Source organism: Etheostoma cragini, chromosome 5 (assembly GCF_013103735.1).
Source record: "Etheostoma cragini isolate CJK2018 chromosome 5, CSU_Ecrag_1.0, whole genome shotgun sequence".
NCBI classification, from domain to species: Eukaryota; Metazoa; Chordata; class Actinopteri; order Perciformes; family Percidae; genus Etheostoma; species Etheostoma cragini.
In genome coordinates this window covers 17,056,697-17,178,868 of record NC_048411.1, presented here as the reverse complement: position 1 = coordinate 17,178,868, position 122,172 = coordinate 17,056,697, and the positions used below count along the sequence as shown (strand labels likewise).

Genomic DNA, 122,172 nt, shown 5'->3' with positions numbered 1-122,172 from the left:
TGTAAAAATCTTGACAGCGTAAAAAAAAAACTGTCTTTGAAAAAACACAGACATCAATAAAAAATTTAAATTGACATTTAAAAATCCGTCATGATGCAAACAAACGTCAAAGTGAAATAATATCATAGGATTATGACATTATTACTTTTTGATGTTTGTGTTTTATACTTCAGTTCAACAGTTTTCAATGCCAATATTTGTTGTTTCAATGCCAAATTTTATTTTTTTATACCACAGGTTACTGTCACTGTTCTAGCTCCATACTTTTTTAGCTGCTTCCTGACTTCACATTTTTAGACGTATTTATATTAAATGTGTTAGCCATGAGCATGTCAAGCGTAACTCCTACCTGTTTGACATGAGCTGCTCCAAAACCAAAATGATATTCTCAATTTCTTGATCTGAATGTCATGGTGGGTCAAGACAGTTTTATTTTTCCTAGAATCCTATCATACACATACAACAATCTTATCCTTAGAGCCTCAACTTGGAACATTATAAAACTTGTATATATGTATATATATATAATATATATAACTCGTTTAGGATGGAGACATGCTAAATGGGGAGACAAAATTAAGAGTAATTAAGATTCAGTGTTACTGCTATATATTCATTCAATAACAAAGAATACTGCCATTGTTGGTCATAGACTTTATTAGACATGTGCATGTTTTAATAACATACTAATTTTCACAGAATAGAGCTACATTGCATATAACATCAAATATTTTTCTCTTACATTTAATTAAATAACCCACCATGATTTAGATTGTGCAGTATTTTTTTGATTAACAAAAACTTCAGCTTTTTGCGATTACATTTATGATGAATGTTTTAAAAACTGGCGGCGATCAACTGACAATCAGTACTACTCAAGTTTGTAAGGACTGCATCTTTTCACAACAGTTACACAGTGCATTTAGGAAACATTAAAACCAGCTGCAACAAATCAAACAATGTACATTCACAGTCAGATACTGTACATCCACCATAAGTAATGTAAACTTTTTAAAAGAAATCTGTGAATATCAAAAACAAAAATACATCTAACTGCTTCTTTGCATTGCTGCCACAGCTTGCCCTGTCAGTCTCATGCGTTGCTGTGGCTTTAATATGACCAACGGGCCTCTGTGCGACAGTATGACATTTTTAACCATCCATGCTAATCGTGGTAGCTCATTTTTAATAAATTACACACTCAGTGTAACAATTACATAAAGCTGATTCACTTGGCGTTAGGGTGTGCCACGATAAAATCGACTGATTCACTGTAAAATTGAAAAATGATGCCCTCAATCACTAATGCATAACATGACGAGATAGTCCTGCCACATGGAAAAGAATGAAGCATGTGCATAGTAACTGAAAATAAAAAGGCACAAATTAAAGAACTAAAAATAGGCGGGTTTAGACACACACATCTACAAGCACAATAGCAGCGAGGGGATAAAGGTGGCAATCTGCATCAATCAGAGCTCTGTACAACACATCTATTTGGTTTGACCAGTTACTGAACGACATTCACACATTGATGCACTATTGAGCACAAGGGGTCACTGTGGCTACACAACACACAGGCAGCATGGAGAGAATCTGCAGGGGCACGGGGCTCCTTTATACTTTTGGCTATTGGGTCTTCTCTAAAAAAAAGCACAATATTGCCATACTACGTCGACATTTTTGTCAACAAAGCACTCCGCGTGGAAGACATTTGTAGTGCCTGGAAACAGAATAGTTTTTCAGTTGTGATCAAAGAAAGGGTTGTCGGTGCAACTACATCTACTGCAGGGGTGCATCCCACAGTCGACATGCCTATACTTTTTTGTTGTGTTTTATTGTACAGCCTCTTATTACAGACAGTAATCCCGGGAGGCATACATGGAAGCAGAAAGCTGCATTGTATGATGCAGACTCAGGTTTGGAGTGATTTAAGTGCACAAAATCACAACGGATTGATTGACTTACGGCTAAATCAACCTGACATAATCTACTTCCTTATTGTACATCCACTAAAATCCTATCTGTTGTACAGTCTAAGTTCTTTTCATTAATTACATTGCTTGGAAAATCAATAGAAACTGTCCTAAATCATCTTACTTGTCACTAACTGGTTTCCTGAACAGTTGCAAACCCTGCTTATGCTGCATCCTACCGTACCGCACCTGTCACAGACACAGCAGCACCCCAGGTTGGGAACACCAAGTTGTTGCTTTGTCAAGTGGCAGATGAATAGACCTGAAAAAATATAGACTTCATACATCAGTCAGTGCCACTGGATTCAAGTATCATTTTGCAGTAGTATTCTCTATGTGCAAATGCATCTGAAATAATAGAGACATTCAACCTCATTAAAATGCATGCTTTTCCTTCATTACTAGTGAAAACCCACAATTAAACTGAAATGGAAGACCCTCACCTACAAACAAGTGTCACAATCAATTGGACATCCCTGAGACAACTCCATTTGATCTGACCTTCTTGTCTGTATTAGGCATGCTTTCAAAGGTAGAGAGCTTCCGGGCATTTGTTCTTAAAAAAAAAAAAAAAGAAACGGGAAGAAAAGTGGCAGCTACAACATACTCACGACACCTACTAGGTTACTTTACTAACTAATTCAACTACATGTGACGACACAGTTACAAGCGCCAATGTCAGGGGTTGGAAAATGCGACCATTGCCTCCTGTTGACATGCAGCTAAGGTATCACCATGAGCGGTCAACAGCTCGAACAGATCTAGCATTAGCTAACACTGGACATCCTATGTGTGCAGCTGTGCTGAGTTAGGGACTGTACAAAAATGTTTCCAAAAAATGGTCAGAAAAGTCTAAGTCTAAGTTATTTGGGAGAGCGGCCTTTCATTTTATTTTCATCTTGTTCCATCTTTGCCTTTTATGTCATATTTTATGTTAGTGGAATTGATTTTTATAAAAATAGAATAGTTGGAAAATCAAAAAGATGGTTTTCATGTGTGCCATGGAGTTGCATTGTGTTATATATAGAGGATATAGTAATTGCATATTTTGCAAGCTCTATATTCAATAGAGAGTGGCTGTATTTTCACTATATTGTTTTGTTTAACATAGGTACATTATGTTGAGGTATTGAAAATAAACACTGGGGAGGGCCATATTTCTTTAACAAAATAAAATATTAGACTCAGCACCGCTCCCCACCCCGATCATTTTTGTACAGTCCCTCAATTCACTGGGTTGGTCGGCTAACCAACCAAAATTTAAACATAAATATCACAATGACGTTACGGCACCAAGAAAAAAGTGTGAGCAGTACTTTGTTTCATATTCTTGTGTCTGTGTGTTCATGCGTATACAGGCTTTGTTTTGCATGTGTTTTGTTTGTGTGACACAATGATTAGATGCTTGAGGCGAGGCGAGGAATGTTTCAGATATCAGTGCCTAAATTTACTATGTGTTTTACATTTTGTTCATTTTAAAAGGTGTTAACTACTTAGGCAGTGGGTGTCAAGTGTTTACATTTTCAAATCAGGGCCAATACGCATGAATTGGAGACGGCATCCTGTTGGTCCTTGTTCGATGGGAGACTCTGCCCTTCAGTTTGCCTGTCCATCTTTCTGTCAGTAGGAGGAGAGGAAGGGGGGGGGGGGGCTTCTGCCATCTCAGTCTGAGAAGAGACTGGCAAAAGATTTGCGTAGATTGCGAATGGTTTCAGCCTTCACCTCATCCTGGCTAAGGCTGGCTCGTTGTGTTGGGGTTTCTGGAATGTTGAAGGTATTGGTAAGAGACTGGGACTTGCTATAAAGAGAGGGAAATGGCAATAGAGGAGAGGAAGAGGCTGTTAAAGTCATGCAGCAAACCCCATGGAATGAAAAGACTGGAGCATGGCAAGACAGAGAGAGAGAGACAGAGACAGAGACAGAGACAGAGAGACAGAGAGAGAGAGAGAGAGAGAGAGAGAGAGAGAGAGAGAGAGCGGGAGAGAGAGAGCGGGAGAAAAAAAGCTCAGTAAAAAATGAGAGAAGCGCATTCCATTTCTTCTCTTTGGTCATTCAGTATTACCTTATCATTTTAGGTGAGCTTTGATATGATATGAATAGTGAATGACTCTTCTGGATGCAAAGAGAGGCATGTTTTTTTTAACAGGAATTGACAACAACTGTTTCATGCTCTCTAATCTAAGAGAGCATAATGCAATCTGATTCATGTAACCCAAAATTAAGATTTTTATGTGAGTCGTTTGTCCATGAAAGCAATCATCTGGAGAAGGTATTGACACAAACACAAATCTGTTTGGTTTTGCATTATTTATCGGGCGATACTTTTGACAGTATGCAAAAATTCATTCAAATTCCTGTTTAATGAATTGGTTCAAATTCCTTACAGTTAACAAATATGTTGTCCCATTTTAAATATTGTGACTAAATGTGAATCAGAACAAAACATCTGTTGAAATTGGTTAAGTTAGAATTATAAAAAAAAAATCCAGATAGTTATATTTCTTTGTCAAAAAGTAGGCTTTAAATTACAGCACCACGACTGAAGAAGTTTGATATTCAATAACCAATTAATAACCAACAACTTAGTTTATAAAAGTTGAAAACATAAAGAATAATTAGCTATATATCAAAGTTATTTACATGATTCTGTCCGTGCCTGCTTTAAGTAGAATTTGGACAAGGTGGTCACCTGTGTCTAGAATATTGATTGTAACAGATGTGATAAGTTCATAATGGTTATGAACAACTACAAGCCAGGTTCTGCTTGCTGTTGTTTTCATGTATCAATCTCCCCGGGACAATTTGAAATGTTTTGTGAAATGGCTGCTGAAGTACTAAAAATGTAAGAATCGATAAAGCATGCACATCCAAGTGTTGCATGCATGCAGTCTTGATGCAGGCAAACAGTAAGAAAGGATCAGCTGTAAGGTTTGCTTTATAAAAAAGGACAGGAAGCTCATTCCAGATCATTCATCGTATGCACTTACTTACTTTAGTTGTGGGGAGCCACCCATGGCCTGGTTGTCCTGACTGGGCTTTTGTGGGGGCGGAGGTTTTTGCTGTAGCGGAGGTCGTCCTCCTGGGCCCCCCTGGCCCTGAGCAGCAGGCCTGGGCTGCTGGGTGGTGGGTCCTCCAGGGCGACCCTGCTGCCCGGGAGCCCTCTGTTGCTGTGACCCCCCTAGTGACTGCTGCCTGGGGGGCTGGGCCGGCCTCTGCTGAGGTTGGCCTGCTGCAGGTTTCTGCCCAGGGCCTCCTGCAGCTTTCTGCTGCTGGGAGACAGACTGTTGCCTCTGAGCCTGAGGTGAACCTCCCTGGCTCCGCTGAGGAGAGCCCTGGCCAGAAGGAGGTCTCTGGCCTTGAGGGGATCCCTGACCCGGCGGCCGTGGCTGGGCTGCAGGTCCTTGGTTAGACTTAGCCTGGGTGCCGGGCTCCCCGGTAGCAGGGTTTGCAGCTGATTGCTGCGCCTGTGCAGGCGGTTGGCCCTGAGGCTGTGGGCGCTGCTGAGATGGGGGACTTTGCTGAGGACCACCTACAAGACAAATAGGATGCCATAAACCAAATTCAAATGCTTTTCCAATCATGGCAGGGCTGAGCCAAAACCTAGGGGGGGTCTGCGGGCCACTCTTACGGGAAGATTTTTTTTCCCATTGTGATGACCCTCCCACTTTGTGGCTGGCTCTGGCCATTTTCCCAATTTTGTGGCAAGAAGATGAGTCACACCTGAGTCCAAGCTTCCTGATTGCCCTTCTTTCCTACTTAAGGGCTGGAGTTGCAGTTTACACTCTCTCTGTCTACACAGCCAACACTTTGTATTAGTTTAGTTTGTCATCTAGGTTCTGTTTTGTTTTCCACACACTCACCTTCACGAATGAACTCACTACACTACTGACACCACTGAAAAACATGTTTTATCATATTTTATAGTAAAATTTAAAATGGGTGAAATAAATTGGCTTTATAAACCATTTATTAATAACCATTTTATATAGGGAAAAGCGAGGTGCTGCTGCAAAACTAGCCTGGGAAGGAACTTGTTTTGGTGGAATGTGTACGTTCATATGTGTGTTTATTGGACACTTAGTCTAGCTAGTTGAAAAGGTTAACGATAGTCTTCATTTATCGGCCAGAGTTTAAAATGCCAACACAAAGAGGAAGCCCAAGGCAACGGATATCCAGCCTAATGAGTGAAAATCCAGCAGAATTTCCGTCAACAACGGAGCAATCCCGGAAGAGTAACGTCAAGAATATAGACTAGGAAAACTGACAGTTGCCAAGGAAAAAAAAGTCATCCTGTAGAGATCACATACTATTTTTAATGTAATTGTTCTCCAACTGTCCTAAAACTATAACAAAACAAATGTTAAGGATAGTTATTTTTTACTCCTGCCACCTAAAAACAGCCAAACATTGTCTGATGTAAAAACATTAAGTTACACCATAACACAGGTAGGGGTAGTAATGGGGAATGAACAGCAGTACTAATCTTGGGACCTATTATTGTTAAGCTATGCTGGAGAAGAATCTGTGACTGCTCTTATTACATATTCAGAATGCCAAACAATGGCAAGTAAATGTGGTTTGCAATCCTCTGAGTTGCCAATAGAAGACTATTTACTAAACTAGATTATTAAGTTTTCTTCCAAAATCCTAAAACATTCAGGGATTTCAAAAAATATATATATAATGTCATCGTGTCACTTAAGTTTTTTGTTATTTTGAAAAAGTAAAGTTCTTACCTTGAGGTGAGGGGCGCTGTTGAGCCTGGGGTACTTTGGTCTGAGAGACAGGCTGAGGAGACACTGCTTTCTGTAACACACAGGAATTAAAAGGGCAGATGTATGTATTTTTTAATATTGTCTTTTGGGTACCCATAAAATGACACAAATCTCCACTGCTACGCTGATGATACTTAATTATATGTACCCAATACATTTGTCTGATAATTGAAAAGTATGTCTCAACTTACTCAATGCACCTGAAAATACTGTAAGACTGAATGCTAAGTACTCCTTGATGGCTACAATTTCACATAGTCAGATAACCTAAAAATGTAAGCTTCTATCCTTTGAAAGAATAATATTTTAATAACTTTATTTTTTAATTTTTGTTCCATGTCCAGGATCTTTACCATGCTGTCTTTTGCAATGGTTACACCAATAGATGGTTTCACCAATTGGCTTGAGTTTGGTCAAAGGGGTGATGTTATAAATCTCACGATATCAAAACCTTCAACCTTATACACTCACCACTTAATTGCACGCCTTAAGCTCCTTGCTTTGATATTGAAAGCCTTGCATCATCAGGCAATGCATACAAATTGACACGTTTGTGTTTTAACATAATAGTATTACAGTATAGTATTATAGTTTGTATATACTGTATATCTGTAACATCTGAACTGCTAGTATGCGGAAGTGCCTTAACTCTGCATGTCAACTTCTTTTATACAGTCTATGGTTGACGTGGTTGCCCTTTATTCAATTTTTATGCCAACTATTCAAATTGTATTTTCTGTGCTTCGGTTACATCGCCTCGTTAAAGTAAGATGTTCTGAGTAACCTTAAATGTGCACTCTAAACAAAACTGACCTGACTGAACATGTATTACAAACAAAAGTGTGGGAAATAAAGACAGGTGAGAGATTACTTGAGCAAAAAAACATATCGGTGGTTTGAGCACCTGTGTGGGCGGCCCTGCTGTGGAAGAGCTTAAAGTGCGTGGAACAGCCTGGTTCATCTTAGAAATCACCAGATCTGCAATCTGAACGCGATCCTCGTCCTGCTGGTCCCCAATCAGTGGCATTGAACAGTCATCAACCTAAAATTCCACACATGATGGATTAAATGGATTTCCCATATGATCAGAGACAAACATTCTCTTGATACCATTACACAGCATTTTAGTACCTCTATAATATAGTCCTTGCCATCTTTACCATGTAGAGCCTCCACAGCACAGATATCCAACCCTCCAAAGATGTCTGCACAAGAGTCCACCCACATTCTGTACCTGTTACGATGTGTAAAACCAGTGCTATATTAGTACAGTGAGACATTGTAGGATTGACAGTCTCATCTCCTGTTCATTTATGAGCTCTTACTTGTCTGACATGGCCACCTGCTCGAGCATAGATGAGCCAGTGTTGGTTTTCCAGTTGCCAGAAATTGATGTTCTCCTATTTGTTAGAATTAAAAAAGAAAAAGAATATCATGTCTAACCATTTTAAGTTGTTATGATAATGTGTTGGTTCATTTGCAAACCATTCATTGGTTGGTATTTAAGCATGTAGGTTTTCAACTGTGTTTCCTCTATTCTAAGGATCTTCCACAGAAGGTTTAGTTCGAAGTAACCCGATCCCACAGCTGAGAATAGATCGGAATGTGTCAATCTATTAGAAGTATCTTACAAATAAACAGTGGTTTGAAGGTAACACTGATCACAGAAATAGATAAAATGACATGTGTGAGGACAACTAGCAAAGTATAAAAGAGGAGTTATTCGGATAACCACAGAGACACTTTGGGTACACACTTTTGTGTGTGTACACACTTTTGTGAGTACCCAAAGTGCATGTGCAAAGTGCATGTGCATGTGTGAAATCTCCTTCATTATTTCCGGTTGTGATTCCCAGACATCAAATGGTATTAGTCTGACACTCACATGTAAGCTTTGTAATTGTTGCCAATCTTCTGGATGCGGACATCATACTTTGCATCAATGAAGGGCTCAGATGTGGCATAAGTCTTGGTCAGCGCCACAACACTGGCAATATCTTGAAAATCATATTGATTGTCCACTTTCACCTGGAGTAGCAAAGGTCAAAATATAAATATACAGGCATATATTGATCACAGATATATTGAGCATACATACAAATTGAGTTAAACTCCTTAGCACTCCAGTACTACCTTTCCCATTCCTGAGTGAGCATGGCCCATCTTTACCACTACAGGGAAGCGAGGGGACGTAATCTGCAACAAAAGCATTATCACATACTCAGATTTCTTGGAAAGTAACTTAAATGTAACCATAGCACTCTATTTATCAAAACACCCATTTGTAATGCATTTCAGTCAAGCAGAAGTGACACGCAGCATCCCTCCTCTTTTTCTGCAGGAGATTCTGATTCATAATGATGGCTTAAAAGCCAGCCCAGTACTGTCAGCCTGTGACTGAATGGGGTGGAGATAACTGTTCTGCTTTAACAGACTCAGTGTAACAGTACTGTCACTGACTTGGCAGAGGGATATTCAAAAACTCTGCATCTACCCAGAACGTAAAAACAAGACAATCCCCAGAAAATTAGATCGGTCTCAGCTGCCACACAAGACAGAATATTGACATGGAAATTAATTACCCTGCTAAAATGTGACCGGTGCAGAGAAGGATGACCCAACCAGTGTGTGTGTGTGTGTGTGTGTATGTGTGTGTGTGTGTGTGTGTGTGTGTGTGTGTGTGTGTGTGTGTGTGTGTGCGTGTGCGTGTGCGTGTGTGCATGTGTGTGTGTGTGTGTGTGTGTGTCTCTTTAAGGGGTTCAGCATTAAGACCTACCCATCATCACAAGTGGTAAGAGGGAGGAGAGAGAAAAGAAAAGGAGAGCAGATGGCAGAGAACTCACCATTTCCTTGTGGTTTGGATAGTAAACCTGCTCTATCAGTGGGAACTCCGCTGGGCCCAGTTGCTTGCCGAGTCGAGACATCTGAGCAAACTAAAACAGACACAAATGTTTAGGATGGAGCATTTGTAATCCAAAATAACTTAAAATGAGCATATTATGCTCATTTTCAGGTTCGTAATTGAATTTAGCAAGAATATGTTCATGTGGTTTCATTTTCATTAAAAAACAGCATCTTTTTGTGGTACTGCACATTACTGCAGCTACTCTTTTTACCCTGTGTTGAGCTCTTTGTTTTAGCTACAGAGTGAGGCATCACACTTCAATTATATCTTTGATGGGAGTAGCTAGTCAGTTGCAGAGTATAAGGGTGTGCTACGCTAGCAGCTAGGAGAGCATTATAACGTGTTACAAAGTGACGCACATTTGTCACGGAAGTAAAGGCTGGACTACATTAGAGCGGTTTGGAGCAGTTTGTGAACTGTGTTTTCTGTTGGAGATGGTAAGTTGCTTTGGGCTGGACTTTGGGCTTATTCCCTTTTTAAACCTATAACATGCACAAAAAGATAAATAACACAATAAAGGAAAGGGAAAAAAGCCAAAAAGCAGAATATGAGCACTTTAAGTGTTTTAAACCAAATGTAATGTGCTATGGGGCTTCAAATGAATGACACAAATAATACTTACCACCCATGGTTTGTCACAGAAATTGTAGACAGAGTGCAAAGAGTTAACACTGGGCAGCCCAGCATACTGCAGGCCAATCACTATGTTCCTGTGGTCGCCGTTCTTGTCCATGCTGAAGGCATGCTGTCTGATCAGCACAAAGTCTGGCTTCAAGGATCTGGGACAGAGGACATTAGCAAAATATTAAACTGCAATGCAAGACAAACGGAGCAGTTATGAGGCAGATGTCAACATAACTTAAAACTTGCAAAATCACTGTGGATTATCAAACTTTTTTTATCTAGATCTAATGCAGAGTACTTACTTAGTAACCTTATGCCCATTCCTAATGGCATCAATGTCCACATTGTAGGTGCCCGTGGAATTGACCACCAGGCTGATTTCAGAGAATTCTGCCTAAAAGGAAAATGTCAACGTCAACTCAACTCCATACAGAAAACTGTCATTTTGATCACAGCAGAAGGACAGGAAAAGAACCGCAATTCTACGTGCACCAGGTTGAACTGGGTACAATTAAAAGCTGGCCAACTTCATCTGAAGTATAATCTTCCTGTTAAGAACCCCCAGGGGAAATAAATAAAAGATTTAAAAACTTCAGATTGGCCTCAAAGTGCTATTGGATAGATTACAGCATTCATAGCAAATAAACAACTGATGCATCTATACAAAAGATTTCCAATTAAAACTCAGAATGGCTTTGTGGAGGCATGTGTTGAAACAGAAAATGTTTCTCTTAATCAAAAGTCAAGAGAGCACACTATCAATACTCACTCAGTAGTGAACTGGCCCGTGGGACAATTATCATTCTTCATACAACAGAGTTTCTCTTTTCTTTTTTAAGTTGTTTAAAATCTGCAGAAAAATCTATGAAATTCTCATGCAGATTCTGTTTGGCCTGTTAAACAGTAGAGATGTTCCGATACCGATATCGGTACTGGTATTGCCTCCGATACTGCCTACAGTGCTGGTATTGGTATCAGGAAGTACTGGAGTTTATGCACCAATCCAATACCACATAATACAGCCCAAAGGAAATATGCGTTAAAATAGTTTATTTATGTTCTTTTTCCGTTATAACTGAATGTCAAACTGCATAATAAAAGAAAGTTCTGTGGCATTCATTGTTTGAGAGTGTAACCTGAGCAAGACCGACCACAAAGATAGAAATCCTATCACATACATCCAGGGATAGTAGTATACAGTTGTTAAAACAATCATAAAATATATGACACACTGGTATTGGATCAGTAATCGGCATTAGCCCATACTCAAATTCAGGTATCAGAATCGGTATCGTTCTCTCAATATCCTTATCCTCCTGGACCTGAGTTCAGCTTTCAATACCATGAGCCATCACATCCTGCTCACCAGACTCAAAGACCTCGATATCAAAGGTACTGCACTCAGCTGGCTCCACCCCTACCTTTCCAACAGATCCCACTTCATCTCTCTCCATAACCACATCTCTGCCACAGCCACAATCACTCAAGGTGTTCCCCAAGGCTCCGTACTCGGTCAACCCCTCTTCATCATCTACACCCTTCCCCTCGGTCAGATACTCCAACACTTCCACCTGGACTTCCACTGCTACTGTACCTATCTACCTCAGCACCAAATCCCCCCACAATCCTCCCCTCTTTCACATCAACTCCCATCTGTCAGCTGAAACCTGGATGCAATAAAACTTCCTCAAACTCAACAGCAACTAAACAGAATTCCTCCTCACAGGCTCCAAATCCACACTCAACAAAATCAATAAACCCCATTCTCACCATCGACAGCACCATTGTCTCCCCATCTTCCATGGCCCGCAACCTTGGCATGATCTTTGATTCTACCCTGCCCCCCCAATGAGTCCCACATCCATCATCTCATTAAAACCTCCTTCTTTCACCTCCGCAACATTGCCTGAATCATCTGGGCCTGAATCTTGTTTTGTTTTGTTTTGTTTAGTTGTCCATTGTTTTTATTATTTTCCTGCCCTGTAAAGCAACCTTGAGTTTGTGAAAAGCGCTATAGAACTTCAATTTATTATTATAAGGATTTACCCAACAAAATGCCTCACCAAGGGACTTAGAGATGACAGTGCCTCAGAAAAGAAAGATATGAAACCGAGGTAGGATCAAAGTGAATACAAATTATGCAGAATGTGGATCAAGGATAACAACAAAAACGATGGCCTTGTCCTATAAAAATGCCAGTGGCATGTACTAATAAAATAACTATTCCAGTTATGTCTTGACATAAGCTATTCATTTCTTATGAAAGAAAGATGTAACATTCCTCTAACTTAAGTTAGCAATTTGGTCCCAAGGCTCAGTAGTATAGTCCGGTCACTATGGTAACCTGACCTCCTAGTAAGGAGTAAAGATTAAGGCTAACACAGAATGAAGCAAATAGTGTGTAAAACCTACCTGTTCCACCTTGATGTCAAATTCACCGTGGACCTTTCTTCCTCTGAAGACCTTTACCCTGCATGTGAGATGAGGATTTGAATCCAATTTGGATCCAGACACACAACACAAATTTCATTTTGACCATTTCTCCTGTAATTGACAGCTGACATTTTTGCCAGAATTTTCAGAACATTTTAGAAGAACAATATTCCTCCTGGTAAAAGGAAAAGGTGATGTCAAACACAAAAAGGCTGACATTAATGGAAGAAAATGCTATTTTTTACATATATTTATAATATCTGTTATATGTATTATATCTTGTTATATCTACTATATTGATTTATTTACATCTGTTAGTGGCAGTATACTGCATACTATTGACTGTAACTGCAAAACCATGCATAATAGCCTGAAATAAAAAGGTAAATTGCCATGATTTTACCTGGTGCATAAGGAGATATGAATTGGACATACTGTAGGGACATACTGCTCCAAATGTATTTTACATGCGACCCACTAAGCATAAATATTCAAATCTCCTGCCTGTTGTAACTGAGCAGAAGAACCACAGGGTCTCTGTAATGTGAGGTGGAAAGGTTTAGTTAGGGATGATTCACAGATCTGCATAGCTTATTATCATTTAGGGTATCATTTTAGGATAACAGTGTTGTGTTTCATCACCTTTACCTTGTGTGCAAAGCTTCAATAAGCATGCATAATGTATACTGTTGGTGAGGAAGCTTGATTAACCTGATGTATGCATTTTTCTTGTGCACATTTGGCTCTTACATCCAATCTACCTAGAAATACCTGCATCATCATAGTGGCATTAGCCCTTATTCCCATACACAGTGCCATGGCCTTCTTTCTTTCTTTTTTGGCAGAATGCAACATTTCTTCGACAGTCATAGCTGCTCGTCAAATGAAAATGGCTTCTCTGCCTAGAGGTTTTGCCATAGCACTATCAGTAAACACACATAGGTGTTTCATGTCTGAGCAACAAACCGACGGTTGTTACACGTGATATATCTCACAGCACCGGATGAATCAGATGACCTTCGAGATATTAGGCCACTGCAACCCACGTTTAAGTCTAGACTGCCAATGCGCACTGCTCTTACCAGTCGGTCTGCTGGTCATCGATAACCAGGAGGAGCTTGGCGTTACTGGAGACTCCTGCCCGGTCCGCTGCCTCGGATAAGGTCGCAGCTGCAGCAGCTGTGGTCTGTTTGACAGCATTAGATAAGGATGAGAAGAAGCCTCCACCTCCACCTCCACCTCCAGGCTGCGGCTGCTGTTGAGGCTGCTGCGGCGGCTGCTGAGGCTGCGGCTGGCTGGTGGACTGGCGCCTCTCCGTCGGCCCGGGCGACACTGCGGGGCTTTGTGGGTCAGGACGTTGGAGGTCGGTCATGTAGCCATTGGGCAGGTTGGACATGAAATTGCTGTCCGAGAGTCGTCGACGCAGGTAGTTCATGATGGAGACTTACTAAAAAAATGCCGGAAAGAGGTGTCCAAATATCCTCCAAGTAAAGGGCGATTTACAACTTGGTGTTCAGTAAGAAAACGGAATGACTAGGCTACTTTTCCATGTGCAGAGGCGGGATGTTCAATGTTACCTAAAGAGAAACAAGGCTTGTTTTATCGTTTGGGAGCAGATTTTTTACAGTATAGGCTAGTAAGGAATCGTGACAATGTAGCTTGAGGACAAGCTAAAGCATTCACACAGCCTCACGTTAATAGCTGACGAAATGAGGGTCCTACACGACTGACAAACAAAATAAATCATTTCTACACGTAAATGTCAGATGGAATGTGTTAATAAACCACCAACGAAGCCACTGTAGTAATCAGTAACCGTCAAAACAAGGCATGATGAAGCCTACCTGGATGTGTGTCCAAACTGATCCGCCCCAAGGATGAGGTGATGATGCCTTCTTTGTATTATTATTATCTCTCACACTAAAACCTACATATAGGTGACTCTCATGTCCTCTGTGCACGCGGGCATGGAGCTAAAGTCCTTCCAACATCTCCGCCGTTCTTCCTGTCCTTACCCTACAGCCCTAGTTTTCTCCGTCTGCCCTGCGTCACTCCCAGTCATCCTCGGGGAAAGGAGGCTGCCAGGCTGCGCGAGAATCAAAGAACACAGTGTGCTGAACACGACTTCCGGGAGTGGCTTTCAAAATAAACGCAATTTTTTTTTTAGCCTATTTAATATTATTATAACCTACTTACTATAATCCTTTACTAATTTAATATTACAAGAATAAAATGCATCTTGACAATTTAAATGCAACTGAATACATGTGTTAAGGTAGGACCATATTTAATTCCAAATAGGGAAAACTATCTTATGTAAACCAATTGCGTGTCTTTTTTATTATTGTAACCACTTAATTCTTTAGCTTTATATTGTATTGGCCGCGTGGCGCTTCACATGTGTAAAGTCATTTAAATGGTGATTAGGCAATCAACAGGAACTCGGCATATGAAGTCCTATCTTAAGTGAAGGCTACCAAACATTTGCTGGATCCAGCATCTGGAATTTGAGGATGGTGCCTTTGTATGTTGGAATGTTCAATTCAGATTCAATATATAGGTTTTGGGCATATTATTTGTAAAAAAAGAAGCCCCTTGAAAAAATCTCACATGCTTTGGTAAACAGCGGGTGGCTTTTTTGACATGCTATAAACCAAATGATTAATCAATTTGAATAAAACAACAATCAACAGATTAATTTGAAAATAATTGTTAGTTTCAGCTCTAAATCAACATATTTAAAGGAGTGGTAGCTGAAATTCCTTGTATAGCTCGCAATTGTTTCAAGCCTTTTATGCTAAATTGAATATAGTTAAACTTCCTGTATTGCTCCGCGTGTGTTTGTTTGACTTGACGCAGCTCTGTGCTGGGATACGATGGTGGTGCTGATGAGAGCAGCCAGGGTGACAGGGGCGTCGCTCACTGTCAGACATGAGCATGCTGTTGACTCCACGGGGGGTTTATGGGTGTTGATGTGATGTTGCATCCTGTTGTGTTTAATAATGCAGCTGTGGCACACTCACTGCCGGGCTTCCAGGCTTCTGACACAGTGTTACTTTTGATTTCCAACAGTGTCAATACAGATTGTGAGAGATGCGCCATTTGTTGGCAACACCCAGAGTCAGTGATCGACACAGACCCACAGGGAGTCCCAGGCCTTTGCTATGGAAACTGCACTATGTGGTGGGGACTGAACCATGTTCACTGTGGACACAGACATGGATGAGTGCATGTCCTAATCAGTAATATAATGCCTGGTAGAGTTAGGTACAGCATTATAGCCTGTTATGCCGACAAAATAATTAAAATACATATATGTTACTGCAAGATATTTGGAGCCTGAAATTAGTTTTTTTAAATGGCATTTTCTACATATTTAGAGATACACAATTAAGTGATTGAGTTTTTGATTGATTGTTAGTTTAGTCCAATTGTCATTACAGCAATGTGTTAATTTATTTCTGAATATGTCTCAATATTGACTGCTGTGTATGGAACACCTCACTTGAAGAGCAGCAAAAACTATGTATAGCAAATTCCATTACAAATTGTTGCTTCACATTATTAAGCAAGGTGAGGCAGTTTTATTTCTATAGCATATTTCAGCAACAAGGTAATTCAAGGTACTTAACATAAAAGAATAAGAGCAATTGAAAACAATTAAAAAGAATTAGAAAAAACTACAGTAAAATAAGCATGTATAAAATAGAAAAAGGAAAGTTACAGTGCAGTGTTAGAAAGGTGCAATGGACCTTTTTCACGGCAGACATTTTGACTTGGTTGGAAAAGCACAGCTGAAAATAATTACATAAACGATGACTTAATTCCATCTAGTGTCCCAGTGAGCTATTTCAGTGAGTCAGCATGCACAATACGGGGCCTCTCCTAAATGGAATGCAGCCATAAGTAATGGTTTTGGATACACCTGTGCTTTTCCTACTATGACATGTCAACATGTCTTCCGTGAAAAAGGTATATTACTTGATTAAAATAAAAAAGATAAACATCAAACAGAAAAGTCTTCAGCTGCGATATAAAAGGACTGAGAGTTGCAGCGGACCTGTGGCTTTCTGGGAGTTTTTTCCAGATGTGGTGCGTAGAAACTGAGCGTTGCATCTCCAGGTTTAGTTGTGACTCTGGGGACAGAAAGCAGAGCTAGACAAAGACAACCTGAGAGCTCTGGATGGTTCAAAATGTAGCAGAAGATCAGACATGTATTTTGGCCCTGCTTTATAAACCAACAGTCAATGAAAGTCAATTCGTTGAGAGAGAGGACGACAATATAGTAAATATCTGAGGACTGGAGTGAGGTGATCCACTTTCTTGGACTTAATGAGGACTCAAGCAGCAGCGTTCTCAATAAGCTGCAGTTGTCTGATTGATCTTTTTGGGAGACCTGTAAACACACCGTTAGAAGTCGAGTCCACTGAAAATAAAAGCATGGGCGAGTTTTTCCAAATCCTGCTGAGACATAAATCCTTTAAGCCTTGATACATTGTTAAGGTCTTTTGTCCGTCGTTTCAGCTTGTCTTTGTTTAACTAAAAAAAGTAATGGCACATCCAGTCATTGATTTTGTTCAATGCACTTACTCAGTGTTTGTATTTGTTCATAGTCCCCTGATCATATGGTTATGTAAATTCCTGTGTCATCCGCAAAACAACAATATCAAGATTGTTAACATTTTTAACCACATGATTAACAATATCAATATATGGCCTATGGTTTTGTACAAGCTCTTGAGCGCGGGGCAGTGTTGTCAGTTAAAGTATCCTTAAAAACAAGTGAGACGGGCACCTGGATAGCTGAGTTGGTAGAGAGGGAGTCCATGTATAAAGGTTAACTCCTCAACTGGGCCCAGTGTGTCTTGTGTGTCTTGTTTATACCTGTTAGCTTCAGTAGCCTACCCATTTGATGTAACAAAACAACAAAAAATAAAAAAAGGGTTATAATTATTTATTTACTACGATGGATATTTTGAATTCTTAGCTGAGTGTGATGTTTATGTTAAGCATCTCTCTGTTTCACATGCTGGTTGCAGTGTTAACACTTGAGTCTTACGCTAATAAGAAGATCCACTGGAGCATTTACAATTTGTCAGATGGGAGTATTACATTATATTGGGGAGTGTGTGTGAACAGCTGTTTTAGATACAGTGCTATGTCCTGTTTATTGAAACGTAAAAAAAGTATACTAATAGTTCATTGAATAAAAAAGCAGGGCTTTTCAAACTACAAAGTGGGTTACTTTTCGTTGCACTGTCATATCTCTCTTATTTCAGCATGAAGAGCAGTGACTTTGTCAGTATGGATGCATATACAGTAGCTAAAACAAACACAACAAGCACATTCTTAGCTGTTTGGGGCTCAGACATGAGGACAATGAATGCTACTAAACTAGAAAACCACGGTCGCACAGATTCCATGCATTCACACTTAAAAATTTAAACACTGCGTAGAATGTTTCAGTGAGCAACCATGTTTTTCAAGACTATTACATAGCAAGCAGCAAGTTGAAATTTTTTTTTTGTGAGTATGTACGGAGTAGGCTACCCATAGAAATATAATTTTATTTCTATAAGGCTATAGGCTTTGATGGCATGTGATTGCAGTGTATGACTAAGGGGGGCACTGTTGATCTTAAATTGAGCTCCACACAACACATTTCACGCATGTATTCACAGCAAGCTCTTTATATTTGTGGCCCTTCTCATTTTTGAACCAATCTTCTTAAGCAGCTGCTATCACCCTGTTGGGACAGCAATCTCTATTTTACAGGTTTATATATCAGACAATACTAGGATCATTTGTTTATTGATTCTCATTGCACATTAGTGCGAACAAACACATCAGGTATATTCAAATAATTGATGTGTTTTGCATATATCAACATATTAATTACACTACACTCTTAATTGTATTTTTCCAGTTGTACCAGTGTCACAGTAGTAAGTAACTAGCCTCCGAAGACTTTCTTTGTGTGGCCAACTCCTCAGAGTGCTCAGGCAAGATTGTTCTCATGGCAGCAGCATTTTCAGGACTTAGGAGTCTTTGTCTAGCCATCAACAAAAGCCTTTGGATTACTGGTAAGGCAGGCTCACAGTACAGCTGCATGCGTGTATGGGCAGGTCAGTGGAATGACTGGAGCTCCGGTGGGAGAGCTCGAAAAAATGCTGTTTGGTGAGATTGCAGATTAGGGGGGAGGGGGAGAGGGGAGTGGGGACAGGTGGTGATTCCATGGAAGGAAACAAAAGGCACACTTCACTTTCTTCATAGCTCGGGGGGGGGATAAAATTGTGTGAATAAAGTTATTTTTAACCAAAGATTTGTATTATTGAACTAAAGAAAGTGTTGAATAATGCAAAATCTTTTCTAATCAGTGTGGATTATGTGATACTGTGACATTTAGCAACTCCACTTTCTACCTTTGCAACTGGCTGTCCTACCTGTGAGCTCATTCCGCCAGCAGGACAATAACAACGCCGAAGTAATGAGGGCCTTTGATTGGCCCAGAGAGCAGCCAATCTGAACGCAAAGAATGAGTCACAGGTAAGCCACTGCACCTATCTGCACTCACCTGATACTTTACCTGGCCAAGCTCAGACCCAGCATCTCATTACCTTTCCAAAGACAATCTATAACTGAGGCTCATTGTGCTCTGTACGCTCCAGCAGCCAAGGTTTTCATCTGTACAGGCTTCACTCAGACAAAGACAAGGAGCCATGGCTGTGGCTAATTTCCAGTACATTACCCGGATGAGCAGTGGCTTCAAAGTCTACATTTTAGAAGGTAAGCTTGATTTCTTTTATTTCCTTAGGTTTCTTTATGAGAGGGAATACTTGTATTACCTGTGGTTATGTTATACCATTTAGTGTGTAACATAATGGTTCTTATATCTTTAGATTTCATGTCATGTTACAACCTTACACACATGATATATTGGTTCATTACAGCAAAAGTTGCCTTTGTTATATGCATTCTATAGAGAATCGAGTATAAAGAATCCTATGTGATGACAGTCACATGGAAGATGTACACTAACAGCGTCATTCAACTTTTAAAATATACTTTGTGAAATACGCTTTGTCTTATATGAAATAAATTGTTTGTTTATGAAGAAAAGATAAGTGGGGTGCTTCATATAGGAAATCTAAAGAATGTATTAAAGAATAAACAAATCCTTATTTATACTTATTGTCTTTGAAGGTCCTCATGGCTGAACTAAGATTTTGTAAATTGTGTTAACACTTGCAACTGATATCCATGGGTATCCATAAAATCTGAGTAAACACAGCCAAACAGAAGGTCAGGACGCATATTCTCTCTGCTAACAAGGAAGAAATATCCATGCCTGAGGCATTAGAAAATCAGCATAGGTGTGGCTATACCTGCCCCCCTCCCCTCCACAATGCCACTGTGTGTGAAGGAGTAGCTCAAAGGTGTTGGAGTGCTCAGCCAGTAGGAAATGTGGATTGGAGTGAGTACTTGGGGTGTGAATACAGAGGACCACTTTCAAATTGTCTTTCAATTCAAAACACATAATCACCTCATTGTTTGATTTCAATAGATGTTGTTGCGGGTTCTTTAAACACACTGAACATTTGATTTGTATACAGTTGAAGGAGCTTGATGGTCTTCTGTCTGCCACATCCGTGCGAGTTTTCAAGTGTCAACTGAGCATAAAGTCAAGCAAAAGGCCCCAGGATAATTGTGCTGCCATCACATTTCCAAACAATACTTGGTGTTTTGACTGTATGCGTTACAGTTTTGCACATTTGAGCTTGCTGATGTGAGACACAAGTCAGGAGAGCAAATGGATTTAAAACTGTCACTCCTGCTGCTTGGATTAAGTTTAATAAGTGATGACTACCTGCATTTATTAGACAAAAAGAACGTAAAACAATTTTGTGGGTGTAAGTTGCAACTTCAATAAACAGTGCATTTGTTTTTGTCAACACACTAATGGCATTTTGATGTGTTTCAACCTGTGTATTTGCCAAAAATCTGGTGTGTCTGCACGTGTTGTCATTTTGATGGCCCTTTCACCACTGAGTGCCGTCCGAATCAGGGTCCGCAAAGACTAAAAAGCTGGTAGATGTGTGGCACCCCATCTTAACAAAGCCTGTTGATTGTGCCCGTTTGGCTGTGATAGGGCTCAATGCCAACATTATGCAGAAAACCAACATTAACCGTTAGCACTGAATCAGCTATGTCTGTTGTAACCCTTGCAGATCAGGTAGATCGAGTTCTACAACTTAACTGAGTTTACAATTAACGGTGACAAAAACAATGTTTTCCCACGAATAGTAGTCATGCAGGTCCACGTCATGGATCAAAACAAGCAGTTACTCATTGCTGAGTGCCATGCAGCATTAAGACTGTATTAAAATCATCAGTGACAGTAAATGGTCCTTAGATTTTTTCTGGCACATAAGCCAGAACACATTTTAAAGACTCATATTCTAATTCAGAATATCATTTTGGTTTTCAGGTCAGCCCCACCTTAGGAGCGAAGACCGACACAGACACATTGCAAATGAGCGGGCTCGAGTCCCAACAGTGCATCCGCTCAAACGCAAGCTTAGCCACGAGCGGGGTCTGACATTGGAGGAAAGGTTGGTCCAACTGCTTTATTTGTGTTTACAATAGTAATTTAATATCAACATTTTTGTTATCCTGAAATGCACATTGTGTTAAAGAGATGTGACATTTACTAATGAATAAATGTTTCAGGCGAGAGCGGGTACTGAGCAGAAGCAGCACCAAAGCTGCCCAGAGAGCAGCACAAGCACCAAGGATGTTCAACAGGCCACAGAGCCCAACATCTACCTGGAGTCCAACACCCAGCCCCACCAGCCCCATGCCTGCCCACGTGTACTACGCACCGGTCATGGATGAACCACTTGCCCTCATCAAAAAACCAAGAAAAGACCCTGAAAGTACAGAGGGAAAGACTAAAAGCTCCGCTCCCTCTCAAGTCCAGGTAATTCACCACAAAACAAGTGCTGCTTGTGTGCAACACCTGTTTGATGTGCTTTTTCTCAAAGATCATGTAGTACCTTATGAAAAGTGTCAGTACTGTGTTTCCCTTTGTAGTCTCAGTGTAGCTCCAGGCTACTCACAGCAGTAGAACATCTTGCATCCCATCTGTAGTCAGTGAATCCAACTGCATTGCCATTCTTCTTCTAAGAGTGTAAACAGGCCTAAACTTGTCCGAGCTATGTAATCCAGCCGGATTCAAGAAGAAAATGTGAGCAATGGAGGGAGGAATTCCATCAACAAGACCAGACAGACAGCTCTCTCTTTGACCCGCATATGCCACCTCAACGGGTAGTGATCAGACTTGCACGGGCAAACCCCTATTTAATCAGTTTCTTTTAAATTATTTAGTTTTCAAATTGAACTCCATACACTATTTTGTTGTTATTTGATGAAGATATCCAGGTTTAGGTAACAGTAATAATGCTTTTGGACAAAGAAGAAACACAGAGCAGGTGTTGCTTTGTTATAAATGCAGAAATAACGTTCATTTTCTGTGTCCTAATGACCCATCTTGTTTCCCACAGATGCGTCCCTCTGTGATCACTTGCGTCTCCTCGTCAAGAAACCCGTCCTGCAGATCCGAGTTCCAAAGGAGCCCTGCATCAGGTCAGTCTCACACTCACGCGAATGAGCTCATCTACCAGAAGGTCACTCCCTAATCATCAACACGCCCATCACAATGTAGAAATCCACTCACTTTTTCTGACTCACCGAGGTGTGTATTTGACTTTTGTTATCCATCCCTCTTCCAGTGATTTCCAAACACAGCTATGACCACGTGGTTGAGGAGCATTTCCAGAGGAGCCTCGGAGTGAACTACCAAAAAGCTCGCTCCCAGCAGCTCTCCATCAGCGTGTCTGTGGATGACCACTTCGCCAAGGCTTTGGGCGACAAGTGGCTGCAGATTCAATCCAAGTCTTCCTCCTGTTCTTCAACACCTCCCAGCAGTCCGAGCGTCACTTACTCCCCCACCTACAGCCACAGCCTTAATCTGTCTCACAAAGATTCCACTAGCAGCTCATCGCCTACTTCCAGCCGCTGGTCCGTCAATTAAAAGCAGAAATGTTTGATGTGAGAAGAAACTGTGACTTGTAACATTTCACCGTGCGCAGCTCTGATTGTCGGGGCAATGGAAATGCCAGCGCTATTGTGTTAAGAGGGCGAGCTAACCGATGCAGGAGCGCTGTCACTTTGAACCTCTGTGGGTCCGAATTTAAGGCATGCTGATGCAGATGAATGTAGCAATACTTGGGATGTCCGTGCTTTGTTACATTTCTATCCTCTGCTTGTTGATAGCGTCTGAATACCTGAGGTACCGTAGGCGGTGTTGTGAGATGATTCAAAAATCAGCCAAATAATCCTTAACATTTCTATGATGTTGTGTTGTTCCTTCGATTGCAGTCTGAATGCCACATTTTCATTGTATTATATTTATGTTCGGATAACACCTGGGTCCCTTATAGTCTAAAATGACTAGCCTGTCTGCTGTATAATAATATGCTTATCAGCTGTACACAAGAGAGATTTTTTTAAAGAGAAAAAATAAACAATCTTAAAGATTCCTTAATAGCTTTGTGTGTTTGTCATTTGTTAAAGCATACTTTTGTAAAGTGTCATCTGACAAATCTGTAAAAAAAAAACAACAAACCATGAATTACATTTAACCTTTTGTTATGATAGAATTCCTTCAGACAGAGAAGCTAAGGATGTCACAAAATGACATCGTAAAACACCTTTTGAAGTTGAAGGTTGTGAGCCACCTGGACAGGGTGGTGTACCAGACAACATCATTTCAGTAGTGAGTCAGTGTGCGTCTACAACACGTCCGGTGCATACAAGTCATTTACTCTAAGAGCTGTTGCCACACACTGAGTGGGAATTAACTGGATGTGTGAGCAACACGTTCAGGACTTTTTCCTGTAAATTTGAGGGAATGTAGGGTGCATGTTGCAGCAGGCCTTGTGTTCTGACATTCCTGTCTCCTGAGAAAATGACTCTGTAAGATCCTACAGATCCTGTTTGGCAAGGGTTAGGAGGGAGGGAAGAGGGGAAGGAAGGGTTGGGCTAATATAGGCCTGAGCATGAGAACCAGCCGAGCTCTTCAGTTACTTATTTACATGTCCTATCTTGTCTAACTTTGAATTAATGAGCCACATTAAAAAAGAAAGAATTTCCACAGCTTCTGTCTTTGAAATTACAAAGTTGGTCGATTTTTAAAGAAGTGGAAAACAACCTACATGTTCTGACAAGCTGAACACTTTGGGAAGAAAGATTTAAAGCAGGAGGGAGAATGAGGGGAATTGAACATGGTTTGTTTTCTTTACTTTACAATAGTTAAGGTAAACCATGAAACGTGTACAGCTAATGTCACTGGGTGATTTGAGTTAAGCCATCCGCACAAAACATTGTAAAATCCATCTTAAAGTAAGACAAAGTTTACACCAAATAGATCTTGCAGCAAGTCCATTCATATAGGCACACAAACTGCTGGTTATTACTTACGCTCATTAAGAGTTGAAACTGGTATTTCCACATGGAGTGCATAGATTATCCAGGGGCATTGATGCCATCTAGAGGTCAGTTTACCTAAGTGAACTCTAGATTACCTCTAGATGGCCTTAAACAGCCCAGATTGTCCATGAGAAATGGTCTCATGTTGCATTTAGAACAGCACAGACAACTACACACAACAATGCATTTCTCTGCAGCTCTTCCTGCTGCTAAGTGAGAAAAACCTTCATAAAACTAAGGAGAGAGAATACTGAATGGCTATTGGGATACTAGGCAAATCCATGACACGATATTACTTTAAAATCTTCAAAATGTCAAGTTTATGTGTTTGCTGTTTGTTATGAGATCAATGCTTGTTACTAACCTAGCTCTGGGGAGTTATTTCCCAGAATCCTTATGTTCTTTTTTGCCCAGCATGTTTCCTTGGATTAGAGAGGCTCCAAAATCAGGGTTACAGCTGTCGCCCGGGTACCGCCACACGTCCTGCGGTGCCCTGCTACGTCCTACTACGTCCTGCTTTTCCACGTAACGCCGCGCAGTGCCCTGCTATGCCATGGACTACTACAAACTAGTGTTTCTAGTCACTGTTCCATTTTTTTTATTCTGACTATTATTGCCACTATTCATCACACCCTCAACCGGCCCCGTCAGACACCACCTACCAAAAGCCTGTTTCTGTCCGAGGTTTCTTCCTAAAAAGGGGAATTGCTAAAATGATTAGGTCCTTGTAAATTATAGAGTGTGTTCTTGACCTAGTGTCTTGAGATAACTCTTGTTATGAATTAATAGTGTAGGACTTCACAAATACTATAAATGAAACTTAATGGAATATCAGCGAGGAGTGTGACTTTAATTTCAGAATGTAATTTAAATACCTTTATCTGTTTATAAGTGCACTGGTTTATATACTTGACGTTCCACTTCCGTGATTGCCACATTGCCGATGGAAAATCCGCCGGATTTCACTCATTTAGGCCTTGGGCTTCCTAAGTGTTGGCATTTTAAACTTTGATTGATTTCTGAGGACTATGGTTAACCTTTTCTTCAGATCTCTGCACGGTAATTCCAGACAGCTAGCTAGGCTATCTGTCCAATCTGAGTTTTCTGTTGCACGACTAAAACAACTTTAAACATACACGTTCCACTAAAACAAGTTCCTTCCCGAGGCTCTTTTGTAGCAGCGCCGTGCCGTTTCCCGGTGCCTAGCACTGCCCAAGATGATTGTGATTGGTTTAAAGAAATGCCAATAAACCAGAGCATGTTTTTTTCCCATCCCGGAATGCTGCATGGACTAGCCAGACCTTCCTCAAAGCGAGACTTTCGTTGCACCATACCCAAGTTATATGCAAGGTTGCTGTATAAGATCAATGAAATGTGTTCAACTTTTTGGCACTGTTGGTTTGTACAGCTCGAGTTAAAAGTGGGAGTTCAAAACAACTGGCCATGAGAATGTTAAGAGAAAAAAATCTCAAGCTGCTGCAAAACAAATGCACATTGTTGTTTGAGGCGACAATAAAAGATAATTACAATTGTGAATACCAAACATGAGAGAAAACAACATTTAACTTTATTTTGACTGTGGCAGTAGTAATTAAGGATGCGCAAAGATTGGCCAAGCTCTCTGGGAAAGCTCTTGTACTTTGTCTGTTCTGTTGAAAGTTAGATCACTGTCAACACAGCGTGAAGCATTTTGTACATAATAAAAAATGACAGTTCTAATCTCATGAGAACATAATTGCGTGGAATGACTGTGTTTCTGTTGTGGAAGAGTGCATGATTCATTTCAAAAGTTCTTGTTCAGCCTCTTCAAATTTAAACAATCATAAATGGCAATCAGGGATAATTGTTCAAATGATGATTGTGCAGTTGCAGACCGCTGGGTGTTCACATTCCCAAGCAGGCAGCTTTATTCATCCAGCAGTTGCATGGGAAAATGATATGAAAGAAGAACTTTTCAAACAGCGGTATGCTTATTTCTAGTGTATGTGTGGAACTGCTGTTAATGCCAATTGAATGTAACCTTATCTAGAATATTTGAATAGGCCCTTACATTACATTGCTCACAAATATGAACCTATTAGTGGCACAACATCACACCAAAACGCGTCTTTCAGTATAAGGGTGCTTAGTGGGGGAAAAAAACAAACGCCTAAATGTAGAAATTAATTGGAAAAGTATAAAATATTTGCATTGCATTGCTAACAATAGCAACAGTAGTCAGTTACTGATAGTATTCACCAGAACTGTTGTCACTCTGTAACTTGGTGCATTGTGAGGGCTGTTCGTGTCATTTTGATTGTTCTCTGCAGAAAACAATTACCTTTTGCACCGAATACCTTAAACCTTTAATTCAGTTTGATGCCTGTCTTTATTTTGTTTCAACAAGGTCTCATCTTCAACCAAATTCCTCCCTCGCCGTACGAGAAACTTCCACCACAGTATGAAGACACAAAGCAGGCAAAAGTAGAGGAAGTATAGTTGTATAAAAGTGTTATACTACTCAAATGTTGTATATGTGATCCAATACAACAAATAGGGCATTATAATAAATAAGGATTTGTTTTTAATATCTGCCATCTGGCTTAATTTAACGATCAAATGGAGCCCCATGTGTAATACATAAACATCATTATCACTTAATAAAAGCAACCAAAGAAACTTAAGATTAAAGCTATAGTTTTTGTCTTTCAACTGTATGGATATGTGTGTGTATAGGTCAGTCAACGCATTGCAATGTGATGTGTTGTGTCATACCGGTATGGTTACATGTACATGTGTATGCACAGCATGTTCCACACATACATAGTTTGCATGCATGTGTACATCTCCATAAAGAGTACAATGCATTTTCTGTGTGTGTGTGTCTATTTTGTTTGGTTATCTATTGTATCCGTGTATTCTTGGTATCTCAGAGCTGGCAGTGGTGGGTTTGGGGTTATGATGTGTAAATTGAAAAACAAACAATAAATTCAACATCAATTAATAATCCAAATGTCTCTAGTCCAATCTGCATCTTGAAAAAAAGGCTACAATAATTTGTAACATAATAAATAATAACAGATTTTGCCAACATCAGTCTAACATGAATTGACCTGTTTAGACAGGATGAGCTAAGCGTCTCCTTTTACATGATCTGAAGCACGTATAAATAGCTGACAGGATGGTGCAGGTTAAAAGTGCGCTGAGTGCTTCCGCCACCTTTAAATTTCCTTTCAGCAGCAGCTATGACTCACTTCAATTTGCACTGGTCACATGCTTAGGAGAGGTTAAAATATTCCACACCGGTAGCATTTGTGTGCATGGGCTGACTTGTCAGATGTCACAAAGCTACAACTACATCATCCAACAGGCCCTAAATAAATAAGTAATAAAGAGGAACTCATCAGCAGATTTGGAGGCAGTGTAGCAGTCCAGAAGAGTGTCAATTCTGCTGACGTTGAAGGCGGCCAGGCAGTCTTGTAGAGGGCCTCAATAAAGTGGCCGGAGAATGGTGAATAACAGGTTGATCAGTAACAATACTGTAGTTTGAGTGGGAAGTGTCCTTCACGTTCTGCTTAGACTCGCTTAATGAGCTCGACACACTACAGGCGATTCTCCATTGCCTAAACTTTACTTCAGTGTGAGAACATTGCAAGCTTGTATTTTTCTGTGGTGGGAATTCTTTAACATTGGTATCCTTCCATGCAAAAAGAGATAGACCAAGAAAAAAAAGACCCTTAAAACAAGTCTTTAGCCCCAATTATACCCCTGGGCTGCAATGCACATTACACACTTCAAGGCAAAGTTGTTCAATGGTTAAAATATGACCTAATAATATCAGGTTTGGCCGGTAGGTGGCACCAGAGTGGAGGCCATGTTGTCATTTAAATGATAAAATAATCACCTGTGGTCTTTTTAACAACTTAGCTCCTCATTGATAGATTTGGGTCATCAGTCTATAAACTGCACATGCACATTGTCTTTCTTATTTGTATTTACGCAGGTCAAACTTATACATAGTGCAAGCCAAACTCATACATAGTATCCAGGATTATTATTGGAATATTACACATACTATTACAATAATAAACACTGATTACCATAAACACACCGTAGCCTGAAATATGTTTCTTCAGTAACAGGGAGATATATTTAGGCAAAACAATGTGTCTCTATGGAGGTGAGGGTAAACAGAATTTGGGGGGGATTTCAGGTTCATATGCAGCAACTGTAATTACTCCTCGCTGCCAACAAACAAGCTAAACATTAGCTGTATGGTCTCATGACCGGACTGGAAGGCGTGCTCAACCAGCTCAATATATAAAGCCACCTCCAACAGGAGTCTGCAAAAAAACGTTACGAGCCCCCCCCACCTCTCCTCTAATAACATCCATTCACTCTGCACAAGGCCTAGCCAAGGCTGCGTCTCACCTGATAACAGGACACACGGAGCTGTGCGCTGGAGCTAAACACACAGCAGGAAACTTTCACTTCGCCCTCGCAGGTAAGTAGGCCTATATGTCTCTCTCTCTCTCTCTCTCTCTCTCTCTCTCTCTCTCTCTCTCTCTCTCTCTCTCTCATTCTTCTATATTGTTTTCTTTGTTGTCGCTCCATTTCCATAATGCAGCACCAGCATAGGAGATCCGTTATTCATTTGACACACTAAAGGCGACTTTGTTCAAAACAGAACTAAACCCAGACGTCCCGTTCTTCCAGCGCCCACCCACGACCTTTTCCTTAATTTGAGGGGAGAATTTTTGCGATTTCGTGACACTGTCCTAGATTTTAAGTTATGGGGCCGTGTTCATTTTTAGGGAATTCTGTGAGATCAGGTTGGTTCAAAATGACTCAATAGGCCAAATATAAGCAGCATTTTAAAGTTGTAAGTGGATTAAGTCTGTGAGTGTACGCACTTATAATTACCGTGATAGAGTTCATAACAAGCCTTCATTTCATTCAAAGTACGACCAATGAGCGAATCCTATTAAACAGCACGGGCTTAAACAAAAAAGTGAAAAGTGCAGTGACTTGTTTGTATAAAGTCACACTGCCTAGGCCCCACGTGAGTTTCTGTGGCAATGATGGCATGGTAATAATAATTTATTGCACATTTAAACAAACAACCCTTAAAATATGAGGATATTCTTCAGTATCTGTGGGAACTTAATGCTTATAAAACCTGTAGGCTACATTACATAATTTATGAAGGTATTCACTTTTCTTCCTGTTTCTGTTATGTAAATAATGTCGTTATATAATTAAACTCATATTATCATTGACTCAGATCTCCATATCCTCCTGCTCAGACAGATAACAGTTATGTTATGCTCTGGCAATTTGATGCCAAACTGCAATGTGTCTCCATCCAGTAATGACATGAAACACTTTATCATAACCACTTCCCTCTGCCACCCTACAGCATGTATAAATCATGCTGCTGTTTGGTCTCATCAGCGAGTTTGGGGCTTGTTAATTTGTAACTCAACTTTGTTTTTGAACCAGTAAGCAGTGTGTATTAACCACTAACTTGTGTATTTGTGTGTCTTTGCAGTGTGTATCATCAGCGGCTCGCAGTCACAATGGATGTCTCTTCCGTCTCTTTACCCTGTCATTTTATGATGAAACCTACAGACAAACCCTACATACCTAGCTAGCAATACCTTTTTGATTTCTTCCAATTAGCACTTTTAGAACTGAATTTCCAGGTTTCTTGAATCCATTTTGTGGTAGGAATTTATTTCTTAAAACACATATCCCCGCATAAGTCACCATCAAACTATAATAAATTGGCTCGGTTAAAAGACGTAATTGTTTTAATTAAATTCATTTGCAAGTAGTTATGGATACAAGTACGCTAGCAACCCTGGCTGCTGCCACTACCGTGGCTCTGGCCTCCCAGTCCCCCATGTCAGGCTACTTGTGGCTGTTGGTGTTAGGCTTCGTCATTGCCTTCATCCTGGCTTTCTCTGTCGGGGCCAACGATGTGGCCAATTCTTTCGGTACGGCGGTGGGCTCTGGAGTGGTCACCTTGCGCCAGGCCTGCATCCTGGCCACTATCTTTGAGACGGTGGGCTCAGTGCTGCTTGGGGCCAAAGTCAGCGAGACCATCCGGAAGGGGATCATTGACGTGCAGATGTACAACGGCTCTGAACACGTCCTGATGGCAGGCTCCATTAGTGCGATGTGTGGTAAGCGCTTACTTAACTTTGTGACATTGAAATTCCTTATTTTAACTCGCGGGAATGTCACAATGAAAATAAAGTTATAAGAGATCTATTGGACATTTCAGATTGTGAGAACAGGCCATGCTTGTTGTTTTTAATCCTTCAGGCTCTGCTGTGTGGCAGCTGGTTGCATCATTTCTGAAGCTCCCCATATCTGGAACCCACTGTATTGTTGGAGCCACAATTGGCTTCTCCATGATAGCCCGGGGTCACCAAGGGGTCAAATGGATGGAGCTACTGCGCATTGGTGAAAATTTGTTGTTGTTTCCCACATTTTAGAACAATTGTCTGCTAAATCTGTAGTAGCAGTGCAGCTAAAAGCACAATAATACATGTTCTTTCATGTATTTGCTATCCAAAGTGGGGTCCTGGTTCCTGTCGCCTGTGCTGTCCGGCGTCATGTCAGGAATTCTCTTCTATTTTGTTCGCAAATTCATTCTGAACAAGGTAAGCCTAACATTAACCAGTGTACCAGACTGATTTGTGTAATTACAAGTTGTCAGTGGTGGAGTAAGTGTTAATGTCTCTCGCATAAGTTAAGTTACGGCATAACAAGTAAAAGTCCTGCTCTCAAAATGGATTTTTGGATAACTTGACCTTTTTGGGTTTCAAACAGTTAATTAAAAAAAGCCATCGTAGAAGTTTAGAGCGGTGAAACTTGTCATTGTTGGGACTGCTAACAACTGCTGCGCTCGCACGCTGATTTCTACAGGCTGACCCCGTGCCCAACGGCCTCAGAGCTCTTCCCATCTTCTACGCCATCACTATGGGCGTCAACCTCTTCTCCATCATGTACACAGGAGCACCATGTGAGTAGCGGTGTGCACACTACACTCATCCTTCCTTGTTTTATTCACATAGCAGCTGTTGAAAATCCCTGGAGCGAGATGAGCTCTGAATAAATGTCAAAGGAGACACAGATGAGAGTTGATGACAGTCTTCTTAGGACAAAGAAGGTGACAAAGAATAAGCAAACATTGAATTAAAATAAAAATCTTTCCTGGCATTTCTGTCTGACAAACTGTTCCCTTAACGATAACGTCACTGATGAAAAAAACAGTCAGACGCTTAATTAGGTCTCAACTTGGAACAACCAAACACATCAAGAATGAAGTAAAACCAGTTAAATGGTAATTTGAGAACGATAACAACTATTAAATGGACGATTTCCACTCCTTTTTGTTTCACTTGCAGGATTGAACTTATCAAGAAGTCAACTGGCCTGCATGGGCACTTCACTGAAGGCTGCAGGCCGGTGTGTGTGGGTCAAGAGATATGACACACCATAACTCCTGCTATGCAACATTACAGTGTAACACAGCAGAGTGCACATCTCACAAAGTGATAATGCACACAGGTTCCAGCCAACTTTTAACTTCCTGACACAGAAATAGAGAAAACCATTATTTAGAAACCATCATTGTCAATCCAAAGTGTCTGTGGCTACTGTGGCGTCACATCCATATTAATAATGAAAGCCACTGCTTTTACTGGGTGGCTTTTAGTTGTTGTTAACCTGCTGTTGTCTACATGTGCAAACAGGTAAGTTGTGTCTTTGAGGGAATATTTAATGTTGTCAAATTACTGTAACTTGCCTTAAAGGGGCTGTAATTAATATCCATGTTATGCTATGCAAAGATATAGTGGAGTAATGGTGCCCTGAGCAGAGAATGAAGTCGCTCTTCCTGTGTGTGTCATAATCTGAGCTTCCCTGTTTATGGTTTTAATAGCCGGTCCGGCGGCATGTTTATGTGAGTGCCTTAAAGTGACGCGATAAAGAGTCGGTATTTGACAAGTTGGGGAACGGTCTGTGAGAGCCATGTGGAGGGAATTGCACACCACTAATTTTTCAGAATTTCCAGTTTAGCCCATTCAGACCATCTTAGTATGTCCCTTTTATGTCCCAGTACATTATCAGTTGGCTGCAAGCATGTTCTTTTGGACACTATCTGATTGGGGGAGTGTGTACTCTGGCTGATACTGTTGTCTATGAGAGCATACTGACACTTTGGAGCAGGCCATTGAGACATTTTGTCCACAACTCGTGAGACAAAAATTGGCGCGGTTACTTTGGAAAAATTATTCCCCCCCCCCCCCCCCCCCCCCCCCCCCCCCCCCCCCCCCCCCCCCCCCCCCCCCCCAGGTCAGAGCCCTGTTTGATGCCACAATGTCTCTAAAAGTAAGCTAGCAGTATACGCATGTAAAAGTACTAACAATTTCTATTCTCATTATTTTGATAGGAGCATCATGTCTTGTGTATGAGTGAAAGAAGCTGTTAAGTTTCTGTTTCTCCTTATCTGAGACAGAGTTCTCTCTCATGTCCCTGTCTCGTGTGCTCAGTGTTGGGTTTTGACAGAGTGCCATGGTGGGGTACACTGTGCATTGCGCTGGGCTGTGCCTTCATCACAGCCTTGGTCGTTTGGTTCGTTGTCTGTCCATACCTCAAGAAGAAAATCAAACGTGAGTAAATTACTTACACTCACAAATGCACTCTGAAGGAAATTAGTTGTCAACTTTTTTGATAATGAGTCATTCTTTTTCTGAAGCCAGGTTCTGAAATGTGAATATTTTCTAGTTTCTGTACTCCTCTACGATAGTAAACTGAATAATTCGACTTGTGACATTTGGGCTTTGGAAAACACTGATCATTTACTATTTCCTGTCATTTTATAGACCAAACAATTTATCGATTCATTGAGAAAATAATCAACATACAAATCGATGATGAAAATAATCGTTAGTAGCAGTTCCAAATGAAAGCAAGTTTTATGCTCCATGCATTGTGCCTGAAAAAATATATAGTTACTTTGGCTAAAATTGCAGGCAAAGTTGTTGAGTACAGATTACAGAGAAAAATAATGAAAAATGTAATGGTTTTTAAATGATTTTTATATGGTGGATGCAACTTTTTATCTTGTGCAAACAAGCTTGAAGGAGTCTTGCCTAAAATGGGACATACTCGATCTCAGTTGAACGCTGTAATGTACTTCAGGAGAAACAGCTGCTGCTCCCTGTGAAACTCCACTAATGGAGAAGATCTCCAGCAAGCCTGCTCCAGCAGAGCAGCCCTCCAGCCCTCGTAACCCTCAGCCCCAGACTCCTGTTGCAGACCGTCAGAAGGTGGCTTTCAAACTTGGAGGGTCAGATGAGGCCGATTTGGACAACAATTACATGGAAACCAAAGACTTGGATGTCAGCAATGGTGAGACACGAAGGGCTTGAAACCGTTGATATGTCTTCTTGTCCATCATGAACTTGTTGTCTTTCCTGGTCAAAATTGTTGTTTTTGGGGCAATTGGGGGCATTTCAATTTTTTTTTTAATTAATGGTCAATAAACCTTTGATATGGGACATAATACCTAATTTTGAGTAAAAAATCTGAATTTATTAATTCTTTTGGCAATTATTTTAGATCAGAGAACGTTCAGGGGATCCCAGACAGGTATCTACAAAATTTAATCAGGATACTGTTTTGAAACCATTTCTATTAAAAAAATTATTAAATGCTTTAAAATTCAATAAAACACCCCAAATTCAATGAAAGTAATGAAAGTTTAATTTTAATCCATGCATCTATGTTATTTTTGGACAAGTTGCTTTTTTTTTTTAAACAGACATTTGGACAATGCAAGTGTTAATTCATGTTTTATCAGACTTTGTAAATCTTAAAATATTTGATCTCGGTGATTATATAACCACATGGAATTCTGACTAAATTCACAAAATGAATTACAATGTTTCCTAGGCCCGGTTGGAGCCATGATGATCACCGATCCCCACAGTGGACGGTCCCACACCATCCACAAAGATTCTGGCCTTTACAAAGACCTGCTGCACAAGCTTCACAAGGCTAAGGTCGGCGACTGCATCGGGGACAGTGATACAGAGGAGCGGCCCATGAGGAGGAACAACAGCTACACCTCCTACACCATGGCTATTTACGGCATTCAAGGAGACCCTAAATACAAGGACCTGGATGGTGGGCTGCAGGGAAGGCAGAGGGTGGACAGTTACAGCAGCTACAGCTCCGCAGTGACCAACGGGAGTGCAGTCCAGGAAGAAAGCGTGATTCAGGAAGCTGGCATTGACCCTGCTTTAGAAGAGGATGAGCTGGAGGTCGACCAACCAGCGGTCTCCCTGCTTTTCCAGTTCCTGCAGATACTCACAGCATGCTTCGGCTCCTTTGCTCACGGAGGGAACGACGTCAGGTAGGCGAGGGTGGATTTTCTCTGAGGAAAATTCAGTATGTGCTGTTTATTCAGAGTAGTAAACAAAGCAAGATAGTGCTCTGTCATACGGTAGCATTTTGCAGCAGCTCCTGATCTCTATGTGTAGGTTACAGTTAATAGTTATAGAAACAGTTATAGTTAGGGTTGGGTAGGGTAAGGTTGGGTTGGGTAGAGTTAGGTAGGTTTAGTTGGGGTTAGGTAGGGTTAGTTACACCATTGTATTTTTTAGTCACTTTTCTACTACAGGCATTACAACTTTTAACACTTTACTGAGTGTTAGGGTTAGGATTAGACTCATATACATCACAATGCTGCACTAATTATTTATTCCCAACTTGTATATACGTTTGTACATTTTTTCCTTTTTTTAATTTTTTTTAATAACATTTTCTTTATTCAATATTCATTATTTCTTGTGTATTCTGTATGTGTGCTTTGTGTCTGATGTTTTGCTGCTGCGCACTGAAATGCAATAATCACAGTCAGTAAAAGATTATCAGATCTAATATATTTAATCTAGTTAAATTAGCCTTTTTTATTTATTTATCACTAGCAATGCAATCGGTCCGCTGGTGGCTCTCTGGCTTCTATATGAGAGCGGCTCTGTGGCGTCCAATGCACCGACGCCCATTTGGTTGCTTCTATACGGCGGAGTGGGAATCTGCGCTGGACTCTGGGTATGGGGACGAAGAGTGATGGAGACCATGGGCAAAGACCTTACACCAATTACACCCTCCAGGTATGCCTCACATTTATATCCTCCACCTTCCACTGGCTCTTGGTGTGTTTTAGAATCGATTGGACAATTTTAATGTTTGTTTTGAAGGCCCTAAATGGCCGGGCCAGGAGTATTTGTCTGAGATTTGAACCCTTTGAGAGCACAACAGGCCATTGTGGTCATCCAATAAACTGGCTTTAGAGGTCCCAAGGGCAAGGTACAAACTGTGGGGTGATTGCAGTTGTTGCCCCAAGACTTTGGAACAGGTTACCCCCTGATATTCACACTATTCCAAATGTTGCTATTTTTAGATCCAAACACAAAACTTATTTAATTAGGATGGCTAAGTAGCGGTGTGACTTTTTTCCCTCTTTTTTCCTCCTGTCTTTATGAACCCTTTTCTGATGTTACTGTAATTTATGTTTATTCTTTTTATTGTATGTTATTTTGCTTTATTCTTGTCCTTGATGTGAAGCACTTTGGATACCTACTGGTTGCTGTAAAGCGCTTGAACCTGTAATGACTCAAGTTCTGATATACTGTATCTCATAGTCAAAGTGTACTAATGAGCTTTCTTGTATTTTAGTGGATTCAGCATTGAGCTGGCTTCAGCATTCACAGTTGTTGTGGCATCAAATGTCGGGCTTCCTGTCAGCACAACCCACTGCAAGGTAATGGATCCCAAAACTCTGTAACTTCAACTTAAATAGGTGAACGTGATAATACAAAAGAGATTCAACTTTTAAGTCATGAACCCAGTGGTCAGAACTTTTATAATATGCACATGCAGGTGGGATCCGTGGTGGCCGTGGGATGGCTGCGCTCCAAGAAATCCGTCGACTGGCGTCTGTTCAGGAACATCTTCATTGCCTGGTTTGTCACAGTTCCTATCTCTGGGTTGATCAGTGCCGCCATCATGGCTCTATTCATTTATGTCATTCTATGAGCCTCCCAGTGCACAGCCACGCTGTTAATTCAACTGACATACATGTTTTTTTTTTGTATTATGTTTATAATACTCAATGTCATTTCAAGCCAATGATGTTATCTCAAAGGAATGTGCCCATGAATGATGTAGGATCTAATAACACTGTTCATATATCCTGTGATCTTGTATATCTCTATGTATATTTGTATAAAAGCAATATGTATTGAAAATCTAATAATTCCCTTTTGTCTGACAAAGAACAAATAACAGTTATATTCTATGTCTATGTTTGCATATTTGGATGTAATAAAACAATGAGTTGTTTGATTTGAATGGATTTCAATGTATTTTACTTACTATTAAACATGTTTCCACTGAATCCTTTGTAATGTGTGTGCTTGTGTAGTGGAAGGAATGGTAAAAACACAAACAAAAGAAAGCATTTTTTTTTAAACACACTGCGATTCCTGACAAGGATTCATGATTCTATAAATGAAACAACAAACACATAGGTTATACTTCATTTATGGTATTTGGGGAAAATGAAGGTTTCATGCTGTTTTCATTTGTGTCAGTGTTATACATTAACCCCCGTGTTGTCCTGGGGTCATTTTGACCCCAAATGAAATCTTTTGCCAACAAAATATGTTTTTTTATTCATCAAATGCTCTGAAATTAATTGTAGTTGCTTGCTACTATGCTCTTAATGATAAAAATAATTTTATATAAATTGATTTAATTATGGGTGTTTTCCTGAAGATGCGTATTAATTGAAAACAACCCCAAATGGTCCAAAACAGGACAAAAGGACAAAGGACAAAACTTCGATCTTGTCTTCCATTCCTCTCAGTGACGGACGATGCATGTTGACAGCAGAGAGAGAAACAAGCCAGCAATTGATGACATAAGTCCACTTGACCTGTCTTATTGGCCCTAAAATCCAAATAAAATTTAAAAAAAATGGTGTTAATGTGTTTGAATAAAACACATGTTATTGGTGGTTTAATACAGAATTAAGTGAAGTATTCATTAATTATTATTTAAATAACAGTAAAACCAGATGGGTTCATTTTGACCCCAGAGGACAAGAGGGGTGACTACAGTGTGATTATGGACTGTAATTTTAAAAAAATCAAACGATTCAAAAACCTCACTAAACTCTGGCATATACCACTCTGTAATAAGTCAAATAGTCAAAATAATATCAAAAATAATTCATAGTTTAATTTTATTTTTTACTCAAAAACAGGGTGTACTTTCATGTAAACAAGGTCTGTTGGCTCTAAATTCCAAAACAAAGGTAAAAATGTGTAATAATAATAATAATAATAATAATACATTTTATTTAAAGACGCCTTTCTTGGCACTCAAGGACGCCGCACAGGGAATTCATAAATTAAGAACAGCAAAACAAATACTATACAACAGCAAAACAAATACTATACAACAGCAAAACAAATACTATACAGCAAAAAAAACAAATACTATAGTGTAGTAGTAGGTTGAACTGAAGTAAGATCCTTCAGCATATTTCAGTTAAGCTGCAAGTTTATTTTCATATTAAGTGTAATTTATATTATGAATTATCATACAAAATGTAGGCTGAGTGCACCGTTAACCAGAGAGTTAATCAAATGTGCAACCATAGACAGTATAAGAAATGGAAATGGAAGACGTAGTTGTGACGTGAGCAACCTGTCTGAAAGTTCTAAGTCTTCTGGTAGTTGTGCCAAGAGAAATCTCATTCATTCTGATTATGGTAGAGACGGAGAGCATAGGTATATGTTAGGAGATAACATAGGCACAGGCTATTTATTGGTTACTAAAATGCTAGTTAACATTAGTAGTTAAACCTAAACAGCTGATGTAAGTCGAAACTGTCTGCGAGCGTGCCCTCTACTTTTCGGTAATTCCTCTGCTACAGCAAGTCGAGTGCTTATGACACAATTGTTTCTATTTTTACAAAAACGTCTGCTACGCAGCCGTAATGTGAGATCCAACCACTTAAAATGTAAAATTATTTCCTGTCAAAGTGATGTCAAAATGAAAGGCCGTCAATGGAATGCTAACAGCAGGTGTGTGCCAGGTAGCATCAAAATGGCGCCATAGGAGCTACGCTTTGTCAAGGATGGCTTACCCCCATGTGTGCAACTAGCTTTGAGGTATGTTGTCACTCGGCTGGTAGGTGTGTCAGGGGTGTTACCCAATCAGCAACAACGTTTATGTAAACTCGTGGTAATAAAAAGGCAGTGCACTTGCACACACAGTAGGGTGTTTCCTGTGCCACCCTTTCAGTTTGAATAAACGCTTTGTTGCTTTTATGTGGGGACTTGTCATGCCCCAGCTCTGCAACAAAAGCGGGTTTGGCCGGCTGATGGTTGCCAAATTTGGGCCAGATTAGGCGTTGTAGACAAAGTCCTGTCCAGGTTGACACCGCTGCCAGACGTAATGGCAGCCAGCACCAAAACAGGTTCTGGCATTCATTCTGACAAACATTTCCCACCTGACAGAATGAGCTTCCCTCCTTTTTCTGCAATACGAGCCATCACTGGACAATGTCCTGTACTATGCACATTTATTTATCACTCTTTGCTACCTCCAACTGTGCAATATGTCATCTTTATTCATTCACACCTCACTCATCTGTATGTTAAATACTGTCTGTTTGTATAAGGGTGTTTATTGTATGAATATGTTTGTATTATTACTATTATTGTTATAATTAATTCTATTTTTCCAGTACTTATAATCCATGCCTATTTTTTTCTTCTAGGTCTACTTAGGCTAACCATTGTTAACAATCGTGGTAACACCTGCGATAAATGGGAATGTTTAACCAATAGGAAAGGAGTGCTTGTGACTCTTGTGTGACCCTCGACCAATCAGATTCAGCTGCTCTGTCTCAAACACAAGTAAAAAACTGCCTTGTATAGCAATAAGCAGTTACAGTGTCTTGCACAGTAGGCTACTCCTTGAAGCGCAGCTGTGAGAGTGAAATCAATCTCTTCATCTTCATTTCAACCCCGTTTAGAGCAGCGTCAGGAAACATGGTGAGTATAGAATAATAGGAAGCTTTCTTTTTTATTCAACCAGACTCACAGTCCACATTTCCTCAAACTACTGTACATCTAAGCTAACTACTTATCATTGGCTTAAGGTATCAATTTTAGCTTTTCCTGACATTGCCTCCCTAAAAAAAGTCTGATGTAAAAGAGCAGATAGCAACTGTTTCATCTTTTAAAATCAATTCTACATTTGAATTGAATTTAATAGTAAGTGTAGTTGAAGTTGTTCTATTGAAAAGGCATAACTAGTTTTGTCCTATTTGAAAGTACTTGGCTGCAACCCCTGGTTTTCTAATAAAATTAATGATTTGGAAGTACTTAATCTGTTGTGCTGCTTTTAAAAGATGCATGTGTATGAAATAAATACTGACAAAAATAGGACCACAGTTCTATCTGGTTTTGGTAGACTATGTCCCTTCATATATATATATATATATATATATATATATATATATATATATATAGGACACAGTATGTATTATAAGCATGTTTTCAGACCCAACCAGGATGAACTTTGAATACAGTGGCAGCAGGAGCTAGCTGTTGGCGCACTCTTGCTGCACCCGCGCTTAGCTCGATGCAGCAACAGCCGCCGTAAGCCATTGAAAACAATGGGTTACAGAGCACAGCGACATCTTAGACGCCTTTGGTCATAAAAGCCCTTGAATCACATTTTATTTATGGATATTCAGCTGTTAGTCTGAGTAAACAGGTTAATTATAAGACTGTAAACAAATGTGCAGCATGTGTCAGGTGACTTGGTCATGATGTTGTGGTATCTGGTTCTTTACAACAAGTCCTTTTTGTTTCTTTCGCCCTGACCAATTTGGTGCCCAAAGCAAGATTTGAGTTGGTGATCTTGCATCACAGCCCTTCCCACCACCAGTCTTTGTGTTCTTCAAGGTCAAAACACTCTTGACAACTGTCTAGAGGGGCCGGAACATTAGTAACACCAACACATGTGATGCTGAACAAGAGTAATGTTTTCTTCTAAAGACAAAAAAACAAACACAATATACTATAAGTTTATATCACCTTTACAGAACAAAGTCATGAAGGGCTAAATAAGAGTACAGCTGTTAAAAATGAGACCAAAAACAGTAAAAAGAACAGGCAATAAAGAAATTAAAATGCTAATATGTACAAAACAAGCAAAATTACAAATATGAGACAGTGGCCAATCTAATTGGCTAGTCCCTGACTGCTTTTTTAAAGTGTGACCACAGAGACCACAGAACATGCGACAATAGGAGTCGGAGCCATCACTTTAAGGCACAGTCACCTTTTGTTTCTGGTCGAGCGCGACAGACAACCAGTGAGCCCTGGTCAGAAGACCTAATGGACCTATTGGTAATATGATATAATTTAAGGCTCTATATGTCAGATAACGCCAAAATGAATCCTGAACTTGATGGAAAGTTACTGTGAAGAGGATAAGATGGGTGTGATGGGAGTCCTCTTGCTGGACTTGGTCAGCAGCCTTGTAGCATCATTCTGGAAAAACAAAATTCAGTTAATCAATCTAAAGAAGGTACTTTTACCCATACAACATTAAAGACACCAGTTCAAACAGAAAACCAATTCTAAATATAATATGAATAAAAGTATTGCACAAAAATCTATATTGCAGAAACCTGAGTGCAATATGCACAATATAGCGGTTGCCAGGCAACACACCCTTATTTAAGTTTTACAGTATAGATGTGACATTTATTTCACTGCCGAGGGCTTCATAAGTGCAGAAGTCAATGAAAAAGCACCAGTCTTGGTGTTTACTCCACGTTTATATTTCAGTAACACTGCAATTGTACTAACCAGAATTGAGTGTGTGTGAATCTTAAATAGTCTCCACTTCAAAACAAAGACTCCTGTAATGTCTTTGCATCATGAAACTGTAGCTACATGGATTTCAACCGGTTCATTCAAACAGCACACAGGGGAATTAAGTCATACATTTTCTTTTTACAGTTTAGAACCACCGTTGTCCTGTTGTCCTTGGGTCAAATTTGACCCCTTTTCTAAAAGTTTCTATGTCAAAAATTTGGGTTTCTATCAACCAAATTATCCAAAAATACAATGTAGATGGTTCCCTATGATGCTCTTTACAAGTAAAATCAATGATCAATTTACTAATAACTTTGAATTTTGGGTGATTTCTTTAATTTTATAGCATTTGAAAACAAAGATAAAAGAATGTTGAATAAAGTGAAAAAAATGACGGTGCAGGATCTTGCAGGAAGAAAAAATGTTGAGAAGGCGCAGAATGAACAGCAAAAAACGCAGAACAAAAGTGACAAAACATCGGGAAAAGGGCAGAATTTGTTGTAAAACAAAAAGTTGCATGGTGAGCGGGTGGACGACACGAGGGTTAAACAAAATAAATAGACTTGTGTTTCACTCTCACTTTTGTCAGGCAGAAAGTCACAGAATACAGTTGACTGGCCGCAATCAAGCAAGACACACACACACAAACACACGTGCGCACGCACACACGCACACACACACACACACACACACACACAGACAGACCCAACAGAGAGATGCACTGCAAGCTGGTACATCAACGTTAAAATTATTTGCTGACGTACAACTTGGAGAGGAGGGAACACAAGCTTACATGATTGCTTTTCCCGCAATGCAAGCCACGGTGCCCTGAGCACCCGTTTAGCTGTAAAATAGGTCACATCCTGTAAATATCTACACAGACACACAAATTCACAAGGCCCTTTGGTGAACGGGCCACAGGCAATTTCCTACCTATGCCTTATGGTAAAATCACTTATGCTGAGGCAACAGTGGTGAGGTGGAGTGGACAGGAGAACTAGATGCTGCAGGTGACCCGGGATTCGCAGGGGTGGTATTAAAACAATTGAAGAGGGCATCTGAAGAGAGAAAGATAATATGTGACCAATGGGTGTATATAACATTGTGCGCTCCAACGCTTACTACTATGCAATAGATAAACTATTATTATTATTCATTCATCACACATTACCTCTGTCTTTTCTCTGTTTTTCCTCTCCCTTCTGATATTTCTCCCGTGGGCTCGAAAGTGTTTTGGTCTTTTTGACTGACAGCAGACCTAACAGAATGGGGCTAAGCAATGTAGGTTTACTTCAGAAAACTCGTCCAATCCCCACAATCAGGTAAGTCTAGAACAGAGGTGCGTGATGCAGTGCTGGATGCGCCGGGGTAATACTGCACCTGAAGGAAACCCCAAAAATGGGGCCTAGTGTGGACTATGCACTTTTGGTGTTGTGTTGGCTTTGGAGCGCCCGTGGCAGCCCTATGGCTGGATGGCGCCACTATCATTCACCTATACTGCCTATGCCCCCCCCCCCTTTCCTTTCCTTTCTTGGACCTAACCTGTTCAAAAACATATAGATGTCTGGCAATATTAAATGGTAATTTTTACAAATTGACGTTTTTCTCCAGCGTGAGTGTATCTCAGTGCACGTTGGTCAGGCTGGTGTCCAGATTGGCAATGCCTGCTGGGAGCTTTACTGCCTAGAACATGGGATTCAGCCAGACGGACAGATGCTCAGTGACAAACGTGGAGGAGATGATTCCTTCAACACCTTCTTCAGCGAGACTGGAGCAGGAAAGCACAGCCCCAGGGCCATCTTTGTGGACCTGGAGCCCACTGTCATCGGTAAACTCTCATTAAATATATACAGTAGGTGCCATAGTTACCTTATTACATCAAGTCAAACCCTCAACATAAGTGCTTTCCGATTGAATCTGATTCCTAAGGGGAGGTACGCACAGGGACCTATCGCCAGCTGTTCCACCCTGAGCAGCTGATCACCGGCAAGGAGGATGCCGCCAACAACTACGCCCGTGGGCACTACACCATTGGCAAAGAGCTCATTGACCCGGTGATGGACAGGATCCGCAAACTGGTGGGTGACTTGACATCAGAATGGATCCATTCCTAAATCTTTCATATGTGAAATTACATAACTGCATCTCATATGTATGATCACTGTCTCTGACTCTCTGTCCTCAGGCTGACCAGTGCATTGGCCTTCAGGGCTTTCTGGTTTTCCACAGCTTTGGAGGTGGCACCGGCTCTGGTTTCACCTCTTTGCTGATGGAGCGTCTTTCTGTCGACTACGGAAAGAAGTCCAAACTGGAGTTTTCTGTCTACCCAGCTCCCCAGGTGTCCACCGCTGTAGTGGAGCCCTACAACTCCATCCTGACCACCCACACCACCCTGGAGCACTCTGATTGTGCCTTCATGGTGGATAACGAGGCCATCTACGACATATGCCGTCGGAACCTTGACATCGAGCGTCCTACTTACACCAATCTGAACAGGCTTATCAGTCAGATTGTGTCCTCCGTCACCGCTTCCCTTTGTTTTGACGGTGCCCTAAACGTTGATCTGACAGAGTTCTAGACCAACTTGGTGCCATATCCCCGTATCCACTTCCCTCTGGCCACCTATGCCCCTGTCATCTCTGCTGAGAAGGCTTACCATGAGCAAATGACAGTGTCACAAATCACCAACGCCTGCTTCGAACCAACCAATCAGTTGGTGAAATGTGACCCTCGCCACGGCAAATACATGGCCTGCTGCCTCTTGTATCGTGGCGATGTGGTGCCCAAAGATGTGAATGCCGCCATCGCCACCATTAAAACCAAGCGCTCCATCCAGTTTGTGGACTGGTGCCCCACTGGTTTTAAGGTGGGCATCAACTACCAGCCGCCCACTGTAGTTCCTGGTGGAGACCTGGCCAAGGTCCAGAGGGCGGTGTGCATGCTGAGCAACACCACTGCTATCGCAGAGGCCTGGGCTCGCCTTGACCACAAGTTTGATCTGATGTATGCTAAACGTGCCTTTGTTCACTGGTATGTGGGTGAGGGTATGGAGGAGGGAGAGTTCTCTGAGGCCAGAGAGGACATGGCAGCTCTGGAGAAGGATTATGAGGAGGTTGGAGCTGACAGTGCGGGAGGTGAGGATGATGATGATGACGATGAAGGAAAGGAGTATTAAACAGACATGCATTCCCCTATAACGGACCGAACATCGCACTAACACAAAAATCACAGACAAATGTCATAGACAAATGACAGTTGATTTGAAATGCAGTGATTGGTCAAATTGGCACACTTGTTTATTTCTGTTGTCGTTTTCAGCAGTAACTGTACACTTTTAAAGATATATAGTTTAAAATGGTGGCCCATCCTGAAGTTTCCGCTTATTGTATCTACTGTGTTGTTCTGCTAGCATCTTTGATTAACCAAATCTAGTGTTAGGAACCGCAACACCTTACCGCCAGTCAGACCAACTGCTGGTTAGGTTGGTGTCACGTTCTTTAGTCTTAGAACCAACTAGTAAATTAGAAGAATGAGAGTATCTCCAGTTGTTACTCGTCCCTGTTTGCTCAGCAACATTAAAATTGTATGTACAGACAAACGAATAAACACTGTGATTGGGTTATTGACCTTTGATCTATCATCTATCAAATATCTTTTTATTGACTGCACCAGTGTTTGCTCTCTCTAATACATTCATTCCACAAGGAGGCACTCACACCATACTCTAAGCTACTGTTGAATATTTAACATTAAACTGATCTGCCTAAGATAGGTTGTATGTTTGTTAGTTGTCAATCAGAAAAATGCTATCATAAAGCAATGTGTTCCTCTTCTAGTTAAAATATGTCTCAGTACAACAAGTGATATAATAAGAACAAGGCATCTGTTGTTCTCCTGAAATGAACTGAAACTGAAGACAATCCAATAAAATAATCCAATAAAAACATATTAAAAGGTGACAAAAAATACATTAAAATAAAGTACGAAAAAGTTTTTAAAAAAACACAAGAAACCAAAAGATGTGTAAAAATAAAAAGTTCAAGAAAGCCAATTTACTTTTTTCATCATTAGAAAAGGAACAGTTACAACGATGTGTTATGCAGAAATGGCAAAGGAAAATTAAAAGAAAAAATCAACAATGTCATAAAAAACAAAATTCAAGAAAGTCAATTTACAGTTTTCACATTAAATAAAATAAAATCACATACTCCCTTTCAGCAGCATCAGGTAGGGCCAGCAATGAATCGGGTCTCTTCATCAGCTTATGTTTACTGAGAGATGAGTTTCCTGTAGAAGTTCTCCTAGCACCAAAAGGCCACACGATGGGGCTATTATCCAGATAATTGATGTCACTTATGTGGTTTAAAAGGAATGAGCCTTCCCCATAGTGGGGTCTTCCAGATTCACCATTTTGTAAGAATTGTTCCTTTTTGTCCAGAGGTAGAAAACATACACTAAGGGGGGGTTCATTTGATTTTGCACCTGTCATGTGCAGAGTGGCATGAGATGTAGATGTTTACATACACCCCTTACCGCTTGTTCAAAGAGAGTATTGGGACGATACCAGGTCTTACGTGAACGTGCAAAACCTAGGGGAAGGGGTAAGGGGTAGGGGTAAGATGGAGAAAGGAGATTCAGCTAGAGAAAGCTGGCATGTGAGCCTGTGTGATTCAGTCAGATTAAAACAAAAGCAAACAAAAAAGACCATTATTCTCTACAGTTTGGTCGCTTTCTCTCAGTTTGAGACCCAGACTGCGCTGAGATCAACATTAACGCTTGACCTGTCCCTGAAAACCCTCGGGTCAAATTTACACAGGTTTACCTTCAACTAAAGCATACTGTCATAAACTTTATATATATTCATATGTGAATAATCTTTTTTGCTATAAGCTGTTTTAGAGCAGTAATGATCAACAGAAGGGGCACAAAGTTGAATTTCCTTACAAATAGACGGGACAGAAAAATGATGTGGACTGGGTGACACTGTGTTCAGAAATTACTTCTTTAAATAAAAATACACGACAAGGGCAATTTATGCATTAAGCATGTATCTTATGCAATTTTGAAATATGAGCTTTGGACAGAAGTATGGTTGATGCACACAAACGAAGATTGAACGCTGTTTTATGATACAATGAAAAGGATGAACACAACCAGATTTGACAACAAAATAGGTTGTTATTGCTGATTTGACATTAGACATTAAAATTAATTACTATCCCATTTTACCTTGTTTGTTTAATTAAAGACCCATCTGAGTTTGGAGAGAAGCCAATCAATCGGAGGTGGTGTCAACAGACACAGCTGACACGAAAACAACCTCAGTTCCAGTGTCTTGTATACAGCAAGTCCAGGAACTTGATGTTTTTGGGAGGTCTAACCGAGTTAGAGGAAGTAACCAGTGGGGAAACATCCTTTATATAAAACACTCTGTATAGGAAGGCAAAGCTATTATCACAGGGGTTCCTTCTGTCTGCTGAGGATGGCCAAAGAATTCCTTGTTTGTCCTGACCTGTTGCAGGTACACTATGTAGGCAGGAGATGGGACTGTTGTACCATTTAGCAGGCTTTTACATAAACCTACTCCTGACCTATTAATGTAAGACTTGAACAGGCAGACCGTGAAATGCATATGGAATTACTGCAAAATGTATCACAAGCAACGGTCTCAACACAAATCCTCTGCTAAATCATCTATAACATTTGGATTCAGACATTTGACTGACTTTACTTACTTTAAAAGCATTAGTTAACAGCATTTAATTACTCTTTTTTAACTTTAAAAGTATTTGCTGGTCATTGATCGTGGGATCAATGATCAGTTTTAAGACTACAAAAGTCTAGTCGTGCATAATGTATGAAGGTTACACACAAATTCAAATAACATCCCATCTTGACTAACTCCATTACTGATTTGAGAAGTGATACATCACTGCTCCATCCAAACTGCATCATCTGATTCCAATACAGCCATGAGTGTTGAGTGGATTTTAAAATCTACTCTAACAACTGTTTCATAGATTTTATCAAAATATTTGGAGCATTCTTCATTCAGAGTCATATGAACAGGATGCTGACTATTACTGTGGTCTTGTTAAAAATACATGTGGCAATTCTAACCTCATATTAGTTACACTCACTTTGGAACACACACCAGAAAGGATAGCTTACAATCTATAGCCAGCACTATTAATTTGACATGTCTTATCTTTTCTGACAGGAAGTAACAACACCAAGCTCAGTAGCAAAAGTACCACAATACCACTAAAAGGCTAAGATGGAGAAAGTGTGTTTTAGATGTTCTGCAGTGAATCAGATCAATTATTTAGTCATATATAGGTTTCTTGTAGCTTCTTAAATAATGTCCTTAGTGAATTCATATTGTATGTTAGTAATGCTATCTCCATCGACCATTAGTCAAAGTTGATGGGAAATATTTCCGTGATGCTGGACTTTTAACGTGAAGATGGCGGCCGTATAATCTGCCCAGAAAAGTCACCAGTATGTTTGTTGTTGCTGTTGACATTCCTCCTGATGCAAATTTTAAAAAGAAAAAAGAAAGATGCACTACAAGACAAAAAGTGTTCAAAAAACCTCACTCCACAAAGACAGTTTCTTTCCCTCTGCGGTCAGTCTTATCAACAAAGGCCCTGGACCCCCACTAACATTAACTTTTGACCCCCCTGACCCCTGGACAGTACACTTTTCATTGACCTACATCCTGGAATATACACCTGCCCATTGCACACACTATTTATACCAAACTTTTTTCACATCCACAAACATTTTTGCACACTCTGCTCTAAACCATTGAGCATCTTTTTTCTTATGTTAAGCAGCTATTTTGTAATTACAGTGCATCTCATGTGTTTATTTGTCTGTTTATGTATGATCCAACCACAACAATGAATGTGTTACTTATTTGGCAACAAATCCTTTTCTGATTCTGATTCTATTTCCACTTCAAGGGGACTGTTGCTACCAGTAAGGGACTATGATTGCATTTTTTCTGCAACCCTGTGTTGTACAATGACAATAAATAAACCTTTGCTTGAACCTTGTATAGGGTTAAGCGTTATTCACAGTTCTATGAAAAATTGCAAAGGTTATTTTGCAACACTCTCTAAATCAGCACCCTCATATCAATGAAGTAGAGTCAAACAAGGCCTCAGCTATATTTTCATGCACATATTATTAATATAACCAATAAATGCTTTGGGTTTTCATACTTTTTACTTCTTGGAAGACATATCAGCACCAAAATATGTGATACTATATAATTAATATATAGAGATGTGTCTGTTTGGAGTGAGTCAGATGTGTCACTGAATGTTTGTGTAAGATGCTTATGTGAAAATAAAATATTACATCCCTCCAATGACGGTCAAAATATCTGAATACATTTTTTAGGAAAAGTGTGTTTTTCTCCTCTTAGTGTTTATGTTAGTGAACGTAACCAGTACCAATCACAATACACGGCATGGTTTTCTAAGTGAAAATATGTCAACAGGGACTTTATTTTGAAACCAGACACCGGAAGTTGTGTATTTTAGTTTTGATGAAAATTACACTTTTAGGCTGATGTTCAACGGCTATTAACACAGGTGCGCCTGGATCTTTTTGCGTAATTTGCGGACGTCATGAGATGCGTGTTTACTATGTGAATGCATGTTGTTTGGCGTAACAGGCAGAAATGCGCGTCTGCGTCTCTGCGGCTCGCACTGAAAACCGTGCAACTGGGGCATGCATTCACTTTAACAGAGGACCAACAAGCTGGTGTAGTCTGTTAGCAGATCCACGGGGAAAAAAACAAAACGACGTCTCGGTTGGTGTTTTTTGGGGATAACACTGGATTACTGGAGCTGCAGGAGGTCGGTTTGAAGGAAGATTGCAGTTTTAAGGATAAGGAAAAACGTACAAATCACAAATGTGAAAAGGCAAGTGCGTTTCGAGATTTGCACGTCGTTTTCTTTTTTCCTCTTGCAATCTGATTTTCAGCCGCGATCCTTTGAAATGCAGCCTCTACCTGACAGATGTGTGGCACCACAACTGCAGCCTACAGGTCTGTATCGCCAGAATCGATGCGTGCGTGTTGTGCATGCATGGGAAAACATTCAGTTATGAGCCTTTTAATTGAATAGTGATAAATCCTACAAGCAAGAAAAGGCAATATGTCCTTTTCTTTGCATTCACTATACCTGAACAGCTTTCTGTGTGGAAACAATCTGAGTGCTATTCTGTCTGCTAGGATTATGATAGCATCTGGCTCACACTGCTCTGTCCCCTCGACACAAAAGTGATGACAATCACAATTATTGGCTGCCGAAACAGCATTTGCAGCTTTTTTCATTGCACTTTTAGTGAACAGAATTGCCAAGATGGACAGTACAGGCCACTAATGGGACTATATAGAACAGAACTGATATGGTTCCTGAAACAGTGTCTAACTGCAAATATATAACCCACAGGATAAATTACATCATTTGTTAATCACAATGTTTCTGTTTCTGGTCTTTTTTAGAGAGCATCTCCTATCTACCTTCTGATGATCTGTTGTGGTTGGCTGTGGAGGACTGAGGCAGCTGCAAATCTCCATCAACGTCTGCCACTTCAAACACAACAAGACACAGGAGGACAGAGGCTGCTTCTGGCTGATCAAAGAGCCAGCAGACACAAAGCACCTGTAGACGATGACTCCAGCAGAGCTTCTGGTGTGAAAACAAATCAGCATGAGATAATCAAGGAGAATCCTCCCATGCTAATTGTCGATTCAAGCATTTTTCTGTTTTGGCGATGATGAAACTGTTCCAGTGTGTCAGCTGACTGACGGGGGTTGCAGTGCTGTTCTAGCCCCGGGACATAGCCAGCAGCTGAAGCGCAGACAACACAAAGGAGATGGCCCGTCCAGGATCAGGGTTGCTGGTGCCCATCAACGGGCTGGGGTACCCACCTCAGAACCTGGCCAGGGTGGTGGTCTGGGAGTGGCTGAACGAACATGGGCGCTGGAGGCCCTACAGTGCAGCGGTGTGCCACCATATTGAGAATGTACTGAAGGGGGATGCCAGGGGAACTGTAGTTCTGGGCCAGGTGGACGGCCAGCTCTCTCCTTACGTCATCGACCTGCAGTCCATGCACCAGTTCCGACAGGACACAGGTAAGAAGACGTGGCAGTTGTTGCCTGTCTATGCGCCACGGCTGGGACCACATGCTTTTGTCCCGGTTCGATTCTTTACCAATACATGGGTGACGATTCGATTTGCATTGCCATTTTCATGTATTGCACTTCGATAGTATTGAGTTTTGCGATTCTCTTTTCCTTCTTAAACAAAAACAAAAGTTGAATAATACACTTCTAGAGATAATATATCATGAGACATTTATAAAAAAATGCCCATCACATTTCAGTATGACATTTTATTTCATTTGTAAAGAAGTACATAACGTACATTTTTGACATCTAATGCTTTGTTTAGCTGGAAAAAGGATATGATGTAGTACTGTATCAGAATATATGTAGAACCCTTGACAAAAATATAAATGAAAAATATTAATTCTGGGGAAAGGTATCCATTATAAAAACCGTCCCAGAAATTACAATACTGTACATAGGTGAATTGAGTTTTTCCCACCCATACTTTGCACACAGATCCCACACAGATGGTGAGGTCACGGAAAGAGCAGATGATGTAGATACATTATGGGGATGTTTACCCAGTGGTTCACACGCCTACAATAGGTAAATAAATGACTTATGCTCGGCTGTCATCACCACATGTCATATTGTAACATTGGCCCTGGTTAAAACCGAGCCAGCCTGCTTTGATTGGTTGTTACAGTAACCTTATGTAACTTTCAGAGGAATAAATTAGTCGTGAATCTGCTTTGGGACTCATGGAGATGCATACCGGTTGAGCTTTGAGGTGTTGTAACAAATTGGACTTAAAGATGATGTGTGAAGTGTAGCAATTATTTATTCATTCAGGAGTGTTTTTATTCGGCAGCTGGAACGCCATGACCTTCCCAAAGCTCACCATGTTGGAGGGCCTGTGCAGTTATCAGGCGAATGAGTGCTGTATGCTCCTCACTCTGCTCAGCTGGTTGTATTCATCAAGTGTGTTGTCACTCAGATGTAAGAATGGCAATCGTAATAGTGGTTGGTAATAAACTGTACTGTTTAAAAGGCTGTGCTCTTTAATAGGGCAGCTCCATTAAGGAAAAAAAATGATAGATATTGCATATTTTAACAGTGAAAAAGTAACAGCGAAAACTGTGAAATTTCCCTTCATACTTATCCTGTTCAAACTTCTTTTCTCATCAGGATGACACAAGAAAAATAAGAGCAAAGCTTCATTTGCAAAATAGTTGGTTTACTCGATTGTTTTTGTGTTGGCTAGGAGCCGAAATTACAATCAAAATTCCATTAACAGCACAGTCCTACTCTGTAACCATCAAATCACCTCAATTTACTTCACTCCACATGATGGACATAATATACAGTACATGAGTTTATATTAGATATTGATGCAATATCACACTATGCCTTAGTAATGAGTGGCTAACCAACAAGTGTTTAATGTAAAATGTGGGTTCTGTAGGATGCCATGGGACCAACATTATCTAGCATGAGGGGATGAATTAAATCTGACCATAACATGCTTACAGCAGTATAGTATAATAGTAGGATTTATAATATGTGTTATGTAACATGTCACTTTAATGTAAAATCCACCCAGCACAGCCATTGTTGGGCTGAATGTAATCCTCTCTGATGACTGCTCCCTTTTTAAATAAGACCAGATGTTTTTGTTCTGTGTTCCACCAAAGCTCAACACTGTGTGTGTGTGTGTGTGTGTGTGTGTGTGTGTGTGTGTGTGTGTGTGTGTGTGTGTGTGTGTGTGTGTATTCACCTTCGTGCTGTCCCAGTGTTTGAAGCGATGGTATGGGGGAGGTTTTAGACATCTGTTGGAAGCAGCCTTGGACAAATCTCAGCTGCTTGAATTATTCTTTCCGTGTGATTCAGCTACACGTTACTGTGTTACAGTCAGGTATAAATCGAAGGCAGTCATTGGGACTGTGTTGGATGCTCTCGAGAAAGGTCGTTTCTACAATTAAAAAAAACAATGTTAGAATGAGAGTAAAACTCTCGCTTTATGTCTCAGACAAGTCTCCTATTTGAAGGCGTTATGTAACATCAGGGAAGAGGCACATGGAGATGAACATGGGATGTACAGAAGGTTGACCTCACTGTGTATGAACCTGCATTATGTCACCTTTCATTATTTTGCAGTGCTTTAATCACAATTTTAATACATCATTTTTGATTTATTTGGTACTTTTATTCTGAGTAATAATGAATTCAGCTCTCATTGGTTATAGAGTAATAACTGTTACTATAATAACTGACGGATTATGGAGAAAGAAATGTCAAAATCTAATTAAATGTTTCTTTGGGTGGATCAAAACTGTAAAAATACCCACAACTGTAAAAAGCTGTAGTCGTGTGTGCACTTTCTTGTCACGCTGCATGTGTTTTTTATTTATTTTTACAAAAACACAATTTCAGATGGGCGGTAAAAACTAGCCTAGGCTGTAAATCTTGTGGTATGTGGCATTGGGCGAAGCTTTGTCATTGCCCCTTTTTAAAAGGAAACAAGACTATAATGATACTTTTTTTTTTTTAAATCACTAATGGAGGGACAGTTTCTAGTTTTCTTTTATTGATGCTCTACAAATAGGAAGCCGGCTTTATTACGCTGTGTTGATGCATTTAGAGGGACATTTCATTATTACATCATGAGAAAAATCCCAACATGAAGTCACCAGACAAGTATTATGTATTTTGTGATGACTACAATATTAATACAAAGTTATCAACCAGGTTTGAAGGAATGGAGAAGGCCTGGAACCTTAAATGAAAAGTAAATTGTTTGAGCACTTAATGTATTACAGAATAAATTGTATATAGCACTTACGTACAGTATATTAGTGTTTTTCTGTTCCTTAATGTGTGATTTGCTGAATATGAGAGGGGCAGTGCTCTGCATGACTGTCAGGAGAAGGCTGCAAGGGGCTGCCCGGCTGGATTTCTACTGCTTGTGTTGGTGTCTTTCCCTTCTGATAAAATATAACACAGTCCAGCACGTGTTTAGGGATGTCTGGCTGTGAGATGAGCCACTGAGGCTTTTGTCAGCCATTACCACGGCGCTTGGGCTTGGCCCGAAGTTTATCGCTCCTCATTGGTATGTTACCTTCCCCCTCGGCCAGGATAAACCTGTCACAGCATTGGCTGACGAACAGCAGCCCGGACACCCGCTGCCTCCTCCCCCCCCTCTTTCCTCCTCTACACACTCAGTTCCTGTCCCCAAACATGGGTAAACCTCTGCCAGGCCACAGCCATCGATCCCTGCTGCCATGAGGCCTAGCTCCCAGGCTGTGGTGATGTTGTTGTTGCTCCGCTCAGTTACACAAACGGGCCTCAGTGAGTTTGTTTTAACGTGGATTGTGATGCATCTGTTTCACATCGGGGGTTTGCTGTATTTGTAGCTCAGCAGGTCACCCACAGCCACTTTGCTCTGTTGCAGGCTTATGGAGTGTCCCTGTAGGAAAACCCCATTTTGTAGCGGAGCCAATGCTATTGTCCTCTGAGGCTGGTTTTTGGCAAGTGCTGGGAAGAGAGTCAAGTGTGCTCGGTGTCCCCTGTGTGTGTATCCATCCATCTTTGTTTCTGTACATCTGGGAATTGGCTGATGATGGTACACTCTGCCAGCTGTGGTGGCTGTGTCCTGTCCCTGCAGGCTGCTCCTTCTGTGGGTTTGGGAGGAGTTCCTTTGGGTGGGAACCAGGCAGAGTTTCTCCGACTAATGAGACAGCAGCTTTAGTTTATCTCCATGGCTCCCTCTAATCAGAGCATCATGAAGGCAACGCACACACCACAGGCAATGCGGCAGGGCCCTGAACACAAAACACAGGGTATGGAGTTTATAATACGTCTTCTGTGGCGAAATCCTAAACCCCAGTGCTTTATACAATATGGCTGAAGGCTTCAAGGCTTATATATAGTGTGGCTGAATATCTGGCTGAAAGCAGGGAGAGGATTGGCTCCCAGCCAAGGAGGATTGATCCGTTCTCCTTCCCAGAGGGGCATTTGAACCTCTAAACACTGCTGTGGACTGATCCCCTTTCACTACACCCACTCCCATAGCAAAACACATGGGCTTATCTGTCATCTCCATCATATACCAACACTTGTGGCCTGTCTGATGGATTTGACACTGCAGCTATTTGCTCCTGCTGCTTTCAAGCATTTACCTCTTCTGCAGTTTCTCTTACTAGTGCAGTGCCCATTGAAAATGTGCCTGTTTGGAATGGGCGCTTGTAGAATTCATGAAAAACAAGTTGTACCCCAAAATGACTTACAGAAGGGCCCCAAACAACTTATGCCACAATATGCAACTCCACTACTGACGTATGTCTACATCAGAGGTTTCAACTCTGACATGTTCTCGCATTGCACAGCGCACTTAAGGAGTATTCTCAGAGATTAGACTACGTTATGTATTGCCAGCTCACAGAAATGTAAAGAGTCCCCCCGCTGTTCTAAAGCATTCTGCATGTGGTGTCTGCTGATGTGCAGGTTACCTTCTCCCCAAACACAGACACATATGTACAGATACGTATCGTTTTATAAGATAAATAGCCTGCCTATAAGTGGCATTACGCTCTGTCGGCACTTGTTGTCTGGTTGTGCTTTGCATGTTTGGGATTCTGAAACATCCTGAAATTTGTGAATTGTTTCTTTATTCAAAGTCAACGACAGTCCAAAGTAGTGCTACTTTGCACACTTTTGTGGGTTGGAGGTGAACAGTATTTCATATCTAGGCTGGCAAAGCTCCGCTGCTTTCTGTCTATGGTCCACGGGGAGTGGCCAGCGGGATGAATGGCAAAAGCCAATGTGTGCTTCTTTTACCCACTATATGTTTTGCATTTCTAAACCAAACAACGTCAAACTTGGCATCAAACTTACTCGTGCCCGTAGCAAGACACCTGTCAAGTTTGCAAACCGGTTTGAGAGATACGCGCATAAAACATACACACACACACACACTCTTTATAGAAAGACGATGGAGAGGTTGCATAGAGGGACCAGCAACTGCACTTTCATGAAAAATAGCTAAATCAGTAATGTAACATCCGCCCCATTCAAAACTTAAACATTTTTCTTAAATTAAGATATTCTGTTGGTTATTGGTGCTATAGTCATTACGGTAACAGGAATTTACTCTTGTTAGTTGTTATGAAAGCACAGTATAAAAGGTCAAAATACATGCACATCAGAAGAAAAATGACTGACTTACAAGGCAGTTAACAAAAATGTACATTACTGAATTGATTGACAGGTGCAAGAAAACCAATCAATTTCTCAAAAGCATTTTCAACTTTGGGAAATGTGTCGTACATTATTGTCAGGCTTGGGGACAGAACTCAGGCCCAGACTGAAGTTGGTGCAAAATAATCTGTTTATTAGACGTCGAGATTGAGCAGGCGGAGAAGGTGCTGGGTCTGAGGGAAGGCTGAGCTGGCAGAAGGTTCTGAAGGGGAGTATTTCTAGGACACGGAACAGACAGATTAGAAACACAACAAGAAACTAGCCTGGAAATAACCAACGTAGGCTGGTAAAATTGCATACTGGTGGTAAACAACAATCTGGAAGAGAGACAAAAGTCAGGCTGGTCTTTAACGGCGGATGATGAGCAGATGAGTTGCAGGTGTGCTGATTAGGGATTGGAGCCAGGTGTGCAAAGCGAGCAGCAGGAGGAAGTGTGTCCACGCACTGTTGAGACTGAAGCCCTGTTTACATGTACGTGGTTATTTTGACAAACGGAGACATTTCTCTTTGTTTGTACCCTCCGTTTACACGCAAAGTGGAGAATTTGACTCTGAACACGAGTCTTTCTAAAATCTCCAGCCAGAGATTTTTGAAATCTTTGTTGGCACCTTTGCACGTGAACAGAGACAAACAGAAGTTTAGGCAGTCGAGGAAGTCGGAGGAAAAGAAGATAGAGGAAGTGATTTCTTGCCATTGGTGTTTTTTAGGGATTCTGATTGGCTAACGTGTGGTTTGACGTGCTCTTGATGGAATTGACGGCCTTATATATACACAGGTACATATGCACAATGTTATTTTTTAAACCGGAGAGGTTGAAACGTGAAAATAGCCGGCCACGTGTAAACGTAGTCTGAAGGCGACAATGTTGAACTGAAACTAAGATACATTTTGCTAAGGTATCAGTGTATGTTCTAGAGTGTTCAACCCACTGCCCCTTAGTGTCCCAAAAATCCAATATTGCAGGTTTAAATAGTTTATGGTGGATAGTCGGCTCTATGTGGGCTTGTTCAAAATGGGAAAACAAGTCTTTTTTTTGCTTATCCTAGGCTATACAAATGTAGCAATACATATGACATGTAGCGCACCACAGGAGTTGAAGTTGTGTCTCTTAGCAACGCCAGCCCACAGATGTCAGTCAACCGCTGCCAAAAGAAACCGTCAGCCAGAGGCTTGACGCATTTATTTCATTTATTTACTTTCTAATTACTTGTTAGGCATTTTTCGGCCTTTAGTTTTGAAGGGACAGATGAAGATATGAAAGGGGAGAAAGCAAGGGAATGGCATGCAGGAAAAGGGCTGCAGGTCACAGTCAAACCCGGGCCCGGTCAACGAGTAAATCTCTATACAGTGGGGAGAACATATCATAGGTACACTTCAACTGTGAGAGACGGAATCTAAAACAAAAATCCAGAAAATCACAGTGTTTGATTTTTAAATAATTTAATTTGCATTTTGTAGCATGACATAAATATTAGATCAACTACCAACCAGTGAGAATTCTGGTTCTCACAGACCTGTTTGTTAGTCTTTAAGAAGCCCTCCTGTTCTCCACTCATTACCTGTATTAACTAGACCTGTTTGAACCTGTTAACTGTATAAAAGACAACTGTCCACACACTCAATCAAAAAGACTCCAACCTCTCCACTATGGCTAAGACCAGAGAGCTGTGTAAGGACATCTGGAATAAAATTGTAGACCTGCACAAGGCCAGGATGGGCTACAGGGCAATAGGCAAGGAGCTTGGTGAGAAGGCAACAACTGGCGCAATTATTAGAAAGTAGAAGAAGGCCTATTGTCCTTTAGCCCATCCCAGCCTTGTGTCGGTCTACAATTTTATCCCTGATGCCCTTCCAAAATCTGCAGTGTATGAAATACTTGTATATGGTTGCCCTTTCTACCAACTGAGCTATCTGGACGCCCAGGCTTGATGCATTTTTACACAAATATCAAAAAACAGTTTCATCCTCATTTTACAAATGGAAAAAAATAGCAGCTCATTAAATCATTAATTTGTCATTAAAGTTTACATTTCCTTCAACTTAAAATCAAAGAGACAGCATGTTGTGTGCAATTTATGTCCAAGTCTCTTCTGTCTATTTTCCTAGGGTTGCGAGGGCCATTACAGTTGCTTGGTGCTCACTGTTGTGAGATGGCCCATGTGTGACTGCAGAGATAACCCCTATCAGCGGCTGTTGGTTGCTGTGTTGCCGGAGTGAGGCTTTGTTTGTTTTGGTTCCACAGGCGTGAGAACCTCCTCTCCTCTGGCCCATTTCCTCTCAACTAACAGCCCTCCCTGACTAATTACATTGAAAAACACCAGAAAACAAAGAGATCGTCGTGTTCTCATGTCTGTTTTGTGTTAAACTGACAAACAACAGTAGCTGGGGTTGTGGTTTGGATACTGCCTGGAAACTTGCAGTGCAAGAGGGCGGTGCTTTAGGCTGTCTCTTTTTATTGTAGTTTAGTATGTAGTAACTGTGTGTGGGAACTGTTTTGGTGGTCTGTGGGAGGAAGCTGTAAAAAGGATTCCCGCTATGTACGTACGTGCTAAAGGTCAGGTGCTGTGTGCATCAGCTCTGACTGTGAAATCTCACTGAGTCAGAAGAAAGCCGAATGAGCATAGACTGGAGCCCGAAGGCTCTAAAGTGGACATTTAGAACAGAAACTAAAACCACACTATAAAAATACTCTGTTACAAGTAAAAGTCCTGCATTAAAAATGTTACTTAAAGTGATCATATAATGCTCATTGTCAGGTTCATAACTGAATTTAGAGGTTATGTCAGAATAGGTTTTAATGGTTTAATTAAAAAAAAAATTGTTTCGTTGTAGTGTGCATTGCTGCAGCTCCTCTTTTCACTCTGTGTTGAGCTCTTTGTATAAGCTACAGAGTGACTCACTTCTGTTCCATCTTTGTTGGGAGTCGCACACGTGCAGTTGAGGGTGACATGGGAATCAACTGTTGCTCCCATCCCATCCTTAGCCCACGAAAATACTCCCGGCATGTCCCAACCACGCAGAGTATGAAGGTGTGCCACACTAGCAGCTAGGCGAGCTTAATAATGTGTGTTACAAAGTGACGCTCGTTTGTCAATGAAGTAAAGGCTGGACTACAATAGAGCTGTTTGGAGCGGTTTGTGAACAGTGTTTTCAGTTGGAGATGGTAAGTCCCTTTGGGGTGGACTTTGGGCTTTTTCCCTTTTTAAACCTATAATGTGCACAAAAAGATACATAACACAATAAAAGATAGGGAAAAAGCCAAAAAACAGAAAATGAGCACTTTGAGTAAAAGTACCATCAGGAAATGTACTTAAAATTTTAAAAGTAAATTTACTCAATGCAGAATAATCCTCACTTTATGGAAACTGCAAACGATCAAAACAGTTTTGTCAATTAACTGCCTAAGTGTTGAATCAGCTATGCTGAGTTCAAGTACCTCAAATTTGTATTTAAGTACAGCACTTGAGGAAATGTACTTAGTTAACCACCCGACCATATTGTCACGTGGATGAACAGGCATGACATAAAATGACCATGTCTTATTCTCGAGCTTTTTGTAATTAGTGTACTTAGTCAGTGAAGGTCGTTAGCAGATAAAAAAAATGGTGCTTAGTCAAGGCAGTGCAAAGGTGTCACTGTACACAGGGGTCCATTATAGCCCCAACCCGCTGGCTGAACTCCACTTGGATGACGGAAGGAAAGGGAATGGCGCGGCGCTGTGGAGAGGGAGGCTGCCAGAGGTGAGGAGAGATTGGGGAACAGAGGGAGAGGTGGAGCGTTTTCCTGATGGAAAGTGACAGTGAGGGTGGAGGGAGGGATAATAACACTGAAAAGACGCTCAGTTGGGCACATTCCCCTGCTCTTTCACGCTCACACACGTACAGCTTTTGTCACGTTGCTGTGAAGTCTCCCATACAGGGTCTCAAAGTGTGCTTATTTTAATTTTTCTGGCTGTATTGTGGTCAATTATCTGACCACATATTTTTTGTTTATGGAATATAAAGAACATAGCCAGATGCCTATCACAAGCTACCAGTGTCCAAATTCACTTACAGGGTCTGCCCTGACAGCCTGTTATTTTGACAGAAAGGTAACTGTATAAAAGTGTACAGTTACTTATTTAGGGCTGTAACTAAAAGTCATTTTCATTGTTGTTCAACATGTAAATTATTTATCAGATTTTCAACTTTAAGTCTATGAGAAAATTAAGGAAAAGGCCCTCTCTATTGTCCAAAGCCTCAAACTACTTTCAAGCCCAGTCCGAAATCCAAATTTATTCCATTTATAGTATATCAAATTGACAAAAGGAGAAAATCCTCACATTTTAGAAGCCGGTAAGAGAAAATGTTTGGCTATGTTACTTAGTAAATCAACAGCTTTGGGAATGGATATTCTGTGCATTGATTAATCAAATAATTATTTCAGTTCTATACTTTGTTCCATCCTTGTAAAGCATTATTCAGGCTCCTATTCCCTCTTCAGAGAAATCTTTCTTCCCAGGGTTGTAGTGCTTTGGTCTGCTTTGTCGACATCCTTTTTGCGTTACAGTGATGAGCGGGCTGTGCAGCTTCTAGCAGCCTCCAGCATTGGTAGCAGAAGCGTCTCTCCACATCTCCTTTTAACTTCTGATCCAGCGTGTCACCACTTTTAACTTATAAGTGGATATCATACTCTTTCATCAGAGAAGTTGCTTTAAAGCTGCTCTCTGCGCTGCTCGCTTATCAGGCCAGTCCGGGAGGTCAGTCAGATTGTAGGCTGTCGTCTGCCTTGGCTCATCAGCCTGCTGCTGCTAGAATAGGAATGAAACATCATCCCTCAACTGGATTAACTATCCTCCATCTCCTGGTTACATGCATTGACGCATCTCTTTTTGAAATGTGTCTTTCTTTCAAGGATGTTAAATCAAAATACTCAAATAATCTCAATTTCTTCTCTAAGGGGATTTACCGGGGGGAGAAAAAAAGTGAATGTTGACCCTTACCTTGTGTTAAAAAAGAAATAGCTTTATATCACACAGGCTCTCCAGTATACAAAGCAGATGTTAGGTAGCTGTCATATTGGAAAGGGGACAGAGTGTTCCTGCTGTAACAAATGAGGTGTCTTTGATCTACAGGAGTGTTTGGTCTAACATTTACAGAAAGCAGCGTTTGACTAAGACCAGAGCTGCACTGATGCAACTCTGGCTGCCAGTGGTTGCAGCAAGCCAGGCTCAAAGCTCCCTTGATCTATGATCAAGATCAGTAATGGAGCAACGCAGAAACACAGTTTGTGTTGTTTTGGTCTCAGCATTTTAACTTATTTTACAAAAAGTGCACCCGTAGCTGACTTTAGCGCGGCAGCAGAATGACAAATTGCTAAAGCCGAAACTGGGATGGCTTTCTCAAAAGTATCTTAGTGGTAAGACAGTCGTCAGTGTTCCAGTGTAAGCTTCTGTAATGGCCAAAAAATCTTCCTAAAGTCTGAACACACAGGCAGGAGTCACATCTCTGCAACGAGCAACACCATTAACGAACAACCAAGTCCCTTAAATATCCTTTTACTACATATGGTTTTTCACAGACTTTACTCTCTATTAACTATTACTAACTATATAACCATTCCACATAGAGTAATTTAGAATGAACGTGTTATACACACAAAACACAAACTAAATGAGTAGTGGAAGGACATGTTTAGCTTGAAAGGCTACTTAAGCATGCTAACAGGCAAACCTTTACTTATCGTTACTTTAGCTACCTTAGCGTCAAGGCTGCAGGGGTAGTGATCCCATGACTTTGCATCTAGTTCTATTATCAGATTTTATTTTGTCCAATACTTGGTGTTTGACAAAATACTTGCAAAACTACTGTTGTTCCCCCAGCCTCATCTGTACTCTGTATTTAGTGCTAATAAGCAATTGTTAGCATGCAAACCCCGAGAGGATGAACAAGGTAAACATAATACCTGCACATCAGAACGTCATTGAGATTATGTAAGCATGCTGACTTTAGTCTATAGCACCTCTCTGTGCAGCCTCCTTGTTCAAACTGAGTGATATAGTCTTGCATTGCCAGACCTTCCTCCACAGTGCTCCGGTCCCATCCAGGATGGGAGGAAAATGTGCTCTGGTTTATTGGCATTTCTTTAAACCAATCACAATCGCCATGGTCCGCGTTTGGTGCCGGACTGGGCAACGGTGCCGCTGCAAAACAGCATTGGGAAACACAATCTGTCCAATCTGAGTTTTCTAAGATTGGACTAGCTAGCTGTCTGAATTTACTCTACAGAGATCTGAGGAGCAGTTAACCACAGTCCTCATAAATCCAATTTAAAATTGATACACATGTAAAGCGGAAGGTAACTGGACATCTCAAAACAGACATCTGAAAAGAATGACATCCAGCGGAATTTCCTGCAGAACAAGAGCAACTCCAGAAGTGGAACACCCTGGATATAGACAAGTAGTGAAATAGCAAGGCCAGGCACTGTAATAATACTTATAGTTAGTTGCGGTTGTTAGTTCTCTGGGTTTTGTATTTGTACTGCTTGCGTTCCGAGTGCACCGTCACTGGCTGTTCAGTCTAATTGAAAAGAGAGGAAGAATTACTGCGACAAAGCAATGGGACGAGCACATGCATGCACATAACCAGCCATATAAATACAATCGCTAATTTTTATTGTTTGCAGCCCAGGTGTTCAGCAGAATAACAATGTGGGTCTCAGCTTCCTCTCTGCTCCTCCTTTCTCCGCGTCACCTGTAAGTGCTTCTAAATCATGGTTCCTGGTGAGAGTCGAAGTCCTGTGACTGGTCAGCGTGAGTAGCTTGCGGGTTGAGTAATGCTTCAGGCAGAGGCCCCTCCAACCTCCCATGTTGAATAAGCTAAAATAAGCTGCTCACACACCTTCACTTTCTCATATTCATTATTATTGAGAGCTTGCAAACTCTCTAAGGATTCATACCACTGTTGCTTCAAGGTGAATTTTTATCAGACTATAATGGTAATTGATTCAACTCTGTTCTGTTCTTTTTTATGGATGCATTCAGTCAGAGAGACTTTTGTCAATATGAAAGCCACTGCATGTCTTTTAGGTTAACGTGTACATTGTTTAAGGATAATTTGTTTGTTACATCGCATTCCCGTCTGGACCAATTATTTGAAAAACAATGCTTCACACTTCACATACTTACCATATTTGCATCAGGGAACCTGAAACTTAGAGCAAAATCATTATTGCAGAGTAATGCTTGACAAAAAAACAAATAGAAGCAAAAATAAAGGTAAAACATTAGCTTGAGCTGCAAAAACGCACAAAAGTTACCTTAAAGCCATCTTAATGTGTGACACAGTCATCCTTGCTGCTCTTTGAGATACCTTGGTAAGCAGCTCCTCATCAGCAAAAACAGCAGTTTGTCTTCTGATTTAAGGAAAGTAAAAAGGCAGCAACACCAGTGACAACATTTCGGATTAAAAGTGAAGAATGCATCCAAACACTTTGCAGGTTTCCCACTGAAGGCATGTGCTACATCTCAACAAAAGCATGAAAGCTAATGAGGGTTTGTAGAAGAGCAAGCTGACGGGAAGGACAGTTTGTCTTCACCACAGTCTGTGGTCTTTGCTTTGTCTCATAGCTCACACAAACTACAGCATCTCAAAATGTTAAAATTAAGACGTTTTTTTCAAAACATTGTAAATAGGCGGTGTTGCAATGTGGATGCAAAATAATTTCTTTTTCGGAATAATGTTGCGTACACAGTAAATGATAAACAAAATAATATTAAAGATGTTCTGGAGTTTTTCACCAAAAAAAGGCATAAACTACTCTGTTTTGAATCATATCCACTCCTCCATCATTGAAATATCAATGACCTTTGACCATCTTTTAATCTAAAAGATTAACAACAAGACACAATATGTCTCCTTCTCTACTGCAAAGCCATTGTCTGTGTATGTTGCACTGGAGGTTTCAAGTAACACAAGTTGCATATTGGCCAGCAATTGGCCTCCAAACTAGTTTTGATGTCACAAAATTAGGCTCAGATTAAAAGTGAGCACACTTCTAGTGACAAACTCTGCACACACGTCATTCAGCAGTAAAGCTGAAATATCCAAATGATGTAACAAAACAATGTTTGAGTGGAATGGGACTTTTAAAGTCACACTCAACTCTGGTAACCATGTGTGTTAGGTAGGGTTGTAGTCAAGACCGTCTAAACCGAGACCAAGTCATCTCCAAGACCAGAGAGTATCGAGACATACTGTAGTCAAGACCAAGACCAGACCAGTCCCTGACAGCCAGAGCTTCTGTCTCTTACTGTCTCATTTTCTTGGGAGTGCACCGTAACAAATTTCTAATTAGAAATGACTCAAGTTGTTGTTTGCGTTTAAAACAGACGTTTGACATCCAATCACAGTAACACATAAAATAAGACAACGCAGAGACAATTTTGAGATATCCCTGCAGTTGTGGGCTTGAGTGGTCTCTTTATCCAAGGCCGGGTAAAAATGTGGTTGATTCTGAGACGAGACCGAGACCTTTTTAAAAGGGGTCTTGAGACGGGTCTTGAGACCAAGACCGATCTTGAGTACTACCACACTGGCGTTAGGTTTCCAGCGGACTCCAATAATGACCACCACAGACAAAAAGTAACAATACTTTTTAAACTCTCAAACTACTACTGCAGCACAATCCTTCTTCTATGGTCATTAAGTTTTAAGCTGTGATTGTCTCTCTACAATACGTTTTTAAGTGCGCTGGCTCTGAGGGAGCTTCAGATCTTTGAAGTAACTCTTAGCCAAGTCTTTTAGGTGGTGTATCACTTTAAGGCCAATAATCCCAGCCCTCCCACCCCCTACAAGTGCAACATCAACTGATTTTCAAAGTTGACCCTCAACTGTTTTAGAGTAATTAAAGCCTTTCCAGAAAACCATTAATGATTTACTCACCATAGTTCCTTATACATTATGTATGCTTCTTGCAGCGATTACAACCTTGAGAGCATGAAGTCATCCGCTTGAACGGATTCCACATCATAAACAACCTTTCATACGGATACAATATCAGAGTGACAAAAAAGTACCTTCAGTCCACGGGTTCCCATAACAAAATCATTCATATTGCAGCAGCACTCTTTGCCTTTCCTTAACCGCAACAGAGCTGATGGCGTCTGAAAAGTGGATTTGTGAAAATGAGCTTCTCTACAGGCCTTGGCCTTCAAAGTCAATGTAGCGCCATTACACCTCTGTAGGATTTGATAAAGCCCACCGGACTCATGTTCAGGCTTTAAGCTAGATAAAAGCTTTTAGTGATCCAACAGCAACTTTCTAATGAGGACATGATCCTGATTTTCATTCCAGCCCCTGACATTTAGCCTCGACTAGCACGAGTCGGTTCCCCATATATCCTCTGTTCCTCTTAATAGATCTGATAGTCAAATTTAGGAAAAGTGCACATGAAACAAATGCAGCAGTAAAAAAATAATTAAGCTACTAGTACTAAAAAAAGAGAATGTCTCTGCAATAATTCTGTAGTATGAACACAGAGGAGATGTGATTACACCTGTGATTCAGTAGGGAAAAGGTCTGGGCCTAATAAAAAAAAAAACTGGGAAATTAGATCATATTTAACGAGAAGTTGTGTTGGTTACGATACACGGATAAAGCGCATCTCTCCCTGATGGGGGGTCTGACGGCCTCTGACCTCTCTCACATCGTGTCCATTTTACTGCTGATCAAAGCTGACCAGTGTCGTCTGGCGCAGGGACAGTTTGCTGTAATGTAGCCAGACGTTTCCTCTGATTAGACCTGAGTGTGTCTGACAGCCATGAAGTGGGTTATAAAAGCCTGTCTCAGCAAACTCATTTACTGCATGCAGTTCATCTCAATGAGTCAGACTCCTTTTATATGTCAAATGTGATATTCTGAGCAGTTTTTTCTCTCTCGATGCCTACCATTTGTTTTTATATTTCTGGATATATTTTGGGGTATTTTAGGAGATTCTTTTAAAATCTTAGGCCCATATTCCGTGTGTAATAAGTATAGAATATCCACACAGCCACCTACAGGTCTTTTGGGAGTGAGTCAGAAATGTATGACTTCTGACCACACAACAACAAATGGAATAATTCAACCACTACACACATGATACACAAGCATGCATGCACAACGTAACATTGCGTAATTTACGTAACAAACTTACTTATTTTAACCCAAACTATGATATTTTGCTAAACCTAACCAAGTAGTGTTATTATTTGTCACTAGATTAAGTTAGTAGTAACGTTATTTTTGACCAAACAGCTTATTGTTGATATTGCGGCAATATTTCAGGGTTGACAATTGGTCAGCCCTATGAGATTTTTGATAAATAATCATCAGTAATGTAGCTATTATGACTAAGTGGGTTAATGGCAAATAAAAGGTAATCTAGCCTTGTGTCAAATTGCGATATCCAAAATTTAAGACCATATCTAGCCTAATTATGATTTAATAACAATACAATATCGATATATTGCCAAGCTCAACCCTAACACAAATGAAGTATTAAATGTTGGCCTAGCCGACTTCTCATAATGAAAGATGAGGTGGCGATCATGCAGAAAATCTCCTATTTCTAGAGTTTGACCTCATGCTGCCGTCATTTGCTAGTTCAGTAGCGTTACAGCACACCTCAGTGTGATTGATTCACGTTCCAGTCATGTAGAAGGTAGGGTTGCATGTGCATGTGTGGCCGAGGTCATCTCATGAACCTCCTCAGCTATTCCTCAAAGTCTCCTCTGACGCGGTGCGGCCATCCATCGGCTTTTTGCTGAGCAGGCAAAATGGTTCTACCGATGTATAGCGTGTAACGTGCTGGTGTGACGACTGACATGAAATATTGTGTTGTCACAGACAAATCTACTGCACTGTGTGTGTGTGTATATGTACAATCATTCGTAAACATCAAAACATGAATATTGACATCACATTAATATCACAATACAATATGTTTATATCAATGTTGTAAACGTTGTGATGTTGATGTATACGAAGATATGGAAAATATACATAGGAACCACAATTACGTGTTTTAGTTAATCCACCAGATGTTAAAAATCAACAGTTTAATCTTTAGGTTTTGTAAAAAAGTGTGAAGATATCTGGGAAATGTTTTTATGTTTAAGACCAAAAAATTGGGGTAAATAAGTCAAAACTTGATATAAAGAAATTAAATTGAAATCGATATTGAAAGTTGGCAGCTGACAAGTCAGAGTCCTGAGCCAGTAATGTAGATGGTAAATAAAAAAGTGATACAAATTCTCTCCATTAATTATGGCATAGTAAGCATGTATTTGCCCCCCCTCCTCCCCCATAGAAACACCTGAATCAACTGCATTGAACTGAAACCACACTGCTGTGGCCATAAAATCATTGTAGGTTTAGACATCATTGTTAATTAAGTTGGTTCCTCTCCACAACATAATCTTCAGTTATTTATACTTTTTACTATTTTTTTTTTTTTAATTTTTTATCTGGTACATGATGATACAGGCATCTGAATCTCATTTTCACATTCAATAACAACTTTTAAGTTGTTTTTTTAATTTTTTAGTATTACTTGGCAGCGCTCTGTTCAAATTGGACCGGCGCCAGAATAAGAAAGCTCTGTAGCACCCAGGCGTAAGAAGTCATCATTTGGCAGCTGTCTGGGATGGGAAGAAATGTTGTAAAAAAAATAAAAAGCCTCTGTAGTTCACGGGGGGATAAGCAGGCAAGAGTCCCAGAGAATTAGCAAACATCATAGCTCAAAAGAACGTGTTGTTGAAAGCTGTCAAAAGCTGTTAAACTTTTTCAGTTTTGTGAGACTGCGGGCCAGATCGTCTGTCTTTACGGGAAAAATTAACATCGCAGGATTTAGTTTTTAATGTGTGAAAGTGACTCCTCTCTGCTAACAAGAAACCTGTTTCGCTGTAACCCTGACAGTGCTCCTTGGCAGTGCTGGCCTGTAGCATGTGGAGCCAAGTGTGTGTGTGCGTGCACGTGCGCCTTGCCCCGGTGACGGCACGGCGCTGACTTGCTAACGAGGGTCCTGCTGGACGTGATGAGGCTGAAGTGGTGTGAAGTGGAATGCCATTGTGCGGTGATGAAACACACGTGGGCACACTCGCCTCTCCAGCGTGTGCCACAACAGTCACATGTGCATGAACTGATTACACACACAAAGTGAGTCAGAGAGCATCATGTGCACTGAGGACGGTCACGGCATCCACAGAGTCGGAAGGTTGTTTCAGGGTCTGTTGCTTCACTGCGGTACAGGAGCTGGCAGGTGAACAGGACTATAACTTCATTTTCTCAAGATTTCTTTTTTTTAGTTACCCTGGTAACTGCTAACTCTGCACAAGTGCACAGTAGCTGGCCAGCTCCTCGAGCCGGGCTGTGGGAGAGCTTGGAGAGTTGAAGGGACTGAGGGTGAGGAGGACGGTTGCAGTGGGAGCTAAGCCACTGTTCTTGCTGGCAGCAGAACTGTATTAGCAGGCCTTGTTTTACTGCAGTGTTCACTTTCTAAGCTCGGGCAGAAGTGAGACATCCTTTTTTTTATTGTTATTTGGCGGAAAACCTCCAATCATCACATGCCTCCTTCTGTATCTACTGCCTCCAAAGCGTTTGTTCTTTTTCTCCTTCCCTCCCCTTTGGCTGGCCCTTCTCCATCCCCTTATCTATCCCCTCCATCTTCATTCTCTTTTCCCTCCGTTCCTGTCTTTTCTCCCCTCCATCTTTCCTCCTTCCTTTTACCCTTTCTTCTACCCTCATCTACCTTTTTTCCTCCTTTCTCTCCCTCTGTCTTTCCTTTCATGCTCTTTTCTTTTTTCTCCCTCTTTTCTTTTGTCTCCCTCTGTTCCTTTCCCCTTGATCAGTGTCTCCCACTTGCCTCCCGACCAGCGGCAGCTCCCCCGCTTTTGTTCGTCCATCACGTTTCCTGACATAGAGGACAAGGACGCTTTAGGGAATCCAAGTCGCTATACAATAGTGTGGCTTACTATAACGAACTGGATCCTGGCAGTAGTATAGAAAATGCACTTTAATGAGAGCTGTGATATTGTAACATATGATGGTGTTAAACCAGCTTAACGCCAGCCTGTCATCCTCATTATTATGGCCTGTGATCTCTGGGTATTTATTAATGAGCAGATAATTCTCTTACAGATCTCTCCGACTTTGATGTCCAGGTATGACAACTCCTTTTAAGCAGCAGAGATTTTACATCTGAAGCCTCAGTGGGACACGAGTTAAAATGAAAAGTTCACTTCTTATCATATTCATATGCTGTAGTATCAGATCTTTTTGAGCCAGATGTTTCTTCTCAGTCCATGATGCATTTTTAACCACTCTGCAGAATTCTGTCTCTTCATCATCACTAATAGCCAGCTCGGGTGTATTGTTTGTGAAGGCCTTTTTGGGAGATGAAAGTCCTTCCCCCCCCCCCCCCCCCCCCCCCCCCCCCCCCCCCCCCCCAAGCTGTGCTCTGGGGTTTGTGTGGAAACATCAAAAGCGCTTCAATTATTTTGTTTCTCCCATAATGTAGAATGAATTAGCATACTCATCATGTGTTCACGATTTATATGTAGGATATAATGGATGCTGTATGATGATAATTTAGAGTCTGTGCCTGCGCTGATGCTGTGTTGCTTACAGCTTTGTTTGTCTTTTGTTCAAACAAAAGGTTATTAACTGTTTAATGAGCAACTTTCGCTGACTGAAAAATCATAAACTTGTGCACCAAATCATATTTTGACAAAGGGGTTCTTATACCAGAGTCTGTATTAGAGCAATTTGAAGCCAAGGAGGAGGTTCAGCTGAGATGGCTTTATAATACTAAGAAATTCTTCAACAAGACTTAGCGGGGATTCAAACTGAAACAGCCCTGTGGTAAAGCAGAGCAGAGGGCTGCATTGGTGGGGGTGTCTTATTTAAGGTACCAGAGAGACAATTAAATCTAATCCAGGGAGACCAATTGGAGTAACAGATTCATTTTAGAGAAGTATTAAGGCTTATTTGACATTGCACAACGGTTTGTAATGCTCACACACAGGATCTGGAAAGTTATCATGGCAACAAGTATTGTATCTTACATTGAGACAAGTGTAAGGTAAATATAGTGTTTGCATTACAAAGTTAGCTACCAGGAATGTGCACATGCTTGTATTTGATTGGCCAATGCAGCCCTGCAGGAAGACACCTTTGATAAAAGTATCGAAGTTCAGTAGCCAGTCTGAATGCTTATGTTTAGCAGGTATAACGTTCACCACGCAGGGCAGAAATGCCAAACTAGGTGTGAGCTTGTTCAGAAACAGTAGCCCAATTCCAAAATAAGCCCTGAGGACCAAGGACTAAAGACGATGTACAGTAATTGATCTCAGGTGCCAAATGAGTGTGTGTGTGAGGACACATGGGCTCAGATATGGGATTGGGACTGTGAGCCTGTGAGTCCGGACTTTGGAATTGGGCAAGTGTGTTCTTTACAGAGTTTGTCCACCAAGAGCCCAGAATTTTTATTTATTACAATGTAAGATGTTATGCTCATTGTGTATCTTTGTCGCATTTTAAAATAAAAAACTAATCTAAGGGATTTGTATAAAGATGCTTTCTTTATGGAAGGTATTCATTTAAAAATATGCCAATATATAGCCTAATTATTGAAATGTTCAACTCTCATTTATTAATATCCGCATGAGCCTCACAAATCCAGTGCTGGTCAGGCTATATAATTCACCCAGTAGCTGTTGAGATATTTTAGTCTGAACTAAGTTGTGGACCACCTGACCAAAGGCCAACGTTGGTCTCCATAGATCTTTGCTGCTAGAATGGTAAAACAATATCTTCTTAATGTACACATGGACACCTGGCTGTTGTTTTAAAGACAGAACTTACCCTTAAAATCAAAAGACTCCACTTGGATAGAGATCTGTTTGTTATTTATTTGTAGGATGTACTGCTTACATTTTTGATGTACTGTATGATGTACTGTACTGTATATTTTATTTGTGCTCTTTCTCCTTCATCTGTCTTGTCACTGAAGCCAGTTTTATGAGTTTCCCAGAACAATTGTCAACAGATCTTCAGAGAAGAACCTTTGTGCTTTATGTTGCTTGAGCAAGATCAGTTGCAATATGTCAAACATATAACAGATTTTACGGTAAAGTAAAAGTGATGCTGTGGTTGTGGTATACTCTACCATTCCTTGTGATATTGAAAAACAAAAAGCCACTGAAAAGAGAGTTGTGTTTTGCACCAGCAAGAAGCTGGGGCTGCATCTCTGTGGCTGGAACTCAAGTAGAAATTGATGTTCCTGCCTGTGCTTTCATGCAGCTCTCCCTGTGTGATTGGTGAGAAGTGTTGTAAATTGGTGAGTCTTGAAAGAAGCCCTGACATTTTCTGTTGCTTCACCTCATTCATCACTCTAAATTTACTGGGGATTTTAAATCTAAATGTTAGCGTTCTTACGTGCTGAGTGGGCATTGCAGCAGTCCTGGAAAGAAACATCAGGTCATCTCTTTAAGAAAAGGAAAAGCATGTGGTGTACTTACAAATGGCAGAAATACTTTAAAAGCAGAATGAAGTGCTTGGAGTATAGTGCTGAAGGGATTCAGCACTTCCATAAAGATGTTGCACTTATAAGAGATTCTGCAAATAATTGTAAAAAAATTGAAGCAGCAAACATTGAGATATCCTGACTTTGATTAGCCAAGCTCTTCAGACAAGGGACAGTCCTGCATTTTCCCCATAATGCAACTCAATAGCATCTTTACTTAGATGCTACCTTCCAGATAAATGGTTTTAAAATGGTTTCCCACAGTTTGTGATACAAACTTCATCAAAATATTTGTAGTCTCCAAGCACAGGCCCAGATAACTTTGATAACTTCAATAGGGTATGACATCACACAACTGTTTCCATAGACTAAATAGTACTAAATTGAACTTGTGTAAAAAGTTTAAAATTGACAGAGTGCCCCTTTAAACAGTTATTTGATGGAGAGAAAATGAATCATTTTAAGTAATTTATTAAGCAACAAAGCCAATTATTCTTCGAGCTTCTGAAATGTGAGGATTTTGCTGTTTTTCTCTGTTTTTATATAACTTTATATTGAATAGGACTATAAGTGCACAACAAACAATCGCCTTTTGTCACAATTTTTGGACAGTTGATAAATTCAATTTAAATGAGTAAAGCTGTGGTGGGCCTTATATTTGTGGCGTTGTGGCAAAGATTCCATACCAACCTTTCAGCTTAATTCAAATTTAAGACGTCTGAACAGAAAACTAGACTGCTTTACCTCTGCTTGGCTCTGTTTCCAGTCTTTGGAAAATCCAGCCTTTGACAGAAGACCTGGCCAATCACCGGTCATTTTAGAGAAAGAGAGAGTGTTCCTATTGGCTGTCTTAGCATTCAGAGAGAGAGGGCAGAGGGTGAGCAGCAGGAAGAGGTCTCTCCCTATTTGAAAGTCTTGCATATTTCGCAGCTTTAAATTGAAAAAATAAATATTTTTCTGTTCTGTAAATGCAGAAATGTCAGAGGTCTGCCAGTTCTCCTGCAGAGACCATAGATTAGCTAGCTTTAAATACCTCTCAGACAGCATTGAGCCATATGATGCTGAACCTGTTACTGGTCCTATCTCTTTCTGTTATTAAATGGGAAAATGCTGCACCATGTTTTAATAAGCTCAACACAGCCACCGGGGGAAACTGATGAGGCTTGTATATTATAAGGATATACTGTATTCTAGAGCTTGATCTAGCCGCTTCTCATCTGCCCGTTGCAACCACAAGAAGGAAGAGCATTAACTACTAAGGTGATGTGGGGCCTGAATCAACGACGCATATATTTGCTCTCTGTCAAAGTGCTGAGCGTTGTGTGAGAGCAGAAAGAGGTCCAGTAAGTGACACAGTGGAAAATGTGAAGAGTGGCTCAGTGAGACAGTGTTGGTGAGGAGCCAGAATAGACGGTGGAGAGCGAGGGGAAAGCTAACGTCAGCAGTAGATGAGAGGGCCGCTGTTCTCAGGGAAAGGAATAGTAAGAACATTCACAAACAGGCAACCCCCCTTCTCATCTTCCTCTCACTACTCCCAGCCCCAGGGACGGCTTCCATGACAACAAAACCTTTTCTTAGTGTTTCTGTGACAACAAAGCCTGATTCCCATGCATTTTGCAGCAGCTGTTGAGGTATTACGTGTGGTAACCCATCAGGTACACTCCACGTAGACACTTTCCATTAAGACTCTTTCCATCACACTGTCCTGTGTGACCACAGAGGTGTTGGTGTGAGAGGAACACGCACATCAATAACCTCAGTGACAGAATTAGATTTAGGATTTACTGCTCTTTGTGTGGAGTGAAGCGTTTCCACTCTCTAGATGAGTTATGCAGCTAGAGAGAAGTGGATTTGGTACTTCAATGTTATTGTCATAGTTTCCCTCTTATTTTCATATCATTTTTTTGATTATTTAAATGTGGCGTACAAGAGTAGATAATTATATCTATATAACACAAACGTCAAAAGACGTTATTTTTAACTTAGTAAGTCTGGAGTTCTGCTTTGAAATTAAATGACATATTCAGGCCAGACTTTATATCTTTAAAAAAAAATATGTGCATTAATTGCATTAACAGTTGTTGTATAAGCTTTCACCATAATGAACTACAAAGCATCAGTTTGCCAACCTGCTATCTTTCCCTCCACCACGCCTCTGAGGGCAGTCAAGGATGTTGCCATGTAATGGTCCATGTCCTTCCTTTTTCAAAAGTGTGCTTCAACCAAGCCTTCCTTTTATAAATAAATAAAATTATTAAGGAGGGAGACGGCCTAGCATGGCGAACAGACTGCAGGAAGTTTTACCTCCAGTTAAGATCACCCTGAATTCACCGTGGCCCTGTGTGACAGTTGGGTTAGAGTCCCACTGCAAGGCCAGACGTGACTCTACATCACACAGCTACAGCTCACCCATGGGGAAGCAGGCTGATGTTGGGCAAAGACAGCTGAAGGACATGGTGGAAGAGAGGACAAGGGAAGTGAGGAGAGGGAAGGGCAGTAAAGATGGCTGCCAAGGCACACAGGGTCAGACAGGAAGTGGCCACTTTGGCTTAGTTTCCTGCTAGGAAGAACATAAAGGGTCACAGGGAGAACATCAACAACTCAGGCCCAGCTTTTTGGCAGAGGCAGGTTTCTATACTCCAGTAAATTACTGCACAATGGGAGGCAGTGTGTTGAATTTCAGGGTGTATGTTTGGTATACAACTTCCCAAATGAGGCCCCAGGACTCCTGTGTTGCTTTGGCCTCTGCTCTTTCCCCCCCCAGGTCCCTGATCAGTAGCCTGTACAGTCCCTGCATACGAATACAAATATTTAAAGAATAATTCTCCGTTGTTTGAACTTGGGTCTTCTTTTTATAGTTGTGTCCATCATTTCAGTTGGTAACAATAGGGCTGTACTTATAACATATTGAGATATGGGAATGTAGCAATGTTTCTAAAAGGAAGACAAACATGGGGCAAGAAACAAGACAATTGTGTGGTTAGCCAAACATCTTTAGAAGAGAATACAAAGGTGCAAAGTAACATTATCACCAAAACCGCTCATTATAAACATGCAGCAAAGTTAGGTAATAAAAAAGTTGGCTTCTCAGTTCAACTTTAAAGGAGTAGTTAGTTAGTACTACGAATCAAGATCAACATGCCCTGGATTTCTTTCAGTTACCCGGCTCCACTAACCCTAACTACCGTCATGACACAGCTTATGCTGGATCACGGTTGTTACTACTAGTTCAATCAACCCAGGGTTTCCCAATCAAGAGTGCGCAAGTTCACATAAGAGGTGGTGTTTGCACAGTATGACCAATCACAAACATCTAGCAGAGCTGCATATTTTAAATAAGAAGAGCAAACTTTAATTATAATAAATAGGAAGAAGACAGACACGATTTTAAAGGCAAAACACAATACAGAGCCCGGCAACAAGTGATCCACCGTCATGATACAGAAAACCCTGAGTTGAACCTGATGTTACCTTGTTAACGCCAAATCTTGTTTGGTAGTTCAGGCCTCAGGCTCACACACGGCAACAACAACAATCTGTGCCAACCTGCACCACGAAACCTGCACAAACAGTCTTCCAGCGTTCCAGCCAATAACCGACAAAAAGAAGTTGAGGGTGGGGGTTGGGGGGTTAGTGCACGGAAGGGAGGTGAGGAGCGAGCTAGGCTCCTTTTGTTTGAAAATACTTACTGAATGTCAACAAGAAGTAACGTCACCTTGGGCTGGGCGTTATGGAGAAAATCAGATATCACGATATTCTTGAACAAATACCTCAATGTCCATATTGCGACGATAATGTATGGTTGACTATTGGTGCTTTAACAAAATTTTATTTACAAAATGAGAATTTTGATAAAGATTCTCCAGAAATGATTTCATGACTTAGTGGGTGATGGTAAATAATAGAACAGCTAGAACCGTCTGGTAAGTTCAGAAAATTACATCAATTTACCGTATTGTAGCCTGTAAAACCAGGTAAAGACAACACTTACCATATTACAATATATCTAAAATCTAACACAATATCTAGTCTCTTATCGCAATATCAATACAACATTGATATATTGCCGTCACCTAAAATGGCTTAGAGCACTTTTAACATAAAGACTGGAAAGAAGCCAAAACAGCTAGCTTGGCTAACAGACTTAGTAAACTGACTTATAAGAATTAGGGCGGCACGACTAATCGATTTGAAATTGAAATCCCGATTTATAAGAATGTGATTAGCTAATGGTGAAGGCCGCGATTATTCAAATGTGTAACATTTGGTCAAACATTATTTTTTCCTCTTTTAATTATTATACACTGTATATTATTTAAAGTTTTTTATATGATAAATGCTAGAATAATGTCACATATCACTTATTGCTGGAAATTCATGTAAAGCTGTAGAGCAGTTATGGTGTCATGTTATAATGTTCCAATGACATGTTTTATCTGTTACATAGTTTATATTGAACTTTAGCTAAACTTTTAAAAGAAATGAATACAAATCGAATCATAGTTGCAATATCTGGCAGAATATACGCAATTAGATTTTTTCCTTAAATCGTTCAGCCCTAATTAACATGTTATATCGCATTTGTTTTTTATTGGTACACAGACATAAATGTAAGAATGACATCGTGCAGATTAAACAAGAGACATTACTTTCCAGAAATGTCAAACCTTCCCTTTAACTTACTGCTTAATATGCTCAATGAAATTCCCAGTTTGTGGTCTGCATGTATAACATTCAAGTTACAGAACTAAAGATCAGATTTTCTTAAACATCAATATTTGTCAATATTAAAAAAAATTGAGAAACCTATTAAAATCTTCTTTTTTTAATGTGCAACAGATTTTAATACAGTATTTTTATCCAGATGGTTAGAGGAATGTTTGAGCAGTAAGTACTGGTAAACCCTGTGGGTTTTTCAAAATTCAACTGGTATTTATTTTTTGGAAAATCAGGTGCTTGGCTCTGTGACTCAAATGTAATGGTAATACAAGAGAGTCCCAAACTGTGGCTTGGTCTGTGAATGCTGAGAAACGAGGCTGTCCTCGCCTCACTTTAACTACAGTGGAGAAATGTGACTGCCAAACACCCATCCCTCCGAACCCACTGAACTGTTTATAGAAAATCTGTCAGCTGAGCACATTTCAAGCATCAGGCTCCATTGGAGCTCTCATGAACAATTACAAATACTAATAGGCTTTTAAAGAGAGCTACTGTTTATCCTTCTTTCTCACCAAAGTTGAGATGTTCGAAGTGATTCCTGGCCATAACACATCTCCACATGTTTAAACAATAATTAAGCTTGCGTTAAACCTACCACTGACCAAGACTGTGTAGAGCTGTGCCACGTATATTGATTGTGGCCAGAAACACGCAGTGGTAAAAGGTTCCAACGTATTGGTAGCCTTTAATCCTTAATTGGGGGACGGCAAGAAATCAAGCAAGCATGCCTTAAGCGGACACAGACGCAACTGGCAGAAAAAGTTTTGCATGGCTGAACTGAGTGGAGACGTGAGAGACACAGGCAGCTGGCTCACTGAGCAGTCATCAGTGCGTGCGTGCGTGCGATTCTCAGCAGCTCCAAATGAAATTAGCCGTCAAGCTGAGTCCTTCAGCAGCAGTCTGCAGCAACAACTCAAGGTCGGGCTTGCTCATTCTGCTGATGCATTTTATTCTCCAGAGCTAGCACCAGGCTACCGGATAAGGGGTTACTGCTGCCCACCAACCCCTCTACTCATTCCCACGTCCAGTCATCCTCTGCACACACTCCCATCCCTCCATTATCACCCTGGTACTCCCTGGCCGGGGAGGGTGCATTTACCCGTTAAATTAGGTGGGGAAAGGAGGGGGTGGCGGTCTCTGTTGGAGTGCCTGGATACCGTTGCCGACATGCAGCAGGGGAGATGGATAGGCTAAGGTGTCTGATTTCCCATGTGACTACAGTAATTTTGTTATAATGGAGGTGGAAACCAAGTGGCCATCAGCAGAGGTACAGAGGTACAATGCCACTGGCTATGCGTCCTACTCCTTCCTGTCGCCATAAGGAACTGTAGACTTACCCAGCAGGGGATTGTGGGTGTGAGGACTGTGTTCCTGAAAGGCCATGCATGCAGTTTAATACACAGTCAGAGTTTCTTGACAGGAGGGATTTTACTAGCGTTCACACCGATACTCTTCACAATTTGTTTGTATTTTTACCCACTGAATTAATGTTGCAGTTTGCAACCACGTTCCCCCAGGCAGGTAGAGAAGTGTTCCACCTCATCTTTATCAGTTGGGCGGGTTGCTGTCTCAACACTTGTTAGCTCACTTGATGTGCTTTAAACCAAAGCAGCTTCACAACTGAATCTTGTCGCCAGTTTATGTCACTATTTATGTTTTGTTTCTCTTCGTTATCATTAACACAATTAATAATTTAATTTATTTCTTGTCAAATGAATGGCATGTTCGCTTTAATGTGATGAAATGGTAAAGAGCAAGCAATGTTCTGCTTCTCATTTGCTACCAATGTACAAATCAATTAATTCAAATCAATTAAAGTTGCTGTAGATAAGATTGTGAAGATCCAGGATTTAGCCAAAGAATTTGAACATCAACAACTTCTTAGTCCCTCCCCCCCTTTCTGCGAAAGCCCAAACTGTCTCCTAAGCCCCTCCCCTCATGAGGGAGAATGAATATGTGTGCCTGAGCAGTCATTGACACACAGTTCAACCCCAACCCACCCCCACCCCCGCCCTGATTGGTAGATTTCTGGTAGGAGTGGTGGATTTTTGCAAATCGCACAGCCAGATTTTTTCTTTTTTTTTAAGTTTTTCATTACTTTGTGGTATCCTGGACTTAACATGTTTTGTTTACCTTGTTTCAAGCCATTGTAGCGTGGTATAGAAAGCTTGCAGGAATACTCTGATTTGTGTCAGTTCTCATTAATATTCAATGAGCTAAGCTCCTTGACTCTGATTGGATAACAGTTAGCCAATGAGAGCCTGGCTATCAGTATCCTTTATCCAGCCCACCTGGGTGAGCTCATGAATAGTAATTGGCCTGATTTCTCCACTTATTTCTTTTCAGTAGCTAGAGCTGACAGAGGAGGTAGAAGGTCAATTTTCACATCCACGACATAACACAAACACATTTGGACCTAATATATTTCAAAAATGGTTTTGTGCGGCTGGGCACCTTTAAATAACATGCTTCATGTGGTACTACTCAAATATGGGATCAGTTTCAGCAAACATGACAGAAAGTTAGTTTAAATTGTAAGTCTTACCTACTGCATATTTAAAGGGGAACACAAACGATTTTAGACATGAAGTTCATTTAGCTATCTCAGCTTAGCTTGAGACTTGTCTTTAGAGTTAAGCGCAAATACAGCCAGGACTTGTGGTATTTGAAAGATTTGGAAAGGGGAGGAAAGATGCTATCCATTCCTATTAAAATGTAGGAGTTCTTAGAGCTTGACCCACATTAAAGACTAAACGTCCATGCCTTGTTTGCATCTGTCTCTTGCAAGTCCACCAACTTTATGGAAGTGACATACTGCAGTACATTCTTCACTCCTTTGCGTGTCCTGCCTACATAGACATGCACTGTACATCTACATTTGTTTGTTATTGTCCTCATGCCCGCTCTCTCTCTTCTGACCTTTCATTTTAGGCACCATGAGACCAGTCCAGAGGAACTTCTACGAGCCATCGTCTGCCCCAGGGAAAGGTGTGGTGTGGGAGTGGGAGAACGATAGCGGCTCGTGGACGCCATATGACATGGAGATCTGTGTGACCATCCAGAACGCCTACGAGAAGCAGCACCCCTGGCTCGACCTGACCTCTCTAGGCTTCTGCTACCTCATCGACTTCAACAGCATGTGTCAGACCAACAGGCAGAGCCAGCGCAAGCGGCGCCTGCGAAGACGCATGGACCTGGCATACCCGCTCATCATGGGTTCCATCCCCAAGTCCCAGTCGTGGCCTGTGGGAGCCAGCTCCGGCCAGCCTTGCTCCTGCCAGCAGTGCATCCTGGTCAACAGCACGCGGGCCGCCTCCAATGCTATTCTGGCGTCCCAGCGGCGTAAGCTCTACGGTGGGACAGCAGGAAACCCGGGCGCTACAGGAACTCTCGCTGTAGTACGGCAGAGCAATACCTTTGCTGGAACCTCCCTCTGGTCTCCCACATCCGCCTCCTCCCGCCCCAACAATATTAACATAAGTATGGGAGGTGGGCAAGCCAAAGCTGAACAGGTGCAGTTGCCAATGTCCACTGCCAATTTCCCCTGTTCCCCCTTGATGCCATCTCTTTCATCTACAAATGGCCACCATGCTCTCACCATCAGCGGACAAAACAACCTGAACAGGCCAGGCACACAGCGCATTTCCATGGGCACTGCCAGAGGAGCCATCCCACCAGGGTAATGGTGTTTTATAAACACAATCATTCATTCCCCTTGTTTTCTCATTCATTCCCCTTGTTTTCTAATTTGGATTTTCTGGAGTCTGCAGTAGCCTGTAAGTTGATATTGAGTGGGCATAATGCTCGGATTCAGTTGAATTTACAGATCAGCTGAGGCAATGGGTGGATATAAAAAGCAAAGAGACAATCTCTGTTTCTGCTTGTCTGCTTCACAAAGTCTATATGTGTCATGGTGTATTGTACTCTGTCTTTTGCTATGCCTCTCTCTTGGCTGATTTGTGACTACTCTCGTTAACTTGCTGATCAATGGATCTGCGGGAAAAAAAGCCATGGGTCCAGCTGATTTTACTGAGGAAGAACCTCTTCTCTTTCATATTGTATGTGTGCCTGCCATGGTTACTGCTCCATAATGAGCTTATGTTAGCCCCAATAGGCGTATAATTTGTTGCTATCACTCTACGCTGTGGTAGTTGTGTTATGGGATGTGAACAAATATGACATTGATTGTGGAATGTGTGTGTGTGTGTGTGTGTGTGTGTGTGTGAAACCACTGCTCTGGTTTAGCTGTGGAAACCTATTAGCAATGGAGGCAGAGCTCTACTAGGGAAAAATGAATAATGGATCAACAAAAAATGGGAGCTTCAGCTGAGCGCTCTGACCTCACAGCGATTCAGCGAAAGGAGCCAAGGAAAAGAAGTGTGTCTCGCATTGTACCCGATACTTCAGTCCCCTATCCTGCTTTCTTTTACTAAAATAAACCTTCTCCTGATCTAATTTTATTCCATTTTGTTCTCACCGCTCATGGGGAGAGACACAATTACAGCATGTTTGAATAATACCGTCCTTCACCCAGGCACAAATGCTTTCACTTTCTGTGGCCTAATTCTGTGTCACCGAAAGGAAGCGTATAGTTTTTTTTTTTTGCTCATCATAGCAGGCCGTGACCTTGTTTCATACAGCGAGCAGGTGGGAAATGATATCTGTGAAAAGGCATATGTGATGGGACATGGGACAACCTGTTCAGGTACATTTCGTCTGTATTTTCAGAAATCCGTGATAGCTCAGGTGAGCGCGGAGTAATGGATTACATCGTTTTGATTTTAACAATTCTGACTCCAATTCCGATTCTTCCTTTTGATAGCGATTCTTATCAGATCTCTATTTCGATTCTTTAAGGGGTGGAGTTGAATTGAAATTTGATTCAGTGGCGTTGTACAGGGTTTTTCAACGTTCAAGGTTTTTTTCAAAAAAAATAAAACCACACTTTAGAGCGCCGCCTACTGTGCTCCACACCTGCAACATAACAAGTGCCTGGAAGTACGGCGGCCGCCCCGGAAACCAAAACTTGAATTTGGAACTAATCGGTTTTGAAACAATTCTAATGTAGAAACGATTTCATTGGTATTGAAATTGAAATTTGAAATGACTCCAAGTTGGAACCGGTTCTTGGTGCCCAATCCTAATGACGTGTGACTTTTTCACCTCACGGCACAAAAGGTTTTTGCAGAGAAGGAGAGGGCGAGAGCAAGAAAAGGGAAGAGACGGGGTGAGGTAGAGTGCGTCGGTTCCCAGGCGAGTGGCTCGACATACAGGATGAGTGTGGTTGACATACACACGGCAGGACATGAGAGCTCTCACAATCTCACACACACACAGACACACACACACACACACACAAATGTGAACACTGTTGTGCATTCCTGCAAGTGTGCATTCAGACAGATAACAAAGGAACCCACACATAATGTAAACATCAGATCTGTTTTTCACACACCCACACCCTAATGTAACTGGCACCGGGTGCGAGGAAGGTATCTGGCACGCTTGGTGAGTTTATGTTGCTGCTTAAATACGCAAACAACCCTACTATCTGGTTATAAGTCTCCTATATCCATATATACATTTACATTTCATCTGTGCACAAGCTAACACAGTATGTATTTTTATGACCCGTGTATCATTGAAGATGATGCAGTCCAAATATTGATCTATCTATTGTCTGAACTGGTTGTGAGCTATAAAAGGGTTGGGGGCTGTGTTGCTTCATGCACCCACCTTGCATGCACAAATATTAGAAGTGGCACCATCTGCTGGATTGTGTAAACAGTGATGAGTTTATCTCATTCCTGAGTTTTATACAGCCCTCTATATCACCACCTGCCTTTACATGCTACCTGCTAAACCGTCAACTAAAGCCCTGAGGTGAGTGACTCAAGGTCATGTATAGTAACGACTGATGCACGCTGATTAGATTTGTTTAAAGGGATTGAGGTCGCACAGTCTTCACACTGTTGCATGTGTCTTACTTATTCTTGACTTGTCTGCTAAATATTAAAAAAGTAGAGCTGCAACACAAGATTTTTTTCATTATAGAAAAGCAGCAAATGGTCACATTTTAGAAGCTAAAACATTTGATGATAAGTATATGGCAATACAACATGTGTTTGCATTGTATTATCTTTTTGAAAGATAAAGAAACACATTTTGAGGTGGAATGAACGCAGAAAGAATGTCACATGATCTCCGGGGATTTTTCTTATGTTTTTTTCCCAGCCAAACCACTTCCTCCTTTGCACTTTCTTCACGCACATTTAACCAGGTTTTTACAAAAGGAATGTGTGTGTGTGTGTGTGTGTGTGTGTGTCTTCATCTGTCTGCCTGTATGTCTGTATGTTTGTTTACAGGCTCCACTTTGCTTATGTTAAGACTACTCGTCTGAGTGTTTTTGGCCTGGGGGATGTGTGCCGAGTGCAGAGATCATTATCCGTCAGTGGGCTGCTGCACCGCTCTGCTCTGGCACTCATCCCATGATCAACATTAATATTGAAATGAATGAATAATTCATGAGAGCTCATCTGTACCAATGCGATGATGCAATTTGGGATTTCTTGATGCCAATATTGCTTATTAGTGCATTGTAAAGTGCATTACACATGTTGTAACCCCCCCACTCAGTGCAGCAGGGGGCAGGGCTTGCCTCTGCCTCCCGCTACTCACATCAATATGCAATTAAGCACTCTTGGATTTCTCTCACTCCAACCCCACTTTCACTGTCTTTATGGTGCATAATAAACAGATGATGAGATATTAGTCCTTAGCACTTTCTTAACTAAGCCTAATGTGGTCTTTCTATTTGGGGAATCACATTGCTCTCAGGCTGATTAAGTCCTCAAGGAAGGCTGGAGATTCCCCCCAGGAAAGGACAAACGCAACTGAGCAGAAGACAGAAGAGGGACAGCGACCCGGTGACCTCAACTGACAGGGGCCATATTTTAATCTGGTGTTAATGGGTTAGGTATGTAGGGGCAGGATTTTAATAGCATCGGTTTTAGGTCAGAAATTGCAGCTTTAGACGTGAAAAATACCTTCATTGGAAATGGTAATTCCTCAACAGCAAACTAACGAAGCGGGAGCGAAGAAGTGAAATCCGGTCATGAGGAAGAGAAAATTAGAGTTGGCTGGGCAGAAGAAATGTAAAGGTGACGAGGTTCAGTCCGATTGGCTGAATGTGCCTTGTCAAAGCTGAAGTGCTGGAACAGCTGTGTTATGGTGGAGAGGCAAAAAAATATCTGCTCTTGCTCTTATCTACACTGATGATGTGGTATAATTGCTCGTAAGATGTGAGCATGAGCCAACAAACGTAGCCTGTTGTTCAGGATCATTGGAGACTCTCTGAGTCTGCACTTACTTTTTTTTGTTTTAGCCTAGATCAGAGATTGGTGATGAGGGTGTTTTTAGACAAATGTGATGTGAGAGAGGGAGGGGAAGAAGGAGCAAAAAGTAAGAATTAAAGCCAGATTTAGCCTTTGAAATCATCCAGTATTAAGGGTTGTAAGCAGAGTGTGAGGAGATGGCATGTGTCATAAACCCCGGCGCTCCAGGCACAGCCAGGGCAGACAGGGTCAGTGCCTCCAGAGGGGCACATTTCTAAAAAATAATAATAATAATAAAAAAAGGTTGGGTTGCAGCTGCACACAGGCTACAGGTTAACTGGCTGGTAAAGTGTGCAGCCTTGGATAACAACAGTCTCTGCAGTGCACAGATAGGTAATCTCACGCTTTACAGAAATAATGAAGTACGGCGTGTGTTAACGTGTTTCTGTTATACTATCAGATAATGCTCATCTGGAGCTGCTGGTGATTGCTTTTTTGGCAGCTGTGCAATCCCACAGTGTGCAGCTGTTTGCATCAACATTGCATATTTATCATGCAATACACTCTCTGGCTGTTCTTTGAAATCTTTGCCTGATTTGGAAAGCAATAAAAATGAGAAGCATTCCTAGTTAATGTTACTAGTACAGTGCCCTTTTAAAATGTGTCTGTCTGGAATGGACCGATGGCTTGGCCTGCGGTATTGCTGCTTGAAGCTTACTCCAGAACCTTTGTACCCATTACAGAAGGACCCCAAAGCACCTAGCAACCACACTGTATAGCCTACTACTGAATTGTGTGTGTGTGTCTGTGTGTGTGTGTGTGTGTGTGTGTGTGTGTGTGTGTGTGTGTGTGTGTGGGCCAGGTTTAACTACATTTGTGGGGACCAAAAACTGTGACTACAGTATACTTATGGGGACCTGACAGCTTTGTGGGGACAAAATGCTGGTCTCCATAACGTTAAAGGGCTGTTTGAGGAATAAGACTTGGTTTTAGGAGTAGGGTTAGAGTTAGGTTATGGTTAGGGCTAGGGTTAGGGTGAGGGTTAAGGTTAGGCATTTAGGTTTGATGGTTAAGGTTAGGTTAAGGGGCTAGGGAATGCATTATGTCAATGACTGGTCCCCACAAAGATAGCCAGACACGAGTGTGCGTGTGTGTGTGTGTGTGTGTGTGTGTGTGTGTGTGTGTGTGTGTGTGTGTGTGTGTGTGTGTGTGTGTGTGTGAGGATGCACATAACTTTGCACAAGCCTGCGAGTGAAACGATACACATTGTGGCTGACTTCACATTGTTACGAGGACAGCAATGTAAAAAAGTGGTGGGATGAAGATTTACAAATAGATTCATCTGCATTCTACTCAAAATTGAATGTACTGACAACACTGTGTCCATGATAATGTTTCTTTCTTTTAATACATTTTCATCTTAAAATGATAAATTAGTTTGGTTATGCTTATATGACCAATGAAGACTTCCTATCTCGCTGAATGCTCCACTATGTTCACTAGAGAGTCGCTAACTCTGTCTGTCTGCTTCAGGTGCCCGCCAGGTAGTGAACCGAGTGTTCATCCGAGCTTCTTAGAACATTTTCATTTGAAAAGCAGAAAACCAAAGACACAGTTCTTGTTGGAAACATGGACTTCACTAATTTACAGAAAGATTCGTAAGAAGCTATAATAAATTATACGAAATTCCACAGTAGCTTCTGGATGCTCGAGGTGCAAGACATGACCAGGTGTAAATTAGGGCTGCTTGATTATGGATAAAAAATATTTTTTTGTCAATATTGAAATCCCGGTTATTTAACACATTACTCCTTGACCTTCGGACAGATGTTGCATTTATTGAACTTCAAAAATCAGCAACAACGGAATTTGCTCTCCGCTTTTGCTCACCAAATGCTTCTCTTCCTCTGCCAAATTCACTCACGCTGATTTTTTAATACAAATCCTACAAACGGAACCTCGCTGATTATTGGCTGAGTGGGTTTAGCCTTCGGGAGGGGTGAAAGTGCACGTGTCATTCAGAACACGAAACAAAATAAGAGTTTACTTGCAAATGTAATGTGGAAAACAATTGTTTTTCTCGATTACATTGTTTTTGTGATCGTTAGAAGCCGTAATCGTGATCGGAATTCAATTAATTGCAAATGAGGGCCTTCTATCTTGAAGCTGAGATTTGACATGATGTTCTTTTGCTGTGTCACATGTAACTCACATCTGGTGAGATTTTCTTGTTGCTTCTTTTTTAATGAAAACAACATTTCTATCCAGTGACTTAACTTTAACTTTGTTGTTGCTTGAGTTAGCTTGTTGTCATGACACTGAGGGAAGGAAACTTGTTCCCGAGCTGTGCTGCTCTGTGGCCCCTGCTGTGGGATGCTGGTTGAATTGAGGATCTGGCCCTCTGTAAGAGACTCACTGGCTTGCTTGCTCATATTAATGCCTCAAGTGCTTTTGTCCGCTCTGCTCCACAGATCAGGAAGAGTGCACCAGTCAACTGTCTTTGTGTCTGTGTTCGCTGTGAACTCCAGCCTTTCCAAATGTCATCCTGAATCAAGCTCTGCTGCAGTGCTTTGTACATGAGTCAAGCTGTCTCATCCCATCGCAGTTGTCTCTGTCTCTGTGGTGAAGCACATGTGGCATTTTAACTTGAGTGTTTTTTTGTGGCATGCAGACCAGAACGAGCTGCTGTTCTCACTTTTCTCAGTTGTGGCGTAGCAGTCGGTGGTGCACGATCAGGACCATTTACTGTACTATTTTAGAGATCACAGGGTCATTTATGGAATGAAAAAAAAATCTAGATAAAGAAAAAAGAATGGGCTGGCATGGCACGAGGCAATCCAAGGCACACAGAGAAGATGATCAGTGTTTTCTTTAGATAGTGATGTCTCCACATGGCCACTAGAGTTGATAGTGTGACCCTAAAGGAATGTATGATCTGAGCAAGTCACTGTCTGTGGCCTTGAGGTATAAAACAGCACTGAACGTTCTTTTTTTCTTTCTTCTGTTAGGGTTCCTGCCCTCCCAGTAAAGAACCTGACTGGATCTGGACCAGTGCACCCAGCACTAGCAGGTTAGTCTACATACATTGTATACCATCTTTAAAAAAAACTAAAAAGAGCGCTTTTTTGTGGTCAAACTTGGTCTTGAACATTTACAATCAGTGCTTTTTTTCCATTCTTCTGTGTGTGTGTATGTGTGTCTGCGGTCCAAATGCATCAGGCATGACAGGTATCCTGATGTGCGCTGCAGGTCTGCCGGTTTGCCTGACTCGGGCCCCCAAGCCCATACTGCACCCACCACCCATCAACAAGAGCGACATGAAGCCTGTGCCGGGGATCAACGGCATGCGCCGCAAAACCAAGAAGAAGCACCTGAGGAGAGGTAAGATATGGTGGGAATAAAATGAAAAGGAAGACTTGTATATGCTACCATTGTTTTTTTATAGTGTGTTAGTGAAAACATTTGAAATGCACTGAGGCGAGGAATAGACCAACCACTGATAGCCAGCAGACTTTCTCCGTCCTGCCAAGCATTGCAGGATGTTTCCGTATCAGCTGTCTGGAAGTCTGTTGTTCAGCATGCAAACACAACCAACGGTGTGTTTTATTGTGATCAAGCCTACGTAATTATTTTTTAAATGCCTCCCATTAAAAATCTCTGAGGATTAGTCAGGAAATCATTCCTGTACCTTTCAAAAAGCTCCCATAAAATGTAATTATGATTGCTGGTTCAGATTTACAAGCAAACACAGTGAAAGTGTTACTGTAACAATTGTATGTGTTAGGATACATGCAGAATGACAGAGGCAGTTGGAAAATAAAGTAATTAACAAGGGACTGTTGCACTGAGCTGGCTCGAGAAGGAATCTGGGGTTTGTTTGGACGGCTTTGTGTAAGTGCTAGAATAAGTGCTGGTCGATGGGAGCCGTGGAAACAGCCAGCCTTCCCACGGGAGTCTTCGTCCTAATTGATCATCGAGGCTTCCCCCCCTGCAACGGGGGTTTCTTTTTTAACCTTTCAGAGCAGAGGATGCAACAATGCTTTATTTTACAGGTCCCATAGCGTCCTATAATTTACTAAGATGGAACTGATATGTGGCTGCAAGGATCCTGCAAAGGATTATGTCTGCAATTTGACTGATAAATTCAGTAGTATGCTATACAGTGTGGTTGCTTTGGGCTAAATGTTGAAGTCAGCATGGTAACATGACGGGACAACAGGGCGACCTCTGGCTCACCCAGTGCCCCATGTGGGCTGGGTCCTTTGCAGCAGCCCGGGTTCGAGTCCGGCCTGCGGCCCTTTGCTGTGCATCCTCCCCTGTCTCCCTCCTGCCTTCCCTGTCAATCCACTGTCACTATCTTATGGGGGGAGTAAATGCCCCAAAGAATAATCTTTAAAAAAATTAAAAAAAAAAAACATGACAGGCTGACAGGCCATCCCAGAAACAATGCTGCTGGCATTTTGTCTCTATATTTTTTACAATTAGTTACAAATAGTTATTTCCTGGAAAATTCCTTGAAAACTATTAGGACCTTTTAGAAATGTGTTACAGCAGCCAAATGTGCAACCTCGTGCTGGGAGATTAAGGCTTATCCTTCTCTGCTTTCCGTGCAGAAAAAGGTCAGGGAGGCGTTTGATCCGGCTAATAAAGCCATCAAATGGTAATGGGGTAAAAATGCGTAATTGAGTCTCCTGTCTTTCTCCTCCTTTTTCCTGTTTTCCCTTCTCCCTCTCTTCACTCCCTCTCTTCTCTCTTCAGCTCTCTGTTTCCTCCTTTTCCTTCCTGTTACACCTTTTTACTTTCCTTTTTTTTTGCTCACTCTGTCTCTCTCCACTGCTCTCCCTCCCTCTGTTCACTGGCTGTCCCTCAAATGAACAAACAAAGGCTTTGGGGGAAAAGAGGTTGCCTGTAAGCGTCTTAGGGGTGTAATCCGTTGGTGTGCTCTCAGCCATGCTAGCCTGGTTGCACGCAGGGATTATCAGAGAGTGTGTGGATGGCTGGGTTTTTACAGTATGTGCCAGTTCGAAGGTGACCTCTTCCACATCACAGAAATGCATACTACATTCACATTCACACATGCACACTCTCGGCTCCAGACACGCTCAGGCCAAATTGACCACTGAAACTGATGAACGTTAGTTCTCTTTGTTTTTTCATATTTACTTGTGGTATGTGGGTGTAAGTAAGTGGCAACATTGGCTGTTCCCCAGTGGCCATCTAACCTCTCTAATGCTTTGTACTATGACAAGGCAAAAACCCAGAGGATGTTGTGCGACGATACACAGAGAAGATTAAAGTGGCACCAGATGAGGTAAGAAAAAGACATGCAAACACGCATACACACACACACACACACACACAGATGACTTCAAAGTTTTGTGCCCACCAAGAGATGCACTCTGTGATCGTTTGATGTCCTAACCAAGTGTGAAATGTAGAAACACAGTCATGTAGAATGGCAGCTTGAGTATTTTGGTTGGCTATTGCAGGACTGTACCATCTGCATGGAGAGGCTGGTCATGTCATCCGGCTATGAAGGCGTCCTGCAGCACAAAGGCATAAAGCCAGAGCTGGTGGGCAAACTTGGCAAGTGTGGGCACATGTACCATCTGCTGTGCCTGGTGGCCATGTACAACAATGGCAATAAGGTGGGCAAATGCTAGTGAGCCAGACGCTGTTGTGATGTCACTGTCGGCTCAAATTATAAACTCGTTTTACCCGATTGCATGGCACTGGCAGATGATCAGGCTTTAATATGGTTGCACTCAGACGTGGATCTTATACAGTCCTATCAGATCAATCATATCAGGCTTGACGGCACTTTGTAAAATCCTTTTAAATTCTGCTTACTTCAGTTCAGTTTTCTTTTGATACAAAAACTACTGCTTGCTAATGTGGAAGATGCCAATACAAGCAGATTTAACAAGCGGCCATCAGTGTAACATTAGCAATAATTGTTCTAATGATATCTAATCAATTTATCAATTAGTATTAAAAGCCAGATTACACAAATGGCAATCATAGCCATGTTTTTGGTTTTATTTGTCCAGGTTTTTAAAATATCCGTCTTGGAGATTTCTGATTCCTCTTGTTGTGGTCAAAGCAATGAAAAACTAAATTGTAAAATGTCAACAGTACCTTTCCAGGAACAATATCCCTACCACTATTTGTAACACCCTGTCAACAGTTTTCTCCGGGACTATTGTTTCTGTAGTCCAGTCCAGGAGAAAGTAACCAGAACCTTCATTCTGCTGTTGATTTTTTTAAGCAATATTAATTGATTGTTTTAGGCTTATTAACATATTATTACACCTATAGCTGTCTGTATTTGAACTCCGGACAGTGTCCCAGAAATCAGGTCCCAACATCGTCTTGAGTGTCCCTTTAAAGTGCCCACGTTATGAGAAAAATCACTTTTTCTGGAATTTGGGGTGTTATTTTATCTCCCTGTTGCTTCCACACGCACACAAACTTGGAAAAAAACATCTTTGCTGTTTTGAACAATGATGCTCTTATCTCTCCAATGGGACATTTGTTGCCATTGTGTAATGTCTATAATTTCAGGTTTGCGGTGTATGTGTGAAAGACGGCTCATGTCTAACAATTTGAAAAATGTAGGAGTGACTTTCTTAAGATAACTGCTAATACTGTTGTAGCTAACTTGCACATTAATAGTGTTATGAATACAAAACATTATGAAAATTAATATTTTCTATTTTTAAATATTAATGAATACATTTGTGCGTCCGTGGTGTACAGTAATAGACTGCCCCTACAGTTTGGCATGCATGTGAACCGCAGATTGTTCCAAATGTAACCATCATAGTGTCAAGTACAGTTTAACTGCTGCTGTTACATGAACAGGCATCAGCAGAGAGGCTGAGCGAGACGACATCTCGGCACATTCAGGGAATCAAGTCAAGGCCACTAAAGCACTCAAAACCTGTACTTTCATCAACACGACATACAAGATGTGTTTTTTTTACAGAATTGTGAAACTGACCGAAGTTGGAGCGCTGATGGACAGAGAGCTCTGTGTCCGTCAGTGGCGGTTTCACGCTAACTTCATGATGCTAATACTAAATACTAACCATTAAACTCCAGATCGATTCTAGCTATCTTCTCTGCGAGTGAAAAGATCAATGTCGGTCAATGCCCTCTTCTGTGTGTTGATTAGCGGATTGCAAACCAATTTTAAGGCCCATACCAACACCTACTGTATTGGAGTGTGTATATAATCAGTGTGAATAATCAATGGGATTAATTCATCTGCACGGAGGACTAGGGTCTGTTGTTGTTGTGTGTGTGTGTGTGTGTGTGTGTGTGTGTGTGTGTGTGTGTGTGTGTGTGTGTGTGTGTGTGTGTGTGTGAGAAAGAGAGTAAGAGAGAGAATATACAGCAGTATGTGGCGGTCAACATTGATTGAGTGGCAGGCCACCACAAATATATCAATGTATGGGAAACACTGCAGCAGTTACAGAGCAACATAAGTATTCATTTGGAGTCTTTTTTTAGCAGCCCAATAAACTTCTTCTTTTAGCTCTGGTCTCACGCCCACAAAATCAGATATTTGCTTCTTTAGCTCCTGCTAAATATTCCACTTGGTTCACTCATAAGTTGCTATAGTCTTGCTGTACTCCATACAGCATTTGGGGATGGGAGGAATACATGCTCTGGTTAATTGGCATTTCTTTACACCAATCAGAATCGTCTTGGGCGGTGCTAAACTCTGGAGAAAAGCTTCAGTGCCGCTGCAAAATAGGCTCGGAGGAAACTTGTTTGGTGGAAAATGTATACTTTTAAAAGTTGTTTTAGTCATTCAACAGAAAACTCAGATTGGACCAATAGTCTAGCTAGCTGTCAAGATTTACCTTGTAGAGATCTGATGGGCAGTTAACCATAGTCCTCAGAAATCAACCGGAGTTTAAAAAGCCAACACAAAGGAAGCCCAAGGCAACAGATATCCGGCTTGAATAAATGAAATCCGGCGGATTTTCCAGCGTGAACCGAGCAGCAAAAAGTTTATTTTTACTGGAAGTGATTTTGATGAGACCATCAAGAGTGGATATTACATTTGTAGTTTGTAAAACCAAAACAACGAGCTGAAAGGCCCCGTGGTTCTAAGGGGAACTGCAAAGTTGGCTGATAATTCTGGATTCATCCCCAGAAGCTAACCCTTTTATATTATACTGTACATAGTCATTCAATAATTGTTGATATACGAATATTGATGAGGGCAGCTTAAAGCACCATAACCTAAATTTCATTCATGTCCATTGTTTTGGAGCAGAGGCATAAATCTCAGAGACGGGTATCTCAAAACACAAAAATTAAACCAAAACTATCAGTAAAGCTTGATACCACAAGAGGTGAAGTCATAAATGTAATTTTAATTTGGTGTGAACTTACCCATTAAAATAATCATTTTATTGTGTTATTTATATCATTCCAGTATATTTCTTCTTCTTTTTTTCAAACCAGGATGGCAGTCTTCAGTGTCCTACATGCAAAACCATCTATGGGGAGAAAACAGGCACCCAGCCTCCTGGGAAGATGGAGTACCACGTCATCCCCCACTGCCTGCCCGGCTACCCAGACTCAAAAAGCATCCGCATCGTCTATGACATTCCTGCCGGTATCCAGGTCAGAATTGTGTCACTTCACTAGGTTCTAACATGCTGCTTTTGTTCCCTGATCCACTGTGTCTCCTCTCTAAATCCATGCCCTTTCTACAACTGCTGCTGATCCGCTTTAGTATGACGGTCGGTTATCAGTCCTGGGAGGTGAGCTGTTGTGGCTCTGTAAGTCTCTGAGGAAGCAGCATTCTTAGAGATCACACAGTGCTTCTGAACAGAGTTCTTCACTAGGGCTGCTCTATTTATTTATTTATTTTTTATTGTCATCGCGGTAGCAACTGGCCTATCGCAAATAAACATCGCGAAAGGCTGGGACATATCGTAAAAGAAACTTAGATTTGTTTCCCAGTACTGTTAGGCTTGTGTTTATTTGTGGACGCGCCAACAGTTTTGTTGTTCTTTTTCTTCTAATTACCGGGAGCGGCATAAAATATGCACTATTGCTTTAGAATTTCATTTTTTTTATATACAGTGGCTTGCATAAGTTTACACACCCATGCTAAAGGGAGGGACATTTTTTTTATTATTGAGGCATCAATTTCCAAAAGATTATTTTTTTATTCCTTTTTCCAACTTTAGCATGGTTGTGTAAACTTTCTTACTTTAACTGCACACTTCAATGTTCAATGTTTGTTTAATTAAAGGTGCTCTAAGCAATGTCACATATGTTTTAGGCTAGAACATTGGTAACCACGTACAGCAAACAACTCCTTACAATCCACGAGCTGCCTGTCTTCAGAACACACCGTATAAAAAACGTGGCCTCAGGGTATACAGCGTAGGGTCCAAAAAACAAAAACAAAAATAATCTGTGCCCACTGGCCCCACGAAGCATACACAGTGTTCCAGCGTTCCAGCCAATAACCAAATTATTCCCTCTCATTTGTTTTAAATTCAACCATCGATATTTGTATTTGAGCAGAATACTGAAAGCAGCAGACCGTAGTACACTTTATATCTCTTTATTTATTGCAAGTTATATCCTCCTTTTTGCAATATACAACAACATAATTACATGTTTTTTTTTTTAGTAATGAATTCATTATTTAATATATACAGCATACCTAATAAATAAATAAATAGAAAAATAAAAATGAAACGGATCCAATGAAGGTCACATTTGCAGTGGAGGGGAGAGCATGTTTTTGCGGCCTGGGTTTGCCTTCGTGAGATGAAAAGGTTGCATATTTCATCCTTACTGCTGACAGGAGCTTTAATAGAGTCAGTAAACTGACCTTTTTCCACCAGAGGAACAGGCTTAGTGTCCCAGGGGACAGAGAATACTGGGGGTGACCTCACCACTCAGGTCAGCACAGAAGCGCTAAAGCCAGGGAAAATTTCTGTAGGTCTCCTGCCTCTATTGCTCCTCTCGCTCTCTAACCATCCTCATGGACAGCAAGATATCACCAAACAAATGAGAATTATCATATGAATACACAAAGGGCAACACATGCCACTCCACATGTTTCAATGTAATATCTTTCAGCTGCTTTGCAGTCAGATTGTTGTGCTGGTGTGTCTCACGCCTTCACACACTTGCTAATTTATTCTTCTGCATTACATCGGCGCCGTGGGTACGTACGTAAGTACGTGAAGATACCGACCTGAAGTGCACCCCTCTAAAAATGTAAAAACACGTTGCGGCGACACACGTCGCTCGACCGTGGCTTGGTAGCATTGCATTTCCCCGTACTCATTTCCTGCTTCTCATTTCAAGTTCCTGCTACAGATTTCCCACCGTGGACAGAAAGCGCAGGGGAGACACTTTGTTTCTCCCACCATGCCTCTCTAGAGTCCTCACTCTGAAGCTAATCAGAGTCACTCTCTCACTCGCTCCACCACACACTGCCCACGCACACATACAATCCGGCCCTGCTATTCTCTTAACGAGATCAACACACACACCAACGCACAGGTATAAACTTCAGGCCACTTATATAGGCTACGGTCAAAGCTCTGTATGGAGCCTCCGCAGAAGCATAAGTCAGCCTTTAGTTATTATATCCACATGACTATTTTGCTTTTCTTAAATTTCATTGTGTAAATATTTGGTTAAAGCACAAATTGCCAACCCTTGTTGTAACAAAAATCCTGACATCGAATTTTTTTTCTTTTTTTTCATTTCCTTTACATGTTTAAATTCAGCATCTTCCACTGGTTTGCAATCAGATTGGTTTGTCGCTATTGTTGAGGTGTCTCATTGAACTACATGTACTTCCCATTTAAGAAGGGGAATGCAGTCAATGCAAAAAAAAGTGAAATTTTAATCTGCTCAATTATTGTGCCAATTAAAGGCCGCAAATCACAGGAAAAGGCTTGGAATAGCAATTACGTGATTGCGTCACAATTTAAATCTCAACTGACCATGCAACTGTAACTTTATTCAATTCCTTCATTAATAAGTGTGAGGAGTAGCCAAGCAGATTTTGGTGGAGACCTGTTTTACCTCTGTCCCCCTTCAGACACCGGTGTGGATGCATTAAGATTTAATCAAGCTTTTTCTCACATTGGAGCCTTGGGAGCAACTTTCTGAAATATGATACTTAAAGAGATATTTGGATGTTTACAGTAGCATGTCTCTCAATTTTTTTTTACAAAAGAGCATTGTAAGCAACGTGAACAATAAAGCTTAAAGCTCACCTTGTGGGTGCTCTTTACTACTTTATTAAGTCGTAATTGGAAGGGAAGGGCTCGTAATGTTTGCTTTTGCTCTTGACATTTTTTCACCAGACCAATGAGCACCCCAATCCCGGGAAGAAGTTCAGTGCAAGAGGGTTCCCTCGACACTGCTACCTCCCTGACAACGAGAAAGGCAGGAAGGTAAGCTCTGACACCGGTCCAAGAAAAACAACAACAGCAGCTCAACAAGCAGTTAAAGCATGCTGGATTCCAGTGCACATCGCTGCAAAGAGTTTCTTTCCTCAGTGGGGAAAGCTCCTATCCTTATTTGGTGCTTGTATTTTTGTAGGATTTTGCTAAAAACTTTAGTCAAGCAAAAAACTCGGACTGATGCGGTGTGCCGGCACCCTGTAAGGTTGTTTAGTAAGTTTTCTATGTAAGAAAAAAAACTGAAACACTTAAACAATAACTAAATATTATTTAATCTAACTATGATGGGCTATTATTGTTGGAATGTGATGTTATTCTATTTGACACTAATTTACAAAACATGTACACACTGATATTCTTTTTCCAGACATTCTTTTTCTCATTTGCACTATATGTGTTGTTTTAAAATGATGTCAAATTGTATGTTTGGTGTTAATATGCATGAGTGGTTGTTTTACGTGGACCCCAGGAAGAGTAGCTACTACATTGTAAGCAGCTAATGGGGATCCGAATAAAAGAAGGAAGAAAGAACGTTAGTTGTGTAATCCTGGTGGTCTGAGTAGAGGGTAGCTAGGTGGGCTAACAAACATATAAAACATTGTTGTTACTTTATTCTTGCTGTAGGGAAATCATAACTTCCTTCCCAACCCTCTTTTGTCTCTCCAGGTCCTGAAGCTGCTGATCATGGCCTGGGACCGACGCCTCATCTTCACCATCGGCACGTCCAGCACCACGGGCGAGTCGGACACGGTAGTATGGAACGAGATCCACCATAAGACAGAGTTCGGCTCCAACCTGACCGGCCATGGCTACCCCGACCCTAACTACCTGGACAATGTCCTGACTGAGTTGTCGGCCCAGGGGGTCCGCGAGGACAACCTGAAGGACTGATGGCCGGCTGAGCTGGCACACACCCACCATGCCTCGCCGTCTCCCAGAGTACAGGACACTGCATGACGGGCAAACAAGCAGCCGACATCTCTTTACTCCCCACGAACAAAATCCCCCTGCAGAAGTGGTGGCACAAGAGCAACGGAAGCGAAATAAATGAAGTGGTTATGGTCAATATTTTGATTTGTATAACCTAAGATCCCCCCCCCCCTGTGAGCTTGTTCTGTTCACGCCAAATTTTCTCAGAGGGTTGAAGTACGTTAAGGTAAGATTTCTGTCCTGGTAAATGGTATTTCTCCCCCTTTTTAGATTCAAGCTGAAGCTGTTCCTCTGCACTTGGTGAGGGGTCAAAACTATACAAAGGCATATTTGTGAATCCTAAACTCCAGAATGCATGGCTCAGACTAACGCTGCATAATGAAGGTTGGTGCAATTCCATGCAATCAGATAGATAGATTAGAGAAATTGAAGAGAATTTTTGCATTTTGAATGAATCCAGATGAATTTATTATCTGCGTCCCCTTTTCCTCTAATAATTAAATATTGTTCTGTAACAAGTGGTAAAACTTGGTTTTGTGATTTAAAGGATTGTTTTGGTGATGTAACTGTAAAGTTGCTCCGAAGATCTCTGAGATTTTAAACTTCTGATACCTTGGGTCACTTGTTTTCCAAAACGGAAGTGTGTTCTGCAGTGCATGAAGTAGATTCCAGGAAGATTAAAAGCTATGAGACTTTAGTATTTGGTAATAAACGTAAGTTGTATGGTTAACCTTGTGGACTGTCTATGAGAGGACATGTGACATAGATGAAACAAGCATCTTACCAGTCAGTCTGATGCTTGTTACGAGGTGTTGGAACTTGGCAGGCTGAGGTTGTGAAGCGGGATTTGCTATGCTCCAAGGTTAAACTCATTTGGTTTGTTGACACACTGGTTACGATGACCTTTGTGAAGATAAAGCCTGCATTATTTGTCTCCCTGTTGGAGGCAAACCCAGGCATCGGTACGATCCATCATGCTGACCATACATGAGGGCTGAGTGTGTGATTTAGTACTCTGAGGCAACGATATGCCGTCTTGAGGTCCTTGAGGAGAATAGCTGAATGCACTTGGACACAAATGGATATTTTTCTTTCAAACACCAACAGTTCTCCCTTGAAGATCACTCTTGGGCTCCTGCTAGCCTGCGATCCGCAAGTCTCTTGTGAGCTTGTTTGCGTCTGGGGAAAGCATAGGGCTCCACTGCTTGTAAGGCGAGCAATGAAATATCGTATTCCTTGTGTGAGCTCACTCACTCAGTTGTTAAGGCCGATTCTGATGTATGGCCACGCCCCCACTTTCCTCATCCTGCTCAGCCGCAGCATAGCCTTTCATTCTGCGAACCACGCAAATGTTGATTTAGTATGTAATTCACTAGGAACTGTTTTTTTTCCTACACTCTCCTCTTCCCCCTCAGATTTTATGCCCCTGAGGTAATAACTTTTTAAATGTCCTTGGTGGAGATATTGTGCTGTTTCTTTACTCTGAGGTAAAAGATAACCCAGATCTGCATAATTTTCCATTAATATATCTGATCAATTTTAATGAGCGGGGGCGTGGATGTAAGGTTTGTCGTGTGGGCATCCAGTTGTGAGCTTCATTTTGGAGTGAATCATAGTCTTCCATAGCACTTTGAGGCAACAGTTTTGTGTAAATCAGTTGTTTTAAGTTTTAGGAAAATGTCTTAAAAACCCGCTTGCAAAGCTTTGAAATGTATGCGTGTATATATATATATATATATATATATACATATATACATATATATATGTATATGTGATATACATTTGCAGGTGTGAAATACCTTTAAATTCAAGCTCAATTTGAGTTGATGGTGTAAGTTTAATTTATTTTTATACTCTTCTATATGAAAAAATATAAAATGATCAATATATACATACCTATACACAGGCACACGTTAACATGAATACATCAAATCTGACAAAGATGAATTTGTCAGTAAGTCAGGGACTGTTGAAATATGTCCAACATCTTATGGGCGTCTTATATTACAAGTAGTCTTAGCGTATGCTGCTGTCGTTACCTTAATCTAGAATCTGTGTAGTTGATCCCCTGTGGGACTCCAATAAATACAGTAAATGTGTCTTTATTATTGGCGGGGGAGCTTTAGCAGCATGTAGATGTCCAATCCCCCCGAATGGGCCATTTCTCTTTTTCTACTTGTCCAGAACCTGGAGATGGATGTAATCAGCACTCTTTGTTCAGTTTGAAGGTGAAAATGGCACACCTGGGTTAAATAGCATCTACAAATAGTTGTTAGTGTTTGTTTAAGCTAACTGGAACAACATATTGGTGGGACTGACCTCTGTCACTACAGTTGTCAATCAAAGTACAGTGAATTACTACATTTAAAGGCCCTGAAAACCTAATGCCATCAATGATCTCTTTACTATGTCCTAAGGCTCATTTATGCTCAACGGTAGCTACGTATACGGATGGAGCTTTCAGTCTGTACTCAGCGTTCATTCATTTTGTCCGTATTTGTGCAAATTTTCTGAAAGCTTGTGCATACCGCAGAAAAACAGAGGGATACAGAAATCATGAGGCCAGTGTAGGCAGTAGTTAAAGCGAGACACGATCGTAGGACACAACAAAGATATTTAAAAAATGGCGGGTTAGTGGGAGGTAATTTTTAACTCACATACTTACTCCGCCCGGACACAGAGACAATTTGGTTACCATAGAACAGCGGGGAGGAGATTGGACGGGAATTAAAGGTGCTCTAAGCGATGTTGGGTGACCTTACTTACGCGGATAGCGAGGAGATGTTTGCTGTATGAGACAACAAATGTTGTAGCCCAAAACACACGTGACAGTGCTCAGAGCCACTTTAAATGGGAGTTAGAGGAAAAGTGAAGGTCCAAGTACGTGGGCAGTGATGGTTACATTGTTTGAAATGAACGTATCTATTTTCATTTAAAGATTGCATAAATGAGCCTTTGTTCACCTAGTATTATTTTCAGTCGGTGTTTATTTGCCTCAACCCCAGCAATGGTACCGTACCGATGTCTGAAGCTAGCAAAGTACGTTGCTTGGGAATCAGGCATCAGCTGTAAGCTAGCTCGAGTGTTCAGCTAGGGACATTAGCTTTAAATGCTACTTATTTATTCACGAGAAGTCCTTGTTATGAAATAACACTTTTGATTATAAAGCAAGTTTTCTGCTAGGTTTAAAGTTTTATTGTCTGTGGGCACAAACTAAAGCAAACCACTAAAAGTATTTGTAAGTGTGATGTTTGACCCAGGTGTTGAAAACAGTTTTTGTTTGGCCTGTTCCATCTCAAGTTTTCTCCTTCACAACCTTTTGGAATCCCTTTATAATATGGGACAGCAAGAGAGAATGCTACCAACCTATCAGGGAAATTTTTCCATGTTGAGTAAAGATTCATCAACCAGAGAATTCCAAATGTTTGCCTTTTTGACTTTTTTCTTTCCATGTGTCGGCCTTGTAGTAGGAACGATTCCAGGCCGTTTAGACTTTTCAGGTGTGTACAGACTTATATGGGAATTATAAATAAAACATGGTTTGGTATTTGTCTGATTGAGAGAGAGAGAGAGAGAGAGAGAGAGATAGATGGTGTTTATGCAATTTTTGAGCTCTAATACATGACTTATGTGTAGCAAAAAGGCAGATTTTGTTGTTTTAAATGACAATGGATGTTTTCTTTATGGGGTGCCTACCTCCAGGATTCAAAGAGTCTCGATCCGAAGATGTTCACATGCTATGTATTGGAAAACATATTTGTTGTCTTTTTTTTTTTTTGCGATGATTGTCTCTAAAAAGAACTATTACTTAAAATTACTGTATTACTCTTATTAAGATGCATTCCATACTATTTTACATTTAATTAGGAGTGGATTAAGGGGTGAAATCACTTTTGACCCAACATATGAAATTATTACAGCTGCAACTGTACTGTGTGGTTATACAACGTGTTTGTATGTGTTTGTCTGTGCGAGTGTGTCTGAATGTGTGCCGAGTGTGCGTCTAGTAAACAAATCTTTAAAGGTAATGTTCTCCGAGAGGTGCATGTTAACCAAACTGTGAGCAAGCATTGACGATGCGTAGCTTTTTGCGTACAAAAACATCATAGCTTCTTTAGAGATATCACCCAGGTCTTCTGGTGGTTTAGCACTGTGGTGTAATATCTTACTCCAGTTAGTTAGTAAGGGGTATATTTTCTCTATTTGGTTTGATTTACACAGATGGGGACGAGGCAGCGTTTGGCTGCTCTACTCAGTCTTTCAACAACATGTAAAACAGAATATTTTGCCTATGAAGGGCCCATTTTAATGGAGATTTTCAAATCATGTTTGTGTGTTTTGATTTCTCTTAATCAGTGTCTATATACTGCTATTTAAAAAGGTTCACAGAAAGAAACTGAGATCAACTGAAAGGAAGATATAGAGAGACAGATTAAACTATAAAGGGCTTCTTAATCTATCGGTCTTTATTGAATTGTGATGACCTTGTTGCATGTTTGTGTGTTTATTGTGGAAAAATAAATGTGCCCTGGACAGGGGTAGTTTGTTTCACCTTTTGTCACATTGACTGCCTTCTTGTATCCCCCATGTAGCATTTTCTCCTTTATTTAGCTCCACCCACCGTTTCCTTCTCATCAGGCAGCTCTATGCTATCTAACTCTTTATATGGTTATAAATGAGCAGTGCCGGAGCTGTGGAGTGCAGCAAAAACACTTCTCACTGGCAGTAAATCTGCTTTATGGTCATTTTCTGTCGCAGGCTGCTGTATGTTGGTGCTGTGGTTGGCGCATGCTAAAGCAGGCCGTGACCAAGGCCTGCTGGAGATCAACTTCCCCATCATCACACCCCTCCGGAGGTTGGAGAAGTTTTTAGATCATCTTCTCAAGTAAAAGTAATACCACAGAATGGAAATTAGGGCTGGGCGAGAAAATCAAAATATCTTGACCAAATACCTCAATGTCCATATTGCGACGAAATTGTATGATTGAATATTGATGCTTTAACAAAATGTTATTTACACAATGAGATTTTTGATAAATTTTCTTCAGAAATGATTTCATGACTTAGTGAGTAAATGAAATTAATACAACACTAGAACAGTCTGTTAAGTTCAGAAAATGACATCACTTTACCGTAATGCAGCCTGTAAAACTAGGTAAATACACTGATACATTGCCCAGCCCTATAGTAGAAATACTCTGTTACAAGTCCTGCATTGAAAAGTTTACTCAAGGATAAAAGTAGTCAAAGTCCTTTATTTATTATTGGATTGTAATCTATAATTTGATAAATGGTGAATTCTAATTGCTTTATCTATAATAATAACAATAATAATAATAATAATCATATATCATATATTATTTGATAGTTTGTAATAATAATTTGAATGTGTAAACCAACTTGTAACTCGATGTATCGAATACATGTAGTGGGGTTAAGCAGTAGATTTCCCTCTGAAATGGAATGGAGTAGAAGTGTAACGTTAAATAACATGGAAATGCTCAAGTAAAGTACAAGTACCTGAAAATTGTACTTAGGTACAGTACTTGTAGTAAATGTAGTAGCGCCTGTATCGCCCAACCTCTCAGGACTAATGAGAGAACCAGAAGGGAGACTGCAGGTAGGTCAGCTCTCATTAGCATTTAAATAAGGCCGGGAGGAGGAACGGTTTCAAACACTGTTTGTGTGAATAACTTTAGATTCCGAGTCCTGTTGGATTGTGAAGTCTGTGGTTGTAGTGGTTTGATTAAATTATTCATTTGAACAAAGGGGAAGCGTTGGTAACCATGATACTGCGAGGCTGCTCTGGGATCTGTCAGACATGTAATGATATTTCCTGTAATACCAAGAAGGAATGAAAGCCATTGCCTGCACTGAGTCTGACCTGGGGAAAAGATTTACAAACAGGATGCTTGGTATTAATAATCCGTGCCCTTAAAGAAAAACCAAGTTTACTCTTAATTCCTTTGTTTTCCTGGGTACAAATTTGACACAAGACTTATTTGCTGAAATGATAGTTTACTGAATAATACAGTTGTGTTTAGTCCACAGTAACATTCAACTTGGAACAAGCCATCATAGTGTATTTGCAAAATAAAGTACAGGCGGTGGTGTTTTTCTTTTCTTTTTTCAGAATAAAAGCCCTCATTCAGGGAAAATCAAGTCCACAAGCAACATCTGATGTTTACTCTAGTTTAGTCGAGAATGTAAAATATTGATTGTCATGTCTGGCATGTGTGCAATAGTGTAACATCTAAAAGCAGAAGGAATGTTTCCTTCACACAAAAATATGCCACGATTTTTCCTCTAAAAGACAGACAGACACTACAGTAGCTGTTACTCTAATGATATATGATGTTAACAGCTCCAGAGGCAGGGTGGCCCGAGAGATCACAGATCTGATCTCCATTACGCTCACTGACCTTCTCTTTTCTCTGTTTAAAGGTAAAGACAGAAACACTACTCGCTCTACGGGAAATGGCTTGCCAACATCTCCATGTACAGTTTGTGTGTCACAGATATGTCAAAGAAATTATTTTTTTTTAATTTTGAAGCACATACGTTTTTAAAAACAAATTTGGCCTCTCAAACATATCCTGACATCTGTGAGTCAAATCCAATGGCCCCAAAATCTCAAGAAAATGTAAACTTATCAATTTTTAAAACTACATTGAACATTGATAGTTCTATTGCCTCAGTTTTATGTATGAACTTTATATCACCAGGTAAATAAAATATTACCCTTATGACTTCAGGAATGGCTACATAAAGTATAAGAACATTTTAAATATGCAAATTAAATCAGAACCAAACATTGAAGTTGACTGGCCGTAGCACCAAACAAAGCACATTGTTTTGTATAAAGGGACCAAAGCCACAATTAAAATAATAGTCAGTTTTGCTCACGGTGCAGGCAGCGTTATTCTGTGGCAGGTGCAACAACATTTCATAAACTAATGGTGGTATGACTTATAACATTAATGTCACTGCTACACGTGAAGAATTGCCTCAATAAAATACAAAACATTGATAAAAACATTCAGGTACTGTAGATTACACTACAACAAGCTTTTTGCATAAAAATGTGTAAACCCGACTGAGGCCATATACAGTATCTCAAAATATAAAAGCTTCTTTTTTTCACATTTCACAACAAGTGGGTGAATGCAGGCCATGCAAGAGATTGCTTGTTATCTACATAAAAAACATATCAAGTCAGATCGTGCTTCAAAGTCCCTCTACCCATTTATCACCGAGTATCATAATCTCTCCCCGGCGCTGTTAAAGTCGGTGGCACTTTAGAGAATACAAAAAGATTCAAAGTAGTAGAATTCCCTCTTCCCTTTACAACGGGAAGCGTACTAAAAAGCTGAAAGAGGTTGCACACTGTGGCCACTTTGTCTCTATTGCAATCGAGAGAGTGACTTTCTGATCTGCTTGTGTTGGTACAGGATGCCGGGGCCCCACTTCTGTTCAGGCATTATTTGTGGATCCCAGTCTGTGTCAAGGCTAGGGATTCAGAATGACACTGGTGCCTTCCTCTATTTCTCTGCGTTGGAAAGTGGCGTGAGCCATCTCCAGATCCTCTATCACCGCCAACAGCCGAGCAGCAACGCTCTGACCTGGCTTCGACAGCGGAACATTGCATTCTGCACCATCTGTGAGGCAGAAAGTGTACAATGCTATCAGACAAAATTAGATGATAATAATAACAAAAACAACAATAATACGAGGGGTCCCTCCATGGCAGAAAATGTACTGTTTGGATGCATGACTGCAGCCTCACCTGGGTGAGCATCACAGTTATTTTCGTTATTGCTGGACGTCTGATCAGCTTCTGGCATCTCCAGATATTTTTTCCTGTCATATCGGTCAGAAACAATAATCATATGATCACTGACTATTCTCCAGAAGTTGCTTTGTCTTCAAATGCTCAGAATGGGCCTTTTTTTGTACAGTAAAGGCAATAAGTCTGTGTTACCTCATTTGACAGAAATTGATGAATTTGCCTGTTATTTCTGACAATTCCGACAAAACTCAAAAATGTTAAAAAAAAAAAAATTATATTTGAATAAATTCCTAAGAGAGTCCGGTACAGCCTGACTGAGATGAGATGAGTTTATGCTCTGCTTGTTCAACAGTTGTGTGGTAAATTGCTCTTAAACACAATGAGAGGATTTGAATTGCTATTTTTATTCTCAATTCTTTTCATTTTGGTCCCGTTGATTATCTCTTTTCTTTTGGGGGGGGGGGGGCGAGGGGGGGTTGAGTGACAGTTAATCAGCAGCAGATAAGAGCAGAGCAGAGCACTCATGTGTTGCAACGTTGACCTCTAGTGTACAATTAATGAACTGCAGCCAAGCTGGGGACATTTACTCCACCGACCTGAGTTTGTCTCTGCCCTGGAGGAGCTGCTTGTAAATGGTCTGAGTTTCTACGTCGGGATCCAGCGGGTCACTCCAGTCACCCAGGGTCACAGCTGAGTGGGTTCTACTGCAGCCTGTAACTGAGAGCCAACATTTTAGTCAACAGCAGCGCTTCACATGTGGACCTCATAACCTATTCTTCAACCTTGACAATTTGATGGCGGTCTCAGAGTACTACAAGTGTGTAAAATAGAGTTTAAATAACTCGGTGGCAAGCTAACCCCCAAATCTGGTAGGCCTATGACCCAAGAAACACATGAGTTATGTGTGGCCTGGGTACGATTCTGTTGGTAAGGACTGTGGAAAGCAACATGTGAAAAGTCATCAGATGTAGCTTTCAGACATTGATTAAATGGAATTGGCCAAGAAAATTGCACTGTGATTCTCAGAACTCTTAACCAATGACGCTACAAGAACATGACAGCTACAAATTGAGGGTGAAGTCATTAAATCGCAAGAAGCATATTCAATCTTTGAAACCAGCTAAGGACTGAAGTAATGCATGTTGATGGATAATACTGCTTATGCGCTGAGATGCTGTCAATTCCTGATGATCCTTCTGGGGGAGTCCATGGCATAGTTTAAATATTAGGTTAGACATTTAACCCGCATCCTAATTCCTAATGGAAGGCTTTTAAAGTTTGATCAGCTATCATAAGTAATAAAAGCAGGATTACCAGCACGGCCCGCCTGCAGGCAGCAGGTCCACTTGCCGCTGCGATGAGCCCCTGGGTGGAAAGAGGGCAGCATGCGCTCATTGTAGATGCTGACTTTTCTGATGGCTGACAGCCACTGGTTCAGCTCGTTCACATTCTAAACAGACACAAACATAACATCAACCATTCATTTGGTGGTCTACTGGAGTCATTCTGAAATCAAATCAGGAACAAATGTTGCTATCCATAAATTATAATCCTTCATCAACTAAATTAAGTTGTACAATGTTTATGCCTAATCTTCTTAATCTATCAATTAAATGTTAAAATAAATCTATTTTTACAGTAAAAAAACATTCTTCACTCAACCCATCCAGCCTCCTTTATCTTATAAAGGTATTAATTATTAGTAAGATATTTTGTACGCATGTTTCTGTATATATTGCATATTTCATATTAATGTTTAATGTGCTTGTTTGTTTATGTATGCACCAGTCACCAAGGCAAATTCCCCGTTTGGGTGTAACTTATTGTGAAGAAAAAAAAAATTCTAATTCAGAAAACTAGTTGTAAAATTAAGTAAGTTTATGTCTGTGCTGATCCAACAAAAAACATTTTCCTGAAATTGGAACTGGAAAAAGGAAAGCACTTTGTTGGCGACTGACTGGTGTCAGTACCAATGCACCTTGCACTGGATGTACATGGTGTGCAGCTGCCCGTCGTTGTCCTGGGTGATGACCTGCATTACATTCTGCTGCTGAAAGGCATTTTCATCCACCCTCTCCACGGCGCACACGCACTGAATAGGGATCGAGGAGCGCACCTGCAACAATTAAGCCACAAACAGCACACCAATTAATACAAGTGTGCAGGCCGCTATGGATGCATCGTGCTTTTTCACCCTAGATCATGTACACAGAGGTTTAATTTAAAAATACAACTGACATTTGATCACAGAGCAAATTATTAGATCAGTGTCTAACACAGAAATATTTTGCACACATTAGGCGAGAAGGAGAAAAATACAAGGAGGAAGTGGAGATGAGATCAGCATCCTAGGAAAGGCCGCTTTAAAGTGTAAATCAGCCACTTCCAATTGGAGCTCACTTTACTAAAACTGGAGTGCTCGAACACAAAGGGGGCCAGGATATTGTCTGCCATCTGATCTGCAATGTAAGCATGAATATCCACAGATTTCAATTACCCCTCGCCTTTATTCCTGTCACACAAAGACGAGACTGGCTCAAAGACAGACTGGTTTTTCTCTCTCTCCCTCTCTCTCTCTCTCATGAGAGGAGATAATTATCACATGGTTAAGGACCACATGGTATCAACACTAATGATGTTCTCACAAGGAGATCAACACAAGTACAATACAAGCGAGATGGGGATGACTGAAATGCTTCCTCTTTTTATGAAAAGTTCATAAACGCCCTTCAACGATTGAGTAATCCATTTCATTTCATCAGAGGGCATACCAGCTTCTAATAATGGATGAGCCACTTTTACATGACTTTGATTCAAAGTATACTCCCTCTATTTTTGGCTTGTATATAAGACAAAGAGAAGAAATAGGCATTTATAGACAGACATTATTTGTGTTTTGATCTAGATGTCCCAGTAGAAGACTTCTGAGCCAAATGATAAACATCTGAAACAGTGGCTGGTTACCAACATGGCTAGTAAAGTAGAATCAAAATAATAGAATAGTATTAGCCACTAGTACAGTACCAACCTGCCAATCAGACGTCTTGGCGTAGGACAGCGTTTCACTAGTCAGCCAGAAGTAGCGTTTCTTAAAGGCAAAGCGGGATAGCAGTTGAGGTCCCTCTGCCTTGTGTTTGTGGAGGTACCCCTCTTTAACTGTGACTGAGGGCATGAACACAGCCCTTTGTGGCACCTCAGACACTGCAGGATGGAGTAAAAAGAGTTTTAAACAAAGAATGGACTGTACAGAAAAACTTTGCAATGCACATGTAATGGCATGTTCAACCATGTAGACACAAGGTGGTGCTGCGACAATAAACAGAGTGTTTTATTGTGAAACTACTGTACAAGTCTTAATTTTCAGCACTTTGTTATTGATGGCACCTCAGCCTCCTTCATCACCACGTGAAGGAGACTTCAATGAAGAATAAAAAAGCATCCACTTCTGTCCAACAAATCCACCTGAGTAGCCTTAAATGTCAAACTGGCCTTTAAGAGAAAAGAGTGTGTGTGTTGTACAGGAACATATCAAAGAGGAAAGAAGTCTCGCAACAGTATCACTGACACTTGACAGCAAGACCTGTTGGGTAACCAGTGTGGCATGTAAAAACGCCTTTGGCTTCGCACTCCAGCTCCCCGCCAACTACTTCGTCTTATTTCTAGGCTTCTAGCTAGTAATAAATATTTCACTACTGCAGTATTGTTTTGCTTAATCCTGATATCAGCTGGGAGCCGCTACGCTAGCAGCTGGCCTGTGGCTGATTAGCTCAACAGCATGACCGGTTTTCTTTATAAGTTCAGCGATGTGTTCACTATTGTCAGCCTTACCAATGTCATGATCTATGTCGATCAACTTGTCCAGAAAGTCTTTGACAGAGGCCACACTGCGTAGGATGATGGGGTGAAGAGGCGCCATCCACTGCTCCTTTCCGTGACCCAGCTGAAGCCCCAAGTTCCCGACACTTTGCAATGCCTGGTGAAAGACCAAGACACAATGTCCACTCAACACTCACATCTTCAGGACATCAAAATCCTCAGTAACTGACAGAACTCAGTGTAATTGATTGCGCATCTCAAAGTCGGGGATCAAAAGGGTCCCTGAGGCCAAGCATGCTGTGAGACCCTCTGTGCGGCCCACACCTGGCCTAGGGCGAGGAGGAAGTCCCTCTCTGATGCTCGCCTTTGAACCGCAGTCTGGTTGCAGAACACACAGAGGTAAAAATAGCCTGTTCCCTTTCTCTGTAGAGGACCCATGGCAACAGCACTTCAGCACCATGGACAGCAACCACATAACCAATACGTGGGAGAACAACATTGTTTCACTTTCCTTCTAATATGTGACCATGACCATTAACAAGATCAAGGGTGTTTATGTTAGCAGTCGGGACTCCCTTCCATTAAAAAGCATGGTGAGCTCAGTTATGTCCTACCAGACACTTGTCCTGCCAATCACAAGGAAATGTTTTTCAATTGTGTCTTCTTTTGTAATTTGATCTACTTTCAAATGAAATAGGATGTTTAAGAGGGGCATAATGTTAGAGGGTATTGATAAATGTTTTCGGCAAACAATTACACTGAAAACTACTGCATACTTGTTGGTGAAGCAATCCACTGTTCAGATGTGCTGTGTATGAGCTTAGGTAGTAACAAATTGTGTCTTCTACATAATGAATGAAATCCAGCCTCAAGGACACTAACAGAGTTATAGGAAAAGAGAACAGGATATTTTTACAGCATTATTGATTTTACATACTGTATGTTATAGTTTACCATTTAAATCTCCAGGACGTACGGTTTTATTTTGACGTAAAAGTTACTGTGGGAGAAAACATATTGCTGACTGAAGCATAATATAATTACATTACAAGATGTGCTTTATCTGATGGTTTTGGGTATTATTGCATAGAAAAGCACTGCGGCCAGCACATAGAGTATAAAAATGATATGTTGCATTCCTGCTTCATATTTATAAGTTTAACACTCGCAAATAAAATTCCTCACTGCAGACAACCAGCATGTGGCCCTGCATCTTGTGCATCCATTTGATGTCTGGAAACAAGTTATTCTTGGCAGTGTCTGTGGGTATGTCTGTGCTGTGAATTGTACCTTTGCCAACAGTAGCAGTGTTCTGCTTGTGCGCGTATCAGCGTGCTGATCCCTCAACTGGAACAATTTAGGTGTGAGGATTGCAGGAGCAAAGAAACGCAGGAAAAAGAATCCACTGATAGCCAGATATTTCACATCCTGTAGAAATTAAGTACACAGATGTAGCTGAATACAAAACACATAATGTCCACATTTTAAAATCTCTAAAAACACACGCATTGCAGAAGCATCAAATTGCAATAAAACAGTGTTTTACTTCTATGGGTTATGCTTTAGACTGACCTCGTTCTCAGGCTCAGAGAATTGCTCCTCTACTCTCTTGTGTAGCTGTTTGAAGGCCACTCTCATGACAGGAGGACACTGATCGACAGATCCCACAATTGATTCAATGATGCTGGTTAAGTAGCTTTGCAGCAACTCCACACTGCTGTCTCGCACCTCTGCCTCTGATAATGCACCCTTAAATGAAATTCGTCTTCAGAGAAAAAGAAAGATATTATTAATGACTAAATCCCTGTGTCAGAAAACTACAGATTATACACAATTCGCAAAACAAAGCACCCTGTGTTGTGTATGGTTTTTAATGCCTCTTATAATAAAACTGATAACATCTCTCTTTCTGATTGTGGCATTACATGTAAGAGAATGCTATGAGATGAGTGCTAAATTGAAGATGCCCATATTAATACAGTATATATATATATATATATATATATATATATATATATATATATATATATATATATATATATATATATATATATATATATATATATATGTATATACACACACACACACATACAGGAAGTGGAGACAACAAACAAAGGTGATGGCGGGTAGATTGACTGCAGACATAAAGCACATTAGATCCTCCCTCCATGTCAGAGATAGACCTCTCAGGGGATTCATAGCAGTTGCCAAGCAACAGCCTTCCCCCTTTTTAAATTCTTTTTTGTTAGCACAATATCATTATCAAGAATAGACAGAGACCACTGAAGTTAACTGAATATCTTTGAGTTGTGCAGCAAACATGAGGTTTGTACAAAATGGTACATACCTCATTCTTTTTTCTTTTTTTTTACCATTTTCTGACACTTTATAGACCAAACTATGGTGTGCCGTTTGTAAAGCAGCTCATGCTGAAAATAACAGCAACATTTTGTCACATTTAGCTTCAAACAATGTTTAAAAAACTAGTATGACTTTTGTAGGGTCACTTTTTTGCACTTTTACAGCAATATTTGTCAACTTAGAGATATTTTAAATAGTTAAATCAAAATATTAAATGTTACACCTAACTGTTAAAGCTGGTAAAATGGTCAATTTAAATGTTAAACGAAACTCTAAATGTTATTCTAAACATTAAATCTAAATGTTAAATCTAAATGTTAAATTTAAATGTAAATCTAAATATTAAATCTAAATGTTAAATCTAAATGTTAAATCTAAATAAGTCCCACCGCACCCTTCATAAAAGTGACACTAAAAACTCAAAGTATTCTTCAAATACAGTTTCTCAAAACATGTTTATCATTTTACGTAGTTATCTAAAAAAATTAATCCATCCATAATCCATGTCCAAGAGTTCATTTGCATATTTTGAATATGCACATTGGTTAAATAGTTAGTTTCATCCAAATCATTTAGATTCAACATTTAGATTTAGATTTAACGTTTAAATTTATCATTTACATTTAGATTTAACATTTACATTTAGATTTAACATTTACATTTAATAGTTAGAATTAACATTTAGATTTAGTTTTAAAATTTAGATTTAACATTTACATTTAGATTTAATATTCAGATTTGACATTTAGATTTAATATTCGATTAGAAATTTAGATTTAAGATGTAATATTTAGATTTAGCATTTAGGTATAACATTTCATATTTGGATTTAACTATTTAAAATATCTCTAAGTTGACAAGTATTGTTGTAAATGTGCAAAAACGTGACCCTCCAAAATTCATACTAGTTTTTTAGACATAAAATGTGACAAAATGTTATTTTCAGCGTAAGACCGCTTTACAAACGGCACCCCTTACCAAACAACTCATCAATTAGTCAAGGAAATAATCAACAGATTAATCGACTATGAAAATAATTTGAAATAGTTTCAGCCCTGCTGTAAAAGTATCAAAACACTCAATTCACAGAGAAATGCAGACAACCCATATTCAGAAATTCTGACTTTAAATGAGCCATCAGCCATATTCTATATAAATAGGTAGAAAGTGCTGCTGCAGTGCTGTTACACTCATTCCCTGGCTGCAATAACTAAGTGTAATGAGAGTGCAGCTGTGGAAGACCTGAAATTGCTGACCAATCAATGTAAACTTAGCTTTTTCAGGAGAGGGGCTTAAAGAAACTGGTGCTAAAAAAGAGCGTATAAGATGATGAATACCATATTTAGACAGACAGTAATAACAGACAGTGTTTTTTTAACATTATAGTGGGAAAACATATTCTACTACAGGGGTGTCAAACGTACGGCCCGCGGGCCTAAACCAGCCTGCCAAGAAGTTCAATCTGGCCCACGGAATAAATCTGAAAGTGAAAAATTGCAATGAGACATGAGCTAGAATTTTTTCAATAAACTGCTATTCCTAAATTGTCCGCTAGGGGCACACTGTTTTAGACATGGAGCAGCTGAAAGAAGAAGAAAAAGAAAAAAAAACAATGCTGAGATAGACACAGTTAATGTTCAGTGATTACTACCATACATCTACTTACTTTTGTACTCGCCTTTACACCCTTGTTAGCCAAAATGTCTTTGTCAAAAAGGAGAAAAGTGGATATTGATTTTAGAGTTTTCCAAGAAAAATTGACAGCTTCCTATTTATTCACAGAGGTGAATGGGAAACCTGTGTGCTTGGTGTGTATGCAACACCTTTCGGTGTTTAAGGAATATATTATTCGGCGCCACTATGAGACTCAGCATGGTGAAAAATACGACAGCCTCCAAGGACAACTGAGACGAGAGAAGATAATTAAGTAGCTGGTGGGTCGGAAGAAACAGCAGTCCATTTTCACTCAGAGCCGAGAGGTCAGTGAAGCAGCGGTAAAAGCCAGCTACATGATTGGTAATGAAATAGCATTAGCATTTACTTCTTTCCACTAAAACAAAAGGGAAACACATGAATGTATTGTTTGTTATAGCTATGATGAGCTGTGAGCTGTGATTTTAATGGTCCAGCCTACTTGGCATCAAATTAGGCTGAATTAGGCCCTGAACTAAAATGAGTTTGACACCCCTGTTCTAGTAGAAATCCAAAATACAAGTATGAGCCTGAAAAGACGCATGATATGGTATTTTTAAGCACCTGTGAAGCAGATCTGGACTTTTTAAGGTCACACAATAATCATGGCATAGGAAGACCCAGCAGAATATATTTTAGGTATGTTTTACCTTGTGCGGTTCAGGTCAATCTTACATGGGTCCAGCTCAATATACTTCTTCTCATCAAAGATGCGGTTGATGACGGGCTTCAGCACCTCATGCAAATACAGCATGCCAACAGCCTGACAGCAAGACAAAACCATATGTTGAAGACATCTCATCTTTGCTACAGGGATTCTTTTCTAAATATGTAAATATGCATAGTAAAAAAGGTAATCAAGTTACAGTATGATGCAGACATTTAACTAACTTAGTGTGTATTTAATAGAGATAGGGGACCATTCAGGAATATTGACTAAAAGGATTTGAAATAATTAAAATTCCTGACAAAACAGGACTATAAAAACAGATATGCCAACACACCTTCATGAACTGTTCCATGGCCTTGGAGGAAAGGGAGTTGGAGCGAAATAAAGTGTTTGGATCAGCTATGAGAGTAAAACAAAAGATTGATGGATTAGTTTTGTAGTAAATCATAACATAGTTTAAAGCTATATTGTGCAGCTATTTTATGTAACTGAATGTCCGTTACATTCAAGCCATTGCCAAATGAGTTGATACAAAGCTAATGAAGCCTATTAGCTCCCAAAATTCTCTCTGTATTTCTCAGTACGGCTATGTTTACAAAATTATGTTATCTGGCAACAATCACGCGCAGAAGCGCGAGTGATGTGTTTTAAAATTAATCGCCACCAGCAACTGTGTGAAGGAGGGATCACCAAAGGCTTGAGTCGTTTAGATAGGCCAACAGTCTTGTTGTCATTACTTCGAATTCCTCATTCAATGCCCTAAATGAAAGACGCTGAGTTTGATGTGTATCGGAACACAGAATCAGAGAAAAGATCCCATCACTGTATTACAAGCTCCCAATGAGTGTAATGAAGCAACATTTAAGCTTTCACAGAGGAGAGTCATCAGGCACATAATCATGCTTGATGAAAATCTTTGACAGTGCTTCATTACTTTGTCTACTTTGTCTGTTTCTACCTTCAATTCAAGCTTTAGGCCTGGCGTTTTCTTGCTTTGTTTTCTGTCGGTGTGTGTGTGTCAGCCAAAAATTGATCTGCTTTAGAAACACAGAGCCCAGTGTCACAAGTGAGGGCAGACTGATCTTGCAGCAACTTTACTAAAAATCCTTCAAGGTGGCAATACTAAAACATCTACATTGACAGTAATGCGTTGCCAGGTAACATATTTTGATTGTCTCCGTCTGAGGGCCCACAGTTGTGAAACTGTGACATCTATTTGGGTGAGCTGCCCAGTATGTGTACAGTACATTATTTTCCTTTTTTTCCCCCTCTACTTTTAATGTCTGGCTGTTTATGCCATCTATTCTTGATCAAGCAGTTACAGTTTAGCTCATGTGGAGTTGCTATGGAAACCTAGGCACTAAATCTGCTTATTATCAAACTACACCAACTAACCAGAACCCAAAGACCCGAGCACAACTCTGTGTGAATTAGCAATGGGGATGTGGTGTGGAGGCAAAGTACATGACTAATACAGACCACAGAGAAGCCATAAAAAGACCGTTGGGTGAGTAAATAATTGGCATTAGGGAGGTAAATATAGTGCTGGAAGACAGAACATGAATCTTCAGAGACCTTGATGTCAGTTCAGAGTTTAAATAGAAGCAGCCCCTCAGAACATTTCTGGAGAGTGGAGCAAGAACATTAAACTGGAATGTCACAAACTGACTAACACAAACACTGACTAACAGAGATAAACTAAGGTTCTAAGCACATTGCATATTATGTAATCACAGTTCTCGCATGTGAAATGTTTTGAGCAAAAATATCAGCTAATTTTCAACTGTAGTCCTAGTTACCTATTATGCATGTCTTTATGGTGGAAGGAGACCGGAGCACCCGGAGGAAACCCATGCAAACACGAGGAGAACATGCAAACTCCACGGAGACAGACCCTGCCCAGACTAGTGCCAACTTGCTGTGAGGCAGAAGTGCTAACCACTGAGCCACCGTGCTCCCTAATAATAATAATAATAATAATAATAATAAATAATAATAATAATAATAATGGTTGCCCGATGGCCCGGGCAAGTAAAATGCCTTAAAATCTTCCAATGATCATCCTATCACAAATCACTGTATTGTCCTCTTGCCCCCCTCCCCTTGCCCCACATTGGAGAATGATTTGATTTGTTGAAGAAGAAGACGATGATGGCTGCATACAATATAAATTGAAAGAGAGTGTTTCAAGCATCTTGGAAGAAAGAGTTTTCTTTGGTGGCAGTGGAGGGATGTCGGTTTTGCTGCAAGTCCGGGTACAAGGCAGATAGAAGTGGACCATTTTTCAAAGCAATGTCTTCACTCAGAAAACAAATGCTGGAGTGCCATGATAAAAGCAAGCAGTATTTTGACAGCTAATTACAGATACGGAGGTAATTACCTGTTTGCAATTAGATTTGATACTTTTTCTTTATTCTTTTTTTATTTTTCTCCACTTTCAGTAGGAACTTTAACTCATCTATGACCCTGTCCATGATGCGTTTGAACATTGTAAATACAGATCAAATATAACAATTTACTTCAGTCCTTGTTGTTATTTGATAACCACTGACAAAAAAAGGATTTGTATAGGGGCCAGTAAACATTTACTATGTAACTAAGTAACGTTGAAAATTGAAGCCTGCCCTTAGCAACGGCTTTGACTGACAATGATGATGTTCTTCCTTCAGTCTTACTGGTGTGGTTGACTTCCCGAGTGTTAAGGTAATCCAGGAAGGGCACCACCAGGCCCTGGCCCAGGTAGATCTTCACCAGGGTCATAGCCACATCCTGCCGGCTCTCAACCGTGTTCACCTCCTCCAGCATGGTCAGAGCACTGCTATCCTCCACCTGGTGGGAAGAGGACTCAGGGAATCACATTCTGCTGACTAGGGCTGTGCAATTAATCAAAATGTTAATGATCACAAAAACTGAATAATCGAGAAAAAAGATTATTTTCCACATTACATTTTGCAAGTAAACTCTTATTTTGTCTTGTGTTCTGAATGAGGAAAATATGATCAAATGGGAAAAGTGTTAAGACAAATTTTACAGTTCTATGTTTTCACTGTTGATGTTTTTCCAACTGTTTTTTTTAAGTTCAATAACCAAAATAATTCAGATTTTTTTTATTTCATAATCAAGCAGCCCTACTGCCTACATGGGCCAAAAGTTTTCTGTCGTCACAAAACCAACACAGACTTGATGACTTAATGAGTTTAAATGCTTGTCAGTACAGAAGATGCTGACCTCTGTCGGGGAGATGACTGACTCCACCAGAAGGTGAATGAGTGGCTGATAGTACACAGACGGTAAGATCCGATCCTCCACCAAACGCACCTTCAGACGCAGCGCCCCCAGCTTGCCACTGGCAAGAAGAAAAATGCCACATCATTTTAAAAAAAAGGATATTTTCTACACACCTTGTTATTATCGTGATGTAAGCTCTCATTAAAAAACATCTTGTAAATGTGTCTATGAAAAGCAACCAGAATAGTACGTGAAAAAGATTAATTTCAAACAAATGTTTTCTGGATGACTATTTTTTTCTACAAGTGAGGCCAACCAAGGACACTTGCTTTTTTGTTGCGTATAATTCTCTTTCTTAGATGATCTACAAGAATATCTATATTTTTGTAAGACGAAACCTGGATTATATCAAATAATATTTAACAGGCTTACCAATGGAGGAATTTCATTGCTAGAATTAAGAAATCTGTCAAAACATATAGTCCCAGAGGGGATATCTTTTCCCATGATATTACTTTTTTTATTGTGGTGAAAGTACATCTCTAACCAGCTTATACTCAGCAGTGTGATCCTCTAAAAAAAAAAAAACGTTAAGTTTCACTAATTTCCTAATAAACGATGTCCTCTGGTGGGTCACTCAGCTCTCTTTGTTCTAAAATGATCTCCATTAACAGAATAAGTAAGAGACCTGTCTATGTCCTGTGAATGTTTATTAAAAAGCATGGAGTATGGACGGTAAAAAATACTTTGCTTGAGTGCATTTTAAAACACGGATTGCTGCTTAACTTGAGTATTAAAAAAATGCTAAAAAACAATGCTTGAATCAGTTACACAAACACACAAAGTCGCCATATTGGACAGACAAGCACACACATAATCCTCACCCAGCATCAACCTCGTTGTTTCCCAGGGGAAGCAAACGAAACCAGCCCTCTAACAGAGGTGTCTTGTGCAAACAAGCAAAAGGGATTTCCACCTGTGGAAAGGTATAACAGACAGGTATACAATATCATTACATGCCTTTCAACTTTTTACATTTTATGCTGGGAAATACTGCACTTCCATGTGAAATATATTTTGTAGAGATAAAATATGAAATCAGCAATATTATAGCATTGTTACCTTTCCAAGAAAGTCATTCTTGCCCACCATGTCCCAGTCCCAGACCTCCACAGTGACAGTCCCTTCCTCACTCAGCTCCTCTGGATCCAGCTCCAGCTCCAGGGTCTCTGCCCAGTGAGGGAAACGGGTCTTCTTGATAATCTAAAAACCCAGCAGGTTGGGGTGTCAGAAAACCCCTCAAACCTTACATGTGTACAGTTAGATAAAATAAAATGACAGACAATCAAACAAACATCAGGGTATACCCCCAGAAAAGCTGTTAAGCCCTGTGGCAAATGTTTTTTTATTTATTTTTTTACGAAAGCCCGGCACGGACCTGTCACAGAAAGATGGCAGCATGAAAGTAGGGCCTCATAGTTTATGGGATAACCGACTCATGGGCGGAATTGCAGAAATTGAAAATTTAAAAACACTTAACACAGATTTTATAAGGACCTACATTAAGATTTGAAAATATGACTACATCTAAGGCCCTCCACTGTAACTGTAGTGTCAAAACATGTTCAAAATACATGTAAAAAAAAAAAAAATGATTCCCTCTTACAATATAGTGGAGAAAACCCTTAATAGCAGAACATGTACTTCTGGCTCCTCTGAAACCAATACAAACTATACACATGCACGCACATAGAGCTCACCGAGGTCTCTGCGCTGTGGTTGTTGAAAATAACTCTTGTAAATGGATCAGAGGTTCCAGAAATGTCTCTCGGAGCCAAGTCTCTGTGGGTATTGCCAGACCAAAAGACAACACAACTGATCAATACACTCAAAATGCTCAACAAACTCAGATTACGTGTTCTGCAAATGAAATTATTTTGAAGAGAAAAAAAAAAACAGCACAAAACAAAAAAAACACTGTCTTCCACTTGACCTTATACCTTCGAGCTTGATTCATATTCATCCGATGCATGTTTGAATAACGCAGTGTCAAGCAATGATTGACATGCTCATTAGTGCCCTGCCTGAGAGGAAGAGATTGTAGCCTGGGACGCACAGATGGGGCAGTGAGTGGTGTGATAGTGACAGTATGACTCAGATAGGGGAGTGTTGAGGCCTGCGGGGTGATGGGGATAAGATATCAGCACAGAAAGAGCGATGATACAGTGCCGGGTTCCAGCTACAGTAATGTGACTTCTGACTGATGACCAGTTTAATCCTCTTAAAACTACATGTAAACCGTTTCTAGAGTCCACCTAGTCTGCTAATCTGATGTCCCTTGTTATTTCGAAATGAGCTAATTTTCCTCCCAGCAGCGGCGGGATTTAAAGCGAACAATGATGTTACCTGGCTTCAATGACTTGACATCGCAGGTTGATCTTATCTGCGTTCTTCAGCAGCTCCAGACTCAGATGGATCTCTCCCTGGACTTCTTCATCAGGGTCGACCCTCGTCAGGTTCAGCCAGCAATCTAGTCCTGACCACGGGGACATTTATTATTAAAACAACTCTCCTGTCAAGCATCAAGCATGACATCAATTATTGAATCTCTTATTCAATAATTACTTCTTACTTTTAGGATTTGGAGTGTTGATGGTGGAAAACAAGCAATTTGTTAACTTCACCCTGGGCATTTTTTACCACTTTTTTGTCTAATTAAATAACTAATTGCTCTGTTACACCCTGCTATGCTCTGCTGTGCTCTCCTACGTCCTGTAACGCCCTGCAATTCCATAAACTAATACTATTTCTAGTCAATCTTCCATTATCTTTTATTGTGACTGTTATTGCCACTATTCATCACACCCCCAACCGGCCACGCCATACACCGCCTACCAAGAATCTGGGTCTGTCCCAGGTTTTTGCCTAAAAGCGAGTTTTTCCTCGCCACTGTCTTGGGGGAATTACTAGAATTGTTGGGTCCTTGTAAGTTATAGAAAGTGTGGTCTAGACCTACCCTATCTGTAAAGTGTCTTAAGATAACTTGTTATGTTTTGATACTATAAATAAAATTGAATCATCTACATGCATTTGAATAAGTACATATTTTTAATATAGCAAGTGGAAAAATGTCTATGATGCTGGCGAGTATAATACAAGGTGAAGGCATGTACTGTCACAGAAAATAAAACGTAGTCCTTGATAGTCTGAAAAACTAAATCCTGTAATATTGCTTTGTCAGTCATGTCACATTCAATATGTTTTAATATTTCAAAATAAAATCAGACATAAGCAAGGATACAATTTCACAGCAATGCTGTGAGAATATTCCTGTGAGGGAGTAACTGACTCAGTGTGCCACCACGTAGCAATGAATCACACGAGCGAAGGCCATGCCAGGTGGCTCTCGGGAGAAAGACGCATCAGTATGCAGCAGACATAACCCCGTAAACACTTTGAGCAATCTTATAAAACGGCAACTTCATCACAACATTCCATATTTTAAACGCTGTATGTCTGGCCAAGGCAGTGCAGAAAGCGCTAGGGTTCATGCTGAGGTAAACAGTGTGACTAATATCTTGGATGTGAAAGCCTCTGTAAGGAGACAGACATGAAATGCTATGAAGCCATTGAAAATGCTTTGGCTGATGTTGCCGAAAAGATTCATAAAGTACAATAAAAAAAATGCAGACAAGCACCAGGAGAGCCATCATTTCACATGTATCAATGTGATGGCTGATTTCATTGCGCGTTTACACAACTCAACTCTTACATAAATGTAAGCAAATCAAACGAAATGTGTGAGAGAGCATTGAGAAACATTCCCAGAGTCTCCGTCTAAAGAAGGTCACGCGTCTCCTCGGTCTCTCGGACCTTTGACCCGGCCATATAAAGCCATGTGTGTTTAACCTATGAGCTTTGGTCATATGATGCAAAAGATTTGTTTAGCCATACCTTTAGCTTGAGAGCCAATGGCTTCTTTGCTCAGAGTTATCTTTCCAATAACATCATCATAGCTGTAGGAGGGGAAGAGAGAAAAGAAGAGATTATTTGATAGAAGCTATTGAAAATGCTTTCCAAGTTGACTGATCTTGCCATGGTTAAATGAGGTAAATTTAAGGACAGGCAGATTAGTAGTCACGAGAAGAGGAGAGAAGAACAATTGAATCACTCAATATGGGCGACCATCTGCCTGAATATGGATTCATTTTGGTACAGCTTTGACAGTGTTACCCAATCGTGTCCTCGTCCATGACATGAAAGGAGAGAGAGTGAAATCCCATTGGGAGGTGCAGTGTGTACTCCTCCCCCCAGAAAGGACTGAGGTTCTTCCACACTGTGGCAGTCCTGAAATGAGAAGTTACACATGCTTGTTAACCATCTTTACGCAGAAACACCACGTGAATGTATGCAACAGGAGAGACCGTGGTAATCAGATACCTTTGTAAATGTGGCTTATACTACATAAGCCTTTTGTAAGTGTATTTGAGGGTAGACAGAGGATTTGCTTTTTCCAGTAATATGCTAAATATACTGGTGTTTGGAATCCCTCTTAGGGATCACAAGATGATTGTTGGCAGAGGAGAGAAGAAAAAAGCACAGGTCTGTTTTTTCTGACTTGTGTCTACATGTTTGCAGCTTTGTGATATACTGATGGTTTAACTTGTTCGGGCCCTCAACATTATTCCCTTTATACAATTTAAGAAATCCCTCTTTGGGTAATCTGCTTACAGTTTAGCAACATATGCAACGCGACAAACAGGCTTTGCTTTATTTCAAGAGATCACATGGTGAAAAGGAGAGGAAGTAAAACTGTCCTGCCTCAAAACTACAGCAGGATCAAGGTGGGCTCAGTATGCCGTCTGGATATATCAATGTAGGAGGGCTATTAAAGCCAAAAAGAGTTATCCTATGTCTACAAGCGGGGCTGTGCATGGAACCTTAGTACCTTTTGGACATGGATTGAAAAATATAACACCAAGTATTTGAAAAATAACACGTCAGGTACTGAAAGTTGACACTGAATCCCTGGTCAGATTTGTAGCCTTGCATACATATTCTTCCATGAATAGTTCCTGATTAAGATTACAATTTTGCCAATTTTGGACCTCCTAAATAAAAAACAGGCTTATACATTTCATAAAGAAAGCAATCAAAAGTAAGGTTTTAGCATCAATACCAATCATGTATTATATTTTATAAAAGGTTCCAAATATGTCAAACAATACCTCTAGGGATCTAAGAATCCTGTCGTTATAATAAAAAAATATTTTTCTAAGAGTGCACTGCAAGATTTTTTACCCACCACCATCAACTAGCCACATCATCCATGGATATCACACTTGAGGAGTCAGTTGGCCAGTTACACAAGTACCACATAATCAGTGTGAGTGTTTGCAGCGAATCATTGGGCTAGATGAAACAATGGAGCCTTCCCATGTTCTTGCACACAACATAAATCTGGGTAACTGTCAATTGTCAAATAGCACAACTTTGGAAAAATATACTGGACTGTACAGCTGCTTTTTAGAATAGTTTTTGGAGGATAACATCATCTGTACTCTTGCACTTAACCTGAGAACATCTCTAAACCAGCTCCCAGCATTCTCCTTGCTTAGCCTACACTCGGATCTCCCTGCAATAATTGATGCACCCTCTCCATGGTTACCATGTGGGTGTTTTAAAGGCCAGACCAGTATCAGGTTCTCTGTGTTGGAGGAGTCACGCTGTGGGCACCACCACCCGATCATACACAATCCACCCGGGTTTACATGTGCAGAGTTGCGGGCGCTCAGCCAGAAAACTAATTACTGCAAAGATCCTAACTGTGAGGACAAATATGAGTACGAATACTCTGCAATGGACAGCGATAGCTCCACATACAACAAGATACTCTTCATGCACATATTATGCAGATCTTCATTTAAAATCAGAGAGAACTTACCTGGCCACAACTTCATTGTCAACTTTTACAATGCAGTATGGATCACTGGTTCCGGAGCTTAAGATGACAAGAAAGAGATATGGCAGCACGAGAGATATTAGCACGGTCAATTTGCCTGTAGGTAAGCTTCATTTCATTTACAATTGTCTTTAAGCTGAGGTAAATTCGAGTCGACAGACCATCTCCTCTAATTCCTTCAATTAGCCTAATTCACGCGGAAGACAATTTACAAGACATTGGCGTTTCAATTGCAGTCAAAACTTTTCTCTTTTCCAATTACCTGATAAGTAGCTATTAAATAATGTTGAGGCTGTATGCTATATATTCCAAGAGATAACACTTGAGCACAGAAGCATGCCATTCAGAAATTACTTACACGTCTTTGGCCGGGAGGTTCCTGCCCTCGACAATTCTAAAATAAAGAGATGTGTTTTTAGCCATTTTTAGTCGAGTAGGCCTTAGCTATGAATCCAATTTCTCCTATGTTCCCATACACGCTCTTATAAATAGTGCTCCTTCCCTCCGCAAGTGAGTTTTTCTTCAATTCATGGCACCTTCGGCGCGTGACGGAGCACAGCCCACCAGTAGCGCGCGACACAGGCGCGCATCATGCAGCCAGTCAGCCAGTCAGTAGGTTAAACACAACACAGTGGGCCACAGTGTGGGACACCGGTACTGTGTTCTGGCGTTGTCAGTCTTATACCAGGTCTTCTTTTAAACGAGCCAAATGACTGACCTGTCAGAAATGTCCATTCTGAAATAAACGTGATCAAATAACCTGCAGTCACAACAACATTATTTGTTTTCATATAGACATCGTTCACATTCTGTTTGTAATTGGCGTAATTGCCTTTTTTTTTAATAAACTGTCGTGCTAATTTATAATACCCACAAATGTATTATCATTCGTACCTGAATCAGGTCCTTCAGAAGCGTCTCTTCTGTGATACAATGCGTCCCCTGGCGCACACATTGAGCTACTGCACGGGCAATTACAGACAGGCATCTTGACAGCCAGCTTGACCCGGGCCGGGGTCCTCTTCGGTGTGAATGGACATCCAA

At 40.6% G+C, this 122,172-nt stretch overlaps 6 protein-coding genes and 1 pseudogene across 13 annotated transcripts in view; 5 read left to right on the top strand and 2 right to left on the bottom strand.

Annotated features, from left to right (window-relative positions):
• Window positions 1–639: 639 nt before the first annotated feature.
• On the bottom strand, window positions 640–14,818 carry syn1 (synapsin I). 4 transcript variants are annotated; one of them, XM_034872021.1, is made up of 14 exons: window positions 14,558–14,818; window positions 13,796–14,290; window positions 12,693–12,750; window positions 10,583–10,674; window positions 10,279–10,435; window positions 9,595–9,684; window positions 8,885–8,947; window positions 8,637–8,779; window positions 8,077–8,151; window positions 7,883–7,985; window positions 7,656–7,793; window positions 6,713–6,782; window positions 4,964–5,505; window positions 640–3,774 (listed from the first exon to the last, which is right to left on the bottom strand). In XM_034872021.1, exons 2-13 carry the CDS (start codon window positions 14,146–14,148, stop codon window positions 4,964–4,966), a joined length of 1,884 nt encoding a protein of 627 aa, XP_034727912.1. In that variant the 5' UTR covers window positions 14,149–14,290; window positions 14,558–14,818; the 3' UTR covers window positions 640–3,774. The 4 variants fall into 4 exon arrangements, with proteins under 4 accessions (XP_034727912.1, XP_034727913.1, XP_034727910.1 ...); XM_034872022.1 differs by having other exon boundaries at window positions 640–3,736; XM_034872019.1 differs by having other exon boundaries at window positions 4,968–5,505.
• A 4,217-nt stretch (window positions 14,819–19,035) lies between these two features.
• Window positions 19,036–23,319, top strand: vgll4l (vestigial like 4 like). Its single transcript, XM_034872091.1, has 5 exons — window positions 19,036–19,499; window positions 21,202–21,325; window positions 21,444–21,693; window positions 22,277–22,358; window positions 22,505–23,319. The coding sequence occupies exons 1-5, from the start codon at window positions 19,433–19,435 to the stop codon at window positions 22,804–22,806; spliced, it is 825 nt and encodes a 274-aa protein (XP_034727982.1). The 5' UTR covers window positions 19,036–19,432; the 3' UTR covers window positions 22,807–23,319.
• Window positions 23,320–28,533: 5,214 nt separating this feature from the next.
• On the top strand, window positions 28,534–36,720 carry slc20a1a (solute carrier family 20 member 1a). The gene is made up of 11 exons (XM_034872121.1): window positions 28,534–28,746; window positions 29,794–30,430; window positions 30,573–30,713; window positions 30,828–30,913; window positions 31,179–31,275; window positions 32,807–32,926; window positions 33,459–33,668; window positions 34,212–34,674; window positions 35,249–35,434; window positions 36,000–36,084; window positions 36,204–36,720. The coding sequence occupies exons 2-11, from the start codon at window positions 30,082–30,084 to the stop codon at window positions 36,357–36,359; spliced, it is 1,893 nt and encodes a 630-aa protein (XP_034728012.1). The 5' UTR covers window positions 28,534–28,746; window positions 29,794–30,081; the 3' UTR covers window positions 36,360–36,720.
• A 2,577-nt stretch (window positions 36,721–39,297) lies between these two features.
• LOC117944859 lies at window positions 39,298–44,423 on the top strand (annotated as a pseudogene).
• A 4,378-nt stretch (window positions 44,424–48,801) lies between these two features.
• dtx1 (deltex 1, E3 ubiquitin ligase) lies at window positions 48,802–98,228 on the top strand. 3 transcript variants are annotated; one of them, XR_004656677.1, is made up of 11 exons: window positions 48,803–49,292; window positions 49,752–50,384; window positions 78,813–79,560; window positions 86,224–86,285; window positions 86,435–86,596; window positions 88,465–88,526; window positions 88,705–88,863; window positions 91,697–91,858; window positions 94,582–94,671; window positions 95,347–98,045; window positions 98,152–98,228. XR_004656677.1 is itself a non-coding variant. In XM_034872029.1 (10 exons), exons 2-10 carry the CDS (start codon window positions 50,126–50,128, stop codon window positions 95,569–95,571), a joined length of 1,899 nt encoding a protein of 632 aa, XP_034727920.1. In that variant the 5' UTR covers window positions 48,802–49,292; window positions 49,752–50,125; the 3' UTR covers window positions 95,572–98,228. The 3 variants fall into 3 exon arrangements, 2 of the variants coding, with proteins under 2 accessions (XP_034727920.1, XP_034727919.1); XM_034872029.1 differs by having other exon boundaries at window positions 48,802–49,292; window positions 86,465–86,596; window positions 95,347–98,228; XM_034872028.1 differs by having other exon boundaries at window positions 95,347–98,228.
• A 3,383-nt stretch (window positions 98,229–101,611) lies between these two features.
• LOC117944836 (rasGAP-activating-like protein 1) lies at window positions 101,612–122,064 on the bottom strand. Of its 3 annotated transcripts, XM_034872008.1 has the most exons (22): window positions 122,023–122,064; window positions 121,487–121,846; window positions 121,111–121,167; window positions 119,400–119,513; window positions 119,121–119,182; window positions 117,573–117,702; window positions 116,927–117,008; window positions 116,289–116,429; window positions 116,051–116,142; window positions 115,167–115,284; window positions 114,614–114,767; window positions 112,273–112,337; window positions 111,919–112,031; window positions 108,788–108,980; window positions 108,506–108,643; window positions 107,228–107,372; window positions 106,428–106,600; window positions 105,378–105,515; window positions 104,714–104,849; window positions 103,996–104,116; window positions 103,397–103,470; window positions 101,612–103,268 (listed from the first exon to the last, which is right to left on the bottom strand). In XM_034872008.1, exons 2-22 carry the CDS (start codon window positions 121,549–121,551, stop codon window positions 103,120–103,122), a joined length of 2,460 nt encoding a protein of 819 aa, XP_034727899.1. In that variant the 5' UTR covers window positions 121,552–121,846; window positions 122,023–122,064; the 3' UTR covers window positions 101,612–103,119. The 3 variants fall into 3 exon arrangements, with proteins under 3 accessions (XP_034727899.1, XP_034727898.1, XP_034727900.1); XM_034872007.1 differs by lacking the exon at window positions 122,023–122,064 and having other exon boundaries at window positions 121,487–121,921; XM_034872009.1 differs by lacking the exons at window positions 101,612–103,268; window positions 103,397–103,470; window positions 103,996–104,116; window positions 122,023–122,064 and having other exon boundaries at window positions 104,780–104,849; window positions 105,370–105,515; window positions 121,487–121,923.
• Window positions 122,065–122,145: 81 nt separating this feature from the next.
• Window positions 122,146–122,172, top strand: part of dgcr6 (DiGeorge syndrome critical region gene 6) — a 2,718-nt gene continuing 2,691 nt past the window's right edge. Inside the window, exon 1 of the mRNA XM_034872105.1 lies at window positions 122,146–122,172. This exon is cut by the window's right edge and continues 320 nt beyond it. The gene's annotated coding sequence lies outside the window, so the exon portion shown is untranslated.

Excerpts from the sequence above, each read along its gene's own strand:
- vgll4l (XM_034872091.1), top strand. The coding sequence starts at position 19,433 with ATGGCTGTGGCTAATTTCCAGTACATTACCCGGATGAGCAGTGGCTTC. Across the intron at positions 19,500-21,201 it reads CAAAGTCTACATTTTAGAAG|GTCAGCCCCACCTTAGGAGC; the intron begins GTAAGCTTGATT and ends TTTGGTTTTCAG. Across the intron at positions 22,359-22,504 it reads CCAAAGGAGCCCTGCATCAG|TGATTTCCAAACACAGCTAT; the intron begins GTCAGTCTCACA and ends TCCCTCTTCCAG.
- dtx1 (XM_034872028.1), top strand. The coding sequence starts at position 50,126 with ATGGCCCGTCCAGGATCAGGGTTGCTGGTGCCCATCAACGGGCTGGGG. Across the intron at positions 88,527-88,704 it reads TTAAAGTGGCACCAGATGAG|GACTGTACCATCTGCATGGA; the intron begins GTAAGAAAAAGA and ends TGGCTATTGCAG. Across the intron at positions 88,864-91,696 it reads TGTACAACAATGGCAATAAG|GATGGCAGTCTTCAGTGTCC; the intron begins GTGGGCAAATGC and ends TTTTCAAACCAG.
- slc20a1a (XM_034872121.1), top strand. The coding sequence starts at position 30,082 with ATGGATACAAGTACGCTAGCAACCCTGGCTGCTGCCACTACCGTGGCT. Across the intron at positions 30,431-30,572 it reads CTCCATTAGTGCGATGTGTG|GCTCTGCTGTGTGGCAGCTG; the intron begins GTAAGCGCTTAC and ends TTAATCCTTCAG. Across the intron at positions 30,914-31,178 it reads GCAAATTCATTCTGAACAAG|GCTGACCCCGTGCCCAACGG; the intron begins GTAAGCCTAACA and ends TGATTTCTACAG.
- LOC117944836 (XM_034872008.1), bottom strand. The coding sequence starts at position 121,551 with ATGGCTAAAAACACATCTCTTTATTTTAGAATTGTCGAGGGCAGGAAC. Across the intron at positions 112,338-114,613 it reads TCGGGAAGTCAACCACACCA|CTGATCCAAACACTTTATTT; the intron begins GTAAGACTGAAG and ends TTACTCTCATAG. Across the intron at positions 104,117-104,713 it reads CCTGCAGGCGGGCCGTGCTG|TTACAGGCTGCAGTAGAACC; the intron begins GTAATCCTGCTT and ends GTTGGCTCTCAG.
- syn1 (XM_034872019.1), bottom strand. The coding sequence starts at position 14,148 with ATGAACTACCTGCGTCGACGACTCTCGGACAGCAATTTCATGTCCAAC. Across the intron at positions 9,685-10,278 it reads TCTGTGACAAACCATGGGTG|TTTGCTCAGATGTCTCGACT; the intron begins GTAAGTATTATT and ends TGTCTGTTTTAG. Across the intron at positions 8,152-8,636 it reads AACAATTACAAAGCTTACAT|GAGAACATCAATTTCTGGCA; the intron begins GTGAGTGTCAGA and ends TCTAACAAATAG.